The sequence below is a fragment of the Protomyctophum parallelum genome (assembly GCF_964188405.1).
Source record: "Protomyctophum parallelum genome assembly, chromosome: 18".
In the NCBI taxonomy this organism is placed as follows: Eukaryota; Metazoa; Chordata; class Actinopteri; order Myctophiformes; family Myctophidae; genus Protomyctophum; species Protomyctophum parallelum.
Window position 1 is genome coordinate 15,142,390 of NC_139716.1, and position 130,000 is coordinate 15,272,389.

A 130,000-nucleotide genomic window follows, 5' to 3' on the forward strand; every position below is an offset into this window, starting at 1 on the left:
GGCCACAAACACATTCAGACAGGGGCCGCACGCACACATTCACTAAATCATTACAGTTTTCTGAAATACCTCATGTTTCTATATCAGTGGTGCTCAATATTTAATGTCAAGGACCCCAAAAATTATATGTAATAAATTGGCCACCGACCCCCACCTGAAATTATGTTGTTCCAGGGACCTCCCCAGAATCTGCTATTTTTCAATAGCTAAAGTATAACAAAATGCTACAAACACCAAAAAGGGGTTCCCGTCTAAAATAGGCTAGACTAAAAGATAAACTGTAAAATGTAAAATGTAAAAACCGAACCCTGAGGAAAGGGATGATGTTGTCCTTGGCGATGGCCTGGAGCAGGCGAGGAGCGCCGGTCAGCGATTGGAGGCCTGCGCCGCACGTCGAGAAGAAGGAGCCAATCACGATGACCCAGGGGGAGGGCCAAGCCAGGGTTCCCACCACCAGGTTCCCCTTCACCGAGTCTCCGAACCTGCAGAGGGCAGCGTTGGGTCACGTTTTGGGGCGGTGGTTTTCCCATTCCCTGATGAAGGCTTGGTAGGTTTCATGTCTTAATCCATACATGGGCAACTGGCGGCCCGGGGGCCACGTGCGGCCCCCACCTTCACTAAATGCGGCCCGCAGGTAAATAGCGGAGAACACTGATATATTATCGATTTCGCTGTTACGCTGTTACGATTCCAAAACATGCAAACATGACCCGCTGTAATTACTTCTATATTAGTAGCTGGATGACTGGTATAGTCATTGAAGTCATTGAATTATTTTACATTTTCGTCATGTCATATGAAAGCAGGGAATCATAGCTTCAAATTGACATATCGGTTGTTCAGTTTGACCCACCAGTTTTACACCTAGCTACATGTTTAAGCATTTATTTCATATTTACATGTCTGCTGTGGTCTCTAACATTACACCTAGCTACATGTTTAAGCATTTATTTCATATTTACATGTCTTCTGTGGTCTCTAACATTACACCTATAGCTACATGTTTAATCATTTATTTCATATTTACATGTCTTCTGTGGCATTTATTTCATATTTACATGTCTTCTGTGGTCTCTAACATTACACCTAGCTACATGTTTAAGCATTTATTTCATATTTACATGTCTTCTGTGGTCTCTAACATTACACATACAGTAGCTACATGTTTAAGCGTTTATTTCATATTTAAATGTCTTCTGTGGACTCTAACATTACATCTATAGCTACATGTTTAAGCATTTATTTCATACATGTCTTCTGTGGTCTCTAACATTACACCTAGCTACATGTTTAAGCATTCATTTCATATTTACATGTCTTCTGTGGTCTCTAACATTACACCTAGCTACATGTTTAAGCGTTTATTTCATATTTACATGTCTTCTGTGGTCTCTAACATTACACCTAGCTACATGTTTAAGCGTTTATTTCATATTTACATGTCTTCTGTGGTCTCTAACATTACACCTAGCTACATGTTTAAGCATTTATTTCATATTTACATGTCTTCTGTGGTCTAACATTACATCTATAGCTACATGTTTAAGCATTTATTTCATACATGTCTTCTGTGGTCTCTAACATTACACCTAGCTACATGTTTAAGCATTCATTTCATATTTACATGTCTTCTGTGGTCTCTAACATTACACCTAGCTACATGTTTAAGCGTTTATTTCATATTTACATGTCTTCTGTGGTCTCTAACATTACACCTAGCTACATGTTTAAGCGTTTATTTCATATTTACATGTCAATTTCAGCTCTGACATTTATTTCAGACATGCTCTAGTACAGGGGTGCCCATCCTTTTTTGACTTGAGAGCTACTTTCAAAATGACCAGCTCAACAAGATCTACCCACCAAAAAAAGTAATTATCGCATTGCTGAAAATAGTTAAAAAAAAAAAAGACTAGGAATGGGAAATAGAGGGGTTGAAATGGAATTAGTATAACTTTGTAATGCTACTGATGTTTGTGCGCAACACTCTTAAAATTAAAGTATTGCATTGTGGGTTTAGCTGACAGGCCCTTTTTTATGTCAATCAATCAAGTCACCTAATTCAAGTGGCACAAAAAATATATATTTTGTATTAATATATATATATATATATATATATATATATATATATTTTAGGGGAGGGTCATGTGTTCTACCTGCACAGCTTTTGTGATCTACTGGTAGTTCACCATCTACCTTTTGGGCACCCCTGCTCTAGTATGTGAAGATTCTGCCTGTGCTATTAACTCATTTTGGATTAAAAATAATAATAATAATAATAAATTAAGTTTTTCTCCTCTGGTGGAAAGCTGGAGGTTGCACGATGGCGCCCCCCTCAGTCATGCTCTAGTCTAGTGTGTGAAGCAGGGGGGCAGTCAGACAGATATTTAACCAGGGGGGCAGTCAGACAGATATTTAACCAGGGGGGCAGTCAGACAGATATTTAACCAGGGGGGCAGTCAGACAGATATTTAACCAGGGGGGCAGTCAGACAGATATTTAACCAGGGGGGCAGTCAGACAGATATTTAACCAGGGGGGCAGTCAGACAGATATTTAACCAGGGGGGCAGTCAGACAGATATTTAACCAGGGGGGCAGTCAGACAGATATTTAACCAGGGGGGCAGTCAGACAGATATTTAACCAGGGGGGCAGTCAGAAAGATATTTAACCAGGGGGGCAGTCAGACAGATATTTAACCAGGGGGGCAGTCAGACAGATATTTAACCAGGGGGGCAGTCAGACAGATATTTAACCAGGGGGGCAGTCAGACAGATATTTAACCAGGGGGGCAGTCAGACAGATATTTAACCAGGGGGGCAGTCAGACAGATATTTAACCAGGGGGGCAGTCAGACAGATATTTAACCAGGGGGGCAGTCAGACAGATATTTAACCAGGGGGGCAGTCAGACAGATATTTAACCAGGGGGGCAGTCAGACAGATATTTAACCAGGGGGGCAGTCAGACAGATATTTAACCAGGGGGGCAGTCAGACAGATATTTAACCAGGGGGGCAGTCAGACAGATATTTAACCAGGGGGGCAGTCAGACAGATATTTAACCAGGGGGGCAGTCAGACAGATATTTAACCAGGGGGGCAGTCAGACAGATATTTAACCAGGGGGGCAGTCAGACAGATATTTAACCAGGGGGGCAGTCAGACAGATATTTAACCAGGGGGGCAGTCAGAAAGATATTTAACTTGGGGGGAAGTCAGACAGATATTTAACCAGGGGGGCAGTCAGACAGATATTTAACCAGGGGGGCAGTCAGACAGATATTTCGTGAAGCCACTAAGGAAATCGGGACTTCCTGAAAGTTCATATAATGGCCTGTTGTGGCGCTGTCATTGGGCCCAAAAAACCCCCATATCTCCATAGAGGTCCATGTATTTGGGCCCAACTTCACCTAGACTGTATTACCTTAATAAACATGGTCATGAATACTTTCTGCTTCCAGTCATTAGTTTAAAGTCTCATTTCCCATGTCATAATATTCTTTTTGGAAAATTATGGTCCAATTTATTATAAAAATGACCATAAAGTCGCGTATGTTCTGAGGGGCGTGGCTACCGTTACAGTCTATGAACGGGAGCCACCCCCCCCTTCGAGTCAAAATAAAAACCAACGAAGAAGAAGGGGGGAAGTCCCGCCTTGTTGTCTGGGCCAGCCAATGGCCAGCTGGGCCCAAACGGGCTTCATCTTACGTCCACATCAGAACGCTTTGTCCATATTCTTTTACAGTCTATGGTGTGAAGAGACATAATATAAACAAAAAGGTGTCCCTGTGAAATAATGTGAGTGGTACTAACTTGTCTCTGAGCACCACTCCCTCGATGCACGCTCCAAACAGAACCACACTGCTCAGGTCTGATTGGCTCACATTAAGGAATAACAATAACAACAACAGCCAATCACAGTGGAGTGTATACGTCACGTTACACATGACTTAATTAGCATCGGAAACCCAGACGTGTTTATTCACACATGACTGTACATGATGTGTGTCAGGGACAGTGTTAGAGGGGGAGGGGCAGGCAGGGGCACTTTTGAACAAAAATAGCTGATCTACAAGCTCACAACGCGTCGCAGAGGGCTTGTAGATCAGCTATTTTTCGGGGCGCAACCCAGCACTCTTTAGCTATAGTGGAGATGCAGGCGTAACGGCATGGATTTAGAAAAACAAATTTGTTCAACGCAAAAACGGTGCGTTCCAAAGTTCAGGAGACTTCGGAAAAAAAGCTATTCTCCTGAATGCTGCCTTCCTTCCGGCATGGCATGGAAAGGAGAGGAGTGGCATGTGCATTTCTTTCACCATCAGTAAATGCTGCATTCTTTGGTCTGGTGGAGAGGTCTGGAGAGGTCTGGAGAAGACTGGAGAGGACTCCTAACTCTAGGCCTAAAATAAAGACAAACGGAACTGAACTGAACTTGACGTCAAGCCTGAGCGAACAAAAATGAGCAACTTTGTGATGGCCACCACAATATGGAAACTTTGACAGGAAAAGACTCGCTCACCGTATAGAAAAATAAGTCAAACTCCTGAGACTTGGAAAAATATTGTTTCTTTTATTTCATCATGCTTTTATGGTGCTCTGTGCTCATAGTGCAATTAAAAAGCAAACGTTTCGGTCCTAAGACCTTCGTCAGTGCTATATCTTAGGACCGAAACGTTTGCTCATATGAGTATGAGCATGAGAGCATGATCAAATAAAAGAAAAAATATTTTTCTAAGTCTCAGTCTAAGGAGTTTTACGTCTTTTTTCTATACGGTGAGCGAGTCTTTTCCTGTCAAAGTTTCCCTTATGTTTTTTGAGACCACCGCTACCGTAGTCAAGTTTGAAGAAAAAAAAGGACGAAGAAAGGCGCAACAGTTTTCTCAGCAGTGCTTCGTCACAATATGGACGAGCCATGGAAGGATACAGACGACGGAGGTGGTGATGATGGCCATGATGGTTCCTACAGGGATAGAACGCTGGGCGTCCTTCAGATCCCCCGAGCGGTTTGACCCGGCCATGATGCCTGCAAGGAGAGCACGAGACAGAGACAAGTATTACTACCATCACTGTGCCGGCCATGAATGATGGAATAAGACATCATAGCATAGCACACAAACTATAAGAGAAGTATTTATGAGCGGTTTGAGCCGGCCATGATGCCTGCAGGAAGACAATAACATCACTGTATGTCACAGAGAGATGTGTTATAGAGGGGGGTTTTAGAATCGCCTCATGTAAGAACTGAAAAAGAGAACTGAACAATAGACAAATCATCCAGGCCGTTTCACTCATATGGATATGAAGACTCAATTGACTGAGACAAAACGCTGTTACTTCCGCCAAATTAGTTAGATTTTCGCTATGAACAGACTATTAAATATGACTGACTGACTGTCGTAAACGATGCAGACAATATCGGCAAGACAGTTTGTTTATTTTTGGACCACAATTCTTAGTTGTACGAGACGATTTTTAAGATGAGCCCATAGTATTCTCCATAGAGAAATGACTTCCGTGAACCAGGGGATGAGCGAATGACGTCAGGACATCGGCGCTCTACTATACTATCACTATTACAATGCCTGAGGAAGACAAGGACATCACAGCATAGCACAGAGAGAAGTATCACTATTACTATCACTATTACAATGCCTGAGGACATCACAGCATAGCACAGAGAGAAGTGTCACTATTACTATCACTATTACAATGCCTGAGGACATCACAGCATAGCACAGAGAGAAGTGTCACTATTACTATCACTATTACAATGACTAGAAAAAAAAGTAGACTAGAGTCGGCTTTGTCCGAGGCTTAAATGTGACCAAATTTGACTGAGGGACTGCCATTTGTTTTTTCATGTCATATGAAAGCAGGGAATCATAGCTTCAAATTTACATATTTGCTGACAAAGCACACGAGTTCTTAAAAAGTTCTATACGTTGAATGAGTCAATTTCACTGTGGAAGGAGGTAAGAAGGTGACGAACTTAACCCATTCTGACCTGAGATAATAAAGAATAATAAATAAAATAAACGGCTGTGTTTCTGAGGCTAGCGTACCGTACCTGTGACGGACGGGAAGAAGATCCCCACCAGCAGCGTGAACGAGGTCGTGATGTCGGCGAAGACGTACGGCCGGTGATTGGTCGCTGGGTGTGCGCCGTGCGGCGAGGGGAGGGACCCTTTCTCCAGGACCTCCCCTTTGCTGAGGTAGCTGCTCCACACGTTCTCTATGGAGGAGAGAGGCACATTAACCCATTCTGACCTGAGATCAGATTCATACGAGGTTTCCGCCGGACACACACTGGTCTGACGAACCCATTCTGACCTGAGATCAGATTCTAAAAATGTCAGTCGTTCTTCGATTTTTTTCAAAAATAGCAGACCTACAAGCTCGTATCGCGCCACTCGGTGGCGACTTCTACTGGATCTCTTGTCCACTAGTCCCTTCCTAACATTTTAGTCTAGTTTTTTATTTGTTGACGAAATCGTCAGTATATTTAGTCTTAGTTTTAGTCACCATAGCTTAGTTTTCATGTAGTTTCCGTTTAGTTTTCGTCAGTGGAAAAAGGCAGTCGACGAATCTTTTTCGTCTTGAGTTTTAGTGGGCGAAAACAACAGTGCGACTGTAGCCCATTCATTGTGACAGACAAGCCTAGAATAATAATACCTGTGTTGTTTTTGGCAGCAAATTTCTATTTTAGTTTTAGTCATAGTCTCTTGAATAGTTTTCACTTAGTTTTAGTCACATTTTAGTCACCTGGAATGTTCTAGTGTTTAGTCTAGTTTTAGTCGACTAAATGTCATATGATTTTAGTCGACTAAATCTACAGTTGATTCAGTCGACTAAAATGTGTTTTGACAGGCCTTGATGTCGTTGTAATGAGATATTTTACACTTTGATTGCATGCTGAAAATAGCAGATATACAATCTCACAACGCGTCGCTTGTGAGATTGTATATCTGCTATTTTCAGCATGCAACCCAGCATAAAACTGAATCTCTTGTCCACTATTATCTAGTTTTTATTTGTTAACGAAATTGTCAGTATATTTAGTCTTAGTTTTAGTCATCATAGATTCGGTTTTATTTAGTTTTAGTCAGTGAAAAAAGGTAGTCGACGAACATTTTTCGTCTTAGTTTTAGTCGACGAAAACAACACTGAATAATACCTGCAATGATTCCACTGGCCAGCCCCGGAATGCCTGGGATCTGGGTGAAGCTGCTCTGGCTGAAGTAGAGGTCACAGGAGGCGTTGAGCAGGTCCGGGCCCTCGCAGAACTGGTTCCACAGAGACGAGGGCCTCTCCAGGGCCCCCGGGCCCGGCCCGGGGTCAAAGGTGGGGACCACGGTGGGGGTGGTGCTGTTGTTGTCTGCAGCGGTGGGGGGAAAAAAGTACTCTTTAAATCTGACCTTCAAATTCAACCTGAAAAGGTGGCTAAAAACAACTCAAATCTGTAATCATGAGTAACTAACTATCAGCACCATTTAGTATTTATCACCGGTGTCATTTTTCACTTCACTGGCCGTTGTTCTGTCCCCTGTACCATGTCGATCTGTTCCTGTATTGTATTGTGTTGTTGTATGGACGTAGCACAAATGCACACATGGCATCAACGCATGGTGTTGTGTGCTGGCACACTACACACTTTGTCTTTCTTTTATCATTCATTTCTTAAGAGCCTGCTCAGGGACTACAGATGAAATTTAGCTTCGGCTAACTCTGGCCCATTTACATTGAGGTGAAAACTGACATGTTGATTAATGGGCTTTGTCCCTGTCAAATAAATAAATAAAAATAAATAGTTTCATTGCTGGAGTTTTTCACTAACCTTTGAAGAATCAGAGTCCTATATGGGAGCTTTGTTTTGCTGCTGTTTGTGAGCATTGTCATTGTCATTGTTTGTTTCTTGTTCATCTAGGAATTGTATTGTTTTGTCTTGTTTTGTTTTGTCTGGTTGAATTGTTTGTAAAAAAAGTGTCTATGTATGACGATGGAGGGCTCGTCTGAGGACGACTTAGAGAGTGTACTTGTGAATAATTGCGGACCCCCTTGAAAACGAGATGGTTCATATCAAGGGATTGTTCCTAATAAAGACATTTCAGACAGCTAGCGACGGAAGCTAAAATAAGGTACACATGTTTAATGCTCTTTAATCAAATCTCATGAATGGTCAAGATGAGAGAGATATCCCGAGGTTGGCATGGATTGTGTTAAGGGAAACGAACCTTCTCGAGGTTGGCATGGATTGTGTTAACCCATTTTGAACGGGAACCCATTTTGGTGTTAGCATTATGTCATGCTTTAGCTATTGAATCTTGATCTACAAGCTCATAGCGCGCCACCGAGTGGCGCGCTACGAGCTTGTAGGTCTGCTATATTTGAAAAATCGAAGACATTTTTAGAATCTGATCTCAGGTCAGAATGGGTTAATAATGAAACTGTCAGGATGTAATAGACATTTTTTTAATCTGATCTCAGGTCAGAATGGGTTAAGGGAAACGAACCTTCTTCAGGTAAGGCGGTGATGTTGAAGTCTTCTCTCTCCGTCTCTCTGGCGTCGAACACCGTCTTGTTGCAGTAGCTGTCGTGGAGGGCGTGGCCGTTGATGGTTCGATTCCCCAGCATGCACACCCTGTGTGGGGCAAGGCATCGTTACAGTGGGGTAGACTAGGAGAGTGGCGACATTGAGGGGGCAGAAAAACAGCACTCGAGCGCTGCTCTAGCAGCCCTGGAGAGGGACAAGCTGGAGTTTCCCTGTTTTCAACGAGGGCGGCGCAGATATCAGCAAATTTAGGTTTGTGTGCAACATGACAACTGTTTTAAAGAATTGCACTGTGACAACTAAAGTCTCTGTAATGTTTATGTTGTACTATTACAAAACAAAAGATTTAAAACAAGGGATTTAAGATCATTAAAGCTGGGCTGTTGCCCTGAGTCCAGTGCATTCTGCCAACTTTAGGTCCAGGACTTTGTCACTTTTCGCCAGTAGAAGTCTATGTAGAAGTCAGAGCCGCCATTGGACTGAAGCCGCATGAAGTGTCGCTGAGAGTGACAGGATTGGTCGGCTGAGGTGTCAGTCACAGCAGTGAGAGTGACAGGATTGGTCGGCTGAGGTGTCAATCAAGAACAAGAGCAGTGCCAACACGGTGACCTTTAGCCAAATTCCAATACTCACATTTCTGCCTCCTCGCGGAGAAATGTAGCTTGAAGCGGTGGTCGAAAAAGTACTTAAAGTAAGAGTAGCAATAATGCAATGTAGAAATACTGTGTTATTTAATTGTCCTTTCCCTTCCCTCCACCAGGCTGACCAGTGGGAGGCAGTATAGTCTTCACACACACCTCCTCTCAGGAGACGTGGGCTCAGATCTGAACCCATTTAGATTTGGCGTTATAGGAATCCGGGCCTCACTGGCAGGGTTTGAACCCACAACCTTCCGCACCAAAGGCGTACGCTCTAACCCCTACACTAGGGCGGAGATGAATGCAGGCTAGCCATGGCAGTTTGTTTACTAACAGAGTTCAACCTACGCTGGTATGTAGGCCACGTATTTCAAGACCTCAACAACAACGTAAAGTCCACAACAAGCTGCTCACATACTTCAGCGGCTCATGAATTTCGCTGAGGGAGGAGGAGGGGAGAGGGAGGAGGAGGGGAGAGGGAGGAGGAGGGGAGAGGGAGGAGGAGTGGGGAGGGAGGAGGAGGAGGGGAGAGGGAGGAGGTTCATGAAGGTGTCTACTGTCTACTTTCACATCTGTAACTCAGAGAGTGTACAAATGGAACCGTTTGGTTCCATTTGTACACTTAACTTTGATTTTACAATATATATTGTGGTCACAGAGATAGCAATGGCGGACAAGTAGCCAAATTCAGGTTAAACCCTTGTGACATAACGTTCCGACCGGCAACTGTTTCTGGCATAACATTCCGTCTGATAAGCTTTATTATTGATATCAAACCGGATCGCTGATTTCTATATATATATATATATATATATATATATATATATTTTTTTTTTTTGCTTCGCCTTTCCTTCTTTAGCGATCCTAGACCGGGTTGTGCAAACACGCTGCCGTCCACCTCCCGTTATACAGGCTGACTAAAAAGCTGAATAACTCCTAATCTACGGAGCTCTCCATAGTTTGGTCAATTAGCGCGATGTTCGGAGGTCTTTGCTGATTATCCGGTGGTTTAGATGGAAACATCGGCGCTTTCTAGAGCAAGGATGGCTTCATTTTAGCTCGCTAGTATTGATGCTATTTATTTAACATTAAGATGGACACTCCAACCCTCACAAAAAACATGCAGTAATCCTGGTCACTAAACTGCCTCCCCCTGGCCAGCCGGGGCGCCTGATGGAGGGGAAAGGAACTGGTTGGAATAACGTGTTCCTTCCACGCGCTACGTCCAACCAGGGAAACTCCCCCCTGTCAGGTGTAAAGGAGCAACTTGGACACTCAGGCATGAAGGAAGCATGAGTTCAAGTCCGTTGCTCTCCCCTTGTCCCCCATATATGGGACTAGGTTGGTGGAGGGTGTGTGTAGAGCCCAGGATCACATTAGATGATTGACACAGGGGTGAAAAATGGGTTACAAAATCGTGGGATAAAAAAAGATATAAAAAAAAAAGATGGACACTCCAAACAGGACACAGTGCCAGTGTGTGCTTCATCAGTTTGCGGTTGGCTCTGCGTCCAGCAGGTGGCAGCATAATGGGTAAAATAAAACGAGTCTCTGTTACTCACGGGAACCCTGGCGGGCTGAAGGCGGAGACCAGCGCCCCCGTGTAGATGGACAGGATGGAGATGATGACGCACGCCAGGAACACGGAGGCCAGCTTGTTGACGTACTTGACGCCCACGAACACCAGCAGCGACATCAGCAGGAGGCACACGGAGCCGTACACACGCATGTTGTTCAGCATGGCCGCGCCCTCGCCGTCGGGCTCGCTGGGAACGAAGATGGCCGCCCTCGGCGCGATGTACATCTGAGAGAGAGAGAGAGAGAGAGATATGTGAGCCCAGTGTTGTTTTTGACAGAAAATTTAGATTTTAGTTTTTAGACATAGTCTTATAGTCTGCATGTTTTTTGTGAGGGTACCTATAGGGGAGAACATGTGAGGGTACCTACCCTAGGGGACACGGGGAGAACATGTGAGGGTACCTACCCTAGGGGACACGGGGAGAACATGCGAGGGTACCTACCCTAGGGGACACGGGGAGAACATGTGAGGGTACCTACCCTAGGGGACACGGGGAGAACATGTGAGGGTACATACCCTAGGGGACATGGGGAGAACATGTGAGGGTACCTACCCTAGGGGACACGGGGAGAACATGTGAGGGTACCTACCCTAGGGGACACGGGGAGAACATGTGAGAGTACCTACCCTATAGGGGACACGGGGAGAACATGTGAGGGTACCTACCCTAGGGGACACGGGGAGAACATGTGAGGGTACATACCCTAGGGGACACGGGGAGAACATGTGAGGGTACCTACCCTAGGGGACACGGGGAGAAAATGTGAGGGTACCTACCCTAGGGGACACGGGGAGAACATGTGAGGGTACCTACCCTAGGGGACACGGGGAGAACATGTGAGGGTACCTACCCTAGGGGACGGGGAGAACATGTGAGGGTACCTATACCCTAGGGGACACGGGGAGAACATGTGAGGGTACCTATACCCTAGGGGACACGGGGAGAACATGTGAGGGTACCTACCCTAGGGGACACAGGGAGAACATGTGAGGGTACCTACCCTAGGGGACACGGGGAGAACATGTGAGGGTACCTACCCTAGGGGACACAGGGAGAACATGTGAGGGTACCTACCCTAGGGGACACGGGGAGAACATGTGAGGGTACCTACCCTAGGGGACACGGGGAGAACATGTGAGGGTACATATCCTAGGGGACACGGGGAGAACATGTGAGGGTACCTACCCTAGGGGACACGGGGAGAACATGCAAACTCCACACAGAAAGGCCCTTTCGCCAACCCCGCCTCGGGTATGGGAACATGGATCTTAATATCTTACCCACCAGTAAGATCTCGATGGCTCCAAGGATGTACATGGATCCAGCGAAGGTGGTCCCCAGGTAGAAACACAGACCCACCGCCCCCCCGAACTCTGGACCCAGAGAGCGACTGATCATGAAGTAGGACCCTCCCGCTGCAATGGAGGGAGAGAGGGGGGTAGAGAGGGAGAGAGGGGGGGGGAGAGAGAGGGAGGGAGGGGGGAGAGAGAGGGAGAGAGAGACAGAGAGAGAGAGAGTGAGTTTGTGAGTGGCGCACGTGTGTGAGTGGCGTGCGTGCGTGCGTGCGTGCGTGTGTGCGTGCGTGCGGAGGACAGCTGATGATGACAGAAGTCGTGTTATTCTTGGATAAATAAGCACCACATTGAAGTGACACAGACTGGATAAAGACGACAGAGCAGAGAAGAAAGGCGCACCAGTTTTCTCAGCGCTTCTATATTTGTTCCACGCTGGACTCCTGGAGCCCCAGACGGCTCTCTGTTCACGTTTGGCGTCAGGTCACAAGGAAAAGTGCACCGACTCAGAGCCAGCCAATGACGTCATCATGACAGAAGCAGCTCAACAGTTTGCCTGCCAGGAATTGTTTAATCCAGGTTACTGGCACTGCGATATACGACATTCCCGCCTTTTGTTTTAAGTGTTTAATCCCCATATTGTAATAAATAAAAAGAAACACTGTCTTTGCCGTGGAGATAGAGACTAGATGGTTTCGTTTTGATGACGAAACCGGAAATCAACACATGCTGTGGGCTGCTAAGGCTTCTGGGAAATTGAGGCCAATGCAAATGAATGGACTACATCTCCTCATGGAGGCGGGTCTTGTGCTGCGTTCTTCCGGCGCACCAAGATGGCGGGTGGTTCATAACAAACGGAGGAAGCTTTTTTCGCCGGATTTTCACGGATCAAAAGCCCAAATAATTCAGCGTATGCTCTAAAGGTAATACATCAATCTCGGCAGCGTAGGTATTTGATTAAAATGCGGGTTACGCGTTTAAATCAGTCAAACTTAAGAGACTTTTCTATTCATTACAATTCGATGGACGATGGGGGTGTGTGTATGTGTGTGTGTGGGGGGTGGGTTACCTGGTACGACTCCATTAGTGGCGATGGCACTCATTGATATGGCTGTCAACAGCGTCTGGAGAGACAGACAGAGAGACAGAGTGAGATATATATATATACAGTGAAGACGATGGGGTGTGTGTGTGTGTGTGTGTGTGTGCCATTGATGAGTGCATTGTTGTTTTGACTTTGAAAGCGAGATTACAGGTTCTATACCTTCTAAACTTAATCTCTCCATCTGGTTTCCAGGCAATCATGCTCCTCACTGTATCCATCATGGACATGAACAAATAGCTGAAACCCTGTCCCACATCTTACATGGTTGCCATGTTTACAGGGGCCTTTACATAAGTATAGGCATGACAGAATAGTGGATTTGATATCGAAAGACATCTCTTCCATTTTCAGGTCCTCCATCATGCTTTATATAAGCATTCTACTGTGAAGCCGAGGATGTTTAACCTGTGTAATGATGATTCTGTGTCTGTGTTCAGCTAACACCCCCGATGTCATTGTTGTAAATAAAAACCATAGAGAGGTGTTCATTCTCGAGGTCGGCTGTACCTTTGACTATAGCCTGGAAGAAGCCTTTCTAACCAAAGTGCTGAAGTATCAGCAGCTAGTGCAGACCATCTCACAGCTAGGCTACAGATGTAAACTTCTAGTTTTTTTTTAATCTTTGGCAGCCTAGGGCATGTGCATAAGTTGGTTGTGAGGGGCTTACAAATGGCCGGCCTTTCCAAAAGGAGAGCCGAGCCGTTAGCGAGGTACTGCTCAGTTTCAGCCATTATAGGAAGCCACTCAATTTGGAGGAGGCGTTGTTTCCTTTACCCATGAATTATGTCTGCTGTGTGTGTGTGCGTGCGTGTGGTGCGTGTGTGTGTGTGTGTGTGTGTGTGTGTGTGTGCGTGCGCACGTGTGCGTGTGGTGCGTGTGTGTGCGTGCGTGTGTGTGTGTGTGTACTCACACAGCAGCAGCAGATGAAGACGATACACAGCGCCTGCAGCAGCCCGGCCGTGCCGACCACCCAGGTGAGCCGCAGGAACAGAATCACCCCGAATATGTTCTGCAGGCACGGCAGGTACACGCCCATGAAGGTACCCATCTGGGGAGACTGCAACGCACACACACATTATCACATTATTATATTCATAGTGCACTCTGCACTATAAAGAGATAGTTTAAATAGGCTACTGTACTGTACAATGGTGAACAATAGTGCTTGGTGTGAAATGGCCCTTTAGTCAAGTATATTCAATGTGAGCCTGGCAGTCTGTTTTGCTGTGGTTTAAATACATCCATGAGGGTACAGCGGTGGCCGAACGGTTTGCGGAGCGGTCTTGATATCGGAAGGTCGCTAGTTCGTATCCCCGGACCGGCACGTTAAAATTACCACAGCTGAAGTGCCCTTGGACAAGGCATTGAACCTCTACCATGAAATGTTCTATGAGCAGGGCCTGGCTGTAAACAAGTTCTTGAGCTTAGTCCAGTTACCCTGGGTAAACATAGTACCTTTGCTTTGCTTCCCATTTGGGGGGGACTGCAACACACACATTATTATGCAAAATATGTTGTGCCATTTGTGTTAAAATGTTTAAAAAATATTCAAAATATTTCAATTATTAATCACAATATTGTTTTAAATAACAGATGTACAACCTCACGATGTGTCACTGTGAGCTTGTAGATCTGCTATTTTCATTTGTACCCGTTTTCATAGACCTTAGTGTAGATTTCCGTCTTACACAAATTCATAAAATTCCCATTGAGAATGAATGGAGACTTTAGGAGTTTAGGTCATAGTGTCTATGTTACGTCAAGATGTACGATGATAAGAGCGCCCCTCACTTCACACGGGTGTGATTTTTATACAAGTTTGATTAAAAGCTTTATGTTGATAATTTCTTTAACGCATTTAGGTCTGACGTTGAATTTTTTTTTTTAAATCATCAAGTCAGTTTTCTGAAAAACCTTGTGTTTCTGTATCAGTGGTGCTCAATATTTCATGTCAAGGACCACAAAAATGTCACAGTACTGTATGTAATATGCCTCCGCCCCCCCATCTGAAAATATGTTGTTCCAGGGACCCCCCCCCCCCCAGAAGCAAAGATTTGAGTTAAAATGTTCACTCTAGTAATAATATATATTCAAAGATTTGAGGCACATTTTCACGATTTTTCATAGCGCGGCACTCGTTTAAAAAAGAATCTGCCTAATGATGATGTCACTGGAAGACGGTTTCTGAACTGCCCACAGCCCGAGTAGAAAAGAATCGTGCCATTTTTTTCATGATTATTAGTGAGGACCTATTATAATAAAGATAGGTTGAAATGTGGTGAAGTGGTCCTTTAAGTAGCCTCGATACCTTCTTCAGCTCTATGGCATCCTGACCTGAAAAACCTGGACTTATTTATATGTAAACAGTTACAGACGTGGTCTTTAAGTACCACATATAGACCAGGATTCTCTGCTGTGAGTGGATTGATTTATTCTGACAAAACATCAGACAACGAGCCAATCACTGCTCTCCTGAATTTCAACATCTGCGCTCTCAGAGGGGAAAGTGGAAACAGGAAGTGCGGTTACCGGTTAAAGGTTACGTCACTCCCTTAAAAGGGCAACCGCCCGAACTCTTAAAGCGACAGAACATCTGATCACAATACACCACTCTGATGGGCAAGTGGAAGCATTAATTAATAGACCTGAGGACGATTCTACAAATTAACGTCTTCTAAATCCTGAAAGGTTTTCTGAAAAACCCTATGTTTCTATGTCAGTCGTTCTCAAAACATTTTATGTCAAGGACCCCCAAAACTATATGTAATTGGCCGCCTGACCCCCGTTTGAAAATATGTAGGGGGTCCATAGGGGGACCCAACCCCCCCCCCCCCCCCCCCAGAAGCAAAGATTTGAGTTGAGAACTTTTGCTCTGAAAGAATATATATTCAAAGATTTGCGCCACATTTTCACGATTCTTCAAAAATAGCAGATCTACACGCTCGTAGCGCGCCACTCGGTGCCGTGCTCTCTCATTTCCCTCCAAAAGCACTTGAATGTGATGGAATATGATTAAAGCTCACATTTCATATCACACCCACCATAATTCACTAGCCCCCCTAAAAAATTAAAATCGTCTTATTTATTTATTTGGAAACTATCTTTATTTATTTTTATTAAAACAATTCATATCATTGGGATTCTTTTTTTTTTTAATTTTGTATTTATCCCACAATTTTACAACCTATTTTTTTCACCCAGTGTCAATTATCTAATGTAATTCTGGGCGCTACACAGTGACTGTGCCACCGTGCCCACTTGTGTGGATGGGTTTGCCCACAGCCCTCCTACGAGACACAGACTGAGTAGAAATGTATTTAGCTTTTTTTTTAATCATAATCATTAGTGAGTACCAATTCTATGAATATATACAGTAGCTTGAAAAGTGGTCCTTTAAGAAATACTCTCAAGATAAATAGTCTCAAGATGACATTGATATTCACATTCATAAAAACATTATTATTATTATTATAATTATTACAGAAGTGGTAGGATTCAGTGAAATGGGCGATGTGTTTTTTTGAAAGCCTCTTATCTGAGCCAGACACGTTCTTATCAGTGACGATGGACTGGACTTCCTCAGACACCGTCAGCCGTCACAGTTACTGCTGCTCTTAACTTGGAGAGTCTACAAATGCAACCAAATGGACCCGGAGGAGAGTTACAAATAAATGGATAAATGAGCAGTGTGCATTTTACAGTGTACCGACACTTCTAATGCCCCTGCAACTATACACATCGTACTACGAAAAATACAAATACAAATCGTATCACTAATAAATGTAATAATAATATATTTTAGTATTAATGATACTATACAAATCGTATCACTAATAAATGTAATATTAATACATTTTAGTATTAATGATACTATACCAATCGTATCACTAATAAATTTAATAATAATATATTTGAGTATTAATGATACTATACAAATCGTATCACTAATAAATGTAATATTAATACATTTTAGTATTAATGATACTATACAAATCGTATCACTAATAAATGTAATAATAATATATTTGAGTATTAATGATACTATACAAATCGTATCACTAATAAATGTAATAATAATATATTTTAGTATTAATGATAATACAAATTGTAGCCTACTACTACATTTTAGTATTAAAGGAGAATTTCGGACTAGAAGGCTTTCTTACCTGTATTTGTAGTTACGTCCCCACCAAAGAGGTCCAGGTGTTATTTTGTGCAAAAATGCATTATTGGCTATTTCCCCTATATAGCCATCAATGGGGCGCTGGGTTTTAGTGCTAATTTGCTTATTTCCATCGCTCAAAGATATCATTTTTTTTGTATATATTCTCTCTTCATAATGTAAATACTATCCCAAGCTGCACACTTTACTACTTATTTAGATGGAAATAAGTGAATTAGCACAAAAACCCAACCCCCATTGAGGGCTTATATTAGGGGAAATAGCCAATAATGCACTTTTGAACAAAATAACACCTGGACCTCTTTGGTGGGGACGTAACAACTACAAATAAAGGTAAGAAAGCCTTCTAGTCTGAAGTTAAGTTAACATTTTCAGCAAGCAAGTTTCAAACTGCACAGGAGTACTGTATATGTATGTGTACATATGTGACCAAATTTGACTGAGGGACTGCCATTGGATTTCTTTGAATTTTCGGGAATCATAGCTTCAAATTGACATATTGGTTGTTCAGTTTGAACCACCAGAAAACAGAAAACAGCGAGTTGAGAAAACAGGCTTGAAAAGGTTCACTTCTGTGGACTCTAACATTACACCTATAGCTACATGTTTAAGCATTTATTTCAGCTCCGAACTTATTTCAGACATGCTCTATGTAAAGAGTCTGCCTGTGCTATTAACTAATAATACAAAAAAATGTTTTCTCCTCTGGTGAAAAGCTGGAATTTGTGCGATGGCAGACTCTCATTCAATTATGGTCACATACAGTATGTATGTATAATATATTAATATTAATAACATAACAGCCCTGTTCTGGTGTTCAGTAGAACAGAATCATGGCCTAGCGGAGAGTACAGTTAAACATATTAATATGGTGGCGTTAACAGAGATCAAAGTCCTCTATAGCCATTAAGAACGGATATAAAAGTGTGTGACTGAGCGTCTGTGTGTGTGTGTGTGTGTGTGTGCGTGCGTGCGTGCGTGCGTGCGTGCGTGCGTGCGTGCGTGCGTGCGTGTGTGTGTGTGTGTGTGTGTGCGTGCGTGTGTGTGTGTGTGTTTCTGATGATACTATCTTGAATGCTGCAGAGAACAGGAGAGAGCAAAGTGTCTCAGATTAGTGGTTCCCAAACGTTTTCATGTCAGGGACCCCCAAAATGAGGACCCCCTATTTGAAAAAACATCCCAGGGACCCCCATAACATAAGAGAAGATTTCAACCATTTTAATTTCAAGGACCCCCTGGTCTGACCTGAATTTGGCTACGGCCCCTGCATTTCTATCTCTGGGACCCCACTAGCTCCGTTTGGAACCTCTATATCTACGCTGCTGCGCTTTAGCTCCGAGACGTGGTTTCCGTGAAAAGCTCTCCCTGCTCTGGTAGAAATGGAGTCTAGCTGGGTAGAGCCCGTCCACAAGTAGTATTTCTTTCAAAAAGTAAAGGTATCGATAAATGGTAAATGGTGCTTTTACAGGTGCTTTACATAGATTGTGCATTACATTCACCCATTTACACACACATTCATACACCGATGGCGGCGGAAACCATGCAAGCCCCCAACCTGCACATCAGGAGCAATTAGGGGTTCAGAGTCTTGCTCAAGGACACTTCGATACTAACTCTGGGGGAGCCCGGTTTCGAACAGGGAACCTTTCGGTTTCCATCCGGTCACTCTACCCCCTGAGCCACTGCCGCCGATAGGTCGATACAGTTGAAAAACGTAACATAGGCCCCTAACATTTTAACCGAGGCATCAAACAATGCATGCCAACCGGGGTTGACTGGACTACATTTTTATTTAAGCCTGATTTAAGCGGTAGAAAAGGTAGAACAACGTATACGTTGCTCCAGGCGTCAATGGGTTCTCTTTTAGGACTCACGCTGAGCTGGATGGATCAGAGGAGACCTCCCTTTCTCCTGACATCGGTCTCGTACACAGCCAGGAAAACAGTAGAGGTACCACTAAGCTCATGAGTCATGATGTAATTGTTGTGGTGTTCCTTCTGTACGAACCGAACTGTGTTAGTAGCTTATGTTTCTTCTTACTATTACTAAACACGTCTCTGCTAACGTTTCACATCAACCAGCTGGTACACATGTTTTCCGACATTCCTACACATCATTGTTATGACGCCTAAAAATAAAAGATAAAGGTTTACATTCTTAAAGGTAAAAACCTTTTTACCCTCCAAAACGAGGAAGGCCTTTTTATGCTATAAGTACAGTCTGTGGTATGTGGTTTACAAACCACTTATTTCCGCTGGCATGTGGTGATCATGTGACCGCCCTAACGAAGTCACCAAGTCAACAGTTGACACAATGACTACAACATGGACAAGAGGTCTGGACAGTTAGTTCAGTACACTGTGTAGACCGAACACTGTTAGTACAACACAGGGCTGGACTGGGACAAAAAATCATCGGCCCAGTCATTTTCGCGTGAATTTGGCCCAGACCAACACCACCACAACCAGCGTGCAGATAGCAGAAACTCTACCGCCCGCTCCGTCGAGGCACAAACAAACAAACAAGCCCCTAATACCACCACTTTTACAGAAAAACATAAATGATACATAATGAGATTGGGATTGAGATGTTTTTATCCCGCAGTCAAACTGTTAAACCCATTTTAGGCGGCACCCCTTTTGGTGTTAGCATTATGTTATGCTTTAGCTATTGAAAAATAGCAGATCTACAAGCTCATAGCACGACACCGAGTGGCGTGCTACGAGCTTGTAGGTCTGCTATTTATTTATTTTATCGAAAAACGACTGACATAGAAACATAGCTTTTTCAGAAAACTGTCATTTTCAAACAGACATTTTTAGAATCTGATCTCAGGTCAAAATGGCTTAAAGAGCACTGATTGGACGGTGTGTATAAGTGTTTAGTGTTCTGAACACCGATTGGACGGTGTGTTTGGTGTTCTGAGCACTGATACCTTGTAGGCCTTCCTCTTGTCCCCGATGCTCTCCGCCTCCTCGTGCTCCTTGGCGCCCTGCGTCAGGTTGGTGTAGTTGGCCAGGCGGTTGAGCAACGACGACACCTTGGGGCGAGTGTCCATCTCCTCCTGCAGGGAGAGAGAGAGAGAGAGAGAGAGAGAGAGAGAGAGAGAGAGAGAGACTTTTTATTTATTTATTTTTTACATATTTTTTTAAACCTAATTCCTAGTAGTACAAAGTAGTAGTAAGGTTGAAATCTCTTTTTTGGAAGTAGAAATTAATCCGGGTCTTAGAGGGATAATGGCTGATTTTAAACTTACACAGATTTAGATTTGACCCTTTCCTAACATTTGAGTAGTTTTTATTTCTGGACGAAATTGTCAGTATATTTAGTCTTAGTTTTAGTCATCGTAGCTTAGTTTTCATTTAGTTTTCCTCAGTGAAAAAAGGGAGTCGGACATTTTTTTGTCATAGTTTTAGTCGACGGAATCAACACTGGTGGTCAGTGCAGGCCTTCGGCACACTGCTGGGAATCAGTGATCAATGGATTTATTGTTTGATTAATTTACAGTGAACTCTGTATTACCTCAAATAAGGCCAGGTTTCTGTCATAGAAGTCATCATCGTCCACCCCGTGGGAGTTGTTGATGTACACACTGGACATTTTGGAGTTCCCATCGCCTGGAGGGACAGAGAGAGAGAGAGAGAGAGACAGAGAGAGAAAGAGAGAGATAGGTAGAGAGAGAGAGAGAGAGAGAGAGAGAGAGAGAGAGAGGCAGAGACAGAGACAGATATAAGGCAATTTGTTATTTATGTGCTTCTCTCTCACAGATGGTAAGTGACAGTCCCAGGAGAGGAGAGGAGAGGAGAGGAGAGGAGAGGAGAGGAGAGGAGAGGAGAGGACCTTTCAAAACAACATTACACAGTGCTGTAGTGTACAGTGGACAATCAAACAAACAAAAGGCTTACGAAATGAATAGGAGTTCTTAAAACCGTCGACAGACTGCATTTCTTTTTTTAATCGCAAAGAGCAAGGCGTTCCACAATGTGGGAGCAACGAGATGGAAACAAGATGTCTCCCTGGGCGCTGCAGTTCATTGGAGTCTCCAGTGAAGGCAGGAAGTCAAGCAGGAAGAGCTGAAGGCATTTTCTGAAGGCACGCTGCGTCGCTGCCCAGGTGAAGTCACTCAAGCGACTCCTCCATGTCTCTCGCTGTCACTCAAGTGACTACTGGCCAATCACAGCGCGTCCTTTCCGGAACTTCTGTTACGCACGAGGAAGCTACGCGTCTACCTTTTTACATCTATGGGAGCAACCACTGCAAAGGCCCCGGTCACCTGGTGGAGACAACTACACATACCGCCTTCGGCCTGGTGGAGACAACTAAACATACTCTCTCCCCATGCCTTCAGCCTGGTGGAGACAACTAAACATACTCTCTCCCCATGCCTTCGGCCTGGTGGAGACATTAAAACATACTCTCTCCCCATGCCTTCGGCCTGGTGGAGACAACTAAACATACTCTCTCCCAATGCCTTCGGCCTGGTGGAGACAACTAAACATACTCTCTCCCCATGCCTTCGGCCTGGTGGAGACAACTAAACATACTCTCTCCCCATGCCTTCGGCCTGGTGGAGACAATAAAACATACTCTCTCCCCATGCCTTCGGCCTGGTGGAGACAACTAAACATACTCTCTCCCAATGCCTTCGGCCTGGTGGAGACAACTAAACATACTCTCTCCCATGCCTTCGGCCTGGTGGAGACAATAAAACATACTCTCTCCCCATGCCTTCGGCCTGGTGGAGACAATAAAACATACTCTCTCCCCATGCCTTCGGCCTGGTGGAGACAACTAAACATACTCTCTCCCCATGCCTTCGGCCTGGTGGAGACAACTAAACATACTCTCTCCCCATGCCTTCGGCCTGGTGGAGACAACTAAACATACTCTCTCCCCATGCCTTCGGCCTGGTGGAGACAACTAAACATACTCTCTCCCCATGCCTTCGGCCTGGTGGAGACAACTAAACATACTCTCTCCCCATGCCTTCGGCCCAACTATTAACCACATACCTACATACAAGTGTGAATGCCTAAGACAGACATTATATTGACTGTCGTGAACAAGTTCTGTGTCCATCAGTCGACTTTGAGGCTTAATCAGGATTTTGGCATGCAGGACTATAGACTGAGCTCTGTGCCTTTATGTTTCTACGTATGTAATTGTATTTTCTTTCCAGGTTTGTGTGTTATGTCAAATGTGTGTATATTTGTCGCATATACAAGACAGATTTCAGTGCAAACTGACAATAAAGTACTACATCATATCATAAGTGGGGTGAGTACAAATTAACCCATTTAGGCCGGACGTCAAAATTTGAAAAATGTCCTATGTTTCTGTATCAGTGGTGCTCAATATTTCATGTCAAGGACCCCAAAAAATGGCCACCGACCCCCATCTGAAAATATGTTATTCCAGGAACCACTCAGAAGCGTTAAAAACGTTGGAAGAATGTATATTCAAAGACTTGTGACGCATTTTCACGATCTTTCTAAAATAGCAGACCTATGAGCTTGTAGATCTGCTATTTTTCAATAGCTAAAGTATAACATAATGCTCCGAACACCAAAAGAGGTTCCCGCCCCAGAATGGGGTTAAATGCTGAACTCATCAAGATCCTGAGGAATGAAAACAGAGAGAGATTTACCACGACAGGAGGACTGCAAGTCTGCTTTATTTATATCAGTGTAAAAATCAGTTTCACCACAGACTGAGAAACATACACACACACACACACACACACACACACACACACGTACGTTGACCTCCGTGTCCCAGCTTGAGTCAGCATTGAGTGTCTTCATCACCAGAGCCTGAGTCAGCAAATATCACTTCCTCTACTCTGCTCTTTGGTACATGCACTCACACGCACTCTCTCTCACACACACACACACACACACACACCCAGACGCAAGCTAGCATACTTGACATTTTGCAGAAGCTAAAAGCACCACACTTGTCATTTTGATCTCACACACTAGCCGCTGACGTGGGATTTCACATTTCACATGCAACACACACACACACACACACACACACACACACACACACACACATAATGCAGTAGCGAGTCAGTAGCCACCCCCCCACCCCCCCCCAATCACCACACCCTACACAGATTCCATGTCTTTCAGATGTTTACATGTCTGTTGTTGTTTTAGACAAGGTTTTCAACCCCTTTCACATCAAGGTCCATTATTTATTTATTCAGCATTTAGACTGTCATACAATTTTGTCCACGATTCCATGCTGTATTGATGTTGGTATACCATTAGCCCATTCTGACCTGAGATCAGATTAAAAAAATGTCTTCTATGTCAGTCGCTCTTCGATTTTTCAAAAATAGCAGACCTACAAGCTCGTAGCGCGCCACTCGGTGGCGCGCTATGAGCTTGAAGATCTGCTATTTTTAAATAGCTAAAGCATAACATGATGCTAACACCAAAAGGGGTTCCCTCGCAGAATGGGTTAAGAGAGAGAACAGGCAAAACTTTGCCTGTTGTAAAAAATATATATATATATTTTACATGCTAGTATGATGCTAAATGTGTAGAGCTACACTTCCTAACCATCTGTCCACTGTACCAAGACATCAGAGACACATATACTTCCCACAGATTACAACCAGAGATTTTGAAAACATGACAAAAGAAACTCCCATATCTGCTGGTCCGAAGTACGACAAATAATATGTGCAGCAAGATTTGTGAGTTGCTGTGATAGGAGAAGGATATCAAATGGAACACAACCACCCTAAAGACTAATCATTGTGTGTATTCCTGCACTATACCTGCATCGAGTGATCTATTTGGTACATAGAAATTGATCTATTGAAGATTCTGACTCTCAAATGTACATCATTTTTGTTTTGATGTATGATTGTTGTATTGTGCTTTGGCAATGTAAACGTATGTGTTCTCATGTCAATAAAGCCCTGAATTGAATTGAAAAACAATTGTGTAGACTTCTTGTAAATTAAGTATTGCATATGTTTAACATGAAGCCAAATGGACCCGTATAGGGGTCCATTTGGTTTCATTTTACACTCTCAAGAGGTACAGATCTGTAGCCTATTCTCTAAGGGTCCATTTGGTTACAAACTTCTCATCCTTTAGCTGTGAGGGACCACCTGGAACCCCCACAAGGACCACCGGTTTGAAAGCCACTGTCTTAGATTATTGTTTAAATCATGATTGTGTGTGTGTGTGTGTGTGTGTGTGTGTGTGTGTGTGTGTGTGTGTGTGTGTGTGTGTGAGGGAACAGGACCCGAATGGAAACAAGACCGCAAGGTCTTTCTTCGTTGTAATCCTTATGGAAAAACAAACACCCCACCCCACTACCATCCCACACACACACAAACAGTCTTACCTCACGCACACAATCACGCACACACACACACACACACACACACACACACACACACACACACACACACACACACAAGCACACACAGTATGTGGCGCAACCAACCAGTTGATCAGGTCGGTCAGCAAACAGACACTGAGTGACTAGTTGTGTCTTTCTGGCCAGATATCGGGACAGACAGACAGGCTGTCTGCTACTCTCTCTCTCTCTCTCTCTCTCTCTCTCTCTCTCTCGTCTCTCAACCCAGACAACTCTTCTACAGTCTTCAACATGCGACAGCGAGTGTGTAACGAACGCGTCTCGATACGAGATGTTGTTGTCATCTGTTTCGTCAGCTCCTTTCACACACATAACTGTGTGCCACTGGAGGGTCCCGCCCAACATTCCCTGCCGACAGGTGCCGGGCCCAGCCCCGTGCAGTCAGTGACTGATATCAGCCTCCCTGCCCTGCCCTCCCTTCCTCCTTTCACCCCAACACGGGCCAGTCCAAAACTGTGGAATGCACTTCCCATTGCAGTCAGAACTCAACTGCAGCATCACTCCCAATCTTCCGCCGTAGTCTGAAAACCCACCTTTTCAGACTCCATCATGGCCCATAGCACTTACCTTAGATAGCCTTAGATAGCATTTCTGTAGACTTAGATAGCATTTGATACAGACTTATAGCATGTCATGTGGACAGCACTATAATTGCATTGTATGTAGTCATAGTACATATGTATAGCATAGTATAGTATATATGTATAGTTTATATGTATAGTTTCATTATATAGATATTCCACTGTTACTTTCTTAGCTTACGCATGTTTCATGATAAATGCTTTTATGTGATGTATTCCCATGCTTTTTTGTTCTTGCTTAATGTAAGTCGCTATGGATTAAGAGCGTCTGCTAAATGCCTAAATCCTCCTTCCACCCCAACACGGGCCAAATGTCTTCATGTAGTTAGTAGACGTTCCACCAAGCTGGGTTTCGAACCCACAACCTCAGCGGTGGTGGGCAGGCACTTCACCGCTGCGCCACCCGAGCTCTCTGATTTTTTACATTTAAACCCATTTCGACCGAGACCGATTCTACAAAATGTTCTTCTACATCCTGACAGTTTTCTGATAAAAAGCTATGTTTCTATGTCAGTCGTCCTTCGATTTTTCAAAAATAGCAGACCTACAAGCTCGTAGCGCGCCACTCTGTAGCACGCTATGAGCTTGTAGATCTGCTATTTTTCAATAGCTAAAGCATAACATAATGCTAACACCAAAAGCCCCAAATGGGTTTTAATGTTGAGTATGACAGTGGTTCCCAGAGCCAGGGGGTCTGCGAAATAATTCTGATTTTCTTTTTTTGCCAGTGAATTATATGGTTTATGTGTGATATGTGAGCTTACCATAACCACAGTAATCCTTAATCATATTCCATCATTCAAGGGCCTTTTGGATAGAAATGAAACAGACTCCATGCAGTCACTTTCAGTCAGAGCGCCGCAGAGTCTGAGTGTCTGGGACTGTTGACGCTTAATTGATGCATCAAGGAAGGCAATTATGTTCCTGCACTGTCAAATAGGTCAACATCTATTCTATTCTAAGATGTAGCATCTAAAATAGATGTTGTGAAAATGTGTTGTGACTTTGATTGAAAGGTTTTAAATACAAATAGCTCCAATGGCATCCAGGGCTGGACTGGGACAAGAATTCGGCCCGGTCATTTTCACGTGAATTTGGCCCAGACCGGCCAGCCCACCACAACCAGCGTGCAGATAGCAGAAACTCTACCGCCCGCTCCGTCGAGGCACACACAAACAAACAAGCCCCGGCCTAATACCACCACTTTTACAGAACAACATAAATGATACAAACCAACAGACAACTACACAACCCTTTGTAGAGGGTTTATGTGTCACTCACTGATACAGGTACAGTGACATGATCATGATGGCAGAATGGCACCATGCCTGGACCTTTCCTGGTGGCCTGCCTGTCCAGAAATCAATCATGGCAGCCCCCTACGGCCGTGGGCCACCGGGAATATGCCCGGTATGACCTGTGGCCAGACCAGCCCTGATGGCATCTAAATGTAAGGTTGCAAATATGCTTATCGGTGTTGCGAGGATGAGGGGGTATATACTATACCTGGAAAAACAATCTCCCCCACAAGGGGTCCCCAAGGAGAACCCCTGGACTATGACATGCACTCTCCACAGACGGTTACCACTGCACCAGTGTTGTTTTCGATTTTACTTTTAGTCATAGTCTTTGGACTGAAACTTCATTTAGTTGTAGTCACATTTTAGTCACCTGGAAATGTCTTAGTGTTAGTCAAGTTTTAGTCGACTAAATGTCATAAGATTTTAGTCGAATAAATCTACAGTTGATTTAGTCGACTAAAATGTGTTTTGACAGTCCTTGATGCCGTCGTAATGAGTGTTTTTACTTGTGTTCTTACTGAAAATAGCCGATCTACAAGCTCTACAAGATTGTAGATCAGCTATTTTCAGGATGCAACCAAGTGTAAAATGACTTATACTGGATCTCTTGTCCACTAGGTCCCTTCCTAACATTTTAGTCTAGTTTGTATTTCCGGACGAAATTGTCAGTACATTTAGCCTTTGTTTTAGTCATCGTAACTTAGTTTTCATTTCGTTTCCGTTTAGTTTTCCTCAGTAAAAAAAGGGAGTCGACGGGACATTTTTCGTCTTAGTTTTAGTCGACGAAAACAACACTGCACTGCACAAGGGCGGCTGTGGCTCAGGAGGTAGAGTAGGTCATCCAATGATCCGTGGGTCGGCGGTTCAAATCCCGGCTCCTCCTCCTGTCTACATGTCGAAGTGTCCTTGAGCAAGACACTGAACCCCAAATTGCACCCGATGTGCTGGTTGGTGCCTTGCATGGCTTCCGCCGCAATCGGTGTATGAATGTGTGTGTGAATGGGTGAATGTAATGCACAATCTATGTAAAGCGCCTTGGATAAAGGCGCTGTATAAATGCACCATTTTACACACAGACAGACTGCTTGCTGTCAGGGTCAGGTGAGGCTATGAGGAAGGCCTGGCGTTCCCAGCGTGTGCAGCAGACCGATACGATGGGCTCCATAAGTAAAAACTTCTGGGAATTATGGCTTGGTTTTCACTGGAATGCGCTAGTAGTTTAACAGTGGATGCTAGTCGGACACACCTGTTCCCTCTCCCACTGCCTCTCACTGTGACTCAGCTGTCTGTCTAGGACTCACACTCCACCGCGCACAGGAGGACACAGCTGCACACCGCTCGCTCTGTGTGTGTGTGTGTGTGTGTGTGTGTGTGTGTGTGTGTGTGTGCCTGCGTGCGTGCGTGTGCACGTATGTGTGTGTGTGTGCATCAGAGCATTCACTGGAGTGGAACGCTGGACTCTGGAGTCAAATGTATGTGTGTGTGAGGACGCAGGTTTGTGTGTGTGTGTGCGTGCGTGCGTGCACCTGCCTGCATGCGTGTGTGTGTGAGGAGTGAGGACGCATGTGTTTGTGTGAGCCTGTCAAATTCACTCGCTGCTTATCTGACACAAGGAGGCTTCACCAACATAATGGCCTCTGAACGAGTCTGACCTTTTCTGAAAATAACACTCCTCCTCCTCCTGTCTCGTGCTTTTTGCCCTCCTTTCCACACAACGGGTGCATCTAACGTTGTTCCAACAACACTGAGGAGTTGACTGTAGGGCCAGGGTCTCTAAGGCTGTAGGGCCAGGGTCTCTAAGGCTGTAGGGCCAGGGTCTCTAGACTGTAGGGCCAGGGTCTCTAAGGCTGTAGGGCCAGGGCCTCTAAGGCTGTAGGGCCAGGGTCTCTAAGGCTGTAGGGCCAGGGTCTCTAGACTGTAGGGCCAGGGTCTCTAAGGCTGTAGGGCCAGGGTCTCTAGACTGTAGGGTCAGGGTCTCTAAGGCTGTAGGGCCAGGGTCTCTAGACTGTAGGGTCAGGGTCTCTAAGGCTGTACGGCCAGGGTCTCTGGGCCGTAGGGAGTCTCCACACTCCTACACAGACACGTGTCTACGGGGAGTTCAAAGACCCATTCATTCATTGTCCAGTTGAGGTGACCTCCGAAAAATTACAACATGACGTCACTGAGCCGCGGTGGTCACCACCGCTCACACAAACACATCTCTGTGTTTTTACTAAAACTACAACATGATGTCACTGAGCCGCGGTGGTCACCACCGCTCACACAAACACATCTCTGTGTTTTTACTAAAACTACAACATGACGTCACTGAGCCGCGGTGGTCACCACCGCTCACACAAACACATCTGTGTTTTTATTAAAACTACAACATGACGTCACTGAGCCGCGGTGGTCACCGCTCACACAAACACATCTAAAACTACAACATGATGTCACTGAGCCGCGGTGGTCACCCACCCAATCTGAATTCATTCCCAAGCATTCGTTTTGCACAAAAAAACACTCCTTGAGCTAAATTCGGCCATATCCAGCCCAAATGTGCATTTCGTGCAAAACTAATGCTTGGAATGGATTCAGAATCATGAAAACCCCCTATAGTTTGACACCTCACATGGTCATTTTTAGAACAAGTTGCCTTATATTGGTTGTTGATGGTACCCCAACTTTCAGCAGCGGTCAAACCTTCCCCTATAGGGTGGTTGAATAGAAACCAATGTGGGATGTGTTAGTATAGACACCTTTACAAAACACACTGGTGAAGAAATGTCTCGGTAAGAAATGTATTCACAGATTTGACATTATTCTGACAATTTTCCTTAACTACATAGGAGGTAGCCTGGGCACCATTTCATTTATTGTATATGATCCTGTCGGGAGCGGATGATATTGTTACGTCATGTTGTAGTATTGTTTTGTAGTCGACAGGCGGCGGCAACTTCCCTTTTCCCTCAAACCGATTTTTCCCAATAAAAGCTACAGGCTATGGTTTGAGGGAAAAGGAAGTTGCCGCCTGTTGTTCCTGCCTGTCGACTATACAAAACAATACTACAACATGACGTAACGATATCATCCTGATGACTACAAAACAATACTACAACATGACGTAACGATATCATCCTGATGACTACAAAACAATACTACAACATGACGTAACGATATCGTCCGCTCCCGACAGGATCATACGGACTTTTGAAACAGAGGCCAGGCTTTCCTCCGAGGTGGTGGAAAGCCTGGTGAGGCGAGGTTACATAGGAGGAATCCCACTCAATTTTTTTAGCAACAAAAGGCAGAGAGATTGTCCTCTCTCTGCAGTGTGGAAGTGTTTAGATTAGAGATGTGGTGTGCACGCCTTTTCTGTTTGTATGCACTCCCCTCTGTGCAAATAATCCTGGCATGATTCGTAGTCCAATCAAAACCCGAATAGGATTACCCCCAGGGATGGGATGACTTCTATTTATGGAAGCTTATTACCCAACCGGCATTAGGTATCCTAACTGCTATGCAATTACTTAACTGGATCAGCTCAACTAATGCTGTTATATCTCTGCCAGGCCATTGTTGAGCCCCCGTGAGTGAGTGAGTCAGCACGCTGATTTTAACATCCCATATACTGAGGGAGCCATTCTGCCTGGGTGGTGATTTTAACATCCCATATACTGAGGGAGCCATTCTGCCTGGGTGGTGATTTGGCCAGTTGTGGGCGGGTTCACTGCAGGGGGGGTATGTGTGTGTGTGTCTCGTGTGTGTGTGTGTGTGTGTGTGTGTGTGTGTGTGTGTGTGTGTGTGTGTGTCGCAGTGATTGACAGGCTGTGACTTAAGAGGGACACAGGTGTTAGGTCTTACGAAACGTTCATTCGTGGAGACGTGTGGAGAATATTCTTGGTTTCCAGTGTATCTCTCAGCCAGATAAAGAGAGAAGGAGTGCATAAATGCATAAATAGTCCTATAACACATTGTTAATTGTTAATTATTAACATCATTGAGGTATGCCTGGAGACAACGTGACGCGCGTGTGGAACTGTGGATACATATCGACTATCAAACGGGCGACAGGAGGAGGTAGACAGAGTCAGAGCCATCTAATATTAGAGTTACGACATTGAGGGGGCAGAAACCGAGCGCTGTTCGTGCAGCCTGAACTGAGCCAAGCTGGAGTTGGAAATACATGGTTTTCAACGAGGGCGGCGCAAACAAGAGCTATTTTAACCCATTCTGACCTGAGATCAGATTCATACGAGGTTTCCGCCGGAAACACACTGGTCTGATGAACCCATTCTGACCTGAGATCAGATTCTAAAAATGTCAGTCGCTCTTCGATTTAAAAAAAATAGCAGACCTACAAGCTCGTATCGCGCCACTCGGTGGCGCGATATGAGCTTGTAGATCTGCTATTTTTAAATAGCTAAAGCATAACATGACGCTGACACCAAAATGGGTGCCCGGTCAGAATGGGTTAAGCATGCGTGCAACACATGTGCAACTGTTTTAAAGTATTGTACAGTAACAACTGAAGTCACTTTAATGTTTATGTTGTACTATTACTACAAAACCTTGAGTGTAATGCAGGGGTGGGAAACTTATATAATATCTATATATAAATACGACATCGTGATACATTTTGATATGGCGGAAAATATATCATGATATAATATGTTGCCGTATCGCCCACCTACACATTATTTGATGACTTTTCATCGTGCCCCTAAAAGTATGTGTGTGCTACTAGATATTTCAATTTAGGAGCACGCACGTGCTACTTGGAAAAATGCTATTATATTTCCACACTCACTCCAGAGGGCCACTATATTTCCACACTCACTCCAGAGGGCCAATATAGTTCCACACTCACTCCAGAGGTCCACTATATTAGTATAGTTCCACACTCGCTCCAGAGGGCCACTATAGTTCCACACTCACTCCAGAGGGCCACTATACTTCCACACTCACTCCAGAGGGCCACTATATTTCCACACTCACTCCAGAGGGCCACTATATTTCCACACTCACTCCAGAGGGCCACTATATATTTCCACACGAGTCCAGAGGCCAGGGCCACTATAGTTCCACACTCGCTCCAGAGGGCCACTATATATTTCCACACTCACTCCAGAGGGCCACTATATATTTCCACATGAGTCCAGAAGGCCACTATAGTTCCACACTCACTCCAGAGGGCCACTATATATTTCCACACTCGCCCAGAGGGTCACTATATATTTCCACACTCACTCCAGAGGGCCACTATATATTTCCACACTCACTCTAGAGGGCCACTATAGTTCCGCTCGCTCCAGAGGGCCACTATATTTCCACACTCACTCCAGTCCAGAGGGCCACTATATGTTTCCACATGAGTCCAGAGGGCCACTATAGTTCCACACTCACTCCAGAGGGCCACTATATATTTCCACACTCACTCCAGAGGGCCACTATATATTTCCACATGAGTCCAGAGGGCCACTATAGTTCCACACTCACTCCAGAGGGCCACTATATATTTCCACACTCACTCCAGAGGGCCACTATATATTTCCACACTCACTCCAGAGGGCCACTATAGTTCCACACTCGCTCCAGAGGGCCACTATAGTTTCACACTCGCTCCAGAGGGCCACTATAGTTCCACACTCGCTCCAGAGGGCCACTATAGTTCCACACTCACTCCAGAGGGACACTATATTTCCACACACACTCCAGAGGGCCACTATAGTTCCACACTCACTCCAGAGGGCCACTATATTTCCACACTCACTCCAGAGGGCCACTATATATTTCCACACTCGCTCCAGAGGGCCACTGTAGTTCCACACTCGCTCCAGAGGGCCACTGTAGTTCCACACTCACTCCAGAGGGCCACTGTAGTTCCACACTCACTCCAGAGGGCCACTATAGTTCCACACTCACTCCAGAGGGTCACTATAGTTTCACACTCACTCCAGAGGGTCACTATAGTTCCACATTGCATTATACTGTCGGGCAGAAACCTTTCATCTCCGTATTTTAACTTTTTTCATCAATTAATTCCCTACTTCGTCATTCTATGTCACACAAACATAGAAGATCTACAAGCTCAAATGTTGCGTGAATGCTATAGAAACCGTGTGAGTCAAAATGTCTCCCTTGGGGAATGTTGTATTCACTCAAGTATGGATATTTGGCCTGATCCGATGTCACACGTATTAAAGCTGGCGTGAGCATACGCCCGTGGGAACCTATTGTAACTCCCAAATCCACGTGAGCACATGTGGGTGGGTTAAGTAAGACCGAGCAAACAGACAACCCATAACTGTCTTACATGCACTCAGCAATTCATGTATGTGCACGTTTTACAGGTGGAGCGTGTGTGTGTGTCTTTGTGTTCATGTATGCAACGGACAACAAAGGAAAATAAGCTTTTGAGCTTTTAGCATGCATTAATGTATAATCCGTTATCATCCTTTCACCACATGTCATGAACCCTAGCGACCTTCTTTCGACGGCGAACGTTCTGTGAAGATAGCTGATCTACAAGCCCACACAACATAAACCTCTCACAACAACAGAACAGAGCACTGCTCTGAAGGAAGTCGAGGACTTCAAGTACCTGATGGTGGTCTCATGGGTCAACTCAACTCAACGGAGCAAGATCTTAACCCATTCTGACCTGAGATCAGATTCTAAAAATCTTTGAAAATGACAGTTTTCTGAAAAAGCTATGTTTCTATGTCAGTCGATCTTCGATAAAAATAAAAAAAATAGCAGACCTACAAGCTCGTAGCGCGCCACTCTACGAGCTTGTAGATCTGCTATTTTTCAATAGCTAAAGCATAGCATAATTCTAACACCAAAATGGGTTCCCACGGAGGGCCCTGAACGGCATGGCCAGCGTAATGGACCTCCAACCTCCCCGACAAATCAAACTCAGCTTCTTCTTTTTTTTAATTAAAATTTTATCCCATGATTTTGTAACCCTTTTTTCACCCCTGTGTCAATCATCTAATGTGATCCTGGGCTCTACACACCCTCCACCAACCTAGTCCCCATATATGGGGGACAAGGGGAGAGCAACGGACTTGAACTCATGCTTCCTTCATGCCTGAGTGTCCAAGTTGCTCCTTTACAACTGACAGGGGGGAGTTTCCCTGGTTGGACGTAGCGCGTGGAAGGAACACGTTATTACGACCAGTTCCTTTCCCCTCCATCAGGCGCCCCGGCTGGCCAGGGGGAGGCAGTTTAGAGACCAGGATTACTGCATGTTTTTTGTGAGGGTACCTACCCTAGGGGACACGGGGAGAACATGCAAACTCCACACAGAAAGGCCCTTTCGCCAACCCCGCCTTCGGGTATGGGCACTGATGACGCGGAGGAGGAAACACGACGCCAGCGCCCACTCAGCTTCTTCTACACAACGGTAGAGTCTGTTCTCCTACACGGCAGTGAATGCTGGACCCTGAAGCCACCCCTACAGAAGCCTCTAGACGGGGTGCTATACACCAGAATGCAGTACTTAACATCAGCAAGAAGAAGTACACACGTTACCAACACGAATCTGTATGATGGGATGCCAAGGGGTGAGCCAGGAAATAGCAGCCAGCAGAATGAGACTATAGCAGGACACTGCCAAAGACACCTGCAAGAGCTGCCAGCCAGCAAACTAGTGCTGTGGGAACCAACATATGGCCATCGATCAAGAGGACGTCCCTCATTAACAGACGTGGATGTACTCAAGAACCATGCAGGAGGAAGCACCAACGAGCTGGCCGGATGTGGAAATTAGACTGCGTGTGGAAATGGGAAGATGGAGCCACATACCACCTGAACAGCGGGTTTTTTGCCAATGTGAGACTGGTATACAAAACGAACAGCACATATACTGGTGTGTCCTCCAAGATATCAGAGTGAAATATGGACATGAGGGTCCACTAACCTCACGCAAGTTATCAGAGTGAAATATGGACATGACGGTCCTCTAACCTCACACAAGATATCAGAGTGAAATATGGACATGAGGGTATTGATTTGTGGGCACTAACAGAGAGACTTTGCACTTGTGGAGCAATAGAAAGCTCCTGTTGTAAAGGGATGCTGTATTGTGTGTATTGTATATTTTTAATGTATTGTATACCTTTTAAAGTTTTTGATTCATGGGTTTTTGATTATCGTTTGGACCCAATGTTTTATACATTTGTGTCAATAAAGTAACTAACTAAGTAACTATGGAGAACCGGGCGACTGGAGGCGACGATGCAGGGCTCGTCTGAGAACGACCTAGAGAGAGACAGCGCGTCACGCTGCAACGTGTTGTAAGCTTGTACAGTATATGGGCTGTTTTTGCATAAGAGAGTTGGTTTAGGGAAAGGGGAAGAAAAGGATGGGACCAAATATTAAGCCCTGGGGAACCCCCGGCCGTATAGTATAGTCAGTGTGTTAAGTGGTTGTACCTGAACACTAATGTAATCGTATTCGATTATCAAATGAACTCAATTAATCAAGCAATCAATCAATCAGGGTGCCGCTGGCCTAGCGGTCACGGCTCCAGGCTCTAATGCAGTCTGTCAGTCAACGAGAATTCTCGGAAAACCCAGACGTTTTATTTCCTGGATAGTCAACGAGTCACGAGGCCTGAATCTCCAGCCTGACCACCTCTCTCTCTCTCTCTCTCTCTCTCTCTCTCTCTCTCTCTCCCTGTTTCCGGTCTCTCTCTACCGTGTATCACCAATAAAGGCAGAAAAGATATATCGAAATATGTGCTCCGTCACCCATGCCACCATACATGGCCGTCAGTCCGTCACGCCTCGTGTGACGCGTCGCGCATCGCCGCCGTCTTCAAATATGAAGATCACGACACTGACCTCAACAAACCCTGGATAGACACACATGGAGAAGACACAGGCCCGAATATTAAGGCCCGGCCACACGGGCGTGGATGGAGAGGACGTCCCACACCGTACTAAAGAAAGATGCTGCTGCAGAAAGCACAGACGAGCTGGCCGGATGTACGGAGAACCCAGATGACTGGAGACGCCGATGATGGAGGGCTCGTCTTATGACATTCTGGGCTGTATTTTGCGTGTCTTAAGTACCAGGTCTTATTCCCTATAACTTGAGTAAACTAAAGACCTGGAGGCGTGATCAATGCATCTTTGGCCACTCAGAATAGCCAAAGAGCATTGATCACGCCTCCAGGTCTTTAGTTTACTCAAGTTATAGGGAATAAGACCTGGTACTTAAGACACGCAAAATACAGCCCTTAGTCGACTAAAACTAGACTAAACACTAAAACATTCCGGGTGACAAAAACAATGACTAAATTAAAATCACAATTTGCTGCCAAAAACAACACAGCAATCAATCAATCAATCAACACACACATATATTGATCCAGGTGTGACGTACCTTGCTCCGTGCCGTCGGCCCCGCCCCCACCGGCGGAGCCCTCGCTCAGCGGCTCGCTGCGGTTGACGCTGTCCCGCGAGCCGAAGCGCACGCGGTTCCCCGAGCCGCGCAGGCTGATGTCGGGCGACGAGGGGAGGTCCTCCGCCTTGGTGGGCGTCACCGTGAAGCGCACCGACGCCATGGCGGCCCGCGTGGGGTCCGGCCCGCTCACCCACTCACTGGGAGGAGGGGGTGGTGTGTGTGGAGGGGAGGGAGGGAGGGAGGGGAGATGGGAGGGGGAGGGAGGGGGCGCCGCTGCTACTAGGCTACGCTGTACTGGGCAGACTCCCCGGTGGTGGTGGCGGCGGTGAGATGGTAGCCACTACGACGACTGGAAACTTCCTCCTTGTAGACGTCGTCAACGTAGTTCCCCATCGAGCCGAACGGGTGGCGTGCTGCCTCTGGCTGGCATGTGGCTGAAAACCGATCTCTCTCTCTCTCTGTCTGTGTGTGTGCTTGCGTGTGTGTGTGTGTGTGTGTCACACACACACTTGTACTGTTAGTTATGTGTCAATGTTCCTATCCTGGAACGTGCTCCAAAGCGTGGCGTTTCTGTTTTATTTTAACTGGAATGCCTGAAGTTCAAAGAGCGTCCTCTCCTCTCCTCTCCTCTCCTCTCCTCTCCTCTCCTCTCATCAATGTGTGTAGTGTAGCAGTGACGTTCACGAGGGACCCGTTGACGTTAAAAATAAATTAACAAACAGTGACGTCTTGTATGCTGATGTGATTACGAAGAACGCAACAATTTCTCAGTGTGTGTGTACTACTGCTAGCGACTCTGAATCTGTCCTCATGCGTGTGCGTGAACTGCCCTGAACCTGAATGGTCCACTAGTATTAATCCCAATCAGGCCCTGATAAAATCAATTTTATAATTTGGTTAAGTAGTTACGGCTACTTATTTCTTTCTGTGCTTGACGTTGTGTTGTGTTGTGTTGTGTTCTTCTCTCTCTCTCTCTCTCTCTCTCTCTGTTAAATGTTGATACAGATTTACGCGACTGAGGCTGGTTCGTTAGTGGTTCGTTAGTGGTCTTGTTGTCAGGCCCCTGTTCTCTCTGTCCCCCTTTCTCTTCTTCTTCTTCTTCTTCTTCGCTTGAACAGGCCAGAGGAGGAGGAGGAGGAGGAGTGGCGTCTCTGGGTGGCGATAAATAAAACCAGTATCTTCTTCTGCCGTGACGACGACCCGGTCAGTCGTGTGTGAGGATGATGTGAGGATAACGACGGGAGTTCAGTGAGTGTAAGGAGGTCAGGAGGGGGGCAGGGGGGGGGGGGGGGAGGGGGGAGGGGAGGGGCAGATAGAAGGAACAAAGAGAAAACAGGATTCAGATTTTTCGAATGTAACAATGTTCATGTAGTGCTTTTTGACCAGCTTTTTTTGAGCAGATTTTTTTCTTTCTACATGATTTTGTTTAATACTTTTCATTAGAAATGCAGCAATGTTGAAAACGGATTTCTTTATTTACTTTGTTTCCTTTATATAATGAGATTACTGAAATCTCAAAAAGGTGGGCATAATAATAAGCTTCATGCTTCAGCCCTTTCCTTTTCGGTCAACTGTATCATCATGTCAAACCCTGTTCCTTGCATGTAATAATGTTGGATAAACCATGACCGAGACAAATAAACTATGTATCTATGTTGATCTCATATTATGTTTGTTTAGATGACTAAGTGCTTTGGCATAGTTTACAATTTAGGCATTTAGCAGACGCTCTTGATCCAGAGCGACTTACATTTAAGCAAAAACAATGTCATACATATATAAAAAGTAGTTATCGTGAATCATTTATAAACTAAGAACGTAACAGTGGAGTATCTATGTCAACTATAAATACTATACTATATTATATATTATACAATATACATGTGTACTATAAAGTGCTATGACTACATAAAGTGCAATTCTAGTGCTGTCTACGTAACGAGCTATAAGTCTGTCTAAAATACTATCTAAGTCGACATAAAATGCTATCTAAGGGGCTAGGCTAGGGCAAGTGCTACGGGCCATGGTGGAGTCTGAAGAGGTGGGTTTTCATAACCCCAGTGTGTGCGTACGGCAATAGGTCACAATGCCTGTATGGAAAAAAAATTAAAGGGAGCATCATCTGCAATTTTAGTCCAGTTTTTATTCGTTGACGAAATTGCCAATACATTTAGTCTTAGTTTAGCTCAGTTCTCATTTAGTTTCCGACCGCCGGTGATAAAAGAAAAGGTAGTCGACGAACATTCTTCGTCACAGTATGTTATAGTCTACGAAATAAACTCTGTTAAACGTTACAGTCATTTTATAATCTATGGATAATAGCTGACTGTAAACCAATAACCTGGGGGGGGGTCATGGAAAAGTCAACTGACCGGAGAGGCCCCCCCCCCCCCGTGAGAAACCACGGCTGGATGGTTGTTGAGTTGTGGCTTTTGTGTGTGTGTGTGTGTGTGTGTGTGTGTGTGTGTGTGTGTGTGTGTGGTCGGTTCATAATTTAATTATTATACGAGAGCGGTTCCAACTGGTTGGGCCAGTGGCAGTGCTCTCTGCCATCCTCTCTCTCTCTCTCTGTCGTCTGTCTCTCTCTCTCTCTCTGTCTCTCTCCCCATGCGGAGACTAGACGCACTTCCTTGTATGTTAATTCTGCCCTGCTGACTGACACGCACATGCACACACAGTCGCACACACACACACACACACACACACACACACACACACACACACACACACACACACACACACACACACACACACACACACACACACACACACTGACTGTATGACAATTAGGAGTAGGAGGAGGTCAGGTTCAGGTTTCGCAAGACAGAGAGAGAGAGAGAGAGAGAGAGAGAGAGAGAGAGAGAGAGAGAGAGAGAGAGAGAGAGAGAGAGAGCTGAGAGGGCTGTCACGGATCATAATTGTGAGTTAGCGTTTTGGCGTTTTGAACATTTGGAACTCATGATGGATAAAAACTGAATTTCTGTTTGCCTTTTAGGCTTCGTGATCAACAATCACACAGGGCAGAAAAAAATACATATTTAAAAGTTTTATACTTAAAAAAAGAAAAAAAGCTGATCTACAAGCTTACAACGAGGGATGTCCCGATCACGTTGTATGGCTCCCGGTCCGATTTGATTTTGAGTAACTGCCGACATGACGATACCGAACTTTCCCGATCTGATATTTATATTTTTTATAGAACACGTTGATGCCAACACATCACAATAGTACAATATCCCAAATCACAGACAATATCCAGTCTAGTATCATGATATGGATATAATATTGATACTATAGGGATGTCCCGATCACATGTTTTATTCTTTATTTACCCAGGGAAGTAGCGGAGCTGACCAGTACAACCACAGTCTTATACCGTTGGCCACTAAGCAGCTCCAGGGGGAGCAGTTGGGGGTTCAGTGCCTTGCTCAAGGGCACTTCAGCGGTGTTGGGTGAGTGATGACAATCACTTCCCCACCCAGGTTTTTCCTGCCCGTCCGGGGGAATCGAACCGGCAACCTTTCGGCGCTCCTCTAACCCTTTAGGCCGCCGCTGCCCCCGATCCGATTCTGATCACGTGATCAGAATCGGGACAACCCAGAGCCTTAGAGTAAGACAGAGTTACGCAAACTCCGTTCACTTCATGGGGCTTCAGTCCAATGGAGGCTCTCCTACATAGACTTCTATTGGCTTCAGTCCAATGGAGGCTCTCCTACATAGACTTCTATTGGCTTCAGTCCAATGGAGGCTCTCCTACATAGACTCCTATTGGCTTCAATCCAATGGAGGCTCTCCTACATAGACTTCTATTGGCTTCAGTCCAATGGAGGCTCTCCTACATAGACTTCTATTGGCTTCAGTCCAATGGAGGCTCTCCTACATAGACTTCTATTGGCTTCAGTCCAATGGAGGCTCTCCTACATAGACTTCTATTGAGCATGGGGACAACCAACTGGGACAAGTCCAGGACCGGAAGTAGGCAGAAATGCATTGGACTCACAGGGCAACAGTCCAGCTTTAATGATCTTAAATCCCTTTATTTTAGATTGTTTTGTAGTAATAGTAAAACAATAAACATTACAGAGACTTTAGTTGTCACTGTACAATACTTTAAAACAGTTGTCATGTTGCACACATGCCTAAAATAGCTCTTATTTGCGCCGCCCCCCAGGCTGCATGAACAGCGCTCGAGCGCTCGGTTTCTGCCCCCTCAATGTCGTAACTCTTCTATTACATGGCTCTGGGACAACCCTACTTGCAACACATCACTTTGAGACACGTTATTGTAAGCTGTACGACGTTGTAGATCTGCTATTGCTGCTATTTTGGGGGGAAATGTGCCATGAACATTTTTCAACGATTACGATTATGCAAAACAATTATTTGCGATCATGTCAAAAAATCATTGCAATTAAGACGATTACGTAATGATTGGTGACAGACAGGCCTAGAGCTGTGCAGCTAATCCAATGTTTCACGTCCAACTCCAACGTCACTATTTGTTTTGTCTTGTTGCCACAAGCTTCCACGTCTCAGTCTGTGTGTGTGCGTGGGTGTGTGCGTGGGTGCGTGCGTGAGTGTGTGCGTGCGTGAGTGCGACTATGGTGTAGTAGTTCCTACGGACAACGCCTGTCCATCCATTTCTCCTTTTTATGCAAATATAAAAAGACACCAGTGTTGGGCTCAGAGCAGAGAGTCTGGGAGGCTAGTGTCTGTTCACTGAACCAATGACAGCTGCTCAAAGGCTCGTTGACTATAGTTCACTATAGTTTTAAACCATTCTGACCTGAGATCAGATTCTAAAATTGTCTTCTACATCCTGACAGTTTTCTGAAAAAGCTATGTTTCTATGTCAGTTGTTCTTTGATTTTTCAAAAATAGCAGACCTACAAGCTCGTAGCGCGCCACTAGGTGGCGCGCTACGAGCTTGTAGATCTGCTATTTTTCAATAGCTAAAGCATAACGTAATGCTAACACCAAAAGGGGTTCCCGACCAAAATGGGTTTTAAAACCAGTGGTCCGGGGACCACCACAGTGGTCCTTTAGGGGGTTCCAGGTGGTCCCCAGATAAATGATGGAAAGTTGGTAAACCAAATGGACCCATATTATTATTAGATCTGTAACTATTAGATCTTTAACACTTGGATCTTTAACCCTTGAGAGCGTAAAATGAAACCAGATGCCGGCCGGGTCCATTTGGTTTCATTGTACACGCTCAAGAGTTAAATTATTGTTAACACATTCTCTGCGGGAACACCTGTTGGTGTTTTAAACATTATGTTATAATTTAGCTATTGAAAAATAGCAGATCTACAAGCTCATAGCGCGCCACCGAGTGGCGCGCTACGAGCTTGTAGGTCTGCTATTTTTGAAAAATCGTAAAAATGTGGCGCAAATCTTATATAAAAAAAAGAATGTGGCGCAAATATATATTCTTTCAAAGTGAATGTTTTTAAGTCTAAACGGGTTAAACTGCATTAGGCTATACTAGGTCGATCAACGTTTTGCCAGTTGTCTCTCCCATGGCACCAACGTCATCAATACAGTATGGACCGTGCCGTGGCTCAAATGCTGAAAATAAATGGGCCTTGATATGAAATAAGGTTGAAAACCACTGGTCTATAGTTCTGCAACCTCTTGAAAATGATCATTATGACGATGCATTTTCCTGATGCTCTCAAGGAGACACAGTACAGCAGCCATGCGGCGTCAAAGCTATTCCAAATGGCCTGGAGTTGTGCCTGAATAAAATGTTATTTTAAGAGTACTTTAACCCATTTAGGCCCGAAGTCGAAATTAAAAAAAATTCTTCAAAATCCTGATAGTTTTCTGAAAAACCTCATGTTTCTGTATCAGTGGTGCTCAATATTTCATGTCAAGGACACCAAACATTATATGTAATACGCCTCCGCCCACCCCCATCTGAAAATATGTTGTTCCAGGGAAGATTTGAGTTAAAATGTTCACTCTGTAACAATATATATTCAAAGATTTTCACCATTTTTCAGAAATAGCAGACCTACAAGCACTCGGTGAGCTTGTAGATCTGCTATTTTTCAATAGCTAAAGTATAACATAATGCTATAAAACACCTTAAAAAGGGGTTCCCCTTCCCGCCCAGAATGGGTTAATAATACAACAACTGGCACATCTGCAGTGCTTGGAGGCTGTTATCCTGTCTTACTACTAATATTGCTGCTATATTCTGTGATTTTTCTTTTGTTGAATTCCTTTTTTTTTTTAATTGTTTAAATGTTTACAATTATTGCCGTTACAAAGTCTGACTCAGAGAATGGACTTTATTGTCATGTCACAAGTTTACAGGTGTAAAGAAGTGGGTCATGAACAATGTTGTGGCATTATTTGAAGTGTCATTTTATTTCTGCCTCTTGGCCAGTTCCCACTTGAAAAAGAGACGCAGTCTCGACGTGTTTTTACTGGTTAATTAAATAAAGGTAAAATAAAAAATACTGGTGTGTACATGCATGGTCTTCAGATTATTAGCGATCTGTGCAGGTGTGTACATGTTCTTCAGAATATTAGCGTCATGTGCCAGGTGTGTACATAATCAAACGTGCCACCGTGAGGTGAAATGACAAAAGCCCCAGCCGTGCAGTCAGTATGCGTTCTTAAGGCGCAGACAGTTGGGTTCACTAGGCCATGTTTGTGCCGCGAGGCACCGATGAACCGCGAATGAACCATGAATGAATGAACCAGAACAAAACAGCTTTTACTCATACAAGATGAACCAATAAAACTAAAACGTTGACTGAATCTGGTTCTACTCCTATATACAGCTTTTGTCCCCACACGTCTCAATATTTGCCATTGACAATGAACGGAGAAATTAGATAAAACTTCCTCTAAATATGACGTAAATTAAACATCAAAACATTACACGCCATTGAAGGAAAAATTTATGCCATAGCAAATCAGCCAACCAATCACAGGCAACAAGCATTATGGGATGATCCATGATGATAAGAGCGCCCCTCACTTCACACAGGTGTGATTTTTTTTAACGTTATGCTTTAGCTATTGAAAAATAGCAGATCTACAAGGTTGTAGGTCTGCTATTTTTGAAAAATCGAAGAAACAGCTTTTTCAGAAAACTGTCAGGATGTAGAAGACAGATCTCAGGTCAGAATGGGTTAAGAGGCGCTATATGCTGGCCCCTCCTACATACAGCTATTAGTGTACTGTATGTCCTATTGTCCTACCTCCTACACAAACATTACATTCAGACACGTCAGAATGTCTGAATGTCTGACAGATTACAACTTGTCCAAAATGCAGCAGCCAGAGTTTTAACTAGAACTAAGATGAGAGAACATATTACTCACTAGTTTTGGCTTCACTGCACTGGCTTCCGGTTGCTTTTAGGATTGATTTAAAAATTATTATTTTACTTGTGTATAAAGCTCTCAATGGTCTCGCACCTTCCTACCTTCAAACCGCCCCCCTAAGGTTTTCCACTGCTGGCCTGCTCGCTTTGCTACAAAAAATATGGGGAAGCAGCTTTTTGGTTCTACGGGCCGACGGCATGGAACAAGCTCCCACTGTACCTTCGACAGGCAGCCTCTGTAGACATTTTTAAAGCACAGCTCAAGACCCACTTCTACAACATTTCTTTTAATTGATCTTTTAATTTGTCCTCATGTCCTCACTGTATTGCATTACTGCTTGTTTTTTAATGTTTATGCCTTGCTTTTCTTTTCTTTTTTTTCTCCATTGCTCTGTAAAGCACTTTGAGCTGCATTTCATGTCATGAAAGGTGCTATACAAAAAAAGTTTTATTATTATTATTATTATTATAAGGGTCTGAGCAAATATGCTATCTTCGTTCTACACCAAGATTAAATCCCCGCATTGACAATGAATGGAGAATTTACATCATATGCGTCTCAGCGAATTGAGCGAAATGTTACATCATGATGATGTATAATGATAACAAGAGCACCCCTCACTTCACACAGGTGTGATTTTCTTTTTTAATTCAGCTCGGGGCATATATATATATATATATATATATATATACAGTAAAGTGAGTATCACTGACTGGGCCTCCACTGTGTCAAAAGCCTTTGTCAGTAATAATCACAACGTGGTAATGGTGAAAAACTAACAGATGGTCTTGCATAAAGCAAGCTAAGCCAATTAAAGCACAGAGCTACCATCATAAGAAGAAGAACTGCACTGGTCTCACTCACTGAGCACCACAACAATATACTAACTAACTGCTACTACGCTGGAGGAGGGGAGTCCCCACAGCCCTTTCACCCCTCTGTAAAACAACTGCCCTTTGACCCGTCTGTAAAACAACTGCCCTTTGACCCGTCTGTAAAACATCTGACCTTTCACCCGTCTGTAAAACAACTGCCCTTTCACCCGTCTGTAAAACAACTGCCCTTTGACCCGTCTGTAAAACATCTGACCTTTCACCCGTCTGTAAAACAACTGCCCTTTCACCCGTCTGTAAAACAACTGCCCTTTCACCCGTCTGTAAAACAACTGCCCTTTCACCCGTCTGTAAAACAACTGCCCTTTGACCCGTCTGTAAAACATCTGCCCTTTCACCCGTCTGTAAAACAACTGCCCTTTCCAGACCACGAATGTAGCATTTACTAGGAAATGCAAAATGCCACTCCTTCCTCCTTCCATAACATGCCGGAAGGCAGCATTCAGGAGAAATGCTTTTTTCCCCCCCAAAGTCTCCTGAACTTGAACACAGTATTTTGCGCCAAAAAAAGAATTGCTTAGAAAACCATGTCGTAGGTCTACACACCGCATCTCCACTAGCTATAAAGAGTGCTGGGTTTGCGCCCCGGAAATAGCTGAACTCCAAGCTCTCAACACGTCGCAGTGTGACGCGTTGTGAGCTTGTAGATCTGCTATTTTAGCCCCAAAAGTGCCCTCTTACGGGATTTCAGCAACTGCCCCTCTAACACAACACTCTGCACGTGCCTGAGTCCCCAGAACCAGGGGGTTCCTTCACTTCTATGGCAAAAATATCACATTTATAAGCTCACAACACGTGCTTATAATAATATTTATATATATATATATATATATATATATATATATTCGGGTGTAAAATAAGCTAAATTCATCATATCTGAATATTGAATGTCTCTCTCTTGTTGAGAGGAACGTGGATGCTAAGGAGGCAATGCGGCAGGCGTGCGTGTTTGTGTACGCACGCAGCAGCTAGCACCCTAGTCCCTACTACAACCAACCACACCAAACCAGTTCCTTCCACACACACACACACACACACACACACACACACGCGCGATAATAATAAGCCACATATGTATCCGAATGGATCCATTTCCTTTAAAAAGAAATTGCACGTTTGTTGGTGTGCCTTTTTCACAGTAACAACTACAGTATGTCGTCAACAGGTACGCCCCACCCCGGTCCGGGTACAGTGGTACACAGACCCGGGTACACAGAGTACAGTTCGTTCTGCCACATGATAAGAGGATATATTGATGTCCCGCGAATCCGCGTTAGTCATCGAGTCAGCCTGCTGGCGGCAGCTAGGCTGCTGCTGGTAACTTTGTATACTTTACTTAGTATCGTGGGTTACATTGTTGCCAATAATAATACTCGCGGTATTACATTATAGTTACTTAGTTACAGACAGTAGCCATCGCTGCATTACATGTTGCTAGTATACACGGTTTTGGGGGGCTGGCCTGGGGTCCCACTCAGAAAGACAGTCACTCCTATTAAACTAATTGCCATGATCAAAAGAAACATCGCATTTTTATGCATCTTGCTCGACATAAATGAAGTGAGTTGACTGTATGTTTTGGGGTGTTGCTTATTGCAGTGTTTTCGCTACATTGTTGCAGTGTCTGCGATGCTTTATTATGGTAGCATTGCTGCATCTTTGCGTCAGTGATCAAAGCGTTGTTGTTGCAGCCATGCAGATATGGGGGGGGGGGGTGTAGTCTACATCAACAGATCTATACACAGTGTGGGATGTTTTTATTTTCCTCCTGATGAATTGAAAATGGTGGACCCTGTTGTAAACAAGTGATCATGGACGGTGTCGCCCACAGACGCACACACACAGTTACAGTATTTTGTATTGACTGTCTTGTTTGTGCCTTTCGGGTTTTGAAATGTTCCCATTCTGCATACTGTGACATAAAATGAATGTTTCATTAATCAATGTGTCCGGTCAGTCAGTCAGGCCTGTCTGTCTGCCTGTCTGTCTGTAGCTACTAACTAAGTAGGCTAGACATGCTGTGTCTTCTCCTACAATAATATTATGTGACATGTTCCCATTCATAGCGACACACACACACAAAGCCCAGAGCAGCAGCATTACATAGCCTACCTGGGGGTGGAGAGGAGGGTTGGAATCCTCGTTCAACAATAAGCTTCCATGTGAGAAGAGAAGAGACGCGGTGAGGTGAGGTTAGGTGGTCCGCGGCAGGGCAGGCAGGCAGGGGGTCCCCTCTCTCTCGCTCTCTCTCTCTGCGCCTGCTGTGGTCGTCGGCACTTTGTTCAACAACAGACAGACTACAGCTAGGGTCCAGCGCGGAGGACGGTGCGTGTTGTGTGAGTTGTCCTGTGGGGCTTGCCGTCGCTCGCAGTGTGGTTGCCAGGTTTTTCTTTGGGGTGGGTGGGACTCTAAGGGGTGGGAGAGAAACAAGCAACCGTGTCTATGAAAAAGACAAGCCCCAAAGAAGCGACTATACTGTAGTGTATGTAGGCCCCCTAGGGTCACTATGCTGGTTCTCAAGGTGGGGTCCGGCCGGGACCCCCGGGGCCGGGGGTCCCTGAGGGAGTTCCAGGGGGTCCACCACAGCTAAATGATAGTTATAGCTATAGGAACCAAATGGACCCTTATGGGTCTTTAACTAAACTCTGAGTGTACAAAGGGAACTTTACACACCCCCTTAGGGTCCATTTGTACTGTTACATTAAAATTGATTTTTACAATATACATTGGGGGTCCCTGGCATAAAATATGGTCTGCCCTGAATATAAGATTACGCTTTTTTTCCCAATGGAAAATATATCGTAAAAAACTGGGTTGTATTATAATCTGGGACTATTTAAACCAGGGGTGGGCAACTTTGTCGATGGCGAGCCCTATATATTTCCACACTCACTCCACAGGGCCACCGTGCATATTACTGTCGTAGCAAAAATAGCCGATCTACAAGCTCAAAACGCGTCGCATTGTGGATCTGCTATTTTTGCTATTTGAATTGAAAACCTGAATAATCTTTTGCTATTTTTGAATTGGAATCCTGAAAAGTAACCTTTTTATTGAATTTCAAATGCATTTAGTTATAGTCATGTTAACTTTATGAACTGTTAACATACCGGTAACTACATTGGACACAAAAAGACAATAACATTTTAATACTAGTCATAAAGTACTAGTCATTTAATACTAGTTATAGAGGCAATATATTTTGAAAAGTGAACAGAAAATATATGCCTCTACACTATAGTCATGAAGTAATTAAAGCGGGGTTGGAATTGTAACAGCTTAAATCAATCAGTATTCTGATATTAACATCCGGGCCGCCGCATTAAGTGAATGTGGGGGCCGCATGTGGCCCCCGGGCCACCAGTTGCCCACCCCTGATATAGACTATTTGACATTCAATGTTCTTTTCCCCCAATTGAGTCTTAAATATTCGGTTCAATACTGGTACATTAATCTGGGTGTCCTTGACATGGAAATGTATGAGGGTTTAAACCATTGGTTCCAAAAGTGGGGTCCGGGGACCCCAAGGGGTCCTTGAGGGAGTTCCAGGCCCCCAGCTAAATAATAGTTCGGAACCAAATGGACCCTTATGTGTCTGTAACTCTGAGTGTACAAATGGAATCAAATGTATCCGTTAGGGTCCATTTGGTTCAATTTGTACCACTAATATCATTGATTTTACAACATAAATTGGGGTCCCAGAGATAGAAAGATATATTAAATGGAGGTCGGTAGACTAATGCATGTCACACTGGGGGGGGGGGGGGTTCTCTCATGAGGGGGTCCCTGGCATATATTTTCAATTTTTTGGGGTCAACGGACAAAAAAATGTGGGAACCACTGGTTTAAACATGATTATGATTAGGAAACAAGCCCAGAAAATAAACCAATACAATTTAGAAACAAATAAACACACCCAGCAATATCTATTATTACATCATGCTACTTTACAGAGAAACGAGCCCAAAGTCGCTTAGAAGAAGCGGACATGGCAACACTGGTCGCTCGACCGCTTGTGCCATTCGAGTTCGCGCATGCGCAGTGACGATGCAGGCAGCAAAGGTTCGTCGGTGACGTCACGGGCAAGCGGATGGTCATCTATGGACCGGGGTCACGAGCCTACGTCATAATTGTGACGTCGCCGTCCATTCCTTGCCTTTGTGAATGTAGGGCTATGTTGTTTATATGACTAGTACTCCACAATATAACATTTTTTTATTTTATATATATATATATATAAATAAAATCAACTTACATAATTATGATGAATTTGATGCATTACCATGTTTTGTTCTTCAGCATCTGCTAAATTCCTAAATTGTAAATTGCAACTTGATATTAAAATGAATATATATATTATATAAAGTAAACAATGACCAACTTTGTATTTTACATGCCAGTAAGAAGCTTTCATTTGTAATATTTATTTATAAAAAAAGAATAGGGAAGAACCATCACAAACTGCACTTGTTAAAGTCAATCAAGTTTGCGCTGTGTGTGAACACTCAAAGAAAATGAAAAACTACAATCATTCACAATATTCACAAGTTATGCAAGCAACCACATCTGAAGGAAATAAAAACTAAACAAAAAGCCTCCTCCTAGCACAAAAGAAATAAAATGTCACCTCACCAGCAAATTACATGAAAACAAAGGGAGCCACAAAGTCACCCCATCATATATCTGGCATCATGAAAATCTGAGCCCTGAGGACCACGCATCCGTGTCGCCTCATAGCTTTTTAACCACTTTAATCATTATTTTAAACTTCAGCTGTTAAAAAAAAAGCAGATATACAAGCACACGCGCTACAGGTGTAGATCTGCAATTTTTTATATCATGAAAATGGGGCACAGAGCTTTGAATATATATTCTTTCCCAGCTAACTGTTTTTTTAAATATTTTTTAACTCAAATCTTTGCTTCTGTAGGGGGGTCCCTGGAACAACACATTTCCATATGGGGGGGTCGGCGGCCAAATACATATCATTTTTGAGAACCACTGCCATATTATTTATCCTTCGGACATTACAGGTCTGCAACTCATTTTACGCTTTCAAGAGTTTAACTATTGTTACGTACCTGCATTAGGCTACTTAACTTACAAGAAGTCTACACAATTAGAGCATGTAAAATGATTGACATTTTGATCAACGTTTTCCTTATCTCTCCCTATGGCACCACATCAATACAACATGGGGCAAAATGGGGGCATGTGGGCAAAATCATATCCAACGACGACAAAATATTCTTTCGTTTTGGGTCTGCTGCGTCAAGGCGAAATCTCATGAAATGGTGGTGCGACGAGGCTCAAATGCCGAACAAATAACGGGCCTTGACAAGACAATGAAAAGGGTTGAAAACCACCGGCCTAATTAATGCATATCAAACTATCAAAGTGGAGGTCCTTGAAATTAAGAAGGTGTTTGAGAATGACAGCTGACAGCTCCATCCATCCAGGACGGAGGAAGGCTGCCTCCATCCCTCCATTCCTCCAGGACAGGTCGAGGGTGCCTCCCTCTAGGATGGGTGGAGGGCCGAGGCTCCCTCCATCCATCAGGCTCTACAGGATGGGCCGAGGCTGCTGGGTGATCAGCAGGTTGAAGCGTTTCTTCAGGGTGACTCTGTGGCGGGAGAACTTGTCGTCTGGAGAGAAGCGTGCTGGGTGGGCCGAGCTGGTGGGCAGGCCCGAAGGGTCCACTTTCTGTTGGGGGTCGGGGGAGGGGGTTAAAATAATTTATATGGTGTTCAAATGGTGGCTGAAACTAGCATGTTAGCTCCAATTTATTTGAAGCACTTGAAAACTCCACAACATGCCCTATTCTTGAGGTGGGAACAGTCACCGTAAATAGCAGATCTACAATCTCCACAGGGCGTGAGGCTGTGAGTTTGTAGATCGGCCATTTAAAAAAAAAGAAAATTGTGAGAATTGTAGACAGAACAAGGTTGTCCTAACTCAGGTTACTAACAAACACATTTTAATAATCACAATATTATAGTGTAAGTTGTTCAGTGTGACAGGTTATCTGACTATTGTGTTATGTGAATTAACATAGATCAACTTTATTTACCATTTTGAACGAATGATCATAATGTAATAATAAGTTGAATTCACGTTAAAATGATTTCTGCAACCATTATGTGTTGTTACTTTGGATATGCCAAATTAATCCGATGAAGCATTTCTATTGTGCATTAAAAAAATGGGAATAAATGCACATACTGGTCAAATAATTTGAAATAATCAGTTGATTTATTTAGAATTCATTAATTGATTGAAATTTGGCCTCATCTTATGATCTTAGCCATGGTTCACATGAAACCTCAGGCTCAGTCATGTTTCAGGGCTAAATTTGAGGGGGAAAAAATTTAATTAAATTAAAAACCTTTGTGTCGAACCTTAACGAGGCTATTTTACTGTAAGTGTAAACCAGCAAAATCTGACATGAAGTCACATTAAGTTGTGATGATCTAGACTAGCTCTGGTAGCCTTCTACTGCTTCTACGATTCTGCCCTGCGCAGTAAGCTATGGACCAGAGCTAGATCTAGACTGGAGCAGTGGTTTTCAAACAGCCAACGATAACAACGTAATAAGTATTCTTCAGTTTTGGACCTGCGAGGCTAAATGTCATCAAATGGTGGTCCGTGGGTCAAATGGGTCTGAGAGGCTAAATGTCATCAGATGGTGGTCCGTGGGTCAAATGGGTCTGAGAGGCTAAATGTCATCAGATGGTGGACCGTGGGTCAAATGGGTCTGAGAGGCTAAATATCAGATGGTGGTCCTTGAGTCAAATGCAGAATAAATAATGAAAAAAAAAACAATCAATCAAAAAAAACCTTGATATGAAAATGGTTTGAAACCAGTGGTTTTCAAAGTCCAGGGGTCCTTGAGGGAGTTCCAGGGGGGTTTTTGATTGATTGATATAAATATTTATTAACAGTTTGCAGAATTACAGTACACTTCAAGCACAAACTCAATACAAAGACTGTTAACTGTGAGTGGACGACCCAATTAAGCATTACACTTGTTTACAACAGGGTCCACCTTGTTCAATTCATCAAAACATTTAGAGACGTACTAATAGACACTTCTATATATAGTTAGAGAACAGAGCAGGAATTCATCATAAAGGAGGCAAAAAGGGAAAAGAAACATATACAGCGAGGGGAAAGGGGGGGACGGGACGATGGGGGGAAAAGTCCACAGCTAAATGATAGTTTGGAACCAAATGGACTTTTATGGGTCTGTAACTCTTGAGTGTACCATTTTGCACACTCTGAGTGAAACGAACATTGATTTTACAATATAAATTGTGGGTCCCAGAGATAAAAAAATATATATCGTTAAATGGGGGTCCGTAGACTAATGCATGTCAAACTGGGGGTCCTTGAAAATAAACGGCTTGAGAATCACTGCTAGAGCCATGACAAATAATCTTCTCACAGGAGAGGTCCCTGCTGGCCTTACCTCCTTATCTCTTCAAATGGGGGTCCGCGACTCCGCGGGGATAATTAGTGTCAATTCGGGGGTCCTTGACATGAAAACCCACTGTTCTAGAGTCACATTAAAATGTTTTATGCAGAGAAAAGCCCATAACGTGAATAAAGTAAACATACCTTCAGCGTGTAGATTCTCACACCGTCCTCGTTGTCGTAAAACTGCAGGAACATCTTGGACGAATACTTTCTGTTTAACTTTAGAAAATAACGAAGTTGTTTTCGTCAATAAAAGGTTTAGATTAGAGAGAATAAAACGTGGAGTGTTTAATTTCTCGCTTGGTTTCCACGTGGAGAACTTTTCCTTGCAATGCTTGCTCGCTCTGGAAATGTGGAGCGGATATCCGGTGGTATCCATATCCGTAGCGCTCAGCACCCTGGGAAATGGCGTTTCCATCGGTTCGATTGATTGATTGAAGTATGTATTAACAGTTTGCAGAATTACAGTACATTTCAAGCACAACTCAATACAAAAAGAAAAACTGTTAACTGTGAGTGGACGACCCAATAAAGCACTACACTTGTTTACAAGAGGGTCCACCTTGTTCAATTCATCATAACATTTAGAGACGTACAAATATACACTTCTATATAGCCAAAAAAAAAAGGAAATAATTCACCATAAAGGAGGTAAAATGGGAAAAGAAAGCATATCATGTTCATCCCATAGATAGATAGAGGTTCTCAACAAGTGGTCCGGGGACCACCAGTGGTCCTTGAGGCGGTTCCAGGTGGTCCCCAGCTAAATGATAATTAAGAGTTGGGTTAACCAAAAATCCTTATAGATCTTTATCTCTAGAGAGTAAAATGAAACCAAATGGACCCTAAATAAATTATTGTATGCATTACTTACTTAAGAGAAATCTATACACACAATTAGAGAATGTAGAATAATTGTTATTTTGATCAACATTTGCCTGTTATTGCGGACAAAGTATTTGGCCTGTGAGGCTAAATGTCATCAAATGGTGGTGTGTGGCTCAAATGCAGAATAAATAATGTTTCACATCAATGCCTTGATGTGAAAAGGGTTGAAAACCACTGCCATAGACACAGAGCAATGGATTTCAACCCCATCATGTATTAATTCCGCATTTGAGCCACAGACCACCAACATATAGCCTCGCAGACACAAAACACATTTTCCAATTTTCTCAAATTGAATCCAGATAAAGATTGAAATCCTTTGGCACAGACGCAAAAAGGCTTGCAATATTGTTGACTATATCTATATCAACGGACGAAACAAGTATTGAAAATAAACCAATATTTGGAATGACAGAATAGCACAGAATTTGCAACTCTAGATTATTATTATAATGGGGTGAATCTAGAGTTGCAATTCCCTCCATTGACTCCCCATTCATCCAATGTTGCTTTTGCGATCTGCTTGTATTAAACAACATTAAACGCAGGCAAGCTTAAATTATCCTCTTTCAATCTGCCAAGTGTTTGTTTCATAAAAAAAAAAATCCACCGTAGACATTAGCTACTTTCTGTCAAGAATATCTCTGCAGGTGATTCTTTTTCTAAGTGTTGGAGTTTGGAAGCACTCGTCAAAGTCACTGAACGGCCCTGCGTACCACCTGTTTCGCATTAATAAAAACGAGTGCTTCCAAACTCAAACCTGCAGAGATTTTGTTGACAGAAAGTAGCTCATAAAATGTCTACAGTGGATTTGTATTAAACAAAAGCTTGGCAGAGTGAAAGAGGATAATTCAAGCTGCAATGTTGTTGAGTTTAGCGTTGTTTAATACAAGCAGATCGCAAAAGCAAATTGGATGAATGGGGAGTCAATGCAGGGTATTGCAACTCTAGATTCATCCCATTATTAAAATAAATCTAGAGTTGCAAATTGCGGCTAAGAATAGCAAAGTCACAACACAAACCAAACGTTGACCCAATATTCATGTGCTTTAAAGCTTAAGCTATAACCTTTGTCCAAAATGACCAAAGTACCGGTATGTGTATATATTCTGTTTTGACGTTGATATTTGTCTAATTATATGCTTGCATGCAACTGTTCACGGGAAGCTTGTAGAAAAAATATTTTCACCAATCCTTTACACAAGTAAAATGTGACAAAAAACAAAGTAAAGAAGAGTGGTGCATACAGCAAAAAATATATATAAATTAAAAAATAAAAATAAATGAGGACAAACGGAAACAGCATTTCACAATTTATTATATTATATGCAATGTTAAATAATTCCATCAAAATATAAAATAATTAAGAAATATGAACAAAATCCATCAAAAGTCTTCACGCACACCACAATCCCTTTCAAAGCACAAAGGCTGGACATAAAAACAGAAGGAACCAAATACAAATATAAAAGTAAAATACATTTCATGGCTTCGCGACACAGTAAAATCTTCCAACGCTTAATAATATCCATTTGTAACTCTTGGAGTGTGCAAATGTTAATCAAATGGAACCTTGCCAGAGTTTAAATTAAACAATCAGGATTAGATCTTTTTTTATTTTACAAAAGTCCCTCATGGGCTTCACAGTACCGGCAAACATGATCTGCATACACACACACACAAAACACACAGCAGAGTAAAAACTACCCTTTCTCTGCGCACACACACACGCACACACGACAAAGTAAAAACGATCCTTTCTCTGCACGCGCACACACACGACAGAGTAAAAACTATCCTTTTTCTGCACACACACGACATAGTAAAAACTATCCTTTCTCTGCACACACACACACACGACAAAGTAAAAACTATCCTGTCTCTGCGCGCGCACACACACACACACACACACACACACACAAAACTATCCTTTCTCTGCATACACACACACAACATAGTAAACGATCCTTTCTCAGCAATTTAAAAAGGAAGAATACGGTGATTTGATGAAGACACATTTTCTCTCGCCCACAATCACTCACTCATTCACTCACTCACATACTGTACCTCCTTCATCACCAAAGATGAAATATTGAAATACTCTCAGATTGATCTGAGAGTATACCAGCAGCATGAAAAGGAAGCAGGGAATGTGTTTGTAAGATCAATACATAAACAACAAGATGAACATTAAATTCTATACACCCGACGACGACTACTTACTGTAGTAGAAAGTAGACTGACTAGTCTAGTGTAGTGTAGACTAGTCTAGTGTAGTCTACACTACTCTTACTGTAGTGTAGACTAGAGTATGTACGTTGTTTTCTTTCCAGTAGTCTGGGTGATTAATTCATGAAATGATGCTCACGTCAGCGCAGTTTTAAAATTAGATTGCTCGTTCGCTCGGCCTCTCGCCCACGCACACACACAGCGTACGTACCGTACATTCCCCTGTTGACCAGAGACCCTGAAAACCTGTGCAACAGAATATGCGAATATAACGAGTTTCTGTGCTCGCATTCTGATGGCCCAGGTCGAAGATTAAAATATAAATATTGCACAAGCAGATGCACAAAGTACAGAACAGGTGCTATTTATGGCTTTTGGGCTTCACTCGTCCCATGTAGTAATCCTGTCTGAGGGTTCTGAAAACCATCGTAAAAAACTACCCCGGTGTTGGCGGCGTCCTCAATTCAACATCCAATCAATTAAACCAAACGGAAGACAAATCCGATAATCTCGTCCAGCTTTCTTATTGGGTGAGAAGGTTCCGGCAATCGACTTTCTTATTGGACAAACTAGCTTCCCACAGATCTTATTGGACAAGTAGGTTCCAACAGATCACTTTCCCAAAATTGGACGAGAAGGCTCCTTGTTATTGGACGACAAGTTTCTGACAGTCCACCTTCTTATTGGACAATGGATGAGAGAGGGGCTCCATCATCAGTCTGCTTTCTTATTGGCCGAGGGGATTCCGTTGCCGTTCTGCATGGTTACGTTGTTGTTCACCGTCTTCCCATTGGCTAAGGCCATGTATGACATCTGAGAGCCCGCCTCCTCGGGCTGCAGGTATTCGTTTACCACTCTCTGATAGGTCGGATGGGTGGTCAGTACTCTGAGCAGATCCTCTGTGGAAAAGAGGTTCTTTTTTTTTTTAGGAGTTTTCAAACAGTAAAATGTTTATCACACAATGGGCTCTATGCACACATAATAACTCTTCCCACTTCCCCAATTCCTTCACAGGTGTTACCGATACTAATTAAGGCTCTGTTCCATTTAGTGTGCAGTGGTTCTCAAACGTTTTATTTTATCTTAAGGAACACTAACCCTTACGGGTCCATTTGTTTCCATTTGTACACTCTCAGAGTTACGCACACATACGGGACCATACGGGAGTGTTTCCAGTGAGCCAACATGCACAATAGCAGCACCCTGACTCTTTTTTTATCCCACGATTTTGTAACCCATTTTTCACCCCTGTGTCAATCATCTAATGTGATCCTGGGCTCTACACACCCTCCACCAACCTAGTCCCCATATATGGGGGACAAGGGGAGAGCAACGGACTTGAACTCATGCTTCCTTCATGCCTGAGTGTCCAAGTTGCTCCTTTACACCTGACAGGGGGGGAGTTTCCCTGGTTGGAAGGAACACATTATTCCAACCAGTTCCTTTCCCCTCCATCAGGCGCCCCGGCTGGCCAAGGGGAGGCAGTTTAGTGACCAGGATTACTGCATGTTTTTTGTGAGGGTACCTACCCTAGGGGACACGGGGAGAACATGCAAACGCCCTTTCACCAACCCCGCCTTTGGGTATGGGCACTGATGACGCGGAGGAGGAAACACGCGGCCAGCACCCACAGCGTCCCGAGCGGGAATCAAACCCAGGACCTTCTAGCTGTGAGGAGACAGTACTACCAACTGTGCCACCGTGCCCCCTCACCCTGACTCTGTTTGACCAGAATGGAACAGAGCCTCCATTAGTATTGTCGGTAACACCTGTGAAGGAAGTAGGGAAGGCCTGTGTGCGTAGAGCCTATTATTATAACTACACAGAATAATTTGTAGAGCAGCCAAACGTGAGCCAGAAAGGAACACAAAAGACTGTGGTCACTGTGCAGCAACGATCAGGAACAGGCAACTCCACTCAGTTCTTATAACTGTCAGGGGTTTGATTTATTAGATATTCTGACTTTCAATTGTATATACATTTAGTTTTGACTGTATTGTTCTACTTTTTGCTTTGGCAATGTAAAACGTAAGTTTTCTCATGCCAATAAAGCCCTTTGAATTGAATTGAAATTGATATACCGATTACGGACTGACTTATGACACACAAATGAAAAGAGACTTACGCTCTGTAAGCTGGCCATTACTGGAGGCCTCGGTGTGAAGCTGAGAGGTCTCGTACTGAGGAACGCCCAACAGTGCCCCCATGAGGCCAGACAGCTCCATTGCATCCAGGCTGCCTCTGCCCTCCTTGTCAAACAGCTAGAAGGGAAGAAGAAGAAGAAGAAGATGATGCCTTCTGGGCTAGTGTTGATTTCGTCGACTAAAACTAAGACGAAAACTGTTCGTCGACTACTTTTTTCCACTGAGGAAAACTAAATGGAAACTAAATGAAAACTAAGCTATGGTGACTAAAACTAGGCTAAATATGCTGACAATTTCGTCAACAAATAAAAAGTAGACTAAAATGTTAGGAAGGGACTAGTGGACAAGAAATCCAGTACAAGTCATTTTAGAAATAGTTGCATGCTGAAAATCTACAAGCTCAACTTGTGAGCTTGTACATCGGTTCTTTTTAGCAAGTGTAAAAGCAATCATTACGACGGCGTCAAAGCCCGCCAAAATACATTTTAGTCTGCAAAATCAACTGTAGATTTAGTAGACTAAAATCTCATGACATTTAGTCAACTAAAACTAGACTAACACCAATACATTCCAGGGGACTAAAATGTGACTAAAAACGAAATGAAAACTATTTCAAAGAGACTACGACTAAAACTAAAATATTGTTTTGCTGCCAAAAACAACACTGCTTCTGGCCCAAAATGACACACCTTGCATTTGAAACAGGAGACATTTTTAGTGTAGGATTCTTCACCCATAAAACAATTTACCATTCTTCAGTAAATGTATACATTTCTTTTTAAGACAGTCTAATAATTGCACGGCTTCCATGTCAATCTTTGGACTTTTATGTCTCCGTTCCGCCCGGCCCGGCTCTATTTTTGGGCATAGTTTCCGCCCAATCTGACCTCTATTGATTCATATCAGTGGTTTTCTACCAGGGGGTGGGGGGGGGGTTGTGATGAATTGAACAAGGTGGGTAAGAAAGTACTGCCGAAGCAGACAACCACAACCCGCAGCACTCCAGGTTAGAATAAAGTCCTTACGGTGCAAGGCTCGAATGTATACGTCGATAACTGGAATCCGAACATGGAATTCTCTGGATGACAATTTAAAAGGTTGTACAAATATTTGCCAATTTAAAATAAATAACAAAAAACTAATATTTAGACGAATAGGTTAGCTATCATTTCTTTCACGTGTCATTGCTCGACTTCTTGCTTGTTTTGTTTTACTCTTTTGTTTGTTTTTTTTGTTTTGTTTAGATGTGTATGAGTCAATCATTAAAGTAAAAATTAACTTTTGAGTGAAAAGGGGGCAGGTATTTATAAGAATTTATTCTTCTTCCTGCTCCTTTTCGTCATGGGTGTATCAGATAGGTATGAAAGACAAATTAATTATGAAAGACAAATTAATTGTTATCTATTATGATTTGTACTGTATTGTGATACACTATGTGCGAAATAAAAAATGAAATGAAGAAAATGCCAGCACTCACCTTTTTTATAAGAATTTATTTACCTCTGACGTTGATAACGAACGCGTTTCGGCCTGTGTGGCCTTCGTCAGCTGACGAAGGCCACACAGGCCGAAACGCGTTCGTTATCAACGTGCTACTTTTGCTACCTTTCTTTTCGACATGAGATGTGGTCACTGAAAGTTTAAAAAGAGGGAACAGCCTTCATTATGCCAACATGACCTCACTGGGTCTTCATCAAATTATTAACTATTATTCTATCAATTACTTTATCGATTGACTGAACTATTTGTTCCTGTCCGTCTTTTTTTTAATGAACAAAGACAAATAAATAAAATAAACATCATCTACTCGCCCCGCCTGACATCAGCCAGTGCCATGCGGTGGAATCATGTACACAGCTGACGTTAACACGACAACATCCAGACAGCGAAGGGCGTGTCCGTCACACGCCTCTCCGCACATTAGTGAGTCACTCTTAACAGGTGCCAGGAGGAGTGTGGACAGTTTGGGTGTCGAAACCAAACACAGGCAGCAGCAGAGGAAGGAAGTACTTACGGCGAAGGCGGTGTGAAGCGTCGAGCTGAAACTGACACAACCAGATATGGGCGCGACGCTGGAGTAGACCTGCCGCAGATCCACCGAGTCATCCTAAAACAAACGCGTCACACACACACACACACACCAGAGGCACGGATTAAAGCTCAAAGAATGTCGTTGGACCAAAATCCTATTGTGTGATTCGTGGAATGGTGTGAAAGGGCCGCCGTTACCTAAACAATCAACTATAAATGCACCAAGTCTCTGTACGTGCGTCTGTAATCCCCGTGACTCGAGAACCGTTCGCCCCACCGACTTCAAATTAGACACGCGCGTTCCACACCCCACCACAGAGCGCGCAGTGCACAGTGTTTGGGTCGGTCGGACACACAGTTGTCCAGAACCGCCACAAAAGGCCTCTGGGCCCGGGCTCTGGACAGGCCCTATATATAGGCTCTATATGTGGAGCTGGCCAACACTCCATATTTGGGCATACCTGACACAGAAGGGACACAGACAGTTGGGTGGAACGGGTACTCTTGACACTGGTACAACGGGTACTCTGACACGGGTACAACGGGTATGGCCAGAGTAATCTAGTAAGAGACTAATGACACTCCCGTTGACTCTCATTGTAACGATGGAATGCGGACGTGCTCATTCTATCTCAATGGGATAGTTCCAGCCAATAGGAGCAATGTTTGGAACTATCGCCCATAGGCACCCGCTCTGCGGCGAGATCAAAGCTTGTCACCACTCTCTTACTACATTACTCTGGGTATGGCATAGCCGGGGAGGGCATGGATGGATGGGTCTCCAACTTCCATCGTTACCGACTCGGTGCTCTACAGCCGGGCACCGCTCTAGTCAACACAATATGTAGAATTTAGATTTATTTTTGAAATATTGTTCCTGCTGTTGTTCTACATACTGCGTGCCAACCGGGTGAAGAAATTACAAACCTGAGGCTTCAACCTTTGCATTTATGAAATGCCCGAGACCATTTATGTATATGGGAAATGCTTCTAAACATAAAAGTTTGACCACTTAGATTTAGAATGACCACTAGCTCATGCCGGAGCACGTGGCTGGTTCTGGGAACAGATTTTGCGTAAATATGCTTCAAACTAGTTTACATAATGTATATTACTGTCTCTAGCCTGAAAACCTTAACCCTAATAATTGAAGAATCAAATGAGCTCACCACCTGCTATGGGTCTCATCCCTATTAACGAGGGCGACTGTGATTGGTCAGTGTGGATCTGTGTGTGTGTATGTAGCTATGTGGCTACCTATGATCAGCAGATGCCTGAAGGAGGTCTTTGACCGAAACGTTGCCAATAAAGTTCGTATTGCCAGTGCAGACGGCGTGCAGGTCTTTGTGCACTTTGTGTGCATTTTTCTGAATAGCCTGAAAACCCTAAAATGTCCATATTTTGATATTGTAGCATTTTATTGGTCCCATACTAACATACAGTATGTGGATGCACTCAAGAAAGATGCAGGAGGGCAAAGCACCAACGAGCTGGCCGGATTAATGGAGAAACGTGATGACTGGAGGCGACAATGGAGGGCTCGTTTGAGGACGACCTAGAGAGAGAGAGTGTGTGTGTGTGTGTGTGTGCGTCTCAGAAGTGCTGCAAGGCTAAAGCAGACTCATCTAGTCTTCAAGATTATGGGCCTAAGAGTAGAGGGTACAAAGAGTGGTGCCTGCCTGCCTGCCTGCCCTACAGTATATACACCTTAGAGTAGAGGGTACAAAGAGTGGTGCCGCCTGCCTGCCTGTCTGCCTGCCTGCCCGCCCGCCCGCCTGCCTGTCCTACAGTATATACCTTAGAGTAGAGGGCACACAGACTGATGGCCGTCTGTCCATCTGCCAGTCCCAGAATAGAAGAGAGTTCCTGGGTGCTGGCCTTCCACCCCTGGGCTGCAGACCTGCACCAGTCAGCTAGTCTGTACAGCACGGCCTCCACCTCTGACGCCCCCAGCCTGGCACACACACACACACACACACACACACACAGAGAGACAGAGAGACAGAGAGAGAGCGAGAGCGAGAGCGAGAGCGAGAGCGAGAGCGAGAGCGAGAGCGAGAGAGAGAGAGAGAGAAAAGCATTGATTAATGATTAATGCAGTGGATTTCAACCCATTTCATATCAAGGCCCATAATTTAGCCTGCATTTGATTTGAGCCACAGAAACACTGTTTGACGACATTCAGCCTTGCACAACAAAAACATTTTGTCCACATGCAGTTCCATGCTGTAACTGTATTGATGTTGGTACCATTAGGAGAGAGAACAGGCAAACACTGGTCAAAATAACAATTCTTCTACGTGGAACTTGAATCCATGAGAAAAAATATGTACAAAAATACAAACATTAAAGACAGAAAGAAAGTCTTAAAGTAGTCATCAAGACATTAACCACTGTAATAGGCTAACCCTCAATCCCAAATTGATCTAAAGCTAAAGCTGATCTATGACTACAGCTGATAATGTGTAGTGCAGTGTACGTTTGGATTGGCCATTTCTTTTTGCTGGAGAGTGGTTTGCGTGGGTCTCCTTTAGGGATGCCACGATTAATCGATTTTCCGATTAATCGTCGGAGTCTCCGAAATCGAGGCTGCATGATATATCGAACATGTACCTTCATCAGAGTGAATATAAGTATAAATCAAGTTGAGCAAAAATCCAAAATTCTCTGCCCCTCTCTCTAACAGACACAGTTAACGAGACAGACAATCAGATGAAATGAAGGCAGGTGTAGAGTAGAGTGTAGACTAGTGAACTGAACATGTTCTCTTTATATCAAGTACTTCATACCAGCCCCTTATGAAACTACTTCTCCCCAAATCCAAATGGATTTCATTTTCTATCCTGAATGGCAGTAACTAGCATACAATGAGAACTGAGAAGATCTCCACAAAGGTTTACTCATTCAAACTGATTATAAAACAGGAGCAGAGAGTGGTTTGTGTGGGTCTCCTTACCCAGCCTTGAGGAGCAGAGAGTGGTTTGTGTGAGTCTCCTTACCCAGCCTTGTGGAGCAGAGAGTGCTTTGTGTGGGTCTCCTTACCCAGCCTTGAGGAGCAGAGAGTGCTTTGTGTGAGTCTCCTTACCCAGCCTTGAGGAGCAGAGAGTGCTTTGTGTGAGTCTCCTTACCCAGCCTTGAGGAGCAGAGAGTGGTTTGTGTGGGTCTCCTTACCCAGCCTTGAGGAGCAGAGAGTGCTTTGTGTGAGTCTCCTTACCCAGCCTTGAGGAGCAGAGAGTGCTTTGTGTGAGTCTCCTTACCCAGCCTTGTGGAGCAGAGAGTGCTTTGTGTGAGTCTCCTTACCCAGCCTTGTGGAGCAGAGAGTGCTTTGTGTGAGTCTCCTTACCCAGCCTTGTGGAGCAGAGAGTGCTTTGTGTGAGTCTCCTTACCCAGCCTTGAGGAGCAGAGAGTGCTTTGTGTGAGTCTCCTTACCCAGCCTTGAGGAGCAGAGAGAGGTTATCGTGAGTCTCCTTACCCAGCCTTGTGGAGCAGGCCCAGGGCCTTCCTGGCGGGAGGATCCAGGGGCAGCGAGAGACCTCCCAGTTTACACACAGGAATACGGCCTTCCATCACATAGTCGGTGGCTGGGATCCCCAGGGCCCTGTGGAGAGCAGCACGGAGGAACAGCAGTTGTTTTCAACCCTTTTCATATCAAAACGCCCATTATTTATTCTGCACCTGAGCACCTTTTTATGACGTTTAGCCTCTCAGACCCAAGGGACTTGGAATATTTAGTTTTTGTTAGATAAGATTTCTGTCCCCAATTCCATGCTGTATTGATGTTGGTATTACCCCATTTAGGCCTGAGGTCGAAATTTAAAAAATCTTCTAAATCATGACAGTTTTCTGAAATACCCATGTTTCTATGTCAGTGGTGCTCAATATTTCATGTCAAGGACCCCCAGAATTATGTGTAATTGGCCGCCGACCCCAATTAGAAAATATGTTGTTCCAGGGACCCCCCAAAAGCAAAGATTTGAGTTGAAATGTTCGCTCTGAAATAATATATATTCAAAGATTTGCGCCATATTTTCATGATTTAAAAAAAAAAGAAAAAAAAAAAGAAAAAGCTATGAGCTTGTAGATCTGCTATTTTTCAATAGCTAAAGTATAACATAATGCTTAAAACACCAAAGGGGTTCCCGTCCAGAATGGGTTAAGTAATGCAGATGTAACAATAAGGGGTCCATTTGGTTACCAAGTCTCCATCATTTAGCTGGGGACCACTTGGAACCCCCTCAAGGACCAGAATGGTGCAGCACTAGTTGGCTGTCCAATTAATTTTTAGTCACTCCTATGTTTTTACTACAAGTGAGAGACTTTTTTCAGGACTGCCTAAGAAAACAACTGACAGATTACAACTTGTCCAAAATGCAGCAGCCAGAGTTTTAACTAGAACTATGAGAGAACATATTACTCCAGTTTTGGCTTCACTGCACTGGCTTCCGGTTGTTTTTTGGATTGATTTTAAAATAATTTTACTTGTGTATAAAGGGTTAGGGTTAGAATAAGGTAAAGAAGCCCAGGCGGTGGCGTAACCGTCTGGGCACCCGACTGGTAATCCAGTCGCAGTGTGCCGCGGGTTCGACTCCCGAGCCCGACACGGCCTTTACTGCATGTCTTCCCCCCATCTCTCTCCCGTTTCCTGTCAGCCTACTGTCTGTCCCTTCAAAAAACCAATAAAAGGCGTAAGCCGCAAAAAAATATCTTAAAAAAAAAAAAAAAGAATAAGGTAAAGAATAAGGTCACGAATACAAGCGGCCGAAATGAGTTTTCTTTGACGGGTGGCTGGCATCTCCCTTAGAGATAGGGTGAGAAGTTCAGTCACACGAGAGAGACTTGGAGTAGAACCGCTGCTCCTTCGCCTGGAAAGGAGTCAGCTGAGGTGGTTCGGGCATCTGGTTAGGATGCCTCTCGGGCGCCTCCCTAGGGAGGTCCTCGAAGCATGTCCCACTGGGAGGAGACCCCGGGGCAGACCAAGGCGCAGTTGGAGGAAATACATCGACTCACTGGCCTTGGAACGTCTCGGAATCCCCCAGGAGGAAGTCACTAATGTTGCTCTGGAGAGGGAAGTCTAGAGCTCTCTGGTGGAGCTGTTGCCCCCGCGACCCGATTACGGATAAGTGGTTGAAGATGGATGGATGGATGGATGTGTATAAAGCTCTCAATGGTCTCGCACCTTCCTACCTACATGACTGCCTGCCTAAATATGTCCCAAACCGCCCCATAAGGTCTTCCACTGCTGGCCTGCTCGCTTTGCCTAAAAAAATGTCAACAAAAAAATACGGGGAAGCAGCTTTTTGCTTCTACGGGCCGGCGGCATGGAACAAACTCCACTGTACCTTCGACAGGCAGCCTCTGTAGACATTTTTAAAGCACAGCTCAAGACCCACTTCTACAACATTGCTTTTAATTGATCTTTTATTTTTTGTTATTCATGTCCTCACTGTATTGCATTACTGCTTGTTTTTTAATGTCTTTGCCTTGTTTTTCTTGTTTTTCTCCATTGCTCTGTAAAGCACTTTGAGCTGCATTTCATGTCATGAAAGGTGCTATACAAATAAAGTTGTATTTTTATTATTATTATTATTAAGAGAGGTTTAAGTCGAGCACTTTGATGTTGTCTGTTTAAAGCCACAGTAGTTCTGGCTCCAGGTGACACATTTTGAACGTAGTAAATGTTCACTAACTACAGACTAAAGACAATACATATTTATATATAATGAACAGAGTAAATGTTCACGAACTACAGACTAAAGACAATACATATTTATATATAATGAACAGAGTAAATGTTCACGAACTACAGACTAAAGACAATACATATTTTCACGGAAGAAATGAGAATCATGTGAGAATCGTGATCTCAGTTATTCTCAATTAGAGATTAGAGATTCACATTTGCGCAAGAATCGTGCAGCACTAGTTTGAACACAGATGGAAAGTAGCAGGTGCAAGTAAGTACTCTCCCTGCCATAGTAGCTTTTTTTGCACAATAAAGAACAATACAAAAATAAAGTAATAATGTGTAAGTAAGTAGGTCGGAAGACAGAGGCGTATTGTCGGTATCAGCCAGAGAGGATGTTCCAATTATGAAAGCATGCATATAAGCATATTTTTCAACTTTATTCTCTCTCTCTCTCTCTCTCTCTCTCTCTCTCTCTCTCTCTCTCTCTCTCTCTCTCTCTCTCTCTCTCTCTCTCTCTAATCTTCGAAAATATATACATTTCTTATAGCAATCATTTCTTACTCAAATCTTGGCTTCTGGGGGGCCCTGGTACTTTGAGGGTGGGGGGGGGGGGGGGGGTCGTTGACATGAAAAGGTTTGAGCACCACTGATAGAGCAACAACATACGTTTTTCAGAAAGCTGTAAGGATTTAGAAGAGGATTTTAGAAGCGGCCTCAGGTCTTCTCTTTGAAGAACAATGGATTCTATTTCAGTGTGCTAAACTACATTTCCAGGAAGAAGAATGGCTGTAGTTTCAATTATCTTGGAATTCCCACTGAACATTTATTTCCGTGTTGGGCAGCAGGTTTCAGAACCGCTCATGGCCCAGCCCACCTCCGAGATGCAGAGAGAGTGGACGGAAAATTGCACCATCTCATAATGAGCATTAGTCAGGACCAATTATATGAAGAAAGTGAGTGACGCGTGAATGAGAAAATGTCCCCATTCAGTATTTTAGCCGTGACGTGATCGCCCCCTCCTGAGATACTTCCGGGTCGCTTTTGTGTCCCCATAGAGTCCCCACTCAGAATAGCCAAATGGCACCATTTAAACATCTGCTCTCATCAAATTATTCCTGGCACCGTTGGTGTCGATTAACATGATTCATGATCATTTAGTTGACGATAAATCTATCATCATACAAATAATTGTGATTGAACTATTGAGTAATTATGTTTTTAGAAATGAGTTAGAACATGTTTCTGTTTGGCTTCGTAAAACAAAACAGTGCACAGGGCAGAAATGACAAATGAAATGACTGACAAAACAAATTGCAGAAATATTTTATATAATTTATCTGTACATTCAAGTTATTTGTCATATTTGCCCTGTGCAATTTTTGAGTGGTGCAACCACTCCTACAACCAGCAATGTCCGTGTACCTGTGAGCACGAGTATATGACTTATTAGTACCAGAAACAGAGAGAGGGATAGTGCATGCTCTGTTGCCTGCTGTGTGTGTGTGTGTGAGTGAGTGAGTGAGTGAGTGAGTGAGAGAGAGAGAGAGATGGGGGGGGGGGGGAATTGCACCACTCAGTTCACACGGGTGTGATTTTTGTTTATGAAGCCGAGAAGTCAAGCAGAAATGCAATTTGCGTACACGTCCAATGCCAAAACAATTAAATTCATCAATCGCAATTATTTGCAGAAGCTCCATTTCACTGGAACAATTCTCTCAGATCAATGACCTCTCCTGGCGCGTACTGCTGTTTACTTCTGACCCCTGGGGTTCACTGTACTGTACTCTCAATATGCTTGTCCAGAGAGAGTTGGGGGGGATGGGGCAGTGGGTGGGAGAGGATGAGCAAGCTAACTGTATCTGTACATGTCTGTATTGTCTATTTGTGTAACTGCACTGTACTGTATGTAATATTTTCCCCTCTAAAATGAGATGCTGCAACTCAAGGGGATATCCTTTCAATACAATTCTGAGCAAATTCTGAGCAATCAATGGTCAACTAAAACGTGATGACGGTCCTTACTTGGCCATGAGTTTCTGAACGTTGTCTGCATACAGGCTGGGGTCATCCTTCTCTTCCTGGGATGGTGTGTAGACCGGCAGGAACTGGGAGCACAAAAACACAACACAATTCATTAAAAGCTCCACCAGAGAGCTCCAGACTTCCCTCTCCAGAGCAACATTAGTGACTTCCTCCTGGGGGATTCCGAGACGTTCCAAGGCCAGTGAGTTGATGTGTTTCCTCCAACTGATCCTTGGTCTCCTCCCAGTGGGACGTGATCCTTGGTCTGCCCTGGGGTCTCCTCCCAGTGGGACGTGATCCTTGGTCTGCCCTGGGGTCTCCTCCCAGTGGGACGTGATCCTTGGTCTGCCCCGGGGTCTCCTCCCAGTGGTACGTGCCTCGAGGACCCCTCTAGGGAGACGCCCGAGAGGCATCCTAACCAGATGCCCCGAACACACCTAAGCTGGCTCTTTTCCAGGCGACTACTAGGAACACTTCATAACCATAGGTGAGAGTAGCAACACTTCATGACCATAGGTGAGAGTAGGAACACTTCATGACCATAGGTGAGAGTAGGAACACTTCATGACCATAGGTGAGAGTAGGAACACTTCATGACCATAGGTGAGAGTAGGAACACTTCATGACCATAGGTGATAGTAGGAACACTTCATGACCATAGGTGAGAGTAGGAACACTTCATGACCATAGGTGAGAGTAGGAACACTTCATGACCATAGGTGAGAGTAGGAACACTTCATGACCATAGGTGAGAGTAGGAACACTTCATGACCATAGGTGAGAGTAGGAACACTTCATGACCATATAGGTGAGAGTAGGAACACATCATGACCATATAGGTGAGAGTAGGAACACTTCATGACCATATAGGTGAGAGTAGGAACACTTCATGACCATAGGTAAGAGTAGGAACACTTCATGACCATAGGTAAGAGTAGGAACACTTCATGACCATATAGGTGAGAGTAGGAACACTTCATGACCATATAGGTGAGAGTAGGAACACTTCATGACCATAGGTGAGAGTAGGAACACTTCATGACCGTAGGTGAGAGTAGGAACACTTCATGACCATAGGTGAGAGTTTTCCTTGGTTGAATAATTATAAAACCCACAGACATACAAATGTTCAAATATAGCAGATCTACAAGTTCACGATGTGCAGCGTTGTGAGCTTAAGTTGTTATATATATCAGCCATTACTTTTGTACTCTTTCATAACGAGGAAGAAGGACGTTAATTTATGAGAAAAGAAATCATCAAACGTTTAAATAGGGAGATATGATATGATTTCCCCAACGACAACATGGGATGATGTCACCGACTTATTGGAATTGTGAGCCTTCCATGTTCTCTCAAAAAGGAATGTTCAGAAATAGAGAGAAACGTTACAGCACACTGTAAACAGCATTCCAGAAGGTCACTACAGTACAGCACACTGTAAACAACATCAGCATTCCAGACGGACACGTGCAGAAGCATTTCTACAGCCGTGTTGTAAGAAATCATGTAAAACAAGCAAGACCACCATTTAAAAGAAAATCACACCTGTGTGAACCGAGTGGTGCAACTCTCTCTCTCTCTCTCTCTCTCTCATTAGCAGGCAACAGTCTGTCAGCACTGTCTCTCTCTCTCTCATTAGCAGGCAACAGTCTGTCAGCACTGTCTCTCTCTCTCTCTCATTAGCAGGCAACAGTCTGTCAGCACTGTCTCTCTCTCCGTTTCTGCAAGGCACAACAGCGCCCCTACTGGTACTCATTATATGATGCTCATAGTCACATAGGTGAACACATAGGTGAACACATGTACACGGACATTGCTGGTTGTAGGAGTGGTTGCACCACTCAAAAACCATACTCTCCAACTTATTCCTGGCACCACTGGGCTGCCGTGATGTGTGATATTTTGAACTTTTGCTAACATTTTGCTTTCCATAAACCAGCTGTTGGATGGATGCTAATCATCTGTGCAGCGTTCAACCTTTATTTAACCAGCAAAAACCACATTGAGACAGAAGTCTCTTTTACACAGTGTGAACTGGCCAAGACAAGAGGAGAAATAAGTGACAACGCTCTGCCAGTAACAATAAATACAGGAGAAAAAAACAGGACAAACATCCAACGCTCAGAAATACAGAACCCACTACCGAAGAATCTAGTAACGCAACCAATAGACTAATCAATAAATACTAGCAACAACATTTGCTAAATAAACTAAAAAGCAAGAGAACCAACATTTGCTATACATCAAAGCAGGACCAGTGTTTGGGGAGTGTGCCCATGATGGCAATCCTTTTAAAGCTCACTAGGGAAATCACAGCAGCCAGTTTGAGTCTGGTCTGCAGGTCATTAAGACCAGGGTCCAGTTTGAGTCTGGTCTGCAGGTCATTAAGACCAGGGTCCAGTTTGAGTCTGGTCTGTAGGTCTTTCCAAGACCAGGGTCCAGTTTGAGTCTGGTCTGTAGGTCTTTCCAAGACCAGGGTCCAGTTTGAGTCTGGTCTGCAGGTCATTCCAAGACCAGGGTCCAATTTGAGTCTGGTTGTCTGGCTGGTTGAAGACCAAGCGAGCTGCGGCATTTTGGATCAGTTGGAGAGGCTTATAAGTGCGCATGCCGGTAGGCCAGAGAGGAGGGATCGAGTTACAATAGTCGCCTCCCCCTGACCAGCCGGGGCGCCTGATGGAGGGGAAAGGAACTGGTTGGAATAACGTGTTCCTTCCACGCGCTACGTCCAACCAGGGAAACTCCCCCCTGTCAGGTGTAAAGGAGCAACTTGGACACTCAGGCATGAAGGAAGCATGAGTTCAAGTCCGTTGCTCTCCCCTTGTCCCCCATATATGGGGACTAGGTTGGCGGAGGGTGTGTAGAGCCCAGGATCGCATTAGATGATTGACACAGGGGTGAAAAATGGGTTACAAAATCGTGGGATAAAAAATATATTACAATAGTCAAGTTTTGACAATTGACGTCTGACTGATGTCTGGATAAGGAGCTGGGCTGACTCCTGGGTGAGGAAGGGTCTTGTCTATGGATCACCATTAGTGTATGCTATTTAGATAAAGTCATAAAGATCGTAGCAAACAATGAGACCAATGTTGCGTGAATCTGCTCTCATCTCCCACCCACCCACCCCCCCCACCCCCCACCCGCGCAATGCTCCGACACCCCATCAGGGGGCGTAGCGCCTCACACATTTTAATGTAGATATTATATTCCATACCCAACCTTTATTTGCCCTGGGTGGTGGTGGTGAGGCTGTGATAAGGAGACTGAGCAGGTGATAATAATAAGTGATAATAAGTGATTAGTCAGCACAATGTTGAAAAGCTGTGTTGTTTTCGTCAACTAAAACTAAGACGAAAAATTGTCGTCGACTACCTTTTTTCACTGACGAAAACTAAATGGAAACTAAGCTATGATGACTAAAACTAAGACTAAATGTTTTGACAATTTTGTCAACAGATAAAAACTAGACTAAAATGTTAGGAAGGGACTAGTGGACAAGAGATCCAGTATAAGGCCTTTTCCACTTTGCATGCTGAAAATAGCCGATCTACACGCGTCGCGCTGCGACACGTTGTGAGCTTGATATGCTATTTTCAGCAAGTGTAAAATCAGTCATTACGACGGCATCAAGGCCCGACAAAATGCATTTTAGTCGACCAAATCAACTGTAGATTTAGTCGACTAAAATCTTATGACATAAAAATGTGCTGCCCCAAACAACACTGCACACCACAGTGACCTCCCTGCGAGCCCCATCGTCTCAGACTAAACAAGGCTATTATGGGAATGTGATAAAACAGGGCTTTCAAAAACCTCTCTATGCCTTGAAGGACCCTTAACCCACTCTGACCTGAGATCAGATTCTAAAAATGTCTTCTACATCCTGACAGTTTTCTGGAAAAGCTATGTTTTTATGTCAGTCGTTCTTCGAATATATGAACAGCAATATGATGTTGGCCAGATAGGGCAGTAGAGAGTACTCTCTACTGCCCCATCTGGCCGAGTAAGGTTAATATAAGGAAGTGTAGGCTACACAGACAGACCGACAGACATGTTCCGGTGCTTTTATAGATAGATTATTATTATCATCATCATCATCATCTTACAATTTAGGCATTTAGCAGACGCTCTTAATCCAGAGCGACTTACATTAAGCAATCTTAATCTTACCTCGACAGTGATGTTGGTGTAGAGCTGTGCAGAAGTGTACCACAGCGTCTCCAACCTGAGACACACACACACACACACACACACACACACACACACACACACACACCATTGTTGATGGAGTCCAAGTCCAACTGGACAAGAAGAGTCCAATTTGCATAGATGTATATCTCTCCAGCAGTCTAAATAAATAGTTTCCTCCCGATGGAAATATACAGTATATATATACACATTTACTTTCACCAAAACTCCTGTTGATGTCAAGGGCAACAGAATGTTTAGGGGTGACGTCGAGGGCAACAGAATGTTTAGGGGGGTATATTTGTATGTTTAGGACATGTTGCAGACGGTGTTGTTTTCGTCGACTAAAACCAAGACGAAAAATGTTTCACAGACGAAAACTAAATGGAAACTAAATGAAAACGACTAAAACTAAGACTAAATATACTGACAATTTCGTCAACAAATAAAAACTAGACTAAAATGCTAGGAAGGGACTATAGTGTTTTTTACACTACAGTATATTTTACACTTGGTTGCATGCTGAAAATAGCCGATCTACAAGCTCACAAACTCTACAAGTTTTGTAGAAACTGTAGAAAAAATCGTGCAATTTTTTCATGATTATTAGTGAGGACCTATTATAATGGATAGGTTGAAAAGTGGTGAAGTGGTCCTTTAAGCATTACATTTGTTTACAAGAGGGTCCACCATACTGATGATATTTTGTATATTGGTGCTTATATGTTATTATATGTTATATTATATGTTATATTGGTGCTTATATGTGGGAGAAGGACTCACCAAGTGGTTCCCTTGTAAGTCCAACGGACGCTATCCTAGAAGAGGGTGATGACAAAACAAAAGACCATGAATCTAATTAATTTATGAATGCAATAAAACAGGGGAAAAAAGATGAAATCATAGACATGTGTGAACTTTGTTCACGAAGCTTCCTTTCACACTCACTTCCTCACACTCCCTGAACAAACAGGGAGGTTAAGTATGAAAATTGATAGCGTGGACAAACAGTACCAAAGGTCAGCAAATACAGTATAGCCACAAAAGACGTTAATTATAGGGGGGACTGAAATGAGGAGATTAATACAATAATATTTGACCTTTTTTTTCTTGTTTCTTTTCAAGGACAACGTTAGTTTTTTTCAACCAAGGTTCATGTTCTAGGTTGTTATTAGAGAAACTAAAAGATGCGTGTTCTTTTTTTTTTTCATTTGCTGCTTTCTTTCGTTTTAGGGATTTTAGCTGTTTTTGACAGGGGGGCGGGGGCATTCGAACATGGGGCTAAATATGTATTTCTTTTTACAACATTTTATAAGCGATTTCATTTTTAATGATTTACTATAGTCCTATAAACCGCAGGAAATTACATCTGGCCACAGAACATCACGAGATCTACTGAATGTGTCAAACTGACATTGAGCCTATGACAGTGTGGTTTCCTCCCAGTAGGCTACCTTCACATTCATTAGATCCTTAGTTTATTAGGACTATAGTAAATAATAAAAAGAAATCGCCATAATATTTTGTAAAAAAATACATATTTAGCCCCATGTTCGAATGGCCCCCTGTAAAAAACAGCTAAAATCCCTAAAACGAAAGAAAGCAGCAAATGGAAAAATAAATAAATAACACTCATCTTTTACTTTCTCCAATAACAACCTAAAACATGAACCATGGTTGAAAAAAAAACTAGTTGTCCTTTAAAGGCTTAACCCATTCTGACCTGAGATCAGATTCATACGAGGTTTCCACTGGACACACACTGGTCTGATTAACCCATTCTGACCTGAGATCAGATTCTAAAAATGTCAGTCGTTCTTCGATTTTACAAAAATAGCAGACCTACAAGCTTGTAGATATGCTATTTTCCAATAGCTAAAGCATAACATAATGCTAACACCAAAATTGGTTAAAAGGTTACACACCGGCATTCTGAACACTGCCGCATTGCCGTTCCGACGAGTCGTATTACTAAACCTCGTCACTAACCTTAACCCCAAAAGCAGAGAGGCGTGCACAGACATTTTGAGGAGCAGGTGCTCAAAAAAATGGGCACCTTGTGCGGCGTGTGTGGAACCACCGGCTGTCTTAATGTGTGAGATGCTTTTAATCCAGAATTGAACGATACTGTACGAAAACAAACTTTCAAGGTGGGCATATTGGTGTCCCCTGTCGCCCCGAAGCCACGCAGTCGGACTGGCGCTGTGTCGGAATGCCATGCTGTCCCCAGGCTGGTTTAAAGCTGCACTTAATCACTTAGTCACTTTCCTCTTCTACCCTGGAGGGCTCAATTTGAATCATTAAAACAAAAACAAGTTCACGCTTTAAGTGGTTTATACCAGTCGAGTAGCCTCGGTGTAACCCAGGCTTTTATTTTAGTTCTCTACAGCAAAAAGAAAAAGGGGGCTGGGCCGGCCACTGGGGGGGTGGGTCAGGGCTGCCCACAGGCCAACCAATATTTCTCCAGAGCTTGCGATATTCACGCCCGCCTCTCTAGGCCAGAAAGCATGCTGGCTGGGCCAGGCTGGGCCAGGCTGCCTGTTGAGCTACACGATATAAGCACGATTTTAAAAAGCTAAACGTATGTGGGCGTAACTAGTGTAAGGCATATAAGCCAAATATGTATTTTCTCTTTATCATTGATATATAAGAAGCACAGCACTATAGAGAATCAGAGAATCAGTTTTCCCATTGTTCTTGTTTTTTTCTGCTCATTCTTTCCCTTTTATTATTTGAATTATTAATAAAAGGTGGGCATAATAAGCTTCGGCTTCAGCCCAAACCTTTCCAGTCAAACTGTAATTGTGTAACCCTCCATTCTGAATGTTCAACTGTATTGTAAATGACTGAGATAAATAAACTAACTAACACAGGGCCATTTGAGAGTGTTCCTATACTCTCAGAGTAGAATAGAGTAGGCCTAACCTAGTAATAGTTTTACATTTTCATATTCTTCCTCAATTTCTTATTTTCTCTTTTTTTACTGTGTTTGAATTGTACCATGCATCTGTACATATGCTGTCCTCTCATGTCTGTTTTGTTTAGTGTCCTAAAGGAACTATACCAGGGGTACCCACACTTTTTTTAAATTGAGAGCTACTTTCACAATGACCAGCTACTCACCCAAAAAGGTATTATCCCATTGCTGAAAACAGCAGCACTGGCGTTACATACTATAAGACAAACACACTTGGAATGGGAAATAGAGAGAGGAAAATGGAATTCGTAGTCATTTGTATATGACTTTGTATTTGTATTGCATTTGTATTGTGTGTTTGAGCTGAAAGGCTCTTTTAATCAATCAGTCACCTTAATTCAAGTAGTTTTTTTTAATGATATATATATTGGGGCATGTCATGTGGTCTACCTGCAAAGCCTTTGTAGATTGCGATCTACCTTCTGGGCACCCCTGGACTATACGGATGCAAATTAGCATCTCTGCTAAATGCGGTGTATTTATTCACACTACGTGTTTTATATGGCGACTGTGGCTCAGGAGGTAGAGCAGGTCGTCCAATGATCCATGGATCCATGGGTCCAATGTAATGCACAATCTATGTAAAGCGCCTTGGACAAAGGTGCTATATAAATTCACCATTTATATGTAATGTTCATTAATATGCTCTGTCCCGTCCAAATAAACCAGTAAAGTCAAAGTTTGAAGAAGCATTTAGTTAGTGATCAATAAGCTCTCGCGCGCACGCACGCACGCACGCACGCACCCAGACACTCACCAGTTTATTAGGGTAGTGCAGAAGAACAGGCTGGACTGGAACGCCGGCTAGGAAGGCTCCTTTGGAGGACAAGGAGAAAAGAATGTGACGACATTCAGACAGGAGGAGAGATGAGACGTCACAGTCGCTTTGCCTCCGGGGTTATTTTACACAGGTCACAAAAAAATGAACCACATGGCAAAACCTTTATCGGTTTGGTTGAGAGAGATAACAACGGACAAGTTAATGACAGTTGTCTCATAGCGTGATGATAATAGCATCTGGCACTTATTCCTAGAGACAGAGACAGAGGTGGGAGGTCAGGAATGGGACACGCAGAGGAACGCACAGCTCGAAAGGAGAGACGAGAGGAATAAATCAAACCGTCATGAAGTCAGACACACCCGTCTAGTGGAGAAGCGACATTTCTTAGAGATTTAGACCAGCAGCAGCAGCAGAGCCTGACTCATGTGTGTGTGAAGTCGTATACTGTAGGTACAGTATAACCACAGATGAGTTTCATCTCAGGCACCATAGTTGCTGTGAGAGTGAGGGTCTAGCCAACACTAACTCGGAGATTCCTGGATCGCTGCCCTCCGCAATTTCCTATCAAAGAGCAGGTTCTATATTATATTCTTCTAAGTCTTTGCTTCCGAGAGGTCCCTGGAACAACATATTTTCAGATGGGGGGGTCGGCGGCCAAATACATATCATTTTTGGGGTCCTTGACATGAAATATTGAGCACCACTGATTCAGAAATTTTTCATAATTTAGAAGAATTTCTACGTCAGGCCTAAGACAAATGGAGAGATTTCTTGCTGCGCTGCCTGTGACGTTATCCTACTTCATCTCCATACCCGCTGAGCTGTGATAATTGGGTTAAGGTTAGATAGGGTTAGGGGCCATTTTTCTTGCCGGGCTGTCAGTGACGTCATCGCCGGGATGCGTTTTCCTGCTGAGCTGTGATGTCATGTTGGGTCAACCAATAGGAAGAAAGAGCGACATCATGTGGGTCAATACATCATCGAGTAGGGAGCTACTGGACCCACAACGTTTCTTCAACACTATTTTCTAGATGGTTCAATATGGTACCATTTTTGTCTACGCACTCTGTGTCTCAGAGGAGGGCTGTGGATAGTTCAGAAACCTGTCTACTCACTCTGTGTCTCAGAGGAGGGCTGTGGACAGTTCAGAAACCTGTCTGTGTCTCAGAGGAGGGCTGTGGACAGTCCAGAAACCTGTCTGTGTCTCAGAGGAGGGCTGTGGACAGTCCAGAAACCTGTCTACTCACTCTGTGTCTCAGAGGAGGGCTGTGGACAGTTCAGAAACCTGTCTGTGTCTCAGAGGAGGGCTGTGGACAGTCCAGAAACCTGTCTGTGTCTCAGAGGAGGGCTGTGGACAGTCCAGAAACCTGTCTACTCACTCTGTGTCTCAGAGGAGGGCTGTGGACAGTCCAGAAACCTGTCTACTCACTCTGTGTCTCAGAGGAGGGCTGTTCAGAACCACCGACATCATCAATGGGGAATCCTAGCTTCTAGAAACTGGAAAGTTAGCATGCTATAACGGAGGCTATTGTTCTCACGTAAAAACACTAAAAAAAGTCTCCTAACTGTGATTGAAAATGTATTAAAAGTTTGTTATTACTTTGATTTGCAGTCGCGTTGTAACTCTGTTTCAATAAACTATGCTCTATAATTAGGACGGTCAGTTCATTGACTATAAGAATTGCCGATAAGAATGTCCTTGATTATTATTTCAAATTGTACAATGAATTGAATGAACATTGCACAGTTCTGCATTACCTATAAACACGTCGATATAACCGTTCACATTCGCAAAGGCTACATGTTATCTGCAAGGACGTACGCGGCCATCTGCCAGGACCTGTCTGAGTTAGGTTGCCATGTCCCGCATCAAAACAAAGGGCATGACCATCGGTTTACACTTGAGCGCACAGATTAAAGCTAAATAAGATCTGGCGACTGATAATGTGTGTATGACCGAGTCCTGACGTGTGATGTTAACACATTTAGGCCTGATGATGAAAAAATGTGGTGCTCAATATTTCATGTCAAGGACCCCAAAAAGATATGTAATTTGCCTCCGACCCCCCATCTGAAAATATGTTATTCCAGGGAGCCCCCAGAAGCAAAGATTTGAAACATTCGCTTTGAAAGAATATATATTCAAAGATTTTCACGACTTTTCACGATTTTTCAAAAATAGCAGGCCTGCAAGTTCATATAGCGTGGCACTCGGTGCTATTTTTCAATAGCTAAAGCATAACATAATGCTTAAAACACCAACGAGGGGTTCCCACCCAGAATGGATTAACACATTGATATTTAGCTTTTATACAAAAGTATGAAGTATCCAAGACTATTAACATTTAATGGAAAATGCTTGTGAAAATATCCGCTATAAATGCTTAAAATATAATAATGATCTTGTTTTCGCTGCACAACACGCTTCTCTGTGGAATCCAACAAATAACTGAAATCGCCCGTGGTGACTGAGAACCTCCATGTGAGCACAGATCACGGGATCTATTGAATGTGTCAAAGGGAGATATTGAGCCAGTAGGCTACCTTCACATTCAGTAGATCCTGTGATGTATGTATGCATGTATGTATGTATGTGTCTAACTCACCTGGCTTGAATTTAATCAAACTTCTCCCGTTGGTAGTGGTGCCCTCAGGAAACATCAACATCTGCACACAAACAACAGATGGATTGATAAGACAAAGTCAGAGAGAGAGAGAGAGAGAGAGAGAGAGAGAGAAGGTGACTCATGTAAATAGAGATATATCGCAAGATTAGCAGGAGAGATTAAGATGACATTTCACCTAATAGTTGGATACACAGGGTGCAAGTGATGCTAAGAGAAACAGTTGCTTGTGCACTTTGTGCCTCATGCATCGTCAGTAAACTAAATCAGTTAGAAAACAATGAGTATACGATTGATTAGATTATATCACTAAAAATCATTATGCACTGGGGTCGATTCGGCTGTGACACTCAGGGACACTCCAGGGGAACAGTGTTGTTTTTGGGAGGACATTTAGATTTTAGTTTTAGTCATAGTCTCTTGAATAGTTACTTGCGCAAGCAGAGCGCGCAAGTAATGTGATCGGCCTGGTCCATTTGTCGTGACAGCCGTTCCGCCATTTCAGGACCCCCCCAGAAAAACATCAAATCTGTGCCCGTATTGCTGGACCAATGATGACGAAATGACCATATTTCTTACGTCATCATTTAGAGCTAGTCATACACGTATTTCTTACGTCATCATTTAGAGCTAGTCATACACATACGTGTATGACTAGCTCTAAATGATGACGTAAGAAATATGGTCATTTCGTCATCATTGGTCCAGCAATACGGGCACAGATTTGATGTTTTTCTGGGGGGGTCCTGAAATGGCGGAACGGCTGTCACGGTTTTTGGACCAAAGTGACCACAGAATACCGCTAATCAACTTACAACTACACACTTTATACAGTATAGAGTATAGAGTATATATGTATACATATATAGTATATGCCTATATACTATATATATACTATATATATTTCTTACGTCATCATTTAGAGCTAGTCATACGTATACTATATACATAATCAATAAAAAATAATTTACCAAATTGTGCCTGATCTGCTGGGACCAGAGTACGTGGTGTGTATGTAAGAAATATGGTCATTTCGTCATCATTGGTCCAGCAATACGGACACAGATTTGATGTTTTTCTGCGTAAGCCTCAAATGTGTGTGTATGTGTATGACTAGCTCTAAATGATGACGTAAGAAATACGTGTATGACTAGCTCTAAATGATGACATAAGAAATATGGTCATTTCGTCATCATTGGTCCAGCAATACGGGCACAGATTTGATGTTTTTCTGGGGGGGTCCTGAAATGGCGGAACGGCTGTCACGGTTTTTGGACCAAAGTGACCACAGAATACCGCTAATCAACTTACAACTACACACTTTATACAGTATACTATATATATACTATATATATTTCTTACGTCATCATTTAGAGCTAGTCATACGTATACTATATACATAATCAATAAAAAAATAATTTACCAAATTGTGCCTGATCTGCTGGGACTAGAGTACGTGGTGTGTATGTAAGAAATATGGTCATTTCGTCATCATTGGTCCAGCAATATGGGTACAGATTTGATGTATGACTAGCTCTAAATGATGACGTAAGAAATACGTGTATATGACTAGCTCTAAATGATGACGTAAGAAATATGGTCATTTCGTCATCATTGATCCAGCAATACGGGCACAGATTTGATGTTTTTCTGCGGATGAGGAAAAGATATAGAGAAAAAGATATAGGTGGGGGAGTTATGTTTGCTATAAAAGAAGATATTTCCATTGAAGAAATTCCAACTGAAAGCAGGATATTAGAGAAAGTAGAACATATATGTATACATGTAAAAGATAAAAATCTATATATCATTCTTATGTACAGATCACCTAAAACAGAGCTTTCAAAATTAAACACATTTCTCGAATACATGGTACAGTATATATCATCTCCGACTTCTGCAATTTTGATAATAGGAGATTTCAATGAAGACCATAATACTAAGATAGAAAGAAGTATAAAGACCTACATGTCAAAATTAGGCTTTAAACAATTAAATACAAATCCAACTACAGATTACGGAAATATTTTAGATCATGTATATTTTAACAAATGTGAAAGTATTATTATAGAAATTGAAGTTAGAGACACATATTACTCTGACCATGATTTAGTATTAATATCACTATAGTCCAACATGAAATAGATTTAAAATTAAAATTTTAATTCAGTTTATATACTTTTTTTTATAGGAGTTTACATACATAAATTAGATAGGTAGTAAATAGTTACACCTAATAATTACACATTTCAAATGTTCCTTCACAGAGATATTGAGATTCCACCGTTTACAGAAAAAGTATACTGTATAACATATTTTAATTCAGTTTATATACATTTTTTTTCAACACATATAAGTGATTTATTTTTCTCTGAAAAAAAAAAGGGATCCAGAATATATCTACAACGATAAAACAGTATTTCTTATATAGATAGAAACTAGAATCATACTTAATACTAAATGTTTACATGTATAGTAGGTAGCAAATAATTACATCTAAACATTAATCATTTCAAACATTCCTTCACAGAGATACTGAGATTTGGCAGTTTACAGCGGGCGAAAACATTACATGCGCGCTCTGCTTGCGCACTAGTTGGCCATTTATGGCCTACTAGTGTGCAACAAGCAAGTATGCACTCGACAGAGTGCAGTTCTAGTTTTCATTTAGTTTTAGTCACATTTTAGTCAACTGGAATGTTTTAGTGTTAGTCTAGTTTTAGTCGACTAAATATCACAATATTTTAGTCGACTAAATCTACAGGTGATTTAGTCGACTAAAATGTATTTTATCGGTTGTAATGGCTGATTTTACACTTCTTTTACACTTGTAGCAGATCTACAAGCACACTACAAGTTGATCTACAAGTTGTGTTTGTGCTTGTAGATCTGCCATTTTCAGCATAAAACAGAGTGTAAAATGACTTCTACTGGATCTCTTGTCCACTAGTCCCTTCTTAACATTTTAGTCTAGTTTTTATTTGTTGACGAAATTGTCAGTATATTTAGTCTTAGTTTTAGTCATCATAGCTTAGTGTTAATTTAGTTTCCATTTAGTTTTTCGTCAGTGGAAATAGGTAGTCGACGGACATTTTTCGTCTTAGTTTTAGTCGACGAAATCAACACTGCAGGGGAAGCAGAGGATCAAAGTGGGCACCTTGACCTTCTGATTTCCACACATCTGTTCCACCTACTGATCCACGGCTGCCAGATCTAATCAGGCGGTTAACCCTACATAAGTCGTTGACCAAACAATCGCTTTGCCAAAAATAGCCAATTTACGCATTGCAACGAGTCGTGAGCTTGTAAATCAGCTATTCTTTTTTGCAGAGAACAGGGATACTATAGGGTTCATGTCGTTTGGTTTTGCGGTTGCCCCATTCAAGAAGAGTTTAAATCAATCATTTGGCAGTTGTCTCACAAACCACTGATGATATAGAGCAGGGTTCCCCAATAGGCGGCCCGCGGGCCCCCTTGTGGCCCCTGGAAGAATTTTAAAAAGATTTTTTTATATCCCCCAGATATAAATGGCATTAAATGGGGGTCAGTAGCCTCTGCATGTCAAACTGGGGGTCCTTTTCAAGACCTCGACCTCGCGCGTGCGGACTCAGCCCCCAGCCTGGTACCCTAGTCAAAATATGGCCCTCGAGGAAAATTAATTGGGGAACCCTGATATAGAGACACGGCACCGACAAATGGGCTATTATTATGCACCCAGAATAACTCTTCATACTTCTGGGTGTTACCGATGATACTAATAGAGAGTATGCACATGCATGATTTTCCCATCAGGACACGCCCCCCTCATCAATGTTATTGAAAACAAGCACTTCCAAACTCTGACACAAAATAATCAAATGCAGGGCATTTCTTGACAGAAAGTAGCTCATAACGTTTCTATGGTGGATTTTCATGAAACAAAAACTTTGCAGATAGAAAGATGACTCACCAATGTTGGTGAGTTTAACATTGTTTAATGCAATCAGACAGGACTTTTCTGTTTGGATGAATGGGCTGTCGAGGCCAGAAAGTAGTTTTTTGCCACTCAGTGGGCGTTCCCGCATAACTTCCAGGTACCATGATGTCATGTGCATACCCTCTCAGGACCTCCATATCCTACCTGGGGCCATTAGGACCAGGACCTCCATATCGTACCTGGGGCCATTAGGACCAGGACCTCCATATCGTACCTGGGGCCATTAGGACCAGGACCTCCATATCGTACCTGGGGCCATTAGGACCAGGACCTCCATATCGTACCTGGGGCCATTAGGACCAGGACCTCCATATCCTACCTGGGGCCATTAGGACCAGGACCTCCATATCGTACCTGGGGCCATTAGGACCAGGACCTCCATATCCTACCTGGGGCCAGTAGCCGTTGGAGGTCAGCCTCTCCTTGATCTGCGTCACGGCCCTCTTTCTGGACTCTGGGTCTTTCCTGCTCACAATGACCGCCTGGTTGTACTCCAGGAGAGCTGCAGAAACACACACACACACACACACACACCCTGTGAGCACATCTAAGCGTCAGGAGGCGTGAAGTTGTTCTTCTTCGTGGGGTTTTTAGACAGCTGGTGGATGGAAAATAAGCTCCACCTCCGCGCCCAACGGACGCGACGGACAGACTCAAATGGACGCGACGGACAGACTCAAATGGAAGCCGCGCACAAGCGTGAAAATGAAGCGCGTCACCCGGCAGTGATAGGCACTAGCCAATGGAACAGATGCAGCCTGCAGCCCATCCACTGGGAGGAGTTATACTTGTAGTTGTCTTCTTTCACGCTGTCAAACGCCCCCTGGGAGGGAATTGTGAAGCCGTGTCAAGGGATACAGGAAGACATCTGGGCAGTGGGCAGCTCGAAGTAACATTCTGTCCAAATTATTAACAAAACATTGAAAAATCGTCTGAAGAAATAAAGTAAAGCATTGGTTCTCATGTTTGCTTCAGATCACCCCTGTAATCTTTTCATCCATGGCACCCCTGGCTGAATTACATTGTTATTTACTGTAACCCTGATCCATGACATTGAAAATAACTTTACTTTATAAAATAGCCCGTTCTCTTCACCATGTGCTGCCCTTCTCATCATCATTATCCATCTCCGTGGTGGTCTAGTGGTTAGGGTGCGGCGCTCTCACTGCCGCGGCCCGGGTTCGATTCCCGGTCAGGGAACACTGTTTTATGATGAATTCCTGTTCTGTTCTTTAACTATATAGAAGTGTCTATTTGTACGTCTTTAATGTTTTGATGAATTGAACAATGTGGACCATGTTGTAAACAAGTGTAATGCTTAATTGGGTCGTCCACTCACAGTTAACAGTCTTTGTATTGAGTTTGTGCTTGAAATGTATTGTAATTCTGCAAACTGTTAATACATATTTAAATCAATCAATCAAAAATCTCCTTCTCACCGCCGGGTGACACACTTCATTTTTATTCTTGTCGGCAGCTTACATCTGACGCGGAGGACAGGGTCAGATGTAAGCTGGCCGTCGCGCAAGTCGTCGGCGAAAACAAAACTAGTTTTAAAACTCCTCGGCCGGGAGGCGAACTCCGGTTCCCAGTTCCAAAGGCACGTACGTTAACCAGTCGACTAGACAGTCATGACTCGATAACCAAGTAGCAACCCAGCAACATATAGAGCCTACACTAGAATGCGCCTTTGTCTGTGTCAACCTCTTGTCACTCAAACGTCACTCTCACGCCCACTTCGCTAACGAAGAAATAGAGGACTACAGGCGTTTAAATAGGCTTCCGTGTGCGTCTCCTCTAGGAACCGCCCAAAGCCCTGGAAGGATTTAAAGTGAGACCTGACGCGACGTACAACTGACGCCTTCACGCCTGACAGTGTATTCACAGCCACACACACACACACACACACACACACACACACACACACACACACACACCAGAGCAAGCAGAGTAAAGGCTCACACCTACTCCAGTTTTAGTGTGCCTGCATGAACAACACAAACACAAACACTGGAAAATGCACATTTGTGAGATCGCAGTTCCATGTTCTTGTACATGATTTTAGGTTATGCATACATTGAAATTACACACACACACACACACACACACACACACACAGAAGACACAATACCAAACATAGAAACGTGGGCAGAAGACACAATTGTAAACAAAAAGGAACTATGTTGTGTAGCGTTGATTACAATGAGGTGGAATGATCATCCACACACCAGAGAGACATCCAGGCAACACAGTGAGGGAACATACAGTATGGCACACACACACAAAACATGCCATAATGAAAAGCAGACCCAACGCTGTCAGAATGCCACGAGGGAGAGACGTTATGTAAGCGGGGTTATTTTACTGTAGTGAGATACAGAAGCTGAGCACACACAATGTGTGGTCAGCCAGTTCTGGTAGGCCTACTGTTTACACCACGCCATGATCCATTCGACTGCCAGATTATTTTGATTTGACCATAAAAGATTGGTGTAAAACAGTCGAGTGGTTCCCAAAGTGGTTCCCCTAGGGGTCCTTGAGAGAGTTCCAGGGGGTCCCCAGCTAAATGATAAGTTCGGAACCAAGTTTAGACAGTACTTGGTTTAGACTAGTCATTAGTCCTACAACTATACAAACTATCTCAAACCCTCACCCTAACCTCCCACGGGGCAGCACACCTTTTTGATTGATTGATTGATTGAACAGTTTGCAGAATTACAGTACATTTCAAGCACAAACTCAATACAAAGACTGTCAACTGTGAGTGGACGACCCAATAAGCATTACACTTGTTTACAAGACCTAAACCTAGCCTTAACCCATGTCTAACCAATGACTAGTCTAAACTAAGTATGCACCCCAAATTAGCATTGGTTTTACAATATAAATTGGGGGTCTCAAGAGATAGAATTAGTACGGTGTCCTAAACCTATGTTATGTCCGTCTCTCTCACCACAGAAGTTAGGTCAGGACTTGTGGCGACGGTCATCAGCCAGGTCCTAAACTGAACATGGAAATAGTTAGGTCAATAAACATATGTATCCCTCAACTAATGGCCTAACATCTGACACAACAAGAAGGTCATTTGCAGCGGTGTGTAGGATTATTGCGGAGGGGCGGTAGTGGCTCAGGGGTAAGAGTGGCCGGATGGGAACCATGAGGTTCCCAGTTCGATCCCTGTGGGATCCCCCAGAGTTACTGTCGAGATGTCCTAAGTTGAGCAAGACTCTGAACCTCCGAATTGCTCTCGATGCGCAGGTTGCGTGGTTTCCGCTGCCATCGGTGTGTGAATGGGTGAATGTAATGCACCATCTCTGTAAAGCGCTTTAAGTAGCCTTGCCGAGCCATGAGGCCCATAGGGGCAGGAGCTATATCTCCTGTTTCTGTAGCGTGAGGCAGCTTGATGTACAAGTACACCCCCTGGACATGACACTATACTGTACGTCGCAGGGACTTACCCCCCAATCCAACCCTTGATGAGTGTCAAGCAGGGAGGCACTGGGTCCCATTTTCCCACTTTGGTATGACCCGGCCGCCGGCCGGGGATCGAACCCCGACCTCGCAGTCTCAGGGCGGACACTCTAACCACAAGGCCACTGAGCTGGTTGTAAAGCGCTTTGGATGTATGTACCTGTAAATGCACAATTTATTGCAAGACAGGTTTAAAAGCCTCTCATCCCAACCTCTATAATGTTAACACAGCAAGCTCAACTGTCACCAAATGTACATTTCCTATAGGCTACTATAAGTATACGGACGCACCCTCACCAGACCACGCTTGTACCTCTATGTGTGGCAAGGATGCCGTTATCCAAGTCTACAGCCAGAAGTGTATTTTAGAGCTAGAATATTTAGAGCCTATTAAATAAGAAGAAGTGTATTGAAATGAATTCTTTATTAGTGTGAACTTAAGTGATGTGACCACAACGAGAGCTATGTGTGTTCCTTGGATAGTAAAGGAACTAAAGGTTGGAGGGAGCGGCCATGGCGTGCTAGTGGGATTACATGTTGGCACATACAGGCCTAGCCCATTGTGACCTGACGTAGATTCTCCCCCAGAAATATATGTAATTGGCCGCCAAGCCCCATCTGAAAATATGTTGTTTTAAGGGACCTCCCCAGAAGCAAAGATTTGAGTTAAAAACGTGTGTGTGGCTGATAGTCTGACTGCGTTTACAAAGAATGTCAGAGCCAATGCTGGGGAAACAAAACCGTGCCAAACAATGGTCCACACCGCACCCTCAGACACGTGCACCCCCCCCACACACACACACACACACCTTAACCATGTAATAAGGCTAGGCATTAATAAGCTAATAGCTCATCATGGAAGCAATCTGGGGAATCACTGACTGCACCCTTATAAACGCACGCCAAGAGCGAATGTGCAAGAACTGGGTCCCCACCCCAAAAACACACAAAACCCACCCCACACAGCGATACACACTCTGGCCCCTTTTCCACCGGTTGGGAACCGGTTGAGTTCTTTTTGGTTCTTAGTCCATGAGCCAGCTAGAGCTCCCAAATTGGAACGTTAATTATGAATTGAATGTGCAAAACCATACATAATTATATTAAATTGTTATCACCATGAAACTTCCCCAGATTACTTAGGCCTACACAAAGACAATGATTTATTGTATTAAAAATCTTTAATGCCTAAATATGTAATTTAGGCATTATATAGGAAAATTTAAATATGAAAAAGCTACTACTGTGGAAGGGTTATCATATATTGATCCTGGCTATATAAACAATTTAATATAGGTATGGTTTTGCCCACTCAATTCACAATTAACTTTCCAATTTTGGAGGTCTGACTAAAAACTGGTTCTGAACTGAACCGGTTCCCAACCGGTGGAGAAGGAGTCTCAGTGATGTCAATAGGTTTTCAATGGACCCGGGGGTGGTCTTATAGATGGGTCCCTTTTGGGACTGTAACTCTGAGAGTGTACGAATGGATTTGGATTCCATGTGTACAACTCTGAGAGTTAAACGTTTACGATATGAATCGGGGTCCCCAGAGGTAGAAATGCAGTTAAGCCATTTAGACCTAAGTTCGATTCTACAAATGTCTTCTAAATCATGACAGTTTTCAGAAAAAAACCCATGTTTCTATATGTCAGTGGTGCTCAACCTTTTTCATGTCAAGGACCATCAGAATTATCTGTATTTGGTCACCAACTTGGCAGGAACCCCTTTTGGTGTTTTAACTAAGCATTTTGTTATACTTTAGCTATTGAAATATAGCAGATCTACAAGCTCATAGCGCTATGAGCTTGTAGGTCTGCGATTCATACTCCTATTTTACCGCTGTTTCGGCGCTGTAGTGCCGAAATAATTTCGGCTCGTCAGAAATTTTCAGTAGCACCGAAGAGCCGACTTTAGGACGGTACCCCCCCCCCCCCCCCGAACCTCAAATGACGTCACATTGTAGGCTTAACAGAGCCGAAACTACTTTTATTCGGCTCTAAAATAGGAGTATGAATCGGCCCGAATACCATGACAGAAACTGTTGGTCGACTACCTTTTTTCACTGACGAAAACTAAATAGAAACTAAATGAAAACAGAGCTGTGATGACTAAAACCAAGACTAAATATATTGGCAATTTCGTCAACAGATAAAAACTAGACTCAAATGTTAGGAAGGGACTAGTGGACAATATAGATCCAGTACAAGTCATTTTACACTTGGTTGCCTGCTGAAAATAGCAAGCTCACAAGCTTGTAGATCTGCTATTATCAGCAAGTGTAAAATCAGCCATTAGGACGGCATCAAGGCCCGCCAAAATAAATGTTAGTCGACTAAATCAACTGTAGATTTAGTCGACTAAAACTAGACTAACACCAAAATATTCCAGGTGACTAAAATGTGACTGAAACTAAATGAAAACCATTCAAGAGATGCTTTAAAAAAAACAAAACAACAACAACACCGTCTCACCTCCGATGGCGGGTATGGCGGTGTTCTCGGAGCGCGACACCACGGTGGCGAGGCGCGCGGGGCACAGCACCAGCATGTCCAGGAAGCCGCTGTGCGGCGCCACGGCCAGCACGGGGGCCTCGCGCAGGTCCGCGCGCCGCCCCTTGACCCTCACCCACAGGAAGCCCAGGCAGAAGAAGACGGCGCGGCTCAGCAGCCACACCAGCGGCGGGAAGAGGCGCTCGCGCCAGCCGCCGCCGCCCGCCGCCAGCGGCCGCGAGCGCCGCTCCTCCCGCGACAGGCCGGCCAGACGCAGCCGCGCCAAGCCCCAAAGGAGCAGGAAGCAGACAGAGGCCAGCGCCATGCGCACCGGGAACAGCACGCTGGCCACCACGAACACCTGTTGGGTTTATTTAGATATGAGAACATCGTTTGGTTTTACGTCTGAGGAGCAAATAAGACAGTTGAGCAATATTACACGAGAGGGGGGTGGTTTAACGTCGTTAATGAACGCACGCCATGCGATGCTGCAGGAACTCGAGTTCCGATTGCAACGCAGAAGTGCGGAACGCCCGGGGTTATTTAATCCGTTAAATCAGAGCGCCCAGTGATTTATAGCAGCAGAGCACTTTTAGCGACGGACCGGATGCTATCCCGGATGTAGCTTGATGTAGCCAAAACACTCTCGATGCGATCGACAACAACGGGAGGTATGATTAATTCTAGCGACGGGACCGCCATGGACCGTCTAACGCTGAATCTTTTCTTAGAATTGGACGGAATGATTTAGATCAAGAGTTATTAACACCTTAAGATTTTCGATCTTGTCGGCTAAAATGGGGGGGGGGGACTTTTTCGATGACGTCCCACCGGAAAATAACATTGCGCGTTGAAAACTGGTTGGAATAACGTGTTCCTTCCACGTGCTACGTCCAACCAGGGAAACTCCCCCCTGTCAGGTGTAAAGAGCAACTTGGACACTCAGGCATGAAGGAAGCATGAGTTCAAGTCCGTTGCTCTCCCTTTGTCCCCCATATATGGGGACTAGGTTGGTGGAGGGTGTGTAGAGCCCAGGATCACATTATTAGATGATTGACACAGGGGTGAAAAATGGGTTACAAAATCGTGGGATAAAAATTTAAGATTAAAAAAAACTAAAAAAGAAAAACGCTGAAAAAACATATTTTTTTTAATGACAGATGTAGCCACTACCATAGACATATAAACGTAGACGCCCTTTCTGTGCTCAAGGGAGGGCAAAACATTCCCGAGGTTCCGTGGGAAGCACCGCGGAAGCATGAGCGCGCGTCACAGAGCGCATGTTCGGGTCTGATAAGTCCCGGAAAAGATGCGCTGTGATTGGCCAGTAATCACTTGAGTGGCAGCGTGACGCAACGTAGCCTTCCACACTTCTGATGTACTTCCTCCCCCGGTGTAAATGTATAAGCATTATGTAACGTAATGTTATGATTGAGACCGCGGCCGGTTGAGAGGAGCGTTCGTTACTAAATAAAGAAACGAGCACTTCTTTCACCTGGCAAATATCACTATGTGATCAGTTCTTGTTTTTTTATTGATTGATTGATTAAAATACATAATACATGATCATATAATTGTACATATCTGTCAAAAGGATATGAACACAAATCTGGACTCATTTCCATTGTAGTCCCAAGCGTAAAATGTTGAGTATAAATAGAACTTTAAGTGGCTCTTCAGTAAGTTTAGCCATTGAGTTATTGCCAACTCCCTTGTTATTGTCTCTTTGCAAAGCACGTGGTGTTTCAATGTCAGAGACCCTTTTTTGGGGGTGACAGCCGGGCATAAAGATTTATGACTGAAGGCAGAATGGGAAAAAGAATATTCAGCCATGATATAAAAGAGGCACAGGGCCACAGATGACCCGTGACCCCAGTGGCGTGCACAGACATTTAGAGGGGCAGGTGCTCAAGTGAAAAAAGGGCACCTTGTGCAGCGCGTGGAACCGGCCGGTTGCCTTAATAGTGTGAGTTTTATAGATTTTGGGGCCCAAATAATATATTAGAAGCTTTTTATCAAGAATTGATCAATGTCACCATGGTCCACATACTGTACAGTGTACACTGTACAAAAATTAAAAATTAAAAATACATGGCTCAAGTATAATTATGAGGGTATGCATGTGACATCATCATCATCATCATACCGGGAAGTTATGCTGGAACAGCAACTGAGTGGCAAAAATCTACTTTCTGGCATTTACATGTATAGCCTACATCCAAACAGCAAAGTCCTATATCTGATTGTATTAAACAATGTTAAACGACATTAAACTCACTTTGCCACTCGATTTACCACTCACTTTATGCATGCGCATTGCCCTCTATAGCAAAACAATATGTACATAAAACTTAAACTGAGGGGGAAGATTTTGCAAATGAGTGTGCCAGCCAAGGCCGGGCCTTCTCATTAACATAAGACATCCAATGTAGGCCCACTACATTTCTGGTGTAAAATGGCACGATGGACCCCACAAAAAGACCACCTCCAAAAGTGCCCATTTTGGGGCTTTGGGCCCCGCGGGACCTGCCCCCCTCCCTGCAGTGCTCTCTGCACGGCCCTGGCTCGCCTTAAAATAGCATAGCAGCACATTGTCTGTACATGAATGATGAGGAGACGGACTCACCCTGATCCTCTGCGCCGTGCTCAGCTTTACTTGGTGCACAAACGGGTGTGGAAACTCACAGGTGTCATGATGACACCTCTCCATGGCAACTATACACCCAACCCCACGCCCAAAGCGACGATAATAAGCTACTGCTAATCAATAAAAGACAGTCCGCTCGGCTGTATAAAAGTTTAATTAAAAAAGAAAAGTCGTGCGTAAAACAGTGGTTATTAAAAGTTATAGTCTATGCAGGCTACTGCAATGTGGCCAAGGCTGTTTGCATTGGAAGAAGTGAAGAAGCGACGGCCAGGAAAACACAAACAAGCTCGTGGTGTGAATGAATGGTGACTATACAAATCTAAACCCGTAAATCCAACCTATTATGTGACTTAAATGTGAGTGGAAACCAACACTAAAGTAATTGAAAGTGTCAACCCAAAAACGTGAAACGTTATCCAAACTAAAGTGGCGTGCGTAAAAGTACTAGATGTGATGTGATGATGACGATGAGTGGAAAGTATTAAAAAACTAATCCGCGTTTGAAATCCGTAATCCAAAACGTCCGTCCGTGCACTAAACAAACGTAGTGAGTGTGAAGTAAAGTGGTGTCAGTGTCTGTTGAGTATCCTGGGAGACCAGAGAGAGAGATAGACCACACCACCACCGCTCCTTCCTTCCACATGGGCTGCAGCCAGACACTATTGGAGATCCATGATCCATCCGACCAACGCCTTCATAATAACTCTACCTGGCCCTCCCCCTGAAAACGCACGCACACGTACACGCACGCACGCACAAACACACACACGCGCACACACACACACACACACACACACACACACACACACACACACACACACACACACACACACACACACACGCAGGCAAGTCAGACCGGTCCTTAAAATAACCCGAGATTTTTAAGGGAGATAGTGTAGGGGACTAAGGGGAGGGTTTGTTGTTGTTGTTGTTGTTGTTGTTGTTGTTAATAATATTATCAATATTATTAATTATAATAATTATTTAGAATTGATAATTGAATGCAATGTACTGTATCTATGTATAGCCTACTCTCCGCGGTTTTAACCCCGGCTAGAGCCAAAATAGCGGTCGGCTAATTTTCAGTGAAGATTTTCAGTGTAGAGCTAAAATAGGAGGGGGACTAGTATAGTCCCCTGTGGGTCTCCAGTAGATATAATGCAGTTGAATTAAATAACCACTTAGACCATTTAAAATTGTAATTGAATTACACCAAATCTTTGGCCGATCCACATGCTGATTTTGTAGATCTGCTGTTTTCCCCCCAGAATAGGCATGCTGGGATATTGAGACTGTGTAGGTCACAGTTTACTATGAAAACCTGCAAAACAGTCAAAACACAAATCAGTCAGTCCATCCGTCCGTCACGCCTCGTGTCACACTCCATATATGGCCAATACAGAATTCATTCCATATGTTGATCTGACCTCATCTGACCTCATCTGACATGTACACTCAAGACACTATAGCTGCCCCCACTGCTATACGCTTTATAGATCTCCATATATGGAGCTGACCTATTCTGACATTCCATATGTTGATCTGACCTCATCAAACGCTGTACACTCAAGACACACTCCATATATGGCCACTTGGCCAGTACATAATTCATACCCAGGCATTTCTATATCTGCGACCCCCAATTTATATATTGTACTGTAAAATCAAAGTTATTTTAACTCTGAGAGTGTACAAATGGTAAGGGCTAAGATTACACTTGCTATGCATCCCATAGCAAGTGCTTTTAATTGATCTTTTTTGTTATTCATGTCCTTACTGTATTGCATTACTGCTCTTGTTTTTTTAATGTTTATGCCTTGTTTTCTTTTCTTTTTTTCTCCATTGCTCTGTGAAGCACTTTGAGCTGCATTTCATGTCATGAAAGGTGCTATACAAATAAAGTTGTATTATTATTATTATGTTCACTGACTAAGTATAATTTCCTAATAATATTGACTCAACCAGACAATCCGCTGCACTTCCCCCTCTGGAGATTCTAACCTCCAACTTGTCAGTAAATGACTACATGGACGGTCATCATCATTATCATCATCATAGGTCACCAGCTCATTCACTTCACTGTTTCTCAACTAGTGGAATGACATTTAAAAAAATCAACAAATCCTACATTACTAAATGAATGGTCAAGGACCACATGCAATACTTCCAGGGACCACCAGTGGTCCACGGACCACCTGTTGAAAACCCCTGCAATAAAGCATTACACTTGTTTACAAGAGGGTCCACCTTGTTCAAAACATTTAGAGACGTACAACACTTCTATGGCCGTAACTCTATGAGTTTACAAAGGGAACCAAATGGACTCTTTCAGAGTTATGGTGGTACAGTAATGGTACAGTAATGGCCTCTGGGGGTCCGAGGACCCCCAGAGGCCATTATAACATCAGCTATTTAAGAAAAAATGTTGAAAATGTTAGATTATTTTATTCAGGCATATAAGCATGAGTCCAAAAGAGCAGTGTCCAGTATATACAATGCATTGGTTTCAGCTAGGACTAACTCCACACAGAATACATTAAAACTAATTGGGAAAAAGAGTTGGAGATTACCATCACTACAGAGGAGTCCACCAACTCAAGAATGTGGAGAGAATTCTGTTGGAAGAACCTAATGAGATTTTTTTAATTACACCTACAATTAAGTCTAGACAATTGAAAACAGAACAGCCATGCTGGAGACAGTGTGGCCACAAGGGGGCGGGCCACGCTCATATATTCTGGAAATAATATGAGCGTGGAGTAGTGGAAATACTGGCAGGACATTATACACTACACCTTGGAGACCATTCTGTGTTTTAAGATACCTCTGGGTATCTTATTGCTGGGAAATATCCCTGAAGAGTTTCTAATACATGATAAATATTGAATCAAGATCCTCTTAGCAACAAGTAAGAAAGCGATCACACGACGCTGGTATCATAACAGGACCCACCAACGAAAGAACATTGGATGGACATTACTGAGGAACTGTATCATAGGCGGCGGGTGCATAAGGCTAGGGAAGGCTTAGCCTTCCCAAAAATTATGCTGGGTATTTTTTTTATATATATAATATATGTGCGCAGCATTATAGAAGGTGTCAGAACTCAGCAGCGCCAGTGCCCGCACGGTTCACAGTTCACACCACTGCAGCAACACTGGCACGTTCAGTGGAGTGACTGCTGTCTCTGTGCCGTCTGTGGAGAGCCATGAGCCGCGACTCCCGGAGGGGCAGCAACACGCCAACACCGCCGGGTAATCTACACTGTCACTGACTGACTGACTCGAGACTTGAGAAAAAGACGTCCAAAAATCGTTGTCTGTGTATAGGCTAATTCATTGGTAAAAGTATGCTAAATAACTCATTTTTAGACCATCTGGGAAATAAATAAATAAATAAATCCGCGGCGGCGGCCTCGCTCCGCTCGGCCGCGAGAATCCCCCCCCAACGCAATTCTATAGCCTACCCAAAGGTAAAACGCACCCGCCGCCTATGAACTGTATGTCATGGAAAAACTAACATTCATACTTAGACTACAAGAGGATAAGTTCTATAAAAAACGGGATCTCTTCTCTCAGCCTATAGCGATAATGCGATAAGAGTATTTCAATTAATGTATCTTGTAATATGTAAAATGCAGCCTTGTCTTTTGTTTTTGTCTTTCTCCTTTTGTTCCTTTTTTTTCGTATTGTCCTTTTTTTTGTTTGTTGTGTTGTCTCTGTTTTTTCTTCAATAAAAATTAAGTGAAAAAAAATAAAAATGTTAGATTCTTTGAGAATGTTAAAACCACAAATTGGTGTATGGGGTCCTTGGCACATCATCTTTACAGATGGGGGGGGGTCCACGGCCAAATACACATGAATGTAGTGGTCCTTGACCTGAAAGTAGGCAGTTTCACTCACTGCACAATAGAGTTTACAGAGCTTGTACATTGGCTCATAAAAGCTTACGAGATCTGATCTACACACCTAGATTTTCTGGCTGCAAAGTTTGATTCTGTGGCCTAATTTTGCAGCATTGTATGGTCTCCAAATATGGGCATGTCACATCTGTGACGTAACCCGGGACGAACAACGTTTCACAAAACGTGACATTTCTCCCCCGTTAGCGCTAAACACTAAAGCCACATCGATTGATTGAATATTTTACCTGCGATCATTGAAGGCACGAGTTTAAAATAACATATAAGATCAAACCCGAAAACCTTTGCATTTAAGATGAAAGTTTAGGCAATGGTTTGTGTTGCGTGTGTGACGTCAGAGCAGAAGCCGTCAGTACGTATAAGGGAAGCTCGAAAGTCACTTCATGCAGCATTATTCTTTTAGAGAGTGTATTTGAGATACAAGTAGGAGTACAGATAGAAAAGCGACACACGCAGATTTTTTAAACTAGTTTGATTCTTCATAAGGTATTATCCAGAATCCTTGAGCAAATATGAGGGAGATTGTCAGCGTCCAGGCAGGCCAGTGTGGCAACCAGATTGGATCCAAGTTCTGGGAGGTCATCAGCGACGAACATGGCATCGACCCCACCGGGACTTACCGCGGGGACAGCGAACTGCAGCTGGAAAGAATCAACGTCTATTTCAATGAAGCAACGAGTGGCAAGTTTGTTCCTCGTGCCGTGCTGGTGGACCTGGAACCGGGCACCATGGACTCTGTGAGGTCCGGTCCCTTTGGTCAGATCTTCAGACCGGATAACTTTGTGTTTGGCCAGACGGGCGCCGGCAACAACTGGGCCAAGGGCCACTACACCGAGGGAGCTGAGCTGGTGGACGCCGTCCTGGACGTGTTGAGGAAGGAGGCAGAGAACTGTGACTGCCTCCAGGGTTTCCAGCTCACCCACTCCCTGGGAGGTGGAACCGGGTCAGGCATGGGCACGCTGCTCGTCGGAAAGGTCCGAGAGGAGTACCCCGACAGGATCATGAACACGTTCAGCGTGGTGCCTTCTCCCAAGGTGTCGGATGTGGTGATAGAGCCTTACAACGCCACCCTGTCCGTCCACCAGCTCGTGGAGAACACGGACGAGACGTTCTGCATCGACAACGAGGCCCTGTACGACATCTGCTTCCGCACCCTCAAGCTCACCACGCCCACCTACGGTGACCTCAACCACCTGGTCTCTGCCACCATGAGCGGCGTCACCACCTGCCTGCGCTTCCCCGGCCAGCTCAACGCCGACCTGAGGAAGCTGGCCGTCAACATGATTCCCTTCCCCAGGCTGCATTTCTTCATCCTCGGTTTCTCTCCGCTCACCAGCCGAGGCAGCCAGCAGTATGCGGCCCTCACCGTGCCCCAGCTCATCCAGCAGATGTTCGACGCCAAGAACATGATGGCAGCCTGCGACCCGCGGCACGGGCGTTACCTCACCGTCGCCACCATGTTCCGAGGCCGCATATCCATGAAGGAGGTGGAGGCGGAGATGCTCAGGGTGCAGAACAAGAACAGCAGCTACTTCATCGAGTGGATCCCCAACAACGCCAAGACGGCCGTGTGCGACATCCCGCCCCGCGGCCTCAAGATGTCCTCCACCTTCATCGGCAACAGCACGGCCATCCAGGAGCTGTTCAAGCGCATCTCGGAGCAGTTCACGGCCATGTTCCGCCGCAAGGCCTACCTCCACTGGTACACCGGCGAGGGCATGGACGAGATGGAGTTCACGGAGGCCGAGAGCAACATGAACGACCTGGTGTCCGAGTACCAGCAGTACCAGGACGCCACCTCCGAGGAAGACGGAGAGGACGAGGAGCAAGACGAAGAGGATTAGCTAAACGGAACGGAGACAAAACCGAGAACAGGTTCAAAGCCAGAGAGGAGGCGTTTCAGCAGCAGGGAGCCGCACTGATAACAAAGAACGCCTGCCAGTGGTCAACGTAAACATTAAACCTTTGTATTCTTACCTCCGCGATAGGTTGCATCATTAGATTTCCCCCCTTTTTTATACCCCCAGTAACAGAAATCCACAACACAACATATAAGGATTCCTGGATCTCTTTTTTTTTTAAACTAACACCTTGTTAATCAATATAATGTCAAATTTTGTGAACCTTTCATTTTTTTTTAAACAACAGAATATCCACTTTATTATTATTAATAAATATAAGGTCACATTTTTTGAAGCTCTTTATTTAATTTACAGAATCCACAGCAGTACAACATACTAATTTGTAGGTTGTTGTAGTTTTTTTTTGGTGACTTTTTAAATTCCTCCTGTCCAACTGTGTTTGTCCGCCTGCCCGCCCATCCTCCTCGACGGTGGGAACGCCAGCGATATCTCAGGAACACCGACGAGGGTGAACTGTGGGACATTTTGGTACAAAAATGTCCTCTCGGAATTCAAGGTATAGGCGGTCAGAGGTCACAGGTCATACAGGCGCATACAACCGCGATATTTATAGTTGATCTTCTTTTTTAAATTTATGCACATTTTTATTTTATTTGTTACACAGAATAACCACAAAGAAACATAATTTCAATGTTTCTGCACCTTTTTTTCATTTTATTTTATTTTGTATAACGGAATATCCAACAACATGCCATAATGTCAATGTTTCTCCACTTTTTAACGTTTTTTATTTTTTTTATAACGGAACACGTGTGAATGTTTTTGGCACTTTTTATTTTTACAACAGAATATCCAGATTTTATCCATATTTCTTTTTTAATTTAATTTAAAAAAAAGAAAGAAATCACACCCATGTGAAGTGAGGGGCGCTCTTATCATCATACACCAATCATCATACAGCAGGGGTGGGAAACTTTGACGATGGCGAGGGCCAATATATTTCCACACTCACTCCAGAGGGCCACAGTACATATTACTATCGTAGCAAAAATAGCCCATCTACCAAGCTCAAAACGCATCGCAATGCGACGCGTTTTGAGCTTGTAGATCAGCTATTTTTGCTATATTTGAATTGAAAACCTGAATATGTTTTAGCTATTTTTGAATTGGAACCCTGAAAAGTAATCCATTTATTTAATTTCAAATGCATTTCGCTATAGTTATGTTAACTTTATGAACCATTAACGTAACTACATTGGACACAAAAAGACAATAACATGTTAATACTAGTCATTAAGTAGGCTACTACCGTATACGGACCCCCATTTAATGGCATTTCTATCTCTGGGACCCAGAATTCATATTGTAAAATCAACGCTAATTTAACTCTGAGAGTGTACATGATGATGATTGATTCTTTATTTAAGTGTCATGCTTCCGAAGAAGCCTTATATGGACTCACAGGACACTTTTTACAGTTTACATAAACAATGACAATAAACCGACATGACGGTTTGCAAACAATGATCAAGTGAATACCAAACTGACTGATACACCCCAGATCCTTACGAGGCAGATTACATAATATACAACATAAAATAAAATACCATAAAATAAAATACACCATTAGGCCTGTAACAGGAGACACATGTACCTATACTTGAAGAGCTGGGATTGTCTTCTACTCCAGGCTCTATAACTGGTTTGTGGAGTTAGGCAAGGTTGCAGCATACGAAGAAATGGCATATAGGAGGTCCGACCGTCCGACAGACTGGACAAATATATACGGAAATGGGGAGGATACATAATGCATATTGCTGTCAATCCCATTGTGGTGTGAGCGCAACGTCTGTTTTTCTTGTTTTCAGTGAAAGTGTAAATTGATATTACCCAGGTGTAATGGCATTTATTTTTCCCTTTTTATTATGAATTTGTTTTATTATAATTTTATTGTATTGTATTGTATTGTCTGGATTGTTTATCTTTTCTGTAAAGATTTCGTTGTGTAATGTATTTATTATCTTCTTGTCTAGTTTGTTTCGTTTGTTGTCTTAATTGTTTGTGAAACTAAAAATTGAAAAAGCAATACAATTTTGAATCATAAAAAAAAAAATAGAAACAAACTGGGCTGTCCTAAATAATACTTCATTATTAAATAAACAGTCTAACTTCGTCCCAGAATAGATCAGGAGTCCTTTGTTCCTCACATAGTGGAACCCTCAAATCAATGTACAAATGGAACCAAATGGTTCAAATGGAACCAAAGCGTTCAAATGGAACCAAATGGTTGAAATGGAACCAAATGGTTCAAATGGAACCAAAGGGTTCAAATGGAACCAAATGGTTGAAATGGAACCAAATGGTTCAAATGGAAGCAAATGGTTCCATTTGAGCTCTCAGAGTTACAGAGAATACAGACCCAAGAGGGTCCATTTGGTTCCAAACTATATCATTTAGCTGCAGGGGACCCCCCTGGAACTCCCTCAAGGACCCCTGTGGGTCCCCCGACCCCACATTGTGAACCCACTGGCCTACAGTGAAGTTAACGATTACACAGTTTATGACTTGATGTACAGGAAGTGTCTGGAGGTCTGAAGTTCAGTCAGGACTTCTGACTTCAACGACTCACCTTGTTGGCAGGTAAGCATTCTGACTATGAGAACATCTTTGAACAACAACAGTAGAAATATGACTATTTATATGGACTTACATACTGTACGTGTTTTAAAGGTGGGCCACGTGATATATTAATAGTAGGCATGTAACGATTCCCTCAACTCACCAACTCACCAGACGAAATAATTTTCTAGACAAATGACCGAAAAAACGTTTATATTATTATTTCTCTTACACAAATGCGGTATTGTCTTCTTTTTAATTTAGAATACTGTTAGGATTATTTTATTTTTATTTCATGTTTTTGAGGGAGAGTGAGTGCATTTTCCAGGAGCGGCCACGGCAGCCGTGGGGGGAGGAGGGGAAGTTATATGACTCGCAATATTGCTTATTGATGAATGGGCTGTCAATTAGATAGGACCTTTCTGTGTGGATGAATGGGCTGTCAATCAGATAGGACTTTTCTGTGTGGATTAATGGGCTGTCAATCAGATAGGACCTTTCTGTGTGGATGTATGGGCTGTCAATCAGATATGACTTTTCTGTTTGGATGTATGGGCTGTCAATCAGATAGGACTTTACTGTGTGGATGTATGGGCTGTCAATCAGATAGGACTTCTCTGTTTGGATGTATGGGCTGTCAATCAGATAGGACTTTACTGTGTGGGTGTATGGGCTGTCAATCAGATAGGACTTTTCTGTGTGGATGTATGGGCTGTCAATCAGATAGGACTTTTCTGTGTGGATGTATGGGCTGTCAATCAGATAGGACTTTTCTGTTGTGATGTATGGGCTGTCAATCAGATAGGACTTTTCTGTTGTGATGTATGGGCTGTCAATCAGATAGGACTTTACTGTGTGGGTGTATGGGCTGTCAATCAGATAGGACTTTTCTGTGTGGATGTATGGGCTGTCAATCAGATAGGACTTTTCTGTGTGGATGTATGGGCTGTCAATCAGATAGGACTTTTCTGTTGTGATGTATGGGCTGTCAATCAGATAGGACTTTTCTGTTGTGATGTATGGGCTGTCAATCAGATAGGACTTTACTGTGTGGGTGTATGGGCTGTCAATCAGATAGGACTTTTCTGTTGTGATGTATGGGCTGTCATGGCAAAGATTGGTAATATAGGAAGATATACGAACTTCATTGGAGCCACATAGAGGCGCAATGGACTACAAAATGCTACAAATGGTCTCCTAAGTATAGGCATGGTTTGCTCGGAGTTGGAGTTAAGGAATGGATCATAAGCTGTGTTCACGTTCACTCTCCCATTGGAAATGAATAGACTCCAACCTGCTCCCTGTCTCCTAATAATGTGTCTGGCTGTCCGCCCACTTCACTCAGATACAGGGAAGTAAAGCACAGTTGGCACCTCTTGCTATTGGCCTCTTGGGTCAAGGCCAGAAAGTATTGTTTTTCCACTCAGAAGGGGCATATCTTCCAGGCATGATGATGATATCAGGTGCATATACCCTCTATAACCAAAGGGGGGCGCACCAACGCCTTTTTATAGTAATTGTATTGTATCCTGGTTACAGCAGCTCCTATTTGTCTGATTCTAGTGACCTTTTCAGTTTAACCTCTGTCATCATTGACAGAGTGTTGCTTGGTGATTTAAACCTGTTTTAAACCAGTTTAACCTCTGTCATCATTGACAGAGTGTTGCTTGGTGATTTAAACCTCTGTCATCGTTGACAGAGTGTTGTTGGTGATTTAAACCTGCATCTCAATCAATGTTGCTCTGAATGACCTCATAGTGGAGGAGCTAAAGGGAGATTTTGCACTAATTTGTCTAAAAGCTCCACATTTTGTCTCCCAGGGCTGCTCTAATGGTTTAGCTATAGGGCTGCTCTAATGGTTTAGCTATAGGGCTGCTCTAATGGTTTAGCTATAGGGCTGCTCTAATGGTTTAGCTATAGGGCTGCTCTAATGGTTTAGCTATAGGGCTGCTCTAATGGTTTAGCTATAGGGCTGCTCTAATGGTTTAGCTATAGGGCTGCTCTAATGGTTTAGCTATAGGGCTGCTCTAATGGTTTAGCTATAGGGCGCCCGAGGTCGGCGACCTTGGGAAACTTTGCTTGGCTATAATAGAAGTGTCTATTTGTACGTCTCTAAATGTTTTGATCAATTGAACAAGGTGGACCCGCTTGTAAACAAGTGTAATGCTTTATTGGGTCGTCCACTCACAGTCTTTGTATTGAGTTGTGCTTGAAATGTACTGTAATTCTGCAAACTGTTAATAAATATTTCATTCAATCAATCAAAAACAGCGGCTGAAAGCTGGGGTACCATTAACAACCTATATAAGAAAAACATTTCTAAATTTAACTCTGCTTTCAGTAGCATGTGACGTGTCAAACTAGTTCATGATTCTTTGCATTAGTTTTGCACGAAAAAACAGTACAACACTCCTTGGGCTAAATTTGACCATAGCCACTTGCCCAAATGTTCCCAAATGTGATGACCTCATCACATTTGTGATGACGGCTATGGCCCAGATGGACTTTATTGAGTAGAAATCCCTTCAGTCCAGAGAGGTTCTGTTGATGTTTAATCTGCTTTTATTCACCTGTTGGACTTTATCCTGGTCTGACTTGGTCTGACATGTTTATTATTGTATTTACTGGACTCTGTCTTCTGGCTGCATGCTTTTTATAATGTAATCCTTCACCCATTCTGGACAGGAACCCCTTTTGGTGTTTTTACTAAGCATTATGTTATACTTTAGCTATTTAAAAATAGCAGATCTACAAGCTCATAGCACGCCACCGAGTGGCGCGCTACAAGCTTGTAGGTCTGCTATTTTAGAAAAATCGTGAAAATTCGGCACAACCCTAACCCTAACCCTAATAATAATAATAATAATAATAATAATAATAATAATAATAATAATAATAATAATAATAGTATTTGTAGTAGATAACAGCAGCACAATTTGAGTCCAGGAAGGAAGTGAGACTGCATTTTCCACACCCAGGACAGTGTTTATTGTGTCCTAAACATCATTAAAATAAGTTCTGGTTTCAAAAGAGGTGAAGTGGCCCTTTAACGAAGTAGAATTTGCATATACATATGCATAGAGGCATTTCCTTTAATCCACCCGAGACTGATCGACATATACTGTACGTCACCGACAGAGTGCAGTTCTAGTTAACACCTGCTTTCACCTGCTGGTGTGTGTGTGTGTGTGTGTGTGTGTGTGTGTGTGTGTGTGTGTGTGTGTGTGTGTGTGTGTGTGTGTGCGTGTGTGTGTGTGTAGTAAATGACAGACAGTGAGGAATGTGATTATCACTGTAGCAGTTTTATTATTAGTAATGTTTATGGTTTACACGCACGCACACACACACACACGCACGCACACACGCACGCACACACACGCACGCACGCACACACACACACACACACACACACACGCACGCACGCACGCACGCACGCACACACGCACGCAATGACAACAAACCTATAATAACAGTAGATTATTCTAATTTACTGTATGTTAATGTTTTACAGTTCAACCAACAGCTGCAGACAGGATGGCCAGTGGAACCTCAGCTTCCATCACTGGTGAGTTCTATCAACCCTTTAAAACTGGGAAAGGATCTGTGTGGTTTTAGAGTTCAGCTAAACGCATTATAATAGGCCTATATACTGTATACTGTATAGCAATGTAGTTTTATCAGAAAACTCTTAGGATAGCAGATCTATATCATAGCAGATCTACAAGCTCACTGCAGCATGCACGTCACTTTTGCCACGCTGTGAGGTTGTACATATTTGAAAAAATTGACTGTGTTGACTGTGGAATAAATGTTACTTTTTAATATTTTAACACAAATCCATATTTTACAATGGAGCAGAAAAGGGCGGCGACGGGGGGGGGGGGGGGGGGGGGGGTTTCTGCAGCCAAAGACATATCATTCTGGGTGACATATCATTCTGACTTGAAAAAGATTGAGATCTACTGATTTAGAAGGCATTTGTAGAATCAGCCTCAGGTCTTAAAGGTTTTATGACATTCATTTTCATTTATTTATCTTTTTTCTTTTAGGTATTATGACCTCAATTACACCCAAAAAACCTGAACTTTGAACATTCAGTGGATTTTCTGTGGTCTGAAGTTTTCTTTGGGTTTTTTTGGGCCTTTTGAGCTACAATGAAAACAGGCAACACAGTGAAACAGTGACATCTGCTGGCAAATCCCATTGACATATATGGGATTTGCAGTAAGTGATGTCACTTACTGCCGGCAAATCAGAGCACCTGTTTGAGCCAGAAAACCCCAGATCACAGAAAATCTACTGAATGTTAAAAGTTCATGTTTTTTGGGTGCAATTGAGATTAGAAAACCTAAAAAAAACAAGAACAATTCCAAAACCTTTTTTTAATGTCACAATCCCTTTAATGGGTTAAATCAGATGAAACCAACAAACTGATACTGGTTTAGTCACATCTGTGATTTGTATCAATATTATGTTTCTTTTTCCAACCAGGGAAGAACAGCGAGCCGTCAGAACTGAGCATTGTTTTGATCGGACCCGGAGTGCCCAGTGTAAAGAGTTCAGTAGGAAACCTCATCCTGGGCAGAGATGGTTTTAAAACAAACACAACTAAGAGTGTCATGAGACAAGAGTTAGTGTCAGGGAGACAGGTCAGTGTGGTCGACACACCAGGATGGGAGTCTCATTTACCCCTAGATCTGACCCCAAAACTGACCCAGTTAGAAATCCAACATAGTGTGAGTCTGTGTCCTCCAGGACCACATGCCTTCGTCCTGGTGATGCCATTGGACGTCCCATATGTAGGAACAGATCTGTCAGCAGAGGAGCATGTGAGTCTTCTCCTCAGTGACAGAGTGTGGAAACGCGCTATTATGGTGTTCACTGTAGCTGATAAAACCAACATGAGACCTGATCTCATTAGATCTGACCCATACTTAATATATCTCACTGAGAAATGTGAAGGTCGCTTCCATGTTCTTAACATCAGTGACAGAGGAGATGGTAGTCAGGTCACACAGCTGATGGAGAAGATAGATCAGATGGTGAAGAGTAGTGGTGGTCACTATGAGACAGAAGAACACGTCTCAGAGGAACTGAAGGAGAAGGAGAGAACTATCAGCAGAAGAGCAGAACAAAGGAGGACAGACTCTCTGAAACGAACCACTGGACTTCCAAAAGATACTGGTACACACACACACACACACACACACACACACACACACACACACACACACACACACACACACACACACACACACACACACACACACACACACACACACACACACACACACACACACACACACACACACACACACACACACACACATACACACACTCCCTTGCCATAACTTGTGGGACATGAGTGTGTATTGTCATCTGCGGGGCCCACCCTTTCCAGAAATCGTACAGCTCCAAAAAAAATCAGGTGTCATCAGCAACAATCATATAATTATTATAAAAATCTGTTAAAAAAAATCCTCAATTTTTTAAGGGTTGTCACTTGTGGGCCCACTTCTCTTATGTTGTCACTCATGAGGTCCTATTTGGCAGACACACAGACAGACAGACAGACAGACAGACAGACAGACAGACAGACAGACAGAGACAGACAGGCAGGCAGGCAGGCAGACAGACAGGCAGGCAGGCAGGCAGGCAGGCAGACAGACAGACAGACAGACAGACAGACAGGCAGACAGGCAGACAGGCAGGCAGGCAGGCAGGCAGGCAGACAGACAGACAGGCAGGCAGGCAGGCAGACAGACAGACAGACAGACAGACAGACAGACAGACAGACAGACAGACAGACAGACAGACAGACAGACAGACAGACAGACAGACAGACAGACAGACAGACAGACAGACAGACAGACAGACAGAGGAACTGAAGGAGAAGGAGAGAACTATCAGCAGAAGAGCAGAACAAAAGAGGACAGACTCTACAAGTCTAGATCTACAAGCTCACAACACAACATATTGTGTTAATTGTGAGCTTGTAGATCTGCTATTTTCTTGCTATTTTTACTGCGATGAATGATGAAATAATGATATGTCTCCAGTTTTTAAATAAGAATCTGTCAAAGTGAAAGTAAACAATGTTTTCTCTGACAGGACTGACTGACCTCAGGATTCTGCTGTTGGGAAGGGGGAGATCTGGGAAGAGTTCAGCAGGAAACACCATTCTAGGAGGAAATGGTTTTCAAACTGAACTGAGGTCAGTGCAGTGTGAGGTGAGACAGGGTAGCGTAGCAGGGAGACAGGTGACAGTGGTGGACTCACCAGGCTGGCTCTACAACCGTCCACTACAGGACACCTCAGAGATGGACAGACTGGAGATCCAGGACAGTGTGTCTCTCTGTCCTCCTGGACCACATGCTGTCCTTCTGGTCGTTCCTCTTCATAGAGCATTCACCAAAGCACAGAGAGTAGCAGTAGAGGAACACATGACCCTTCTGTCACAGAGCGCGTGGAGTCATGCTATAGTCCTGTTCACCTATGGAGACCTTCTGGGAGACAGAAGCATCGAGCAGCACATCGAGGCTGAAGGAGAAGACCTCCGCTGGCTTGTTGACACATGTGGGAACAGGTACCATGTCTTCAACAACCAGAAGACAGATGACACTCAGGTCACAGAGCTGCTGCAGAAGATGGAGGAGATGGTGTCAGGAAACAGAGGAGGACACTATGAAGATGGTGGAGATGTTTCAGAGACGACGTCAGAGAGGAAGAAGATCAGAGAGGAACATGTCCACACATTGATGACCAAGACACAGAGACAAAGAACTGCTCTGAACGCTCTGTTTGAAGGTGATGTGTGTGTGTGTGTGTGTGTGTGTGTGTGTGTGTGTGTGTGTGTGTGTGTGTGTGTGTGTGCGTGTGTGTGTGCGTGCGTGTGTGCGTGTGTGAATCCCACATATTAATAGAAAAGATAATGTGTAAATAAACAAAAATAAACATTAATTTAAACAGCATTGATGTCACGGTCTCACATCATCTACCAAAACACAGAAGACAGTCGACCTGCTGCTATATTATTATATCATTGATCCTGGTGACGCACGCTTAGAGATTCACCGTCGGGAAAACTTGGGATTCCTTCTAACGTACCAGTGGGACATGTCCCGAGTACCAGTGGGACATGTCTGACGTACCAGTGGGACATGTCTAGAGTACCAGTGGGACATGTCCCGAGTACCAGTGGGACATGTCCCGAGTACCAGTGGGACATGTCCCGTGTACCAGTGGGACATGTCTAGAGTACCAGTAGGACAGTGTGGTTGGGAACCTCTGCATTAATGCATCAATAATTGTGTGTGTGTGTGTGTGTGTGTGTGTGTGTGTGTGTGTGTGTGTGTGTGTGTGTGTGTGTGTGTGTGTGTGTGTGTGCGTGCGTGCGTCAGGAGAGCATCAGAGGCTACCAGAGGTGAAGGTGATGCTGGTTGGTGGAGAACAGGATCAGAGAAGCAGAGCTGGAGATTTCATACTGCAGGATGATGTGTTTAAACAAACTCTATACAAGGTGAGTAATATTATATGAATGTGATGTTATAATTATAATGAATGACTTTTTTTTTTTTGACTGTTTAAGTAAATAAACAGTAAAGAGATCAAATGTGTTTTCTGAAGATAATGTAACAGTATATAATATATTATACTATATTATCTGCTGTCATGAATGTGCATTGATCATGTGATCATTGAAGTGTCACTGAACAATACACAGAAATGTGTCATGTTAGATTTGTGTGTCGGCTATTATCATCGTAGGTCACTTCCGCTATTTCTATTTTTTTATCTTGAAAATGTAACAACTACTAATTTAGAAGGTATTTGTAGAATCAGCATCTTAACCCATTTTGGGCGGGAACCCCTTTTGGTGTTTGAAGCATTATGTTATGCTTTAGCTGTTGAAAAATAGCAGATCTACAAGCTCATAGCGCAGCACCGAGTGCCGCGCTACGAGCTTGTAGGTCTGCTATTTTTGAAAAATCGCAATCGTTGTGTCAGACAACAGAGACTAACATACAGTAAACTTCATATTCCAGGAGTTTAAAAGCCAGACTAAACTGACAGAATGTGTCAGACAACAGAGACGAGTTGCTGACAGAACAGTGAGTGTGGTGAACTGTCCAGACTGGTCGACTACACCTCCATCACCGAAGACCAAAGACGTCCTTCTACACGGTGTGACTCTGTGTTCTCCTGGGCCCCACGCTGTCCTGGTGAATGTTCCTGTCGGGTCCAGTTTCTGTGAAGCTGACAGGAGATCAGTGGAGGAACACATGGAGCTGCTGGGGGACAGAGTCTGGAGACGCGCTCTGGTTCTGTTCACGTGGGGATACTGGCTGGGAGGGAGACGTGTTGAGGAGTACATCGAGGCTGAAGGAGAACCTCTGAGGAGGATCCTGGAGAAATGTGGCTACAGGTACCATGTTCTGCATGGTCAGAACGGGGACATTTCAGAAGTCACAGAGCTGATGGAGAAAATAGAAGACATGGTGATGAGGGACAGAGGACACTTTGGACAGATGACACTCATTAAAAGACTGAGAGGAAGAACAGAAGAACAATGGAAGAAGAGAGAGCAGGAGATGATAGAGAGGATGAGGAGGTCTGTGACGACGGAGCCAGAAGAACCAACCCTGCCAGCTGTCAGGAGAAGGAACAGCATGGAGCTACTTCCTCCGAGTAGTGAGTATCAATATCCTGTCTACAGCATATTGGCATTGTTCCTGCGTGCGTGACCATGTGTGACCATGTGTGACCATGTGTGTGTGTGTGTGTGCATGCACAAATGCTCTGTACTGAATGCTCTGCTGACCTTTTGGATATATCAGTGTAAACGTGTTGCTGTCTGTTGTCTTGTGTTCCAGTGAGTGTGTTTATATTGTCAGTGTAAATGTGTTGCTGTCTGTTGTCTTGTGTTCCAGTGAGTGTGTTTATATGGTCAGTGTAAATGTGTTGCTGTCTGTTGTCTTGTGTTCCAGTGAGTGTTTATATTGTCAGTGTAAATGTGTTGCTGTCTGTTGTCTTGTGTTCCAGTGAGTGTGTTTATATTGTCAGTGTAAACGTGTTGCTGTCTGTTGTCTTGTGTTCCAGTGAGTGTGTTTATATTGTCAGTGTAAATGTGTTGCTGTCTGTTGTCTTGTGTTCCAGTGAGTGGAGGAACTCGCTCTTCAGGATATGACACCGCCAGTAAAGCTCCAAGCCTCACTGATGCTGATGTAAGTGTGAGAGAGGAAGATGTTTCATAGATGAAACTTTAGTCACAAACATTTAAGTTCTAATTTCTTTACTTTATGTTTCATTGTATTTTCAGTCTGTGGTGACGGGGCTAGAAGAACCAACCCTGCCAGCTGTCAGGAGGAGGAACAGCATACAGTGGCGTCCTCCAAGCAGTGAGTATCAATATCCTGTTTACATCATGATGTCATCACTGTCAGATGGAAACCTGTACTGTATGTCCAATAATGTTACTTTTCAGGAAATAAAAAGAGGCTGTGTTTCAATGGGTAGTAATTATTTAGTCACAGCTGTTGTCAATACTTTTTATTGGTTCAATAGTTATAAAACACACAGCCAGACTACCTATGGCCTTAATTTAGGAAAAAATAAACGATAATTATGTAATCGTGTAATGTAATGTGTTGCTGTCTGTTGTCTTGTGTTCCAGTGAGTGGAGGAACTCGCTCTTCAGGATTTGACACCATGAGTGTCGTTTCAAGCCAGGCAGAGTCTGATGTAAGTGTTTCCATTGTGGTCTACAGTATGCATTACATTAATCAACATAGCATAACACTTTGTTGATAACTAGCTTTGGTTACAAATGCAAATGTAATTGATCATATTTTTCCATTGTTGTTTTTATATAGGAAGATAAATCTGATTTAAGTGCTGATGATTGATATACCATCTATCTGATATATCGGGATGATATTTGTGCTTTTTCACTAATTAAAATGTTCCCTCTCTTTCCTGTTGATATTGTGACAAGACACGACAGAAGACTCTGTTTGAGAGACTGACAGGAGTTAAAACTCTAACAGCAGAAGAATGGAAGAAGAGAGAGGAGGAGCTGATCGATACGATGTTGACGTCTGTGATGACGGAGCCACAAGAACCAAGTAGTGAGTCTTACTGTTGTCCTCTTATGTGGACATACATTACTTACTAAAATGTGTGTTTGTGCATTTCATAAAATAACAAGATTGGATGCATTTTCATTAAATAATGATTAGTAGGCTGCTCTGAGATGAATATTTAGGGTGACCAGATTTAGGGTGACCCGTTGCGTGAAGTCCCTCATTTCCAAGACTTTTCAGGCGTCCCACAAACTGAGACCCTGTCCCACATTGGGCATATAGGGCAATATATTTGCAAACAAAGTATCTTGCTTTCAAATAAGTCAGGACACTGTCAAAGTGCACGTGGTCAGGTAGGACACCTACTGGACGACAAGAGGTACTGCATAGATCTCAAAGGAAAACTATCATTCCCAGACATGTCCTCTCCATTATAGTTACAGAGTGACCAGATGTCCCTTTGTGTGGGACAGCCCCTCAGGCATCAAACTGAGACCCTGTCCCACATTGTGACCGACAGGCATCAGTGTTCAAACTGAGACCCTGTCCCACATTGTGACATGGAAGGCATCAGTGTTCAAATGCCCTAATTAATAGTCAGTCCTCAATAGTTGGCATTCTGTTGTAAAGCTCTCTCGTTTTCTATTTTCCAGCAAGATGTGTTTTTAAGCCTGTTATAATAATAGGCTAACATGAGAAATATCCCCTAGGCTACAGTAGCATTTTAAACAAAATGTTTTTATTCTAATTGTAAGTGTGTGTTTGTTGTCTTGTGTTGCAGTGACAGTGTTTTATTCTAAGTGTAAATGTGTGTGTGTTTGTTGTCTTGTGTTGCAGTGAGTGGTGACACACCTTCTGCCAAGGTCTCAGATTGGCTGAACAGATATCCTGGACCAATAGCGCCCTCTTCAGGACATGACACCATGAGCATGGCTCCTCCCAGCCAGGCAGACACTGGTGATGTGAGAGATGAAGATGTTTCATAGATGAAAACTTTATTAGGCTTGAGTTATATTTTGATGCACACACCGGTGTCACACGGATGAATAGCAGATCTACAAGCTCACACAACTAGTAGTGATGAGCATTGTTGTTCTTTTCAGTGTACTGAATCATTCAAATCAGATCACTAAAACTTTACTTTGAGTTGTACAGATCTACATTTGTATTATTGTATTAATATGAACATATTTCTGGCATTCCTGAGAAGCAGTGACTGTGTGCTCTTTGTGACCTGGGAGTTGTAGAGGATGAGTTTCATTTTGTTTTCTATTGTCCACTATACCGTGATTTAAGAAACTCTTTATTTGAAAAAAAATCAGGATAATAACCCAGATTTGTTTTGGATGTCTGAGTGTTTTATGTTAAATTGGTTGTTCAGTAATGAAGTTTTTGTTTAAAGGTATATTCAGTGATTTCACTCAAAAAACCTTAGGTTTCGTTTTTGGCTGTGGGACCCAGCCTTTCGTCCAATCAGGATAGAGAGTCAAAAACAAAAGGTTTTTTGACCCCCAGGGGTTAACTGGGGACAGGGAGGAACTCCTTATATGGTCAGCACACTCTATAGTAGGGAGGATTATCACAACAAAACAAAAAAATAAGTGATATTTGAATTAAGTGAAATCACTGAATATACCTTTAAAGACAATTCATAGAGAAGGTGTGGCAGTTACGTTGGAGAACGATGTATCCGTAACTGTCTATTTGTGTATATGTATCATTATATATGTACAATTTTGTGAGTGTCTTGTAAGCCAATACTACAAAACAATCTAAAATAAATGGATTTAAGATCATTAAAGCTGGGATGTTGCCCAGAGTCCAATGCATTTCTGCCTACTTCCGGTCCATGCCTTGTCCCAGTTGGTTGTCCCCATTCTCAATAGAAGTCTATGTAGGAGAGCCTCCATTGGACTGAAGCCAATAGAAGTCTATTGTAGGAGAGCCTCCATTGGACTGAAGCCAATAGAAGTCTATGTAGGAGAGCCTCCGTTGGACTGAAGCCAATAGAAGTCTATGTAGGAGAGCCTCCATTGGACTGAAGCCAATAGAAGTCTATGTAGGAGAGCCTCCGTTGGACTGAAGCCAATAGAAGTCTATGTAGGAGAGCCGCCATTGGACTGAAGCCCCATGAAGTGAACAGAGTTTGCGTAACTCTCTATGACTCTGCATTGCACATACCGACCACACCAAGGGGTCTAATGAACACATGAAAAACTGGAAAAAACTACAAAAATCACAGCACTCCATCTTTAAGTACAGAGGAGAATGCAACTCTTGACCGATATATATCTCGTCCAGCTGACATATCAGGCTGATATTTGCATATGTCAGTCATATTGACATGTTTGTCCCTTTCTTTAAATCTCTATTGGTCAATAAATAAACCCCACATCATGTTACAATGCATGCATTTGCAACCATGTGAGCTTTCATTGACGAGAACATGATTATTATTGTTGTATTATTGTTGTTTAATTCCCATGAGGTAGGCATGCTTTGGCTAGGCAAAAATGGCTCAGTTGCCGTTCAATGAATCTTAAATGGGCCAATATAGGCTTTCATATACTGGAGAAACAGAGTTGTCGGGTGGTCAAAAGCGGGGTGGATGAAACCACCTCCGTGGGGTGAGACGTGCTGCAGGCCTTTGGGAAATTCGGGACAACTTATCCGAACCGCCGGTCCAGTCCAGTCCAGGCCGGTCTGGGCCAGCCGTGTTTTCGTAGATACACAATTATCTTTTAAATAGTGTGGAAATAAAGACTCCTGCTGAGATCCCGTTTTCTCCAAACTTTATTTCTCCATTTTAAATTATTACACTGATGAAAATAAATAAAATTCAAAACTAGGTGTATAAAATAACGTTATAAATAAGAACATAAACATGAAACATAACAACTGGAATACATCTGATCATTTTGAATAAACACAAAGGATACCAATAGGCCTACAGTATCTGGTTAATTAACAATCTCAGTTAAAAAAAAATACATTTTATTTAAAATGTTGTCAAGAGTTTCTTTCAATATTGGCTGAAATGGCATCCTGTTCCAGTTCTCATTGTCTTCCACTAGCATTGCTAAAAATGCTAACATGCACTCAGATTCTTAAAACTCAAACAATTCACCTATAGCAAAGCCCCACCTTCTACCACTTGGACACTTTCCAACCAGGCTCATTCATTCCAATGTAAATATCATGGATTTTACACATTAAATACTGGTTCATTTTTGGAACCAGACCTTCAAAATCAAATCTGTCAACAAAGGCCTGCCCTATGCACTGGAAAAATATGTGCGTGACATTTCTTTTTTTAAAACAATGTTTTATCATATTGGAAAACGATTGGTGGAGAGGGTTGTCTAACCCAGAGTGTAGAGAGTAGCGACACTCCAAACATTGGAACTATCCCATTGAGACAAAGCGGGATGCTATGGGCTATAGTTCCACACATTGGTCCTGATTCTTCAAAAACGAAATGCGCCAGAGTGTAACGGTGGCGGAAACAGATATCGTATTTATCCGTCCGATCAAGCTACGTTGAGATGACGTGTTATTCAGAGAGTGGTGTGTACCACAGGTGCGCAGGTGTATCGCAGGTGTATGTCATACTGAATGCAGCGGGTGCAAAGTGATCGGAAAAGCACCCGACAACCTCATCTGCATTGATCCACGCCCAATTTCATACCATAAAAGGCTTCAAGCATGACTCAGCAGACAGCAGTTTGTCTGAGATCACAGCCGCGGTCACTGCTATCAAGCTTGCAACGGTGCGTGCTCCGCTGAAGCAATATAATTATAATTTATTTAATTAAGTTCGGGACCAAGGCGGGTGCTCTCTATGCAGAGGTAAAACATATCCGATATTTAAAATATCTGATATGTCAATGCAAAAGTCGTCTTTTCAGAGAGAGCGAGAGAGAGAGAGAGACGAGAGAGGGAGGGGGGCTGCATGGGCCCTCGACACTGTTGCGCGATAAAGAACAGTAGCCCATAGCCCCATACATTCATAAGTAAATATATTATAGGCCTACCTCGTAGGCCTGGGATCCTCTTGTCTGAAGAAATTATAATCCAGTGAGTTTGAGTTAAACTATTCTGTGTGTGGCATCCATGTGATCAATATCAATATACATTATTATAAATTCTGTCTGTCTGTCCGTCATGTTCACGAGTGGAGGTGAGCTGGTTTAAAACTGATATGACTGGCCGACTTTCAAACACGCTGCATTCATTAGGCTATAAATGTGGTCTTCTATTTTTTATATAGGGCTAATTAGCCCTATTCATTTTCCAATGTGAATCGGATCGGCAGCACGCTGCTGTCTGCCCCCCCCCCCCCCCCCCCCCCCCCCCCCCCCCCCCCCCCCACACACACACACACACACACACACCGAAACAACGTTAGATTCGTACAGTGCAAAATGCAGATAGGCCTAAGTGTAGGCCTATGTTCTTATTATAATTGTGAGTTTGTTTTTTAACATGCAGTCCGCGAGAGCCGATCTACAAGCTCACAACGCGTTGCACTGCGAGTAGCCTAGAGAAGGCTGTCCAGTGAGCAGCGCAATCGCGCATGGCATGCTATAGAAATATCCTAATAAATAAATAAAAAAGGTGTCGGGGCTTGCAGGGGCAGTTTCCTTATGGGACTCTATAGGCTAACTTGCCTCTAGAATGCATGCATTAGGCATACAAGTGCACTCGGCTTTTATATATATATATATATATATATATATATATATATATATATATATATATATATAGCCTATATCGTTTTTTTATGTGCTGATCGACCAATATGTTGGGGGCACATGCCTACATATTTTATCTGAGATTTGGGGACTATTTATTGATTCAGCATGAAGACTAAAGCCTTCTGAATAAATCTATATGCAAGTGTATGCTTCCGCAAATGTCTCCGCCACCTAAAGAGGTGGCGGAGGATTTAGCGGAGTTTCCGACGAACCAAAGTAAGCGTCAAGTTCACGGCCATTTCCATGAATTCCAAATTAATGTGGGAAATCCACGTAAATGCCTTTCCGCCAGCGTCACGGCAATATATCAGCGGAAACACGTTGAAGAATCAGGCCCATTGGAACTATCCCATTGAGACAAAGCGGGGTGCTATGGACTATAGTTCCACACATTGGAACTATCCCATTGAGACAAAGCGGGGTGCTATGGGCTATAGTTCCACACATTGGAACTATCCCATTGAGACAAAGCGGGGTGCTATGGACTATAGTTCCACACATTGGTCCTGATTCTTCAAAAACGAAATGCGCCAGAGTGTAACGGTGACGGAAACAGATATCGTATTTATCCGTCCGATCAAGCTACGTTGAGATGACGTGTTATTCAGAGAGTGGTGTGTACCACAGGTGCGCTGGCGTATCGCAGGTGTATGTCATACTGAAAGCAGCGGGTGCAAAGTGATCGGAAAAGCAACCGACAACCTCATCTGCATTGATCCACGCCCCATATCGACCATAAAAGGCTTCAAGCATGACTCAGCAGACAGCAGTTTGTCTGAGATCACAGCCGCGGTCACTGCTATATCCAAGCTTACAACAGTGCGTGCTCCGCTGAAGCAATATAGGCTAATTATAATTTATTTAATTAAGTTCGGGACCAAGGCGGGTGCTCACTCACACCACACCTTTGCAGAGGTAAAACATGTCAATGCAAAAGTCGTCTTTTCAGAGAGAGAGAGAGAGAGAGAGACGAGAGAGGGAGGGGGGCTGCATGGGCCCTCGACACTGTTGCGCGATAAAGAACAGTAGCCCATACATTCATAAGTAAATATATTATAGGCCTGGGATCCTCTTGTCTGAAGAAATTATAATCCAGTGAGTTTATCCAGTGAGTTAAACTATTCTGTGTGTGGCATCCATGTGATCAATATCAATATACATTATTATAAATTCTGTCTGTCTGTCCGTCATGTTCACGAGTGGAGGTGAGCTGCATGGTTTAAAACTGATATGACTGGCCGACTTTCAAACACGCTGCATTCATTAGGCTATAAATGTGGTCTTCTATTTTTTATATAGGGCTAATTAGCCCTATTCATTTTCCAATGTGAATCGGATCGGCAGCACGCTGCTGTCTGCCCCCCGCCACACACACACACACACACACACACACACACACACACACACACACACACACACACACACACACACACACACACACACACACACACACACGCCTACTGCAGGCATTACTGTCTACACTAAACTATGTTGGATTCGTACAGTGCAGAATGCAGATAAGCCTATGTTCTTATTATAACTGTGAATTTGTTTTTTAACATGCAGTGCGAGTCCGCGAGATCCGATCTACAAGCTCACAACCGTTGCACTTCCGAGTAGAAGGCTGCCAGTGAGCTGCAGGCTGCAGCCCCAATCGCGCATGATATAAATATCCTAATAAATAAATAGAAATGTGTCGTGCTTGCGGGGCAGTTTCTGTATGGGACTCTATCTATAGGCTAAACTTAATACAAGTGCACTCGGCTTTTATATATATATATATATATATCGTTTTTTTATGTGCTGATCGACCAATATGTTGGGGACACATGCCTACATATTTTATCTGAGATTTGGGGACTATTTATTGATTCAGCATGAAGACTAAAGCCTTCTGAATAAATCTATATGCAAGTGTATGCTTCCGCAAATTTCTCCGCCACCTAAAGAGGTGGCGGAGGATTTAGCGGAGTTTCCGACGAACCAAAGACAGCGTCAAGTTCAGGGCCATTTCCATGAATTCCAAATTAATGTGGGAAATCCACGTAAATGCCTTTCCGCTAGCGTCACGTCAATATATAAGCGGAAGCGCGTTGAAGAATCAGGCCCATTGGAACTATCCCATTGAGACCGTCCTAAAGTCGTCTCTTCGGTGCTACTGAAAATTTCTGACGAGCCGAAAATCATTTCGGCACTACAGCGCCGAAACAGCGGTGAAATAGGAGTATGAATCGGCCCTTAGGCTACGGACGCTCATTTCATGGCCTTTCTATCTCTGGGACCCCTAATACTTGTTGTAAAATCAAACTTAATTTAACTCTGAGAGGACCCTAACGGGTCCATTTGGTTCAATTTGTACACTCTCAGAGTTACAGACCCATAAGGGTCCATTTGTACACTCTCAGAGTTACTGACCCATAAGGGTCCATTTGTACACTCTCAGAGTTACAGACCCATAAGGGTCCATTTGTACACTATCAGAGTTACAGACCCATAAGGGTCCATTTGTACACTCTCAGAGTTACAGACCCATAAGGGTCCATTTGTACACACTCAGAGTTACTGACCCATAAGGGTCCATTTGGTTCCATTTGTACACTCTCAGAGTTACTGACCCATAAGGGTCCATTTGGTTCCATTTGTACACTCTCAGAGTTACAGACCCATAAGGGTCCATTTGGTTCCAAACTATCATTTAGCTGGGGACCCCCTGGAACTCCCTCAAGGACCCCTGGGGGTCCCCGGACCCCACTTTGGGAACCACTGCTTACCAAGTGTGTGCAAAACATATTTTGCTAACATAATTTTATTAATTTATATTAACACAATCATTTTAACCACATTAACTATATTTTATATTTCTTTGGCTGATCAAAGATTGCAGATTTTCTTTTGAAAAATCGTGAAAATTTTGCATCTTTGAATATAATATATATTATATTTTTTAAATGTTAAAGTGAACATTCTTTGCTTTTGTTTTGTCACAATGAAAAGCAATTCATTTATTTTTCTTTACACAGAGAAAAGCAACATGAAGCAGAAGGTTAATATTATTTATAATGAATACAGCACAATACTTTATGTAGGAATGCGACATTTTAACCGATAAATTACATCGGTCAAAAGTTTAAAATCGACCGATATTCGCAATAAAACATTTCCACCAGCATATAGGGTTTAATTTACACCCGTTATACTGTGGTTCTGGGTTGCAGAATACATAATTCCTAATACAATGTCAGATTGTGGTAAATGCGAAGCTTTCTCAGCTGTTTTTGACCTGAGATCAGATTCTAAAAAATGTCTTCTACACATCCTGACAGTTTTCTGAAAAAGCTATGTTTCTATGTCAGTCGTTCTTCGATTTTTCAAAAATAGCAGACCTACAAGCGCGCCACTCGGTGGCGCGCTATGAGCTTGTAGATCTGCTATTTTTCAATAGCTAAAGCATAACATAATGCTAACACCAAAAGGGGTTCCCTGCCCAAAATGGGTTAACCCACTTGTCTCATCGAAGCAGCAGGTGTTTGTGTTGAGATCTGATAAACGGGGTTGTTTTCCTTATATTGGGCCAGTATGTTTTGGGTCTCTTTGGGTCATAATGATCAAAGATGTATCCGTCAGATTTCACAGGTTCTGTTCCAATTGTTTCAATTTCCAAACTCTGCAGGATCTGCAGGATTACAGTGCATCGTAGAATGATTTGTATAATGTGATATATATATTATATAATATAATATGTGGTATGTAATATATAGTATATATATAATAATATGATATAACATATTTGACCTATGAAAATGATGATGATTGGTATTTAATTTATAGGGATCCTGGTGGATCTCTATATGGTGACACAGGGGTGGGTGGAGTATCGGGTTGGCTCTCGCCATTTGGTGTGAACCTTCTTGATGGTGGTATTAAATTGTTTGGATTGTTTTATTTTGATGTTTATAGGATAGGCATTTATAAGCTTTCAGCTTCAGCCTATTCCTTTTGATCACCTCCAGTTCCTTTTGTTATGTAACCGTGTGTTAACTAAACTGTTTTGTAACTGTGAAGATGATCAAATAAACTAAACTAAACTAATCTGCGCTCCAAAAGGAACGCACTTTGCTTGCACAAGCAGCACGTGCAAGTACTGCGATCGGCTGGGTATGTATGTATGTATGTATGTATGTATGTATGTATGTATGTATGTAAGTCGGGACTCGGGGTATGTATGTCGGTGTCCTCTCAGGGGACACAATCAGGGAGCAGCATCTCTGGCTCCGTTATCAAAGATATTAACAGCCAATGAGGGACCAGTATTCCTGGTGATGTCAGAGAGAACCTCATCATGAGATCTCTACTTCAATCAACCAATAGGATTAATGATTGAAACAGATTTGGTTACTACGTCACCATCAACAGCCAATGAAGCGGTGACGCCAGTGGTGAGCGCGCACCGTCATGGCGTGCTCTGTTTGCGCACAAGTAGGCTGGCCATACATGGCCTAGTTGTGCATTTAACTATTTAGCTATTGAAAAACAGTAGATACATTTGATAGATACGAGCTTGTAGTTCTGCTATTTTTGAAAAATCGTGAAAATATTAATTTCAGAAAACTGGAGGATTCAGAAGAATCTTTTTTACATTTCGACGTCAGGCTAAATGGGTTGAGATTAAACACTTCTAGTTGAATCTGCAGCCTTCACCATCTCAAAAGACCTTTTCTGCTTCACGTTCGAACATAAATATTACACAACAACATCCTATTATTTTGACATCGGCTCAACACCGATATTGCATTTTTGAGACCGATATCGCCGATATGATGATCGGTGAGCGGTTGCATCCCTAACATATTAATATATACTGTAAGCTCCAGACAGACTGACAGACTGAATGATGGAAGCAGGGCTCATCGACATGATAGCTTGTGGTGGACATTTTTGGTCAAAATTCCCATTTTTTGCCACACGGATATACAAAATGAGTGGACAATAATATGACCAGAAACACATTTATAAACAGATAGAGCTGAATTGACCATAACGGTTCTGTAACTCTGAGAGTCACTAAGTTAATTAATGGGGTCTTTCTTGCAACTAAAACATTTGAGAACCTCGTAGTAGTTACAGACTACATACCAGTGTTGTTTTCGTCGACTAAAACTAAGACGAAAAATGTTCGTCAACTACCTTTTTCCACTGACTAAAACTAAATAAAAACTAAATGAAAACTAAGCTATGATGACTAAAACTAAGACTAAATATACTGACAATTTCGTCGACAAATACTAGACTAAAATGTTAGGAAGGGACTAGTGGACAAGAGATCCAGTTTTATGCTGGGTTGCATGCTGAAAATAGCAGATATACAATCTCACAACAGGTTGTATATCTGCTATTTTCAGCATGCAACCAAAGTGTAAAATATGTCATTACAACGACATCAAGGCCTGTCAAAACACATTTTAGTCGACTAAATCAACTGTATGACATTTAGTCGACTAAAACTAGACTAAACACTAGAACATTCCAGGTGACTAAAATGTGACTAAAACTAAGTGAAAACTATTCAAGACTAAAACTAAAATAGAAATTTGCTGCCAAAAACAACACTGCTACATACCATAGTGTCGTCAATTTCATACATAATATATGCTGCGGGGGGGGGGGAGTAAAAAAAAACCTGGTAGAACTTAATTGACATTCAGTAACTGGATCTTATGTTCAAAATAAGAACATTATGGAGGGGAAAGGAACAGGTCTCTAAACTGCCTCCCCCTGGCCAGCCGGGGCGCCTGATGGAGGGGAAAGGAACTGGTTGGAATAACGTGTTCCTTCCACGCGCTATACGTCCAACCAGGGAAACTCCCCCCTGTCAGGTGTAAAGGAGCAACTTGGACACTCAGGCATGAAGGAAGCATGAGTTCAAGTCCGTTGCTCTCCCCTTGTCCCCCATATATGGGGACTAGGTTGGCGGAGGGTGTGTGAGCCCAGGATCACATTAGATGATTGACACAGGGGTGAAAAATGGGTTACAAAATCGTGGGATAAAAAATAAATAATAATAATAATAATAACAATAAGAACATTATAAAGGTGTGGGAAAAAAAAAAAAAAAAAAGTCAAAAATGTGCCACGGACATGAGCGAGTCTTTGCCACAGTCACATGTATCTGTGTATGTATAGGGACATATTGATGAACTCTGACCCCTGGGGGGAGGCATTGGAACGTCGTGGGTCGTCAGAGGTCGGGGGGGGGGGGGGGGGGCATTGGAACGTCGTGGGTCAGAGGTCAGAGGTCGGGGCATTGGAACGTGGCGACTCGAGACAACGTGTCAATACCAATAAATATAATTCCAGTTCAATGAAATGAAAGTAAAAAAAACAATATATATATCATTGCGGTTCAAAAAGCTCCGAAACGTTGCAGCTCCAAACTTAATTGGACGTCGGACAGTCACTGTTATCAATCACTGTTATTAATTAGCCTTAATTACCATTAACGAGTAGTAATCAGCATATTTAATGATGAAGCCATATATACACACACACACAGGACTGCTACATGGATGATGTCATAACAAAGGGCCACGGGCAACAAGTTCATTTTTTTCCTACTCGTGTGAGAGTAGTGTGAAAATCACTGATATACAAGTTCATAATGCTATCACACTACACTAGCCTGGCTCCAGCCCTGAATCACTAACCCATTCTGACCTGAGATCAGATTCTAAAAAATCTCTTACATCCTGACAGTTTTCTGAAAAAGCTATGTTTCTATGTCAGTCGTTCTTCGGTTTTCAAAAATAGCAGACCTACAAGCTCGTAGCGCGCCACTCGGTGGCGCACTATGAGCTTGTAGATCTGCTATTTTTCAATAGCTAAACTAAAGCATAACATGATGCTAACACCAAAAGGGTTTTCCCGCCTAAAATGGGTTTTTAAACAATAAAATGTCCTGGCGATTCAGGTCAGGGTGACGGCTGATTGGCCATCAGCACTCGATGATGTCAAACAACAAACATGCAAAAAAAAGAAAGCAACAATGGTGTCCTCACTGTCCTGTAATGTTGCCTGTGTGTCGTCGCCTGTGTGTCGTAGCCTGTGTGTCGTCGCTGTGTGTCGTAGCCTGTGTGTCGTCGCCTATGTGTCGTCGCCTGTGTGTCGTAGCCTGTGTTGTCGTTGTCTGTTGTGTCGGTCCAGCCTTTAGCCTTCAGTAAACCGGCTGAATAGAATCTTCAGCTAATTATAATTGTCGCACATATTACACATAATTAACTCTATGATGATTTCGGGTTGTGCCAGTACAGTACAGTAGAGGGACCCACACACAGTACCGCCGTTATTTCTCAACCGTTTCGGACCCCCCCCCCCCCCCCCCAGCCGTCCATGGGCGACTCCGTTCTGGGGGGTCTGAACTCCCCCCCCCCCCCCCCACCACACACACACACAAACACACACCCCCGGGACCCCCACACGGAGTTGCACCACTCACTTCACACACGTGTGCGTGATTTTCATGTGTTTATGAGGTGACACTTTCTGTACACTATATTGAAAAAAGATCTTGCAGGCTTACATAATAATATAATAGTCAAATTATAAGTTTGTGTCAGTCAACTTATATTAACGACATTAATTAATTTCGACGTCAGGCCTAAATGGATAAATGGAGTTTCCACATGACCCAAGCAGCATTATAACAGAGGCAGCACATTCATAACATACTGTACATAATAGCATCTGTGTGTGTGTGTGTGTGTGTGTGTGTGTGTGTGTGTGTGCGTGTGCGTGTGTAACATACAGTAGTCGGTTCAGTAGCGCTCTATGGCGAGCGACACTGCATCGTTCCTATTGGCTGAATAATACATCCTCTTCGTCGTTGATTGGATGGTGATGCTCATGGACGATTATTATTTGTCCGTCTCGACGTGACGTGTGATAATTAAAGTGCCTTCAGACAAAACGTCCAATCATCTTCTGTCTCTCCTAATATTACACCCCCCCTCACTCCCAAAACCACCCGCGTCGAATGTCATCAACCCATAATGACCAATATGTTCTTATCAAGACCACGCAGTGGAGCAATATGGACATTTCCTACATACCGCCTACCGAAGTGGAACTATATTATTATTATATATATATATACTGCAGGGGCAGCGGTGGCCGAACGGTTTGCGGAGCGGTCTTGATATCGGAAGGTCGCTAGTTCGTATCCCCGGTGCCCTTGGACAAGGCATTGAACCCCTACCATGAAATGTTCTATGAGCAGGGCCTGGCTGTAAACAAGTTCTTGAGCTTAGTCCAGTTACCCTGGGTAAACAAACATAGTACCTTTCTTTCTTTCTTTGCTGCCGATACATGACGAACTGCGATATATATACGACAACCACTCACGTGGCCCGGTTAAGACTGAGGTTGTGTTTATTGTCATGATTTGTCACGACAACTCCAGTTGGCTTTGTCCGCATGTAGAGTAAGCGTCATTAAATAAATACTTTTTGAAAAGTCTGAGAGGAAAATGAACGGGGAATTATTTTTCGGGTCTCTCGAGGGGGTGGGGGGGTGGGGGACTGCGACGCTAGTCTATAGGGTTAGTATTCTACTCTATGGCTCCGAGACATGGACACGTTCAAAGAAATTAGAGAAACGGCTGGATGGCACTTATACACGCCCCGCCTTCTAATGAGAGAGCAACGTCTGTCTTGGAAGAGACACCCATCGACTGATCTAACATACGGCAACCTTCCCCGTGTTTCTTCACTAGTCCGATCCAGAAGAACACAGTCTGCTGGCCACTGCTACAGAGCTGACAATGAGGTTATATAATCTTCCCTTCTTCTCTGGAGTCCTGCCTCGAAGCAGACCAGAGGTAGGAAAACCGTCCCTATCGCTATACTGTAGGTATACACGTGCTTCAGTAAGCAGGAACTGGGGATGGAAATGAAGGACCTGAAAAGTCTGGCGTGGCGTTGTGAGATCTGTTCTGAGATCCGTGATCTCGACCGCTGTCGAAAAATGATGATGTATGAGTAGTAGGACGACACGACCAACGCGACGCCCGCCGGACAATGGCCGACAACAAACGTCAATATGTAGTAAATAAATGTCCATACTGGCTCCACTGACTGTCGATAAAGGGCTGACGACGGAGTTTAAAACCCATTCTGACGGGAACCCGTTTTGGTGTTAGCATCATGTCATGCTTATAGCTATTGAAAAATAGCAGATCTACAAGCTCATAGCTTGTAGGTCTGCTATTTTTTGAAAAATCGAAAGAACAACTGACATTTTTTTAGAATCTGATCTCAGGTCAGAATGGGTTAATGGACGGCCTGTACTGATTTATTGTTAGGACCCTCCTCTTTCTACCTAGTCTCACTTCTTTCTTTCTCTCTCTTTCCTTCTTTCTTTCTTTCTTTCTTTCTTTTCTCTCTCTTTCTTCTTTCGTCCAATCAGAGGTGAGTGTCCTGCTCCTCCTCTTCTGCCTCACTTGGTTGGTTGACGAATACCTAAAGACGCACGCACACACACGTACACACACACACACACACACACACACACACACACACACACACACACAAAAGTCAGACTGTTGCCTTGCAAAGAATTAAAAAATCACACCTGTGTGAAGTGAGGGGCCCTCTCTTATCATTGTATATCCTCCATTCATTGTCAATTCATTTAATGTTTGTGTAAGACGAAAATCTACAATAATAGCTGAATATAGGAGGGGCTAGCGCCCTCAGAAATGAAACAAGACATCCATCCATCCATGCATCCCTCCCTCCCTCCCTCCCTCCCTCCCTCCCTCTCCCTCCCTCCCTCCCTCCCTCTCCTCCCTCCCTCCCTCTCCCTCCCTCCATCTCTCTCTCCCTCTCCCTCCCTCTCCTCTCTCTCCTCCCCCCTCCCTCCCTCTCCCTCCCTCCCTCCCTCCCTCCCTCCCTCCCTCCCCTCCCTCCCTCCCCCTCCTCCCTCCCTCTCTCAATCCAATCACCTTCCAGTGACTGCCTTCCTCCCCGCCCCTCTCCCCGCCTCCTGCGAGCCCATTGGTCGCTTTCTTCTCCCTGCATCTCCGATTGGCCGTCAGTGGCCACGTCCAGGGTGGGGTTGTCGTGGCAACCGTTCTCCACGAAGTGAAGTTCCTCTGCGCGTGTCTGCGTGACAGAGAAACACACGATGTTACTCTGTGCGTGCGTGCGTGCGTGCGTGCGTGCGTGCGTGCACGTGCGTGTGTGTGTGTGTCAGTGTTGTTTTCGTAGACTAAAAGTAAGACAAGAAATGTTCGTCGACTACCTATTTTCACTGACGAAAACTAAATGGAAACTAAATGAAAACTAAGCTATGATGACTAAAACTATAAGACTAAATATACTGACAATTTCGTCAACAAATAAAAACTAGACTAAAATGTTAGGAAGGGACTATAGTGGACAAGAGATCCAGTATAAGTCATTTTACACTTTGTTGCATGCTGAAAATAGCCGATCTACAAGCTCACAACGCGTCGCGCTGCGACATGTTGTGAGCTTGTAGATCGGCTATTTTCAGCAAGTGTAAAAACACTCATTAAGACGGCATCAAGACCCGCCAAAATAAATTTGAGTCGACTAAATCAACTGTAGATTTAGTCGACTAAAAGCGTACGACATTTAGTCGACTAAAACTAGACTAAACACTAGAACATTCCAGGTGACTAAAATGTGATTAAAACTAAGTGAAAACTATTCAAGCGACAACGACTAAAACTAAAATAGAAATTTTCTGCCAAAAACAACACTGGTGTGTGTGTGTGTGTGACGTGTGTGTGTGACGTGTGTGTGTGTGTGTGTGTGTGTTTGTGTGTGTGTGCGTACCATCGTCTTGGCAGCAGCTCTGCGTGTCCAGCATATATAGACCAGTCCAGCGCTGATGATGACCATGCAGATGGAGCCGATAATGACCAGCACCACGAAAAGCTTCCCATAGTCCGAGCGGTTCTGGCTATGGGACTGCAGTGCCTGGCAGTGACTGGCTGCACTGTAGTTCTGAATGCCCACCTGACACACACGCACACACACGCGCACACACGCACAATATATACAAAATATAAAATGACACACAACTTGAACGGAATGTGGAGTCAATCAATTATTAATAATTAATTTAATTATAACATCCTCACCTCGTTTAGGTTCCTCCTGATCTCTCCCAGCATGCTCAGTACGTCCTTTGTAGGAATCACTCCTGGAGGGGAGGGGAGGGGAGGGGATGGGAGGGGAGAGGAGAGGAGAGGAGAGGAGAGGAGAGGAGAGGAGAGGAGAGGAGAGGAGAGGAGAGGAGAGGAGAGGAGAGGAGAGGAGAGGAGAGGAGAGGAGAGGAGAGGAGAGGAGAGGAGAGGAGAGGAGAGGAGAGGAGAGGAACAACATGAATGCTAGCATAGTGTCACTATTCTGGACATGTCACAATAGGATAAAGATGGAGTGCTGAGACGTTTGTATTTTCCCCAGTTTTTTGAGTGGTGCAACCACTCCCTTACGGAGCTATGTGTGGGTGATAAGCTATGATAAGTTTGTGTCAGTCAACTTATAATAACGACAATACTTTCAAGAGCTGAAAATGTGTGCGTGCCTGTGTGTGTGTGTGCGTGCCTGTGTGTGTGTGTGTGTGTGCGTGCGTACCGTGCTCTGAAGCTACATTCATCAGCAGCTGGTGTTGGTGGTGTGTCGGCTTGCTGAGGTAAATTACCCAGGATCCCACTGGACTGTTCATCCTGCGAGCGAAAATACGTTCCAGCATGTCCAAGAGACGGACGCCTCGCCGTGCACGGAAATCCTCCTGTACACACACATACACGTGCACGCGCACACACACACACACACACACACACACACACACACACACACACACACACACACACACACGCACAAAACCATCAAATGTAAGTAACAATTTAGGCATTTAGCAGACACTAATGTAAGCAATTTACATTAAGCAAGAACAAAAAGCATGGCAATACATCACATACATAAAAAGTAGTTATCATGAAACATGCGTAAGCTAAGAACGTATAACTGTGGAATATCTATATAATGAAACTATACATATATACTATACTATAGGCTAATATACACAGTGCTGCACATAAGTGCGCCACCGTGCATGCGTCGTCAAAATTCTAAATGCGCTGTCAATCAAGTGCCGGGAAGCGCTTCTGCGTACCAACAGCCGGGGCCGCCTAGAATGATTATTTATTATGGCCAGAATACTAGTCAATTCTGTGGCGAGAGCATTTTCCACCGACTGCCACTCAAAGTGGCTACTGGCTAATCACAGCACGTCTTGCACAAGTGCACTGGCCATTGTGGCCAATCACAGTGCGTCCTTACTCAAAAGGGGGAGGATTCCATGCTGCTTTCTAGTTTCTGCTGGTAGGAGGGCGGCCGCGGTTGACAGAAGGACACTACTGAGAAAACCTGACACAAATAGTTTCGTCTTCTCCGTGTCAGATAGCAAACTACTGTAGTCCCCGGTGTAAAAGGGCATGCTTTGGATGCTTTGCACTCTTCCCATTTGCCGCTGTGCTTGTGTTTGTTTTCCAGCATGGTTGCTCGTGTGCGATGCGCAGCCGTCTCTCACAGCCTAGGCACCGGCCACCGACTTTTTACGGGTACTAAGGTTTTAGTTCCGACATAGTGGAGTGGGAAGAGTTTAAAGCATTGCGGACTGGCACTGCTGCTGCCCAACATGAACACCGTGTCTCGACATAATGTCCCTTATTATCGTAAAGTCGGGTAGTGTACACTGTTTATTTTTGCACCGAGGAGCCATGTGTGTCTGACTGTCTGACTACGTCGCCTCAGCTAAAAACAAAAGTGAAGCCTGATGTATGCTTCGCCGTACGATATGTGTTGCATGTTAAAAAAATAGCTGATCTGCAAGCTCACAACGTGTGTGAGCAACACGTTGTGAGCTAGTAGATCGGTTATTTAAATACAAAATAATAAAAAATCTAAATATTGATTTGATGCTCATATTATCCTTAGGAAGTATTAAGTTGTTTTTATTAGAATATGCATTCCATAGGGCTGGACCACACATGGACCTAGATTTTAGCAAATTTAGATTTTTTTAATAATGGGATGAATCTACAACAAGAGCCATTCTATGGCTAAATCTAGAGTTGCAATACCCTCCATTGACTCCCCACTCATCCAATAAATATCGTTTTGCTAGAAGTTATTCATCCCTCTTTTATCCATCCGGCGAGACGGGTCGCCGCATTTTAGGAGCACCAAGTGCTCTTCTGAGTACTAGACCAAAAAAGTTGTGTGCAGCCCTGAATATACATATATACTATAAAGTGACTACATAACATGCAATTCTAGTGCCGTCTACGTAACTGACCAGTACAACCACAGTCTGATACTGTTGTACTGACCAGTACAACCACAGTCTGATACTGTTGTACTGACCAGTACAACCACAGTCTGATACTGTTGTACTGACCGGTACAACCACAGTCTGATACTGTTGTACTGACCAGTACAACCTCAGTCTGATACTGTTGTACTGACCAGCACAACCACAGTCTGATACTGTTGTACTGACCAGTACAACCACAGTCTGATACTGTTGTACTGACCGGCACAACCACAGTCTGATACTGTTGTACTGACCAGTACAACCACAGTCTGATACTGTTGTACTGACCACTACAACCACAGTCTGATACTGTTGTACTGACCAGTACAACCACAGTCTGATACTGTTGTACTGACCAGTACAACCACAGTCTGATACTGTTGTACTGACCACTACAACCACAGTCTGATACTGTTGTACTGACCACTACAACCACAGTCTGATACTGTTGTACTGACCAGTACAACCACAGTCTGATACTGTTGTACTGACCGGTACAACCACAGTCTGATACTGTTGTACTGACCACTACAACCACAGTCTGATACTGTTGTACTGACCAGTACAACCACAGTCTGATACTGTTGTACTGACCAGTACAACCACAGTCTGATACTGTTGTACTGGCCGGTACAACCACAGTATAATCTTGTATACTCACACAGTCCATGTTGTCCGTCATGTTGAGAATGACGTAGCCGCGTCCAGCTAACTCCCTCCAATCAATACAGACCACCTGGTCAGAGAGAGGGAGAGGGAGTGGGAGAGGGAGAGGGAGAGGGAGAGGGAGAGGGAGAGGGAGAAGAGAGGAGACTAAATATATTGACAATTTCATCAACAAATAAAAACTAGACTAAAATGTTAGCAACCGATCTTCATATAAATGTTCCTCACTAATAAGGGCTGTGTGTGTGTGTGCTCGCGTGCGTGTGTGTGTGTATGTGTGTTTGTGTGTGTGTGCGTGTGTAGCCTGTACCTGCTGTATCTCCTCCGTGACCCCGCCTCCCCTGACCTCCGACCCTCCCTCGACCTGGGTGGGCGTGGTCCGCTCCAGCCAATCCCAGGACAGGTTGGTGAAGCCGACGGTGGGGGGGGCGGAGTCCGTGGTGAGGGGGAGGAGGAGCCTCCTCCGTGACCCCGCCTCCCTTTCCATCTCCCTCCATTTACGCTCCGCCTCTTCCTCCGATACTCTGACACCTGTGACCAATCAGAACAGAGTTTGACACGCACCTGTGACCAATCAGAACACACGCGCGTGCACACGCACGCACACACACACGGACGCACACACACACACACACACACACACACACACACACACACACACACACACACCGTCTAACTCCGCCCCTGGCTCTTCCGACCAATCCTCTTCCTCCATGCTGGGCTGGAGGGGCCGTCTGCTGGGAGCCACGCCCACCTCTGGCACCGTGGGCTTGTGGGTAAAAAGCCCCGCCCCCATCATGTGATCCTCCCTCTCCAACTCCTCCTCCTCCTCCTCCTCCTCCTCTGTAACCGTGACAACGTGATGTCATATATTATGTTAAATTAAAAAAGTAAAACACATTCCCCACCAGGATTAAAGAATGATGATTACTATATGCAAGGACATCTGCCCGTTCAACCCTTATTTTGAAGATCCCAAACACCGCGAGCGGAACCGGACGTTGACTGAATGGGTGTGTGTGTGTGTGTGTGGGGTAGGCTCTGTGCAATAAGCGTTGTTTTTATGAGAAATGCCACCGCCCGTGACGGGGATTCAGAGTCCAAAGCGACTGAAAGCGTGCGTGCGTGTGCCTGTGCGCGCACGACACGTGTGTGTGTGTGCACGCGCAAATGAAGATGGCGCAGTCCAGTGTCTAAGCGAACAACAGATAGCCATCCAAAGCTAATGTGAGTATAGCCTTTCCACTAGATCAGACAAAAATAAATTGTTGAATTAACGCAACTTACATTTTTCTGGCGCTTGCCGAGAGTAAACAATCGGGGCCTTTCTTGTTTATATTGTGTTTAGTTTCCAAGATGGCCGCCGCACCAGGAGGGGGGTGGGGCGGAGATGAGCGGGTGGGGTCGACATATGCCCGGTCTTACTGGGCTGCGTTCACACATTCAAGACACCTGTCTTGCGTTTGTCTTGTGTCTGTGTTTAATGGCCGCTACAATGCATTTCCAATGGAAGCCCATATGGTTTGACCAAACATTTTGTTTGATGGGGGGGCAGAACACATCCAACAAAGCTGTGTTCAGACACAAGTCAGGTGTCAGACACAAGGCACGTGTCTTGAATGCAGCTCAGTGAGGGCATTATGCCGACCCCGCCCACTCACCCCCGCCCCACCCCCGCCTGGTGCTGCGGCCATCTTGGAAACTAAACAACAATATAAACAATGGGAGAAGGGTGCGGCCGAGAAAGGCCCTTATTAACGTAGGTTACGTTATTTGGCGGGGATTGTGTTTTAACCCCATTTTGGGGTGGGAACCCCTTTTTGTGTTTTAAACATTATGCTATAATTTAGCTATTGAAAAATAGCAGATCTACAAGCTCATAGCGCACCACCGAGTGGCGCGCTACGAGCTTGTAGGTCTGCTATTTTTGAAAAATCAAAGAAGCACTGACATAGAAACATAGCTTTTTCAGAAAACTGTCAGGATGTAGAAGACATTTGTATAGAATCTGATCTCAGGTCAAAATGGGTTAATGTACCTTTCTCAGAGTGCGGCTGCTGTCCAGGACTGCCCACCAGTCCAAAGTCAGTTCCAGTGTTGCTGTCTGGAAGCGAGGTTCCCAGTACTGCGGCCCCAGGCCCTGTGTTGCTGTCTGAAAGCGAGGTTCCCGCTGCGGTCCCAGGCCCTGCAGTGATCGGACCGGCAGCAGTGCTGGGAGCACCGGGAGCAGCAGCACTGAGAGGTGCAGTGGCGTTAGAGTCTCCGCTAGGGGGCGCAGTGGGGCCAGACGAACGGAACACTCCGTAGCCGCTGGCCCCTCCCTCCTCCTCCTCTCCCGCCGCCTCCCATAAATCCCTGTCCAACGGCGCCACCTGTAGGATGACGTTATACACCATGATTGGATTTGATTGTCTTTTTATTTTGAACGTGCAAATATAATAAATAAATAAAAAGGTCAGGCCTGTTTTAAAGGATGCCAGTGATCTGAATTTATTTTAGGGAAGGGGTCAGGGCATTCCATGACCCGCTTGGGTGGCAGTGCTGTCCCCATGTTTGTGGGCACTGGGTGGTACTCTGGGTGGTACACTGGGTGGGCACTGGGTGGTACACTGGGTGGGCACTGGGTGGTACACTGGGTGGTACACTGGGTGGGCACTGGGTGGGCACTGGGTGGTACACTGGGTGGGCCCTGGGTGGGGCACTGGGTGGTACACTGGGTGGGCACTGGGTGGTACACTGGGTGGGCACTGGGTGGTACACTGGGTGGGCACTGGGTGGTACACTGGGTG

The 130,000-nt window shown here is 43.7% G+C and overlaps 7 protein-coding genes across 7 annotated transcripts in view; 3 read left to right on the forward strand and 4 right to left on the reverse strand.

Annotated features, from left to right (window-relative positions):
• Window positions 1-36,583, reverse strand: part of slc12a6 (solute carrier family 12 member 6) — a 54,060-nt gene extending 17,477 nt beyond the window's left edge. The window contains exons 1-13 of the mRNA XM_083788742.1: window positions 36,008-36,583; window positions 20,869-20,963; window positions 20,282-20,410; window positions 14,074-14,220; window positions 13,128-13,182; window positions 12,051-12,181; window positions 10,749-10,990; window positions 8,511-8,638; window positions 7,175-7,375; window positions 6,068-6,232; window positions 4,925-5,023; window positions 3,814-3,871; window positions 308-482 (exon numbers count right to left, since the gene is read on the reverse strand). Coding sequence (XP_083644868.1) covers window positions 308-482; window positions 3,814-3,871; window positions 4,925-5,023; window positions 6,068-6,232; window positions 7,175-7,375; window positions 8,511-8,638; window positions 10,749-10,990; window positions 12,051-12,181; window positions 13,128-13,182; window positions 14,074-14,220; window positions 20,282-20,410; window positions 20,869-20,963; window positions 36,008-36,188 — 1,806 coding nt within the window. The 5' untranslated portion in view covers window positions 36,189-36,583. The remainder of the gene's footprint in view (window positions 1-307; window positions 483-3,813; window positions 3,872-4,924; window positions 5,024-6,067; window positions 6,233-7,174; window positions 7,376-8,510; window positions 8,639-10,748; window positions 10,991-12,050; window positions 12,182-13,127; window positions 13,183-14,073; window positions 14,221-20,281; window positions 20,411-20,868; window positions 20,964-36,007) is intronic.
• A 12,122-nt stretch (window positions 36,584-48,705) lies between these two features.
• Window positions 48,706-52,090, reverse strand: nop10 (NOP10 ribonucleoprotein homolog (yeast)). The gene is made up of 2 exons (XM_083788456.1): window positions 51,885-52,090; window positions 48,706-49,970 (listed from the first exon to the last, which is right to left on the reverse strand). Exons 1-2 carry the CDS (start codon window positions 51,936-51,938, stop codon window positions 49,830-49,832), a joined length of 195 nt encoding a protein of 64 aa, XP_083644582.1. The 5' UTR covers window positions 51,939-52,090; the 3' UTR covers window positions 48,706-49,829.
• Window positions 52,091-55,162: 3,072 nt separating this feature from the next.
• Window positions 55,163-90,045, reverse strand: lpcat4 (lysophosphatidylcholine acyltransferase 4). Its single transcript, XM_083789172.1, has 13 exons — window positions 89,882-90,045; window positions 87,238-87,616; window positions 81,682-81,794; window positions 77,299-77,359; window positions 74,669-74,727; window positions 71,718-71,752; window positions 70,917-70,971; window positions 66,744-66,826; window positions 62,508-62,633; window positions 60,833-60,989; window positions 59,019-59,111; window positions 56,986-57,121; window positions 55,163-55,759 (listed from the first exon to the last, which is right to left on the reverse strand). The coding sequence occupies exons 1-13, from the start codon at window positions 89,963-89,965 to the stop codon at window positions 55,575-55,577; spliced, it is 1,566 nt and encodes a 521-aa protein (XP_083645298.1). The 5' UTR covers window positions 89,966-90,045; the 3' UTR covers window positions 55,163-55,574.
• A 4,291-nt stretch (window positions 90,046-94,336) lies between these two features.
• Window positions 94,337-95,668, forward strand: LOC310875258 (tubulin beta-4B chain-like; the record flags this gene model as incomplete). The annotated part of the gene is made up of 1 exon (XM_083788436.1): window positions 94,337-95,668. The coding sequence occupies one exon, from the start codon at window positions 94,337-94,339 to the stop codon at window positions 95,666-95,668; it is 1,332 nt and encodes a 443-aa protein (XP_083644562.1).
• A 7,221-nt stretch (window positions 95,669-102,889) lies between these two features.
• On the forward strand, window positions 102,890-106,836 carry LOC310875980 (GTPase IMAP family member 8-like; the record flags this gene model as incomplete). The annotated part of the gene is made up of 4 exons (XM_083789429.1): window positions 102,890-103,489; window positions 104,417-105,112; window positions 105,706-105,824; window positions 106,351-106,836. Coding segments are annotated over exons 1-4 (1,866 nt in total), but the record flags the coding sequence as incomplete, so codon positions are not given.
• A 15-nt stretch (window positions 106,837-106,851) lies between these two features.
• LOC310875249 (uncharacterized protein) lies at window positions 106,852-109,576 on the forward strand. The gene is made up of 6 exons (XM_083788428.1): window positions 106,852-106,996; window positions 107,462-107,533; window positions 107,647-107,703; window positions 107,979-108,046; window positions 108,300-108,432; window positions 109,225-109,576. Exons 1-6 carry the CDS (start codon window positions 106,897-106,899, stop codon window positions 109,371-109,373), a joined length of 579 nt encoding a protein of 192 aa, XP_083644554.1. The 5' UTR covers window positions 106,852-106,896; the 3' UTR covers window positions 109,374-109,576.
• A 13,020-nt stretch (window positions 109,577-122,596) lies between these two features.
• podxl2 (podocalyxin-like 2) lies at window positions 122,597-129,607 on the reverse strand (the record flags this gene model as incomplete). The annotated part of the gene is given in 10 exon segments (XM_083789430.1): window positions 122,597-122,653; window positions 123,139-123,208; window positions 123,210-123,298; window positions 123,998-124,180; window positions 124,306-124,367; window positions 124,802-124,958; window positions 127,207-127,281; window positions 127,522-127,742; window positions 127,881-128,054; window positions 129,250-129,607. Coding segments are annotated over 10 exon segments (1,446 nt in total).
• Window positions 129,608-130,000: the final 393 nt, after the last annotated feature.

Bases quoted from the DNA above. Each gene is read 5' to 3' on its own strand.
- nop10 (XM_083788456.1), bottom strand. From the start codon at position 51,938: ATGTTCCTGCAGTTTTACGACAACGAGGACGGTGTGAGAATCTACACG. The intron at 49,971-51,884 runs GTATGTTTACTT...GACCCCCAACAG, and splicing joins TGAGAATCTACACGCTGAAG to AAAGTGGACCCTTCGGGCCT.
- lpcat4 (XM_083789172.1), bottom strand. From the start codon at position 89,965: ATGGAGAGGTGTCATCATGACACCTGTGAGTTTCCACACCCGTTTGTG. The intron at 77,360-81,681 runs GTAGGATATGGA...GTTTGTGTGCAG, and splicing joins CCAACGGCTACTGGCCCCAG to ATGTTGATGTTTCCTGAGGG. The intron at 70,972-71,717 runs GTGAGTCCTTCT...TGTGTGTCTCAG, and splicing joins ACTTACAAGGGAACCACTTG to GTTGGAGACGCTGTGGTACA.
- LOC310875249 (XM_083788428.1), top strand. From the start codon at position 106,897: ATGATAGAGAGGATGAGGAGGTCTGTGACGACGGAGCCAGAAGAACCA. The intron at 106,997-107,461 runs GTGAGTATCAAT...CTTGTGTTCCAG, and splicing joins GGAGCTACTTCCTCCGAGTA to TGAGTGGAGGAACTCGCTCT. The intron at 107,704-107,978 runs GTGAGTATCAAT...CTTGTGTTCCAG, and splicing joins ACAGTGGCGTCCTCCAAGCA to TGAGTGGAGGAACTCGCTCT.